The following is a 134,061-nucleotide window of genomic DNA, read 5'->3' as shown; positions in this document are numbered from 1 at the left end:
AACTGCCTCTTTACAGAGACAGTGATTTACGGAACTGGAGCGCATCATTCATGCGAGTGCAGCCTCCTTCCCCCCCAAATCCTTCCTGCAGCCTCTGCACCTTCCCCCAGGCTGGGATTTTACCAGGAGAGGGGAAAACCCCATCTACCTTGTGTGCTTAAGTAATCACTGCAAGCTAATTGCAACAGATTAATGACAGCACCAATACTCTCTCTTCCCCTAGGCAGGTGGGAGCCAGCTCTGCTGCTGCTGCAGTGAGCTGGGCTGAGCTCAGCCTGTATGAGCCTGGCTGGCTTTGTTCTTACCTGGCTGGCTGGGCCTGGGGTTGGTGCTTTGCTTGGTCTAAGAGAACAACCAAAGGCAGAGGATCTGCCTCTGATTTAGGTAAATCAAGGTGTTTCTGCCACTCCGGTAGCTTTCAGTGGGTGGTTTCTCCAGTGCCACCTCAAAGCTGCGCATAGGCAAGAGCAGAGGGTCAGTGCTACATCCCACCAGCCCCAGTAAGCAAGAGGCATGAGCTTGAGGTGCCCCATCACATCCCCCTGCTCCATCCTGTTCCCATCTGGAGCAGTTGGAGCTGTGTGCTATTTGGTGCCAATACTGTCCTGGTCCAGTCAATCGGGCTTCAGTCCCTAAATCCTTCTGATCTCTTGCTTTCCCCAAGTTCATAAGGCTTCCAAACCAGGACATAAAAAGACAAATCTCTAAGTCAGTGATCCCTGCAGAAATGCCTCCAGATTGCATGCTCTCCTCTGATGTTGAGGCTAGTCCAGCACCCCGGGCTTAAACACTGTCTGCAGATAGATCAGAGCTCTTTGAGAACAGATGCAGCACAACCACCGCATCCCCCAATGTTGCTTTAAATTGAGGAGCGAAAACATTTGTATGTATATTCTGCGTTTTCCATGCAGAGCATCTGTATGTTATACAGGAGATCAGAGGCAAACTCTATAAAATTCCTTCTCTGTATCATATCCTCATTTTCCCTGAACCTTTGTGCATCTCACGATGCTGCCAGTGATACTAAACACATCTCCAAGTGCGGCTGCCTTGTACTCTTGCCAGGACCTCACTTCATACCCTCCAACAGCAGGGTTGCAGACGGGGGTTTAGCTGCAGGATGGGGCAGAACAGGGGCAGCTGATGCTCAGCATCTCTCCAGGACGGTCTTGTCCACTTTCACCCCCTTTTTGACATGGTGACCATGGATGCCAAGCTTTAGAAGTAAAATGCATCGTCACCAGCACTGCGGGTACCACAGGATCTGCTTTAGGATCTGTCATTCTCTGCCTCTATCTTTATTTATCTCTGCCTTTATTTTTCTCTTAATAGCTCTGTGGATGCATTTACAACAAGGACTGTTTTAACAGGATTTTGTGCCTGTTGTGACACCTCCAAGACAGCCTGAACATCCCCTTTTTGCTGAGCATTTTTGACATGTCAAATGGTAAAAGGCTGGGCTCAGAACGAGCTCTGCGCACAGTCGCTGATCTGGGATCCAAGGGCACAGACAGGAAAGGACATTTGGAAGGGAGAACAAGGAGATAAGAGATATTATTTCCCCCGTTCTCTGCCAGCAAAGCTGCTCACTGATGCTGACGAGGAGCAAAGGGAGAGCTCCAAGCTCCTGCAGCAGAAAACAAGGTCCCCCTGCTCCAACCTCTCATTGTGCTGCGAAGAGCAGAGCAGAAGATGGGGAAACCGCTATCAATGCCTGGAGCATCCCTTCCGCTGTGCAAAGGGCCAGCAGCAGCCCGGAACAGGCACCCCTCGTGTAAATGCTGTGTAAATACTGAGTGACAGTGCTTTGAAAGAGGAAGCTCCCGGCCTGAGGGAGCAGGGAGGCAGCGCAGAATGAAGGGGATTCAATCACACCAGCTCCAGAAGAAAGGAAGCGCCTGGGAACCGTGCAGCTCCTGCAGCCCACCCACCGCCGGCTGCGCGGGACAAAGGGAGCAGGAATAAAGCCTGCAAGCATTCGCTGTATGGAAAAGTGGCTGGAGAAAATGAGCCCAAGCAAAGGTGTGGGATGGGTGTTTCGCTCCAGCCTTCCAATCCATTGATATAATCATAGCAGTTACCATGTAAATGGAAACAACTGAATGAGTCCAAATGTGGTGGTTGGCAACACTGGCTCTGTGTGAGCACGCAGTGGATGCTTGTGGAAAGCCTTTATTTCACCAGGCAGCCTAACTGAGCCTTAACCAATCCTTCAGGCGTTCAGTTAGGCCCATATTTTGTGCTTTCCCTCGCTCCTGCAAACGAGGGCTATAGTTTTCCACAGCATAAAACCTCCTCTAAGTTCATGGGTTAAGAAATTGCTTCTATCAAAACCTGTGGTGCTTTGGCAGCTTGCCCCCCCCCCGCCCCAGCCTGTAACAACAGCAATAATGTTATGGGGAGAAGACAATAAAAGCTGGTTTGCACCTTGTCAGCCCACAGCAACAACCATCCAGGGTAACCTTGGCTTACTTTGATAGGATGCGGCAGCCCTCAGCTGCATCCGAGCCAGGAGCCAGTGGTGGCTCTTCCATTGCAATTGGTCCAGCTCTGATGGGAACCTCTGGCTCCATCCCGATTCCCACCCTGCATCTTGTAGGCGCTGGAAAAGGGATGGGGGAGGCAGAGCAGCCCCACATCAGCTCCAGCATCACCTCCCAATGGCAGAGCACAGCAGACCCTGTTGCTATCCATCCATCCACCCGTTCTGTGCGGTCTCCAGGCTCGGTGTAAGGGGGTTTTGATGGAAGAATGCTGCTCTGTGAAGAGAAATGAACACCGAGGGGTTGGAAGGGGGTTTTTCAAAGGTAGCTGGTGGTCAGAAATAGATCAGAACGAGCCTTTCTCTCCAGAAAGGAAGAAATAGTGAAACAGGATCAGAACCTATTATATGAAATAGGTTCAGAACAGTGTCTTCTGTGAAGTCCCACTCCACGTACTTTTTAATGAGACTAATGCTGATCTCAACAGACAATGACCTCAATTCACTCACAACTCTGTGCTATTGATTCAATAGCTTCTCCTAATGAGGGAATTATTATCTTTGCTGGGGAATGTGGTCTCAAACAGGGGCAAGGGCATTAACTAATGGAACAGCACCCTTGCTGGAGCCAGGGTTGGGATGGTGCAGCCAGGGCTGACTGGGGACCCCGGGTGGGCTCTGTGAGGATGCTGCCTTCATGCCTGGCCTTGCAGAGCACGGAAACGGAGCCGTTTGTGGCTCTGGGTGTTCTGGTTGAGGCTGCTGGGAGGGGGCTTTTGTTTTAATAGGTGCCATGTGGATTCTTCCTTGAACCTGCCCTTGAAAGCAGTGCGAGGCACCGACTGCTCAACCCCCTGCCTTCCGCTCTCCCTGCAGGTTTAAGCACCACACGCACCTTCAGAGAGGTCTGGCCTGAGTCCAGCTTAGATCATGCACCTCTAAATCACCGGGAGCGCTGTCTCCATCGCTTCCCCCACTGTGAGTCACTTCCTAATGTAGGTTTTCGGTTCATTAGCACGGCGATGCATTGACGTGAACCTCAGCAAAAAGGCAATGCTAACTGAAACCAAACAACTCCCCCCCCGCCCCGATCCCAAATCCTCAGGTTTGCTTTGCCTTGACTTGGGCCGAGGGAATGGCCAACATCCTGCAAAATTCCATCTGGATCCCATGTGGATTTGATGCAGCTCCTGCACCCATCAGTGTCAAGCTGTGTGTGCTGGCGCTGCGCTGACTCAGGATCCATCACCCAGAACGAGACCGAAAGGTGGCTGAGTGACCACTGTGTTCTGCTTCACCACTGATGGAATTAGATGGTGATTTGTGCTGTGTCACTCCACTGAGTCAAATAGGAAAAGGCACACTAAAAGGCAGGATGCGTGTGCTTTCCTGGCTGCCAAGAGCTAAAGTAAAGCAACTCGTAGAGGAAACCAACATCACCCCTGAGCTAAAACCGTATGGAGCAGAGCTAAAAGGAGAGATGCTCTTTTCTAGTGATTTCACTCCGTGGGCAGTGAAGCAGGGCTGATAAGCAGGGCAGTATAAATCAGTGCAGTCTCTGATACAGCCCAACAAGCACTGATGTGACCTGGGAAGCTCCTTAAGACAACCTATTAAGATATTTGCACCAGAAAAGCAGACAAGCCCTGCTTTACCCATGGGAAACAGCACTTTGGTAAAACTCATCTTGATTTTGAATGTCATCCTGAGCATTACATCTATGGCCATTTAGCAGTGAGTGCCTACAAGAAGGCTAAATCAGAGACTTTCTGCTCTTGCGAGCAAAGTCTTGTTTCCTTCTGGCCTGTTTATTTCCTTCTCCCAACCCCCTGGCTTCAGCACTTCTTGGGTAGGAGCCACTGGTGTTTTCTAGGCATCAGCTCTGCAGGGACATGGGATGTGCTCCAGCCCCACTGAGCTCACACAAACCCATCACTGGTCCCCAGATCAGCCCAGAGCCCTTCCCCATGTGCTGCAAGTGCCCAGAGGGACGTTAACATCCTTTGTGCTCGTGTAACCCTTCCCTTTGGAAGGATGATGGTGAGCAAAAGCATCCCAGCCTAGTCCAGGACAACAGCCCCACCATGAACCCCCCCACTCAGCAATCACACAGGGAGCTGGTGGAGTCTCTGTCCTTGGATATACTTGGAAGCCCTCAAGGCCCTAAGTGGCCCTGCTTGAGCAGGGCTTGGACAAGTTGACTCCAGAGCTGGGGTGAGGGAGACCCCCTGCCCCCTGTGTGCGTGTGGGGGGTGTTTTGGTTGTTTCAGAGGACACCACACCAATAAATCACTGCTTGATCCAAAGCTGCTGCCCAGAGGATCTCTGTCGTTTCACCCTTCGCACATCAGTTTTGGTACCGCTCTTGGAGAAGGGCAATGACACGATCGAATGTACCGCAGCGAGCGCAGCACAAGGCGAGGACCAGCAGCATCGGATGCTGCCGTTTCTTCCCTGGTAAAGCCTCCAGAGCCGGGGCTGTGCAGCCACACAAGGATGGAGCCGGGTCCCTGCGTCTCTCCTGGTGCTGCCCTAGAGCTCGGGGCAGGGAAGGCATCAGCTGGTGGCTGTTCATGCCCGTGGTGCTGGCTCAGCTGGGAGCAGGCTGCGGTGCAGACAGCCTGCTCCTCCTGCTAATGGAAATCACTGCGTGCATCTACAAACCCAGCTGCCTCCCGCTGGCTCCAGGTCAGACCTGCCCATGCTGTCACATTGCTCAGTGGGGCCAGAGGTGGTGGAGCAGAGGAACCAGGATCGGAGGTGAGTGAGGAGCCGGTGTCTGGGCGCTGTGATCGGGTTGTGGGACACAGGGTCCATATACCCATTGCTTTCTGGCTGTAATCACAGCACTAGTGATGCTCATTGGAGCTCCCGTTGACTTTCACCCTCAGAACCACTCCTGTGTAACTTAGCGTTGTAGTAGTGATGATCTAAGGATACAGACCAAGCTTATAGTGAAATGTACTGATTAGTTATTCGAGTATCTGATACAGTTATGGACAAGCTTTAGGGGACAGAGATTCTTCTTTGGCTGTGAAATAAGAACAAGCTTCAAGCTGGATGCAGACTGGAAAAAGATTCAGCTTCAGTTCAATATAATTATGGCAACAAATTAGGTTGGAGGGAAAAAAAGGTAGGAAATGGTAAAATGCAGCAGTATAAACCTCGTATTATTTCAAATTTGGGAGCTTTGAGTAGTGTTACAACCACCACCTAATTTCACATCATCTGAACTACGTTTATTGTTTGGCATTGTACAGAGATGGGAGCTGTCACTGACAGATGTGAGCTGCACACGGTATGGTCTGTGGTTAGAGGGCTTGTACAATCCCCTCTGTTGCCATTCAGCATCGTGCGTTTTGTATGTGAGGACACCCAAGGCACTGATTTCTGTTCTGGGAACAGGGAGGTTGTGTCTGTACCATTTCCAAAGTGAGGACCATCACAGATGTGTATTTCAAAAGGAAATAAATAACCCGAAATCTGTGCCGTATCGTTGGAGTTTTCTTGGTTTAAGGTTGATTTCAGCTGCATCTCTTTGCCCCCAGCCACACACTGCTCACCTTGGGAATGCTCTGGAGTGGTGGCGTGCCTGTTTGGTTCACACACACACCTTATAGCCACCAGCCTTTCCCATTCCCACTGCTCCTCTGATGTTCCCTCTGTGCTCAGAGTGGGAACTCCACTTGTATCCCCTTGCTCTGCAGGAATATGGATGGGGGAATGGGGAAAGACCCACGCTGTGAATGCTCCTCACCCCTGCAGCCAAAGCCAGGCTATTCCCTCTCACTAGCACAATGCTAGCAGAGGCCAAAAGAAAAGGAATTTGGGAAAGCACAGCAGTTTTCCAGCCCTGGTTCACCCACTAATGAGGGACACCCAGCCCAGGCTGCAGAACAACCTGTTACTGCCAAGAGCATCCTCATTTGAACCTGCTGGGGATTTAACATTCAGGCCTTGTCACTGGCTTCCTTTCACTGCTTTAATGAACCAGTCATCATTTGGAGGGCTTGGAGATGAAATCCATTATGAGGTTGGTGCTTCCTGCATGGGCTGCGTTCCGGAGGCATTGCTGGGGCATCATCCGTGCCAGGACCGTGACCCCAGCACCGCGCTCCCCCAATACATGAGCTCGGTGAGTCACTGTCTGGCAAGGACAGAGCCCACGGAGGCTTCCCACTGGGAGGAGAGACAGGGAAGCAGTGCTGGGAATAACAAGTGGAGCTCAGGAACTCATCCATCTCCCTCCCAGTGCTAAGGGTACCGTGGCAAACGCAGCGAGACAGCAGCCGTCTGCCCACCTTGCCTGCCTCGCTCTGCCAGCATCCTCAGGGTGTTCGTGGGGAGCAATAAAGGAACACTTGAAACTCAAACCCGATGACCCTTTTCTCTTTGCATAGCAACACCAGGCTGCTGCTGGACCCGGGAGGGTCATTTGGAAAGGCCTCAGAGAAATTTATGAGCTTTTTCTCTTGGAAGTTTTTCCACAGAGCAGCTCCGGAGCCATTCCCGTGTTGGCAGGCTTCAGCGGATGTGTTTTAAACAGTCAGCTGCTGTGCGATTTTAATATAAAGCACAAGGCTTCTGTTTAATTAAATGCATGGTTAAAGGATATATACGACTTGCAGATGCTCTGTGACTCCTCTGCACCTTTGCTTTCCCCACTCCATGAGCCACAGGCAGCCAGGGCTGCCCATCAGTGTGAGCTCACAGGCAGCCCATGCAGCACCAGCAGCATCCTTCGGGATGCGCTGGTCCCCAGAGGCAGGTCCCCATCCCTGGTACAGCATCAGTGAGGAGCCAGGCGCAGGCAGTGCCTGTTCACAGCACCCACATGCATCCTGCCCAGTGATGCACCAGCTTTTATGTGTGGTGGTGTTTGATCCCTTGCAATACCCACAGCTGGGGCTGTGCAGTGCAGATACAGACTCCCAAGGCGCGTTATCACGCCCTCGCAGTGTTTGTGCTGGTGCAAGGCAAGGTGTGATGGATCTCAGCTCCCACATAAACCACTTGTTTTCAGGAATAGCTTTGACACTCGGAGCACAGAAGGGCCCAAGACTTATTGAGTCATTTGGCCTCTTTGGAAAGATTTATTCCAGTGACAGAATGCGGCTGAGGCATCTCCATCTGTGTCACTGATGAGCCCCATTCCCTGGCACGGCGTTCCTGTGGGCTGGATGTGCTGTTATTTCTGATGCTGTATCAGACAGGCAGTCTGGGCCATTAAATCTCTGCTGGCTCTTCTCCCTTCAAGCTCTACCTCCTTTTTCTGGGCCAGGTATTTCCTCCTGCAGTTTCAATTGGATGTTGCATGTGCTTTTCACTCGCTGCCTTTCTCTCGTCCTCATAGGGCAGCAGTGGCCACACGTCAGGATCTGCTCCAAAGCCCACAGACAGGGCAGGTGGCTTTATAATGAAAGACACTGTGGAAATTCAACAGATTATTGCCAGTGCTTTCACATACACAACAGAGGGATGCCGGAGGTCACAGGGCCTGGAACTGCAGCACAGAACAGCACCATGCTGGGTGATGCTTTATGCCTGATCTGCTGCAGAACCCTTTAACTCATTGCTGTCCTTGCAGATTTACTGCTCCTGCTTCAATTTGCCATGCGTTGCCCAGGATGCCCTTTCTAGTGCAAATCAGGGCAGCAGAAAGAGTGCTTTTATGCTTCCTAGACATGAGCTTGAGTGACTCCTGTGAAGCAAATATTTGCCACGGGATGAATCCCGCGTGCCAGAGGTGCTGATGTTCCCTTGTTGGGCGTGCTGGTGTTTATCCATGCCTCAACCCAAACCAGCAGACTCTGTAGATACCGAGTATTTTCCCCTCCATCAGCTCACAACATCAGTGCTCCTGCTTGTCCAGCAGAGATTGTCTGATCCGCAGCACAATCCCTGTGCTCTTGGCTGCTGTGCTCAGTTTTCCTTCTGCAGGCTGAAGCCTGCGTGCTGCTCACAAGTGAAGCCAAGGCTCTGCTGGTTAGCAGGTCCCGAAGGAGGGGTTATCCCCACCTTTGAGCTCAGCTGGTCCCTGATGAACCAGGCTTGTTACCACCATTGCCCATAAAGCTCCTGGCCAGGCACCAGGGGCTTGATTTCCTTATAAGCCTGTTTGCCATCACTGCTATTGGCTGTATCAGCAGCGGTCCAGGGTTGGTTCACAGCATCTTCTGGGATGGATGCACTGTTTCTGTTAACACAGGCTGTCGAGCTGCCAGCAGCTGCCTTGGCACTGAGCTGGATGAGCTGGCATTGCCCTTTCAGGACTTTATTCATAAGCCAGCAGCACATCACTTTGAGAGGCCTGAGATTAATTCTGCTCTTGGGACAAGTGGAGCTGTAAATAACCCCAGTGGTGACTCCCAGGGCTGCGTATTAAATCCCAGGTGCTGCAATATGGGCTGGAAACACTGCCTGACCTGGACCTGAGCATTTAGGGCTGTGTGATGCTGCGGTGCAGCATGTACATGACCACAATATGCTGATGGAGCTGGAGATGAGACCAGATCATTGGCAAGATGCACCAGGGACCTGAGGGGAGAGAAGCCTGGAGGTTCTGAGCAGATACAGGCACAAGGGTTGTGACTGCATTCAAGCAGGTGAGACCTGGTGAGTAATAGAGATTCCTTTTTCTTATTGCTGTTTTTTTCTTCTATTTCTAATGTCCACAAACAGCTTGGATTCAGGATTTCTCAGCAATGTTCCCTATTCAGTTTACTTGCTGCACAGAAGTTGCAACCATTGGCTGTGTGCTTATTAGGACCGTTAGCAGAGGGTCAGAGCATCCTGTATCCTTCTGAACAAGGTGCTGGTCAGGGCACAAGGCAGTTCTGCATCAGGTGAGAGCGGGTGCAAGTGTTGGCATCCTTGTCTGGTAGCATCAGTGTGAGGGTGCTGGACTATAAAGCACATGTGAGGAAAGCTGGTCCTGGCTGCAGACAGGACATGGTGAGTGGTGGTGACGTGGTGCAGTGCGGATGGGACACTGGGGGATGCAAAGAAGAAACCAAGAATGCCTGACCCCCCAATCTGTGCTTCGGTTTCCTGCCCATGGAGGTGTTAAGGATGCTTGCCCAAGTACCTGAGCAGCCTTTGGCTTGTGTGTTAGATGTAAAGGCACTACAGTGATGCTCTCCATTCCCCAGCAAGGGCTTTCCTTGGGCTGCATGCTAATACCTTGTGAGAGTGCACCCATTTACACAACCACTGTCAGGTGCCCAAGAGTGAGCCGGTGTCATGGCAAAGAATGAGCCACACCAAGATGCAAGCCACCTCCACAGCACTTGCTTTAAACCCATGGGAGCTGTGTTGCACGTTGAACATTGCTGTAATGGTTGCAGTGGTGTTTATGCTCCCACCCAGCCAAAATCTCTGCCAGAAACGTTGTAAGTGGCAGCTCTGTGAAGCTGGTTTCTGCTTTCTCTAAGAGAGGAAAGCAGGGATTGCTGCAGTGGTTGTAGCGCAGCACCCTCACAATAAGGAGCTCCTTCCTTATCTCCAGCCTGAACTCCCCCTGTTCCAGTTTGAACCCATCACCCCTTGTCCCATCACTGCAGTCCCTAATGAAGAGCTCATTAAGGAATAATTACCGAACGGCCAAAAATGCACATCTAAAGTGTGCCACTCGATCCCTGTATCCCTCTGTAACGTGCCTGAACATGCGTTTAGCAGGAAAACAAGCATCTTCAATGGCAAACGGGCAGGTTCCAGGTCCTCCCCCTGCAGCTGCTTTTTGTTGGCTCCTCCTGGCCTCATCCCTGCAATTAGAAGTGCTTTGAGGTGTCTTTAACGCTAGTAAACGATCGCGTTTGCTTGCAGGCGCTGTTTGCCAAAGCACACCACCGGTTGCTCCACAGTAGCAGCGCTCTTGCCTGTGGCACAGTTCTTATCCCCGGTGTTCGGGTTTCTTACACCAATGAGTCCCCAGCAACATTTCCTGTGCCTGCAGCGCTTTACGAACCCACCATGGCTATTAGATTAGAACTGAAAGCTGCTGGTCGCGTTTCCATTTGAGACCCGCATTAAAGCTTATTACTTTCTGGGCATGCAAGTTTGCAAATGTACTGTCTAAAAGTTGCCCACGCAGCAGTTTCTGCAGCCTGGCTTGGGCTGTGCCCCTGCAATCCGTTAAAATCAATGCTCCCGTTCCCCCTTTCCCTTCCAAACGTGCTTATCCTGCTGTGCAGAAAGCCGCTGCCTTTTGGTGTGCGCTTATCAAGGCTGGTGCCTCCTTTACACACAAGTGGTCTTTACAGGAGCTGGGGAAGGGGAATATGCGTGTCTGAATGCTCAGTGCCACAGCAGGGACAAAGTGAGGCTGTCTTCAGAAGCTCTTATATTAATGGCAGCAAAAAAACCTGCACCAAGCCTGGGATCTGTTATCACATCCTGGGGGTGCCCGCTGTGCCCCATGCTCCCAGGCATCCAGGCAGAGCCCACTGGGGTGCTCCATCACTGGGTCCCCAATCCTTGGACCTGCTGCTCTGGCTCCAAGCATCAGCTCCGGCCCCAGAGCTGCTTCCAAACGCCAGCTGCACTTGGAGAAGGAGCAAAGGACGAGGTCCGAGCTTGAGGAAGAAGAGGGTATTGTGCTAAGGAGGTGTAACAAGGCAAAGCAGTGAGAGATGGGAAGAGGGGGAGCTAACAGCAACGAATCACTTGTGGTGAAATGCAATAATACCACTTTGCAGTTATCTGCTGCCTTTCACCTCAGGCTCTCGGAGCTCCTTAGAAGCATCAGCTAATTAAACCTCCTGTGTTAATTAAGCACACTTTTCCTGATGAGAGCAGCTGCCTGCTCTCTAGAGCTCCCGAGGCCCTCATCCTGCTTCTAACGGTGAGCAAAGCCAGGCTGGGAGGATGTGGCTGTGTCCTGGTGTGGTGATGCCTCCAGCTCCCCCCCTCCCATCAGTGCTGGGATTTGTGATTGAAAGCCTGCTCAGCCTTTTTCTGTCTAGGTTTGGGATGCTATCTATTATTCACATGGCAAGAATGGCTGTCTTCCTCCTGGTTTCTTATGGAAATACCTCCTATTCATAGCTCTGCAGAAAGTGCATTATAATTCATCTGAAAGCGCAATCAGGACCTTTAATACTCCTGAGCTGCAGCGAGCAGACTCTATAAGTCAATGACTGAGGCATTGGGTGCAAGAGAGGGTGAGGTGTGCCTTCAATGGAAGGAGATGGGTTATGGTCTATGTGGAGCCTGTCTCTGAGGATGGTGAATGGGGAGCTAAGGGAGGAGCAGCCAGTGGGGATGGAGAAAGGGCTGTTTCCATGGGAGGTGCACACAGCAGTGGCAGTAATACATGGGGAAAGCGCTGATCAGCGACCACTCTAACCAGGCAAGGTGTTAGAGAGGAACTAGAGACAGCAGAGAGTGATGAGTCTTTGGTGGTTTATTCTATTGTAGAAACTTAAGGTAAAACCGAGTTGCAGATGCCTTGGGAAAGAGCAGGGTATTTATTCCCAGCTGGTATTTCTTCATTATTGGTCATGAAGGTGTGAATCCTGTAGCCTGGAGATAAAGTCCTTTCTCTGGACCACCAATGAATCCAGCAGGGACCTGTGTCAGAGCAGCTCCCACCAGTGGAGTCACAGGGCAGAATTCGAGGGAAAGAGCCCTGAACTGCTCAGTCTGAATTCCCCAAGCTCAGGCTTTTCACCCTCATGTCTCAGTTTCAGGCCTGAGCTCTGCAATGAGCTGCAGGTTTCACCTCCAGTGATGGATCATTTTGAAAGGGCCAAATAACTCACGTTTGGCCTCTGGGATCAATATGGGATGAAGCACATCCCCTCTTTAGGGTATTTTTGGCAATAACTCTTCTTCCTCTCCAAACCCAGCACTTTCCTCTTTAGGAGAATTTCTCATTTCCATTCTGCAAGTGCTGGCTTCTGCTTTACTTTCAATGGAAAGGCTGGAGGGCAAATGCAGTTCAACTGTGACGCATGAACTGTAACCTGTAACACGTTGAAGAGACCCCAAGCCCCTTACCATCCACAAATGCTTTCCAATCTGGACTCCATCAGCAAGGTTCAGTTCTTCATCTTCCCTCCTCGTCCTTTCACAGGGTGTTTGGTGGTGCTCAGCTTCGTGTGCACATGGAACTGCTTCCTTCTGCACTGAGGGTTATAGAGGTAAATGTGCTCTCACCACTTCTGCAAAGGGTTTATTCGCTGCTCGTGTAAGCTTAGAAGTTACCCTATAGAGTGACTTGCATTGTTTTCGAGATGGTAAAAGGATTTCAGTTAAAGCTGAGAGATTCCCCTCCTTGGGCAGCTCTGGCAGCTCCCATATTCATTGCCAAATCATTATAGTCATAGATTTGGAGGGTATTCACTGCTCTGTTGCTGGTAAACCCCAGCTACGAGGACCATTAACGTGGTCCCTTGTCCTGGGGTGAATTTGCTCCTGACTGGCAATGGAGTAATGCTCTGTGAGCAAAAAGCAATGGAACGGTCTGCTTCGAGACGGGCTGGTTAGTCACTGCTTGTGCCTTCCTGCAATGGGGGCAGGCAGCTGCATGGAGGACCTGCCCTTATCACTGATAGTTAGAATCAATAGGACGAAGCGCATCATCCCTCTTCATTTTCTCATCATGTTGAAATCGATACCCTGAGCTCCTCCATTCTCACACACCTCCTGGATTTACACTGCATGGCGTGCTTCTCCCATGTAAGAAGGGGCTATGTGTCCGTGTTGCTGGTAGCATCATAGGCTTGGTAACCTTGGAGCAACTGCACCAAATTGCTCTGTAAGGGGGTCTGCACCCATTAGTGATTGATCCAAGCAACAGTGTGCTCTCCTGTGCTGACTCTGGCTGTTTGTCTCTATGGGAAGTAAGGATGCTCTGCCAGAATAACGTGGATTCCCATAGGAAAAGCGTGAAAGGGGGAGATACACCTAAATAATTGAGGAATAAAAGCTCAGCAAGTGCTTTAAAGCACATCCATTCCAGTTACTGCATCAAACCCTTGCGCAGCACTATATATGAGGTGGAGTGGGGAAGTTTCTCGTGGGACTCGGGACTCTGTGGGTCTGTCAGGGACTAAAATGAGTGATCCTGCTTGCTTAGCATCTTTCTTGGCATATGGAGGCTCAGCAGCAGGGGTGAGCAGCATCTGGGCACACATAGAATGGAAAATACCAGTCAGCCTTTCCATAGCGCTGCCTGAGCCCTCTTTACCTTCTGTTTAACTGAATTTAGCCCCTTTATAGGTTACTAATGGGACTAGTGTATTTGCTGCAGTCAATATACTTTAAACCAGGAAAACAAATTTGTCTGTGGTGCTCTTAAATGGAGAGGATCAAAACTGTTCATCACTTGATTCTGTCACTGGCATCAGCAGCAGGTTTCCCACTGCTTTAATTGCTCTTCAGTCACAGTGCTTCTGCAGAGCGGGCTCTTGCATCCCTGTCTGTCTCCCATCACTGTCATCTGCTTGCAAATGAGTTTATCCCCTGGAGAGATGTCTCTGGGCTACGGACAAGGCACAAAACAGGGAGACAAGTGTCGTGCCCATCACTTGTCTTCCCCGCTTGTGCTTTGTGTGAGAGGAGGCCAGGACGTGCATTTCCAATGGGCATGTCCCAGCCTGGTCTCAGGAGGGTTTGCTCCTGATGGCTCCCAGAGCATCCTGCACATGGAGGTGCAGTGCTGGCTGGTCAGGTTCTGACACCTTTAGACCAAGTTAATTGCCAATTCCTTGCAATTGCCCGCCTGAAAGGTTTAAGAATTGTACTCACTTGATTAGGGGTCGCTCGTAATACCTTGGTGCTTTCCCAGCCCTAATTATGCTTATCGGTCCATGCTGGTAACGAGCATTGCGCACAAGGCGAAGGCTGGTGCGGTGCCCAGGGAGCAGATGGGAATCTCACTCTCTTAGGGATGAAGGGACATCACGGTGACAGCCGGGTGATGGCACAGTCACATGCTGAGGATGCTTTCCAGGCTGTGCCCTTTCTGATGGGGGGGACCTGCCCATCAGCCCTGGTGCCTCCTTAATTGTGCAGGAGGAGCAGCCGTCCAAGCTCGTTACTGCTCCAAGCTAAATGTCAGCCCCTTGCATTAACACAGCCTTTTCCTAATTCCGTTTAGTTATGAAAAGGTTTAAGGGCAACTTTCGAGAGCTTTTATAGCCGTAAGATTCAAGCCATCACCAGTATAACTGCTTCTGAGGGTGCCCAGGATGATCCCTCCTCTGCCCTCCTTTCTCCTGGGGCAGCCCTTAAGAAGCTGTCTGGATGTATAGGTATAGCAGAGCTACGCTAATGCAGTCTGCGAGAGACTGGTGCAGGTGAAAGCACAACTGCAGGAGGTGATAAACCGCACCAGCCTATTAAGTACATTTATAAAGCGTGACTTGGCTACTCAACCAGCAGAAAACAAGGTACGAGGCAATACAGCCTGAAACAAACGCCCTATTGCCTTCCTGGGCACATCAATGAAACAGTGCTGTTAATCGCCAATGTATGGGTTTTATCTCCTTGTAATATGCTGCTTTTTGCACGTTTCCCTAGCGTTTATTAGGCATCCTTTCCTACTTAAAGTTCACAGCGTTCAAAAAGCCGTGTTTGAGTAGATGAGAAATAGCACCAAATGCCACCAGGCTCCAGCTGTGGGGAAGCCTTCAGTCAGGAAGATAACATCCCTTCCATCCTGCTGGTCCAGGCTCCTCCTCCTGGATTTCACATCATTTCTTTAGTTACTGGCTTACTGAGATGAAAAGATTGCTTGTGTGTGTTGTCAGCTCCCATCTTAGAGCCCCAGTGCTCCATGGAGCTGCTAGAGAAGTAAATACCAAATAACAGGGGTATGAAAAAGATACCGTGCACTGAAACCCTTCCAAGGAAACTACTTCAGAGCTGAATGCTTTAAAAACTCACCTAGGAAACTGCCTAGGTAAATGTGTGGTAAATGCAATTGTCATCTAAAGTTGGGAGCATCCTTTCCTTTAAGATCTGAAAGAAAACCTTAAAGGTCTACATGGGGATCCGCATTTTAGCCTGCAAAGTAGTGGTATCAGAGATGTGATGTCTTCATTTAAGAGGCAGCATAGCTCCTCCTCTCATTTCTAAGTGACTTCCCACCGTGGGCTCCCAGTCTGTTGTTCACCATATATATTCACAGCACTTATCGTGCTGTCCTGAGCACAAAAAAGGGGTTGTTAGACATAAATGATTCCAGCACTGTGCATCACCTACTGAGCACATGGGATTACCAGCAGGGCTTGTGTCTGGCCTAAGTGGGAAAGGGTTGCAGAAAAGATCTTAAACCAAAGCACCAGTTAGAGGCAAAGAGACGTTTGGAGTATTATCCTGTTATGCCTAATGCCAGGAAGATGCTCCTTTCCCAGTTAGGAGCACAGATCCCATCTGGATCCTGCTGGGGCTTCACAAGCAAAGAGCCATGTGGCAGATCTATCCTAGAGCAGGAACTGGGGATTATTCCTTTCTAATCGTCAACCGGCATCTTGCTTCTTCATTGTTTATATGCAATTGATAGGGCTTAATGCTGCAAAGTTATTCTAAGTATGCCAGCACTGCGCTTTGTTTGCTGTGAAATGCTGCTTTCCACCTCGGGATAGCATCTACGTAGTCAAGTTGGTGTTCAGCAAGTGCCTGACACACGCATGAAGGGAAACAAAACATTACTAACACCGTTTTGTCCGTACAGAAATGAGTTATGTGAATACTTACTGTTAACAAACCGCAGGAAAATGATAGGTGTGTGAGGCAGGGAGAAGCAAATTATACCAGGAAGAGCTGTGTTCACTTGCATTCATTAAATGTCTCCAGCATCATTGTTATGGGGCTTGACCAGAATATAAATTGATGAATGAACCGCTGCTCTAAATTCAGGTTTAAGCTGGAGCATGTACTGTACCTTTGTGATCATTGGGGTGGGTGCTTGCCCAGGAGCCCCAGCCCCTGTCAGCACAGTGTGTGCCGCTGTCTTGGAGCATCCCGATGCTCCCCTTCCGTGTGTACGCAGTTGTTCATAGCACAAACCTAAACCCGAATGTCTGCATGGGGCTGAAAGGACAACTTCTCTTGGATGGAGAAATCCCATCCCGGGTCCCTCCGCATCCACTGCGCTGAGCAGATTGAGCCCTCTGAATACCCCAAGCACCACTGATGCCAACGGGAGTGGTCCTTGTGATGGACCGTCCATCCCACAATGGCTCCTGAGGATGTGCTAATTCCTCACTTAAGCTCTGTGAATGCTAATGTGCCCTAATCAGCCTCTGTGACAGCAGTCGGGCTCAGCTCGGAGGCAAAGATAAAGCGCTAGTTTACGAGCTGCGCCTCAGGAGAACGGTTGTACTAAATTCAGTTATATTTTCTTGTCCCGATTAAATGCAAATCACCTCCCTAGTGCTGCAGATCTCGATTATAAACTTCCCTTGCAACCCCTTTTAGCCCGGCTGCGTTTTACTGCCTCCAAATCTGGGATTTATCCCTTGCTCTTACAAACCTCTCGCTGCTGTTTACGCGAGTAATAGCACCCTTAGAGGGCGAAGTACTAGATGCCAAAGATAACAGATTTAGGTTATCACTACCAAAGACTTTAGCAGCCTCAGCTGGTTATACATGCGGCTCTGCAGCCAGAGATAAGCTGGGAAAAGGAACCTGTTGAGACCCAAATGGTTTTCATGGGTTCGCTCCCTGTTTGCTTCGGCCAGGACACGGCACCTTGATGCAGAAGGGAGGAGCGGGAGTGCAAACCTCACCCACGTCGTCTTTTTCCCTGCCAAACTCTTGTCCCAGCCATCCCTGCCATGGTGAGCGCTGTGCAAACCACTCCAGCTAAGGCTGGCAGCCACAGGAAGGCATCGCATCCCGGATGATGCATGGGGTTTAAGTGGGTGGCTCTCTAAAAGTATTGAAGCTCTTTGCTGCTGGCATTAGGACTTTATACCCCTTACAATTACCCTGCTAGCAGCGCGGTTCAAATAAGAAGCCGTCGAAGCCCTTAGCCTAAAGAATTCTCATTGAAAAAGGTGGCACCTCAGTACACAAGGCGATGCAGGGAGAATAAAATCGAGCCTGTACAGACTGGGCGATGCTTTATCACAGGGCTGCAGACTGGAGCAGGAAATGGACTGAAATAAATCTCTGCAAGATAGAAAGAGTCACAGCGTGCGAGAGAAGAGCCTGGGCTCCTGCCAGGGCGCAGGGAGCAAACAAGTACCAGTTGGAAAGCGTTGTTTCATGGTTCCGTCCGCAGCAGGGCACTGCTGGGGGTGTTTCTCCCTAAGAGCTCCCGGTATAATTGGGAAAGTGGCTGAAAGCAGAGCAAGAAAGGGAGGGTCAGACAGTGCTGCTGTCTAACAGAGCTCATTTCCCCCCCGGTTGTGGTCTTTCCTTCTCTTTCTTTTGCTCGATTGAATGCTCACCTTCCTACAACAGTTGCTGAGCATCACTGTGAACTTGATTTATTCCATTGTGAAGGGAAAGCAAACACGGCTGAAAGGGAAACACACGCTGTATTTGATGTAAGACTAATGACACAGCCCCCAATTATCTTCGGTAGTAATATAGCTATAATCAAACTTAAAGAGCAGCTGCCTTGCTCAGTGCAGTTGACAAGGATTGCAGTGAATTAGAATTTATGCCTGCCTTTAACATTAATTCAGCAGCACTCAGCTGGCCCCGGCAGTGATGTGCTTACCCAGCCTTGGTACAGTACCCCTTAACACTGCAGAGGTGGTGTTGGGCATTGGCTCTGCCCCTCACCTTGGAAGTAAATCCTTCATCCCCAGCGCTGCTGCTCCCAGCTTGGGCCTGTAAATCCCTAAAAGCAGGTGGGAAGCGGGACACAGCATCCAGTCACCTTGTCCCTGCTTTGCTGTAGTGCTCCACTGTGCCATTGCCTTGTACATCAGTGATGCAGGGAGCATTGAAGCTCTTTTGTTGCCTTCAAAGCCAGTCAAGCACCTGAGGTGCTTTCTATTCTTTACCTTCAGCACAAATGGGGAGCAGGGGACCCATTGCAAGTGTCAGTTTTCCCACCAAACGCTACAAATCTCACCGCCTTCCTGCTGTCCTGATAAGCAGCAGGATGCAGGCTGATGGGATGCGCAGCAGGGTGATGCTCCTCAGGAGCAGTGAAGGAACCTGGTGTGTCAGTACCACGGGTGCCCTGTGTGATGCTGTTGGGGTTTTGCAGTCAATCTAATAGCAGCGTTCAAAATAATTGCTCTAGAGGGAAAATGTGGCTTATCAGAGAGAGCAGCGCTTTGACAATGACAGTGGTTTATAGCTTTTTTTTTTTAGGACAGGGAAAAAAGTCAATCTAAATCTGATGCTTTTTCTCCATGATAGGCATTGAGCAGTGAATGGGGAGGGGAGGGAGTCGGCGTTTTCCATCACCAGCCAAGCTTTAGCAGGGGAACATAAACTCAGCAGCCAGACAGATGCAATGGATCCCACCAAGGCATGCACATGCAGAGAGGGAGAATAAAACCCTTCATGCAGACAATGAAACAAAGATTAGAGGACCAATAGAGCAAGAAAAAACAGTAAACCCCATTTGTTATCAACTGTTCTATGTTTTGCTGTTACTGCAGTGCCAGCTAATGTAGAAGCACTAATGCAATGAAGTAATTCCTGCATCGAGAAGTAGCTGCAGGGCTCTGCATCCCGTTCTGTTCTCCATCGGGAGCACTACCTGAGTGTAACAGGAGGTAGGAATGGGCAGTAACAGCCTTGTGTTTCAGGCACAAAAGTGGTGACTCTTCATGACCTGGCCCCTTCCTCTGCCTCTCCACGGCTCACAGGAGGGATGAAGGATGCTTTAAGAGGTTGGGTTTCACTGCTGTGGTCCTGCGAGGATGCAGCGCTGCCGAGTTCTGCTTCTCCTTGGTGCCCGTTTGGGAAAGTCAAACATTTATGTATAACCTAAAAGAAAAGCCATTCTGGTAGTGGCAGTAAACCATGCAAAGGCACTGCAGCCAATAAAGTAAATGAATCACTAGAGACAGCAAACCCCTGCTTCAGTGACTGGCATAAAGCAATCCTTCGGAGGAAGGGAAATGTGACAGTTTATGGGGAGGCAGGTCAAGCTGAGAGCATCCTGTGGGATATTTGTGACCATGGCCTTTTATTCCTAAACCCATGCCGTTTATTCCCTCTGTGCCGCCAGCAGAGCTGTAGAGCAGCATCCTGCTGAGACAGGGCTTGGAAAAGGGGTGTTGGATGTACCAGGAGCTGCCCTTGTCTCCAGCTGGATCCGCATTGGAGCGGAGGGGAGCTGGAGCCCATCACCGAGAGGAGCCGTCAGTGGGGTCTGACTGGTGCCTCGCAGCCTGAATAAGGAGGCTTAATTATTTCAATAGGGGTTAATTGCATTAGTCACTACAGCAAATCTCCGGTTCATGCCATGCTTTCCACTTCATTTAATTCATTACCCCCTGTGAAATTCAGTAGATTTCCGCATGGAATTGCTCATTTGTATCACATACGTCCCTTCCAACAGCAACCCTCTGCATCTTACCCCTTCTCTTTCTCTTGTTCTCGTTCCTCTAAGTGTTTGTGGCAAAGCACCTTGATGGGAGCAGGTCGGGGTAGCCTGGGCCATCCTCTGCTGAGTTCAGGCAGTGAAAGCCACGCTGTGCCCAGCTTGTGACAAGCTCACACCCAGGCACTGTGTGCACCCTGTGCTGCGCTTTGTGAATCATCCCCTTCCCTCCCCGCTTCTTGCTCAGGACCTGGACTTGGTGATGCGTGGTCTTTGTCCAGGAGCATCCCCTGGGTACCAGCCATCACAGGAAAAATCAGGGGCTATGTACCCCTCGCGGCGATGCTTGAAGAGCGGCTCCTCGCAGTTTACTGCAGTGCTGAAGCTCTTGGATGTTATTGAGTTAGTTTTACTGTGCCTTCCATCCTCGCATCTTAACAGCTGAAGGGTTAACACCTCGGCATGGCTTCCAGCAGGAGTTCAAACCAATGCACAACAACAGCGATGTGAGAACGAGCACAGATTCTGAGCAACCGGATGAAATCACAGAGCAACAGGCGCAGAGAAGCTGCTGCTGCTCCAGGTCGGTGCCTGCACTGCTCTTGACAGGCAGAAGCTTCAACCCTGACCTGCCTGATGCTGGATTGCACATTTAATCCTCTAGAGACACCACTGACATTGGGAAGGGCTCTTGCCAAGCTGCACCAAAGGCTCAAAAGGACTATGCAGTGCTTATCCGCGAATTACTGCTAAATTGGTGCTTTTGTTCAAGCGCATTCATCGTATCCTGTGCTGAGCACAGAGCTTGATATTTGACCACTCAGACTGCCCTAACAAACCTGTTTTGGAGAGATGATAAAGGGGAAGTGAAAAGGGCACTGGAAAAGGCACATTCGGCTTCAGAAACGTTGCCGAAGCCCAAGGAACAGAAGCTCTCCATGTCACGTATGGGCATCACCAGCGATGGGAGGGGGGCTGTGTACTCGCTTGGTGTCGTGTGGGTTACAACCAGGAGTGGGAATGAGGCACCAGCTCCTGGGGAGGGTTTGGAGATGATAAGTATCCCCCTGAGCCTCCACAACCTCCCTGTTTCAGTCTGATGTCACTGAGTCATTGGGAATGATGGTACATTAATGCAGTTGCTATTGATGCGGGAGGTTTATGCAGTCATGTAGCCCAAGTGTCCGACTCGTGCCTCTGATGTGCGAGGGGGGAGCGAGGCAGCAGCTTGGTGGGATATTTACTGTGGCATAAACCGGTAAAGTCAAGCATAAGGTAACAACCAAAGGGAGTAATTTTCTAGATGCAGATCTGCCCGACTTTGATATAGTGCATGGGGAAGATTTTCTTTAGCATAATGATGCTTCTTAGGGCGCATGATAAAAACCTGCAGTAGTGGAGAGACAGTGTTCTCAGTTATCAGTGCCATCATTAGCATTTTGCTATCATTAACCTTCACAGGATAAATTGCCTGCTTCCGAAAAAGATGTTTCTTTGCTGGCCATTAGCACGTCTGGTTCTGGAGAGCGATGTGGAAATCGGTCTGCAGAGTTTTGCAAACATGAGCATGAAGTATGTGCGCTTCTGAGACTGGAGATCAAGCCAATGGTTTGGGTTGGAAAGGACCTGAAGATCAGCCAGTTCCAACCCCCTGACATAGGCAGGGACGCCTCACGCTAGACCATGGCATCCAAGGCCTTGAAAGCTGCCAGGGATGGAGCATTCACTTCTCTGGGCACCCTGTGCCAGCGTCTCAGCACCCTCACATAAAGAACTTCTTCCTTATCTCCAGCCTGAACTCCCCCTGTTTCAGTCTGAACCCATCGCCCCTTGTCTCATCCCTACAGTCCCTGATGAAGAGCCCCTCTCCAGCATCCTTGTAGCCCCCTTTAGACACTGGAAGCTGTTCTGAGGTCTCCACGCAGCTTCTCTTCTCCAGGCTGAACAGCCCTAATGCTCTCACGTTGTCTTCCTATGGGAGGTGTCCCTCATCATTCCCACTTTTTGGCCTCCCACCCCTTTGCAGCCTCTACTTGCTCGTTGGCCTCCCACCGTTTTTAGGCTTTTCACATCACAGAAAGTATTCCAGATCTTGATCCAAGCTGAGGTTTAGGGATTTAAGGATATCCATGGGTGTTCTCTTTGGCTGGGAAACAACGAGCCTTCTTGTCTGCAGGAGGAGGGACCGAGCTGCTCCATGAGCCTGCCCCATGGAGACTCCCATCAGCTGCCATGAGGCTGGGAACCAGCTCCTGCTGTTTGCAGATGAAGGTCTGACCTCTCTCCTCTCCTTTCTCTGGCCAGGGCTTTAGAGATGCTGCTTGTCCATGCCTGCATCCCTTCCTGCCCCTGGTGCTCTGCTCGACATGGCTGGGGGGGGGGGGGGGGGGGGGGCACCCAAAATGCTTTAGCTGCCATGACATTAGATACACATCTATTTGGGACTCTGTCATATGCAGAGCACTTTAATAACCATATTCATCTAAAGGCTACATGGGTAGAAACAGTACTGCCTGTTCCCTGCTGAATGCCAGTTAGTGGGGAATGCTGTTATTAACATTTAGCAGGAGCTCTAGGTCACCTTGACATAATTGAGCTAACAGACATTTTAATGGCTATTTAATTAGATTTACCATAGGGAAGATGCCATGGAAGAAGGCTGCATTTCTGCTTTCAGCGCTTGAGATTGTGGCTGGGTTAAAGGAAGATGCAGATGAAAGACTGCAAGGAACACACAAAGGTGAGCTCAGTGGGGTTTACTCTGTTCAATGGGATGTTCTCATCTGGTTGGAGGGGATGTGTCTGCTGTTGCCTTGCCCAGGGCCCTTCCTTGCTAGGCCAGGTCACTGCTCACACACGATGCTGTTCCCCAGCTGCAACAAAACCCAGGGTACTCCTCAATGGGCCATTTGCTTTTAGGTGACCCGGTCTTTTAGCACCGTGCTGTGAGGCTCTTCCTAAATCACTTGGCAGGAGCCTGCTGCTGTGAATGGGATTGAAGCAGAAGGGAAAGAACCTTGTTTCCAGTGGCAATTTCTGAGCGTTATGGCAAACTGGTCCCTGCGTTAGAGAACAAATAGCTTGTGTCCATCTCCCATCAATTCTGGTACCTTCGTGAGGCTCTGGGAGACTCCGAGGACCACTTTGTCAAATGGCCAGTTGGAAATAAAACACTGAAACATATGAGCTGTAAAAGCTCTGGCATTTCCCTCAGTGCATGGAGGAGGAAGACCCCTAGACTAGAGACTTATAATATCCCATCAAGTCAGCAGTTCCAGCTGTGTCGTTGATGCCCATTATTTCCTATTGACTGCTGCGCAGGACTTCATTTTCCGTAGCATCAACCCATCCCTCTCCTGCCTAGTGCAGGGCTCTGCAGGAAACGAAGCTGCTCAGCAAAAGCAGAGCACAAATCCCAAGAGCCTTTTCCCTCCTTTGCTTCCCATAAACACCTTTATCCCAATCTGTGCTCTTCCTCAAATGACTCCGTTTGCACAGGGCAGGTTTACGGATACGCTGCGGCTTTGCTGCGGAACCAGGCAGCAGTTTTGTTTCCCAGATGATATTTCTTCATTTTAGGGAGGTTTGATGTGTTTTAAGGCAGGGGGATTATTATAATAACGAGTTTACTGAAACAAATCTGACATTGCTCAGTGTCCGTCTGTCCTGAGTGTTTGTCACCCAGCAGCGCTGGGATGGCAGCAAATCACTTCTCAGCACTCCCGCAGGTGATTTAAGGATTTGATTTATTTTTGATGGATATTAGAGCAATGGAGAATAGGTGAGAGACTGATAGAAACTGTCCTAACATTGTCGAATATTCAGAAGAAGTAGCTGCCTATTCCAGGTCTAAAAGTGGATGTCTCCTTTTCTCTGCTGAACACGTATTTGCTACTGGTAATCCCTCATCTCATGGGAGTGAGATGGAACAGCATGGGAAAGAAAGCAGCAGCATCATCTGCATGGTCAGGAGTTGTTGTGTCCCATTCTTTGATTCTAGAAGACACAGAGAGCAGGATAGAGCTGCTGGAAACCAAAGCTTTCCATTGGGCTGAAGTCCCGTGGTTCTTGCTGTCCTGAGGGGTGAATTCCCTGCTGGAATTCTCCCCTGGATGCTGGACACAGGGAGGGGTTTGCAGTCTCTGTTCAAAGCCCATATTAAACCCCAGCCTGCTCAGTGTGGGGAGGTTTGGGGCCATTTGCTGCTCAATCACTTCACATCAAGCAGCCGCATCACAAAGCCAAGGTCTCGGAATCCATCATGGAGACATGCAGGACCCACTGGTACAGAGCTGTGTGAGGGACCCTGCAGCATTAGGCACACCACTCATTTTCCCCTCTGATTATTTAAAGCTTTTCTATGCCATTGACCTCCTGCCCCTTCCTCAAGCACATCATTTGCTTTTACAGATGCTCCAGTATTAACTTGTACCACTTCATTTCTTGAGGGCTTTTTTTCCCCTCTCCTTATCTCACCTCAGGAAGCAGCGGGATTACCTCATTCCCACCGCCTCAGAAATAAATCCTCATTATGGATTTGTACCTGGGGAGGAAGAAACTGATTTCCACTCCCAGCCAGTTCTCAACTGATATTGGAAGGTAATTGCTCAGTCCAGGGACATTTCACTTGTCTAATAACCATAAAGAGTGCTATTATTAGCACTGTGTTTGAGGTTGGGACTATTTAGGAGATATTTATGGCGAAGATATTATTGCAGAAAACTAGAGCATGGACATCAGATTTATGCTTTCACTTCGAGGTGGAGCAGAGGGGAAGGACCTCACATCCATTACATGTTTGAGGGCTGCTGTGGTGCTCCTCACCTCGCTGCAAGTGATGCTCCGGTGCCCAGCAAGCTGCATAAAAGGCCCTGGAGGTGCAGCTTACTACTGGGGAGCAGGAGACAGCACAGGACAGGGGTCCCTGCTCATGCTCACATGGACAATCTGATAGTAAAAAGCCTGGAGGTGGGAGATTCCAGTTTCCCATCTTTGGGGATGAAGGCTCAGCTTGGGACCAGGAGCAGCACCTTGTTCTGCAATATGGTGCTCTCAGGGTGCCCGGATGGTTTGGGCCCTGTAAAAACCTCTTTTGCACATCCTCTCTGGGCACATACACATCACCCTCATTGGCTCAGGTTGGTCAAAAGTTGTCTCCTGAGGGTTAAAACCCAGCAGGGCTGAGTAGCTGTTGCCTCATGCTGTGCTTGTGAGCATCAGCAGGCATCTGCAGTGGGTTTATTCAGCATTCAGAAGGTACCTTCCTCCAGGTTCCATCTCCCTAAGCGCTCCAGAGTACATAGGGCTGAGATGAGGATGTGATGAGGCCCTTTTCCCCTTGGCTAATTGCTGCGGGATGTAATAAGGGCCAGAATGAACCATGGTCAGCTGCTAACTGGCTGCTGTGCCTTGATGTCAGGCTGTGACTGCAGCCAGCAGGGGACTGAGGGTCATGGTTTTGGAATGCTCCAGCTCAGGTGAAGACGCAGTGAGTTCTCTGGGCTTCCATAGCAAGGAGCCCTCACCCTCAGCATCCAGCTCCTGGTGAAACTTTCATGGAAGTCCTTAATTTCTCATGTAGAATGACATCTCCATGACACAGCTCTCACAGGTGGAGTACAAGCACTCAGTACTCGATGCTCCAGGGTAATGGTTTCTTCCCATGCTGTGAGCCTTCTTCCCAACCTCTGATCCCACCCATAGAAGAAGATGGGAGGATCTGTTTGCAGAGGTTGTGACACAGACCGGTCCAAAGCCATCCAGCTGAGCGAGTCTCCTGCTTCAAACCTGAGTAACCCGGAGATACCCCGGGCTCCCCTGGGAGATGGATGTGGATGCGGGGCAGCTCTGGTACACCCAGCTCGCTTCCCAAAGGCTGTGCTCTCCGGGTCCATCTTCCCAAGCCTGCTCCTCCCTGCCCACCCCTCTGCACTCGGAGCTGTTGGACCCGCAGCGGGATGCAGCAGGGATGCATCGGCATGCTGACACATCCTGGCTGCACTGAGCATCTTCACTGTTACTGCTGGGCGTGGAGATGCTGCAGCCTGCTTCCCTTAATGGATCTCCTGTGATCCTGGTGAAATTGGGAACACGTAGATCAGATTAAAGTGCTAAAACAAAGTGCCTGGGCAGTGCTGGAAGCTCACAGCAGCCTGTTGAGCCACGGTTCTCCAACCACCCTTTCCATGTCTATAACCCCTGGGGACTCGGGAGCCGGGATTGAGACGTGCATTGTGTGCTTGTGCAGTAATTAGCTGCTCTGTCTTACAGGGATTGATTTCCAGAGCTCGCATCGTGTGCAGCCAGTCTTGTTGAACACTGTTCTGCCTGATACTGCTTCTCCTGTGGGCCCAGAGCTGGAGGGTAATTCAATTACTGATGCAGCTGTAAGTGAGATGCGTTGCTGCTGCTGCTGCTGCCATAGGTGGATCTCCAGATGCTGCGCTGATGGTAAAGGTGAGCATCATCCACTACTGAATTGGGGTGAAGAAGCTGGAGCTGTGGATATGTCCTTAGGCTCTTAAATCCCATGTGGTTACCTCTGGACCCAAAGACTTGTGGCTTTTTGCTGTCCAAAGCCTGCATAACGTTGTCATTTTCTAATAGGCCATGTGTAAGAAAAGCAAGCTGTAAAGATGGGTGGTTTAAAGATAAATGGAATCCCAGTTTCCTTCCCATGGAGCAGTTTTAGATATAAAGAAGATGATAGATTAAATTATGTTTGACTGATGGATTTAAATTGGGATTTCTTTCTGCAGCCTCCACATCCATGCTCTAACGAGGAGGCTTGGGATTAGGGCCATTAAATTGCGTAGTTTATTGGGAAAATAAAATATCAGGAACAGATGAAGATGAAAAGAGAGGGAAATGCAAACCGAAAGTGTGTTAAAAATTGATTAAGGTAAGGTAGCAAATGAAATAGAATAGCAGTAAAATTAGATGACATGTAAGAAATTCTCTGAACGTGGCAGTGCTGAGGAGCCACTTGGGCTGTTAAAATCCAGCGCTGTGAAAGATGGATGAGCTCGGTATTGCCAAGAGCCTGGAACGGCTTCTCAGCCACTGGTGGTGCTGAAGGTCATGCCTGGGGCAAGGTGCTGTTGTAGGACAAGAGAAACAAGGTGCTTTGGGGTATGGGAAGTGTCCCAAGGTGGGTAAGTGCTGTAGTTACACCGTCCAAAGCAGCTCCAGGAGCAGCAGCCCCCTTGGCTGGATGTTTTGCCTTTGGTCACTGTGGGCAGACTTGTTTCTCCAAGGAACTGATGAAGAGCTTTGGTTATTATCTTACTGTCAGGGGATTAAGCTACAAGGTGCCTCATGACCCCTTTGTGGTCTTGCTTGAGCATCTTTGCTTTTCAGAAGAGTCCCTGTCCCAGGGCTGTGCTGCAGCACACAGTATGGAGCATCACACACTGCTCCCTGCATCCGCACTGCCTGGTACCCAGCCCTCTGCCAGTGGGGATGGGAGAGGGATGGAAGGAATGAAATGCATATGGAGTCGAACCTCCAGCTTCCTCATGTCAGTTTGAAGGCAGTGATGGCTCCTCCTTCCCAGGTCCACGCACCAATCCCAGGGAGCACATCCCAACAACTGGAGTTGGCAAGATGCTGTTACCGGCCCTGCTTAGTTCCTGCACCCTCCCCAAACCCCCGCAGAGGTGGGTTTCTGTCTGCTGGCTTTGAATAACTTCTTTCAACCTCTCTGAGCCTTTGGATCTCTATTGCCTCCCTCCCTCTTCCCAGTAATTATACACAAGGCCATGGAAAGAGATCAAATTCTGCCGTCTCCTTTGAATCCTGGAAACTGCCTCTTATGGTTCCCTTGAGTCTCTTTAAAGGAAACAAATTAAACTGCTGCAGCCCAGATGATTGCAGGTGAAGGCGTGCACCGGAGGACCTTGTGTTTTCCAGATAGCCTGAAACGTTTCCAGGAGATTGATTTCTTATTGGGTCTGGGGAAATTCCGCAGCTCCACTGACAATCCATCACCGCCCGCCTGGAGAGGAGTGATGAATTCCTCGTCTGCCCCACGAGCATCCATCGGGATTGCGGGAGGAGCAGCAATGCAAACTGTTTTCCCTGCCCAAGAAAAGCTTAGGCTTAGGTCAAAGGAGCAGCTTTCCATCCCCTCCTGCCGTGATTCATTGGAGTCAGGCTTCTCCCCCCAGCAGCTCCGTTCCCATTGTGCTCTTACAGCTGCAATGCTTGGCAAGGAATTATTGCCTGCTTTCTGTTCAGCCTTTGCTTTCGATTCGTTATTATGATGGGTTGCTAATTCTTTACAATAGCAGCGTGTGTCCACTCTGGTGGTATTTGTATGTCCCTGCTGACATTATGCAGCTTGACTTGATGGATGTCACTCTCCTCATAAGCCAAATGTCTCTGTGTAACCACAGGGTGATGCTTCCCAGGGGAAGCATCCTCCTCCTCTTCCTCCTTGAGGGCACCCAGGAAGGGCAAGGGCTCTGCAGCACCAGCAGGGAGCAGGTAGGTACCAGTACGTGACAGCAGCAATCTGCTGGTGTGCAATGGAGGGACATCTCCATCACAAACTCTGGACTTAGCTTAAAGTGGTTTAATGAGCTCGCAGCACAAATGGGAGAGTTTGGATGTGTGGTGTAGGAGAACGTGGTCTCTTATGTTCAATCACTGCTCTGGGTCCTGTTGCCATTGGCAGCCTGAGGGGTATTTTGCATAGATGCTAAAACACATTGTAAATTAGGAAAACAAAACAGAAACTGAACCAAAACACCATATTGTGCTAAGATCATTTCTCTTGATACCAGAAAAGCTCCTCAGAATGAACCTCATTTATGTTTAGCCTCGTCGGGGGTTTTTCTTTGAGGGAATGATCTCATTTCTGCTTTGCAAGAGGCAACTGTTGTCTAAAAGGATGTAAAAATGAGGTTAAAAAGGTTAAAAATAACCCTTTTGCACGGGTAGATCTCTGAAACTTGCTTAAGTTCAGGCTGGGCTTTGGGGTGAAGCACAGAAAAAGCCAGTCGTGAGGCAGAGCAGGACTTGAGTCTGGCTTCCCATGTGATGGGTGAATCAGTTTGTACCCAGGCTGTGTGATGCTCAAGTGTGGGTTGTGACCATACTCATCCTTTTAAAGGAAGAACAATAAAGGGTTTAATTTGCACTGTCACAGGGAACAAACCCAATTCCTGAAGTGTTGAAACTGCTCCGATTTTCCTCCGGGATTGGGCAAAGATTTTACTTTTCTTTTTGTTATGATAATATTTATTTTTATGTGGATTTTTTTTTTGGGGGGGAGAAAATGGTTAAAACTGGCCAGGGAGGAGGGAGATCAGTGCAGTGAATGCCTCCTTCACTGATAGCTTCTTTTAACAGCTCTCTCTAGGGCACAACCCCAGCTCAGTCTTGAGGTCCCCATCAACCCACGTAGTCCAGCTCCACCTGGGGGCAGATGGTCAGAAAGCTCCGGTGTCCTCCACATCCAGCTCCAGAGAGGGGGATAGGGTTTGGGATTGGGATGAACCGAGGTGTGTGATGGGCTCAGGGCTTTACTGGCTGTGACAAAACAGATCCCAAACCGGTGCGGGATCTGCTGCTGTGATGGGTGCTGCAGGAGGCTGGGGAGGGAAAGGGCACCCAAAACCCACACAGACACCATGAGCCACCCGTGGGTCCTTGGCCACCTTCTGATGGCTTCTGAATGGGGAAGTGTTGAGCCACATTAGGGAATTAAAAGAAACGGGGTGAGAGCACAATTAAAAGCAGCAGCTCTGAACTGGATTGAACGTGCCCAAACCCGGTCATGGTTGAGCAGAGCCATTCCACTCGGCGCTGGATTAACTCATCAGCAGAGAGGCCAGGATCTGATTTAATGTGAAAGACTACGAAATTCTGTTTCTCTGCCGATTTTCCAAGGGGCAGGATTAGATGTGGAGCTTTCGGTTTTCCACTGCTTCCTTTTAACTCAATTTGACAGGAACGGCTTTCGGTACAAGACAACATTGGATGGGTACCGCATCAGGGATGATGAAGGCATCAGGAGAACGGCGAAGCGTAATGGGGGGGAGCTTGTTTTCCTCTCTCTGGATAAACCACGAGGGATGGGGTCCTGGAAGAGCATAAAGCAGGGGAATTCATAGCTGCATCCGAGCTGCACCTCTTTCTCGGCTAAAACGGGAAGCCCAGGAGCTGCAGCAAGCCATGGGAATGGGTTGTTGCCTGGTTGGCACAGGTACGGCCACGGGGAAGGAAGGGAGGTGGCTGTGCCGTGCGGGAACGGGAGCTGCCCTTCCTCCCGGCTTGGCTGATGGAGTTGCTCCTTCTTTTGGCACTTGGAGCTGGAATTGCGCTGTGGCTGGGAGGGAGACCCGAGGGCTGGCTCAGCACTTCCCCGTTTGCAATTCCACCTACCAGAGCTCAATAAAGGCTCTTCCGAAGGCAGCCCCATGGCACAGGCGGCTCTGCTCATCCCAGCGGAGCAGCGGTGGGGCAGAGGCTGTGCTGTGCGCAGGATGAATTGGAAGCAGCATTGGAGTAAATGGGCTGGCTTGGGGAATCATTGCTTCTCCTCTCCCCAGGTCGTGAGGAGTGACTGCTCCCGACCGCTGGAATGCTGGGAGAAGGAGGGACAGACCCAGGTGAGCCAAGCGCTGCGCTCCACTCCCATCGCTCTCCCCTGGGGCTCCTCCAGCCTGAGCAGGATGGTTTGGCTGGGAAATGGACTGTAAACTTGCCGGCAATATGCTTGCGAGAGGCAGGTTTCTAATGATTCCCAAACGGAGGCTTTCTCCCTGTAAACGCGACGAGGTCTCAGTGTCCCTGATTAGCTTCTTGTGATGAATTCCATCTGCCTGCCTGGGATCAACAAAGACCTGAAAAAGCTGAGCACCAGACATGCAGCCTACTGTTGTCATGCTGAGCTTTGTTCATTATAGGAAATCACTTACAAAACAGGAAGCTCTTCCTCGTTCCACTCAATTTCTTGGGCTTATTTGCCATGAAATGTCACCTTCCCAGATGAAAGCATGGGATTTATCACAATTAAGGGAGGCTTTGACATGTCCCTTTAAGTGAATCAAGGGTGCCTTTAATTCCGGATCTGCGCAGGGCTTTGTTGATGCAACGTGGGTCCCTTGCAGTTTATAATGCTCATAAAGTTCACATTCCTGGGGAGTGGTTCCATGATTTCTGTTGCTCCCAGCAGTGCAGGAGCCAACAGGCCTTTATCCTGGGGAGCTAATGGAGCACTTAGTGAGGAGTGACCATGCTGCGCATCAGGTACCGCCATGGCACATGGCTGGGAGGCCCCAATGGACCAGGGCAGTATGTACTGAATGTAGCTTGTTCTCTCCTTCCAGAGCTGTGGGTTAACTTGCTGCTGTCAATTGATCATTGCTCTCTCTGGTTCACACTGGATGCTGTGCTACCTTACGTTTGGCTTCCCAGTTTTCACGCTGGCTGCTCTGATGGATGCTGTTTCTAAGGTGGAAGCAGGTAGGAGAAGTAACAGAATGGTACCAGCTCCGGGTGACTGCAAACTCTGATCTAACACCGAAGGTAACAGCAAAAAGGTGAGGTAAAGCAACAGGGTGAGGCTGTCAAAGGGCACCGGGACGCTGTCACTGCCTTTCGAGGTGTGTTGCTGATATACAGTCGCATTGATATGATTGTGTTTCAGAAACTGTAGTAAAGGGTTATGAGGAAAGAAAGGACCTGTGTCTCCTACCCTAAGAATGCAAAGGGAGAGCTCCTGTGCTGGGCTGTTGATCGTTGATGGAGCGTTTTCCTACATATTTTGGGGTTTTGCATTCACAATACACTGAACATCCCACCTGCGTCACCGGCCACGTCAGCCACCCGCTTTGCCAGAGCTTTATTTGGCTCCTATGCAAGATGCGGAGGAGATGAGTGGGTGAAACGTGGGGTTTGGTCCCAAGAGGCTGTTGGCAGCAGTTTTGGGTCCCAGGTACACCAAAGGGCTCCCTGTTCCTCTGCTGCTGCTCTCCCTATGCTGGGATCCATGTGTGCTCCATCACCTTCACCTCACCGGTGCCACCACCTTGGATCAATGTCCAAGTGTTTGTACCTGCATCTTGCCAGTCCTTTGCAAAGCATCTGATGTGGCCAGATGATGTTCCAAAGCCCGTGTCTTTGCCTGTGGTGCTTTATCTGTGACATTCCCACCTCTTCAGCACCTGGAGTTGCTTCAGCAAAGGGTTATGGTATGAAACACCCAACAGAAATGTGTTGCATTTGCCTTTGCCATAGCACATGTAGGAAACCTGGAACACGTGGTGGAAGCTGGTGAGTCACTGGGCTGAAGCATTTATCCCAAATCCTGGAAACCTTTTGGCTTTAAAGAGCCCGTAGCCCTTGGTGGGAATGAGTGGGACCTGTAAGTGTGTTGAGGCTCGTTGTGCCCATCTTACTTTGGTGTTATCTGGTTTATATACGGAGTTACAACGGCTTGGTGTGTCAATGGTCAGTGCTAATACAGGTATGCTTTTTGATGAAGTTAGAGGCTTGTAAAGCATCTTCCTGGTGTTAGTCCCGAGCTGCTGCGGCTTCCGATGCTGCGCTGCAGCATTCAGCATCGCCATCCCAAAGGCAAGGCTGTAACCGTAGGTTTGGGTACCCGCTTGCGTCCCAGCCGGTTTGGAAGCTGGTTTATTCCAACCGGAGCCGTTCTCCGGCCACAGGAGGGCGGCACCGCAGTGAGATGGGAAAAGGCTGCTTCCAGCTTGGTTTTGTTGGAAAATCCAAGCGCTTTAACAGGAGGGAAGGGGGGAATCCTCGACTCCTGGCCACAGGATGCAGGATACACATGCGGCCTGAAGTCAACGCGCCTTCCTCTCGTCCTCTCCCTCTCCTCTGCAAGCTCCCTGGGCTGCCTTAGGGGTGTGAATCCATGGGAAAACAGTCGTTTTCCAACCAGGATTTACCCCCCTACATGGGGGTTTGGGTCTCAAAAGGCGAACACTCCATGAAGTGCCCACTTCAGACAGAGCCGTTTCCTCTGAAGGGTCTGGGAAGCCGATGGGATTTAGGAGCAGCTCTTTCCAGGACCTTTCCATGACCAAAGTGTACTGCAGGGCACCTGGGACACTCCCTCAATGCCTGTGCCCGTGTCTCACCCCCCTCATAGGGGAGTTCTTCCCAGTGTCTAACCTCAGTCTCCCTTCTATCAGGTTCAAGCCATTCCCCTTGCCCTGTCCCTCCATCCCTTGCCCAAAACCCCTCTCCAGGTTTCCTGTAGCCCCTTTAGGCACTGGAGCTGCTCGAAGGTGTCCTTGGAGCCTTCTCTTCCTCAGCTGAACACACGTCTCTCTCAGCCTGGCTCCAATGCATGGCATAAACGATATGAAAAGGTGGCTCTGCAGCTCGCAGCACCCAGGTGATGTTTAACCCGAATTCCTGCTCAGCTTAATGGGACTTTGCCTGTGTGAGGGGTGTGTAAGGGTGAGTCCAGGCCAGCACGCACTCACTGGTGTTTGCCTCAGCTGAAGATAACTTGGGTTTGCTCAGCCTAAGCTCGGTCAGCAGCAGCAGGAGGGCATTGTCTCCCAAGAAGGCTTGTTTGGTTCATTTAAATGGGGTAGTTCTGTGCCCATGGGATTATGTCCCATATCCATCACATGGGGAGAACAGCGGAGCCCCGGGACCCACATGTGGGAGAAGGAGGATGGGCTGCAGCCCATCAAGGTTAAACTGAGCATTGGCTTCAAGTGACACGGGGAGCATTTGGGACTCAATAAGCCGAGCTGGCCAAACTCTGGGAAAACAAGGCCAACATTGGAATGGTTTTATGAGCTTTTCCTTGGCATCGATACCTGTGGACTTTGAGAAGCTGGTTTAAAGTCCTGTGCTTGAACTGGGGCTGAAGGACCCAGACACGGTGGTTACACAACGTTTTGCAACAGAGATTAATGCCATTAGGGAGCTGCTCTGGAATAGTACACAAAAGGATGACATTTGGATTCTGCAGTAAGCAAAACCTGCCCGGCTGAAAGCAGAAGGGGGATTAAACCCATCCCATGAGCCAGCCTCTGCAGGTCTGCGATGTGATCCAGCACCAGGAAGCTATTAAACTCCATTAGGACCCTGGTTCAAGTGCTTAACTTTAGTATCTTAGAAAAGAGAGTTTAAATGATTTCAAAATGAAATGTTCTCAGAAGGAACAGCAAAGCAAATCTCAGTCTGTAACAGCCGCCCTTGGATAGCCCTGGGGGTTTGTGCCAAGATAACACAGGTTCCTGTAAGGTGCCTCTGGACTCTGCCCTCCTATGGGGCGGGTGCATTAATCACAGCAAAGAGCAATAATTCCCCCCCTCTCCTTAATGCCAGCTTCCTTGTCCCCCACTCCAGACACTGGGATCAGGCAGGAGGTGGTGGAAGGATTCCCGAGCCGGTGCTGCCCGCCGCAGCCCCTGCATGGACTTAATGGGGCTCTTCATTTGGCTCAATTAGAGGGCACCCACCTGAGAAGCTGTAAGGAGCACAACAGTAAATCTTACAATCAAATATTAAATTAAGCCTAATTTATTTACTTATGGCAAACTATAAGCTCTGCAATCAGGCGTGTAGAGCTTTATAACCCAAGCACTCCCCGGAGCAAGGGGACGTGCTTGGAACCCTCCCCACGTGGTGAGGCCGGGGTCTAAGGGGGGCACAGGCAGGGATTAACTGCTATAAACCTACTGCAGAGATCCAGCACGGTGCAGCCCCTCAATCCCATCACACACCAGCCAGGCTCCTGCCTTTGCCATGCACCCAAAAAGCAGCATGGTCTTGAGATTCACCCCCCATTGCGTTGCTTGCTCTTCTTGGCTCAGCAGGACGTGGCATCTGGCTGAAGGTATGACTCATGGGAGCTGCTGTAAGGAAAATACAAGGGGGAGGACAACGTAAGAGGCTTGGGTTTAGTGAACAGGTCCATTAAATGCAGGTCCTGTGGCTGGGAATGGCTGTTGCTGGGTGGAACCAGCAACAAACAGTGAAACAGGGAGCGGGCCAGGATGCTGCAGCAAGAGATAATGGGCTTGTTCTGTCTGCAAGTGCCTGGGGGAGTTGGCTCAAGGTAACACAGGCCATTGGTGTTTGTCTCTATCTCACCAGCAGGTAATTGGCTTGGGGAGGCAGATAATGTTTTATTCACTTTCCTTGGCAAGGCAAAGCAGTTTTGGCCAGCTAACCAGGGAAAACCTGGTCCTTGACTTTGACAAATGCCTCTCCACCGTCATAAAGCATTTCTGCATACTTTTTATTGCAGCGAAGTCACGCAGTATTTAGGAACAGGCTTATTTATTGTTGGGATCAGGATAAAACCAGCGCACGTTTGGCAGGGCTTTCTGCAGAATATACTCAAGGTTTTTCCCCCTGCACAAAAGCCTTCAAGCTGCCTGGATGTTTTCCATGCACTCCACTCGGTCAAGATACTGATGTGCCTTTGAGCTGTAGTTTTGTCCTTGACCCCTCCGTGCTGTCACTCTGCAAATGGGCTCAGGAAACGTCCCTAGGACAGGGTATGGGGAGTCAATCACAGCCCCCCAAAAGCCTGGCAGAGGTAAAGGGTCTGGTGGCCCCGAGACCCGCTTGTGAAAGGGTGAATTGTGTCTCATTCTTTACAGATCAAGAGAGAGGGGAAGGAAAATCCACGTCTGGATCAGAACCGGTTTACCATTCCAGATGGCAGGCGAATTCCAATGGTCTGGAGAGCTTAATTTGACATTTTCTCTTCCCTTTTGGTGTCAAAGCAGAAACTACAGAGGTGAGGAAAGCTGTGTCAAGGTACTGTGGGATGTTTGCCTTGCCAGGTGTTACCAGCTTCCTTGAGGCTTAAAAGCACCTTTACATGACAAAAACAATGGAAATGCACGTTTTGTTCCACATGGATGTTTAAAAGGCTGGGATTGTTCTCTGATGCTGGGGGAGAGCAGCAGGAATGGAGCGGGCAAGGGCTGGGTGCATCTCTGCTACCCCAGGCACATGGGACACATCTGGGAGCGGGACAGACTGGCCACTGAGCCCACCGAGCCCCATCCTGGTCCTGCAAAGGGCTTTGCCTTGGGTGGGTGCCCCAGCACCTCTCAGACCCCCCATTCCCCCTGTAAAGCTTCAGTGCCGCATCCTCTCAGCCCCTTCCATGCACCCACACAGCTTTCCTATGGGGAATATCTTCCCCACGGAGCGACGGGGTCCTGGCCCTGGGGTCCGGCAGCAGGATCCCATGGGAAGGAGGCAGGAAGCAGGCAGCGCTCGGCAGGACCAGCGCAGTTTCCAGCTGGGTGTTTTGGGAACCGGTGACTCAGTGGCACCCCTGGCCCTGGGCTCTGCTCGGTCATTCCCAGGAAGCGGGTTTTCCACGGAGGAGGATGCTGAGTCCCAACTGTTTCCCAGTTACCGATGATGCTCCCTGTGCGTGGGCCCGGAGGAGCCGCAGCCGCTGGCTCAGCTCTGATTCACTTCCCTGACACACCATAAAACCCTCCTGGCATGCGAGGGAGCCCACAGCTGCCTCCCAGACATCCCTCCTGCTCCGAACCCCTCTGGAGGGCCCCTGTGTGGAGCAGGGATGCAGATGAGCATCACAGAGGTGCTGTAAGAGGTGGCACTTCAGTTTTGATGCCTTGGAAGTGTCACGGTGCCTTGGCATCCCTTGCAAGTGGTGGCTTCTTCCTTACTTCCTTAATTGCAAGTATTTAGTGCTGGGTAGGGGTGACTCTGCTGAGTGCCACAGCAGAGCATCGTCACACTGAGCCCCAGGTACCAGCTTGGCGTAGGGGTTTCTCTGGGCTGTGTGGTGTGATTCTGGGTTTTAGCACAGATATATGGCAACTGTGCCATCTCCTGTTGGCTACGGTGTTTTGGAGGCTTTTCTTCTCATGAATAGCCCTGTCCATCACTGCAAAGTCACACTGTGGCATCGTTCTGCTGCATGTGAGGCATCCCTGCTTTGAAACCCCAAACCAGATCTATTCTATGAAAGCCACACATAAATCTCACCGCTTTATGGCTCTTCACTCCCATTTAACACAGCTCATAGCAGAGGTTTCCCTTGTGCAGCCCCAGATGAAATATGCCTCTTACATCCCTTTTAACACCAGGATGCTTGTGCTCATGCAGCAGTATCCAGGGTGCACCCATGGTGCTGAGCGCCTGTTTGCAAAGGCAAGCCTGTAGCTGGGGGGTGAAACAGCTCCATGGTTCAGCTGAACAGTCAATTTTTAACTTGCCCCATTGCTCAATGGTGTGGAAGGGAAACTTGCCCGGGAGGTGTTGCCGCTGACTGGAGCACCCTGTCCCTTAGCACACGAACACAGCCATGTGAGGGCTGCCCCGGCTCTGCTCTGGACTCTGCTCTTGCTGTCTGTGTTTGATTTCACCGTGAGGTCACAGCACTGGGGAGCATCCCCATCTCCTCCTGAACAGTGGGACCCTGGATTTGTTCCAGCCCCATCTTCCCATCAGCAGGATGTGGCTTTTTGGAGAGATGGAGACGGGTGTTTAATGGGGAGCACAGATTGCAGGACCTCTGCACTGCCCGCTCTAACTGACCCCCTTCTGCTTGGTTTATGTCTTGGCTTGCTTAGGTTCTCCCCAGGTCCTGCAAGCTGCGGGTGAGCAACCACTGTCTCTACGGTGCTCCTGCTGATGGCAGAGCATTAGAGAAGCGAGATAAAATTAGCTATTCGGACGCACGTTCCTCAGGATGCCGGGACACAGGGACACCCAGTACAGCCAGTTTGACTCATGGAGAAGAATTAATGGAAACGCCCGGCTCCTGAAGGGAGGAAATTCCTTGAACAGCCTTTTTCCTCCGTTTGTTGGTGGTGAAGCTGACAATGGGCTGTCCCGGGAATGCCGGGCTCCGGAAAGGCCCAGCCCCACCGGGTGACCTGCGCCTCTCCCGCATGGATCGTGTCAGGATCACACAGCGGAGCATCGCTCCGGGATGCGGTGAGCACTGTGACGCCGGGGCCCGGTGCTCGGAGCCACCCGTTGTGCAGCCCCGGAGAGCAGCAGCAAAGGGACCTGTGATGGGTGATGGTTGGGTGCCTGTACCTCATTGACAGCAATTTATAGCAATTAATTGTGATTTCTCCTGAACCATTGCATGGTTCCCACAACACAAACGTGCCAAACACAAGGAAAACTGCCCTTTTCCACTGTAAAAATCCCAGAAACATCTTTTTTTTTGTAAGTGGCCTTTATTCATCAGGGATGCCACTTGGAATAATGATTTCAATGTAATGAGACAAGAGGGACTCTAAAGTCACAGGATCTTATCAATCATGCTATGCAAATGCTTGGGAGCAGGAATGTCTGGGTGATCATAGGACGTGCTTCCATCGGAGCTGCTTTCAGCCTGCTGCAAGCTTCCTTTTAGATTCATTTTCTATACGGAAAAGGCCCCAGCAGTGACTCTGCCCATGTCCTGCAGCACCAGCATCCTTGTGTGTGTCCCATTGTCAGCCCCTCTCCCCAAACTGGGAGGCTCTCCCTGTGGAAAGCTCCACGGTCCAGGGCAGGCGATGGGATGAGCAAAACCCCAGCAGCAGAGCCAGGGATGTGGGATGCAGTGAGACAGCACAAAGCTAATTTGGTACCCATGGAGGATGTTCTGAGAGCATCCGCTTGCAGCAGGCTTGTTGGGATCCCACCTGTAACACAGCCCAGAGGGAGATGGATTCGGTGGCTGCATCACCCTGCTGGGTTCTATTTTGGGTGTTTGTCACACAGGAAACGGCTCCGATGGGAAAACCTGGCAGAGCAGGAGGAACAACGCTGCATCCTGAATGCCTGGGGCTGCTGCACGGAGGCTCGTTTGGCCTTTTTTGGGAATAGCCCGTTTGAGGCAGTTTGTGTCACTGAGGATGCCGCATGGGACAGGTTGGATGCCAGAAAACTGGAGCAAATCCCACACTGGAGCAGATTCCCCCGAGCAAGGACACTTCTGGAAAGCCTTTGGAAGCGCTTCCAGAAATGTCCATCCCAAACCAGGTGTGATCCAAGCTCTTATCATCCCAGGAGCCATGCCCACAGAGGTCTCTAGAGCTAATGTGGGTTGCATTCCCCAGCCTCGTGCTTTCAGGGATGCTGGGGTATCCCTCCCCATGCTATAGGTAATGGCATTTATCCATGCTATTAAAGGATTACTTCCAGTCCCCCTGACTTCCAGGTGATTTGGAGTTATTCCTAAGGGCTGGTCTCTCGTTCTTCTGAATTGTTTGATCTGTGTTGCTGTGAGCAGAGTCATGGGAATGTTTTATTCTAACCCAGTGGGTTATTAAAGGACATGCTTATAAATAACCAGTCTTGGCTATTTTTAAGTATTTTCAACCTAGTCTATCAGGATAGTATGGCATAATCTGCAGGAAAACCGAGTCCAGCTCTGCTGCCAAGCTTTCGTAACTCACTTCTGTTCCTTTGGAGCCAAGTCTGAGCTCTCAGTCTGTGCTGCAGGAACACCAAGAGCCCGGAGGAGCTCTCACTGTGGCTCAGGACTGCTTGTTCTCTAACCTGATCCTCCTGTTACGCTATTGCAATGGATGGCATTGTCGTAGGTTACACAGGGGAAAGGAAATCTATAGCTAAATTTGGTGGGGTCTTTCATGGGACCATGGGGCAGACTGTGGTGCTGCTGATGGAGCTGCACCTGGTATTCACTGATGCTGGGGGGGGGGGGGCTGCAGGCTCAGAGAGCAGCCTTTGGGGAGTCAAGGAGATGTGCATGTTGTCTGCTCCGTATGAACTGACCAAAAACCATATAAACCCCACTCCTCCAGCAGAATTGAGCATTTCAGACAAGCGAGTTGAGATTTACTTCTTAATTTATTACATTTCACATTGCTGTAAGCAATAAATTATAGTCAATATAATAACGGTGTCACAAAACATTACCATGAAGCACTCGCCTAACAGATACTGTAATCTACACACATAAGAACTGTAGTTATGCTATTTAGGTTCTTGGTGTTAATGGGAAGTGAACAAAATATTAAGGAGCTTCACAGTAAATTCAGGGAAACCATGTCATTATTATTGCTTCTGTGCAAACATTTCTACTGCTGGAGAAAGAGAAGGATCAGATGCGCAGTGTGTTTAGAGCGTTCCCTGCTGCACCCATCCAGTGCACTGGGTGATCCATGATCAGCAGCTGATGGGTCTCCAGAGCCTCCATCCCAGCCCTGCCAGGGCTCAGCCTTTAAGGAAACCAGTCTGGAAAGGCAAAGGCTGGGAAACACCGAGCCCATGGGAAGGTCTCGAGTCGCACCCAGGCACGCGGGATGGGTCGGGACCCTCGTGTGGGACCATGCAGTGCCCCACGGCCGCTGCCATCCCTTTGGAGCCACCGCTGCTGCTGCTGCTGCGTGCGCGGTGGCTGCAGCCCTGCTGTCACATCCCCTGTCCCGCAGCAGCTTGCGTGCGCGATGGGAGCTCACAAACAGTCCCGTCCTGAAGCGTTCTCCTCCATTTCTGCTCAGTGGACTTTAATGGAGTACTTCCGAAGCGTCAGGAACTGGAGCAGCTTGTCTTTCCTCCTCTGCTTTAGCGCCATTAGCGCTCTCGTTTTCTCCTCCAAGTCCTGGTCGGTGGCGAGGATGATTTTGGCTCTTTCCTCCGCCTTCTTGTCCCCGGAATTCCTGAAGAGTTTCTGCAGGGACTCTTGGTTGACGCTCTCGAAGATGTTGGCCACGGCTTTCTTGCGCAGGGCTGTGTCGAAGCGGTACCCGTGCACCGAGGGGCTCACGCGCAGGGATGTGGACATGGCTGCGGCTCTGGGGCTTCTCTTCGCTTTCATCTACGTGCGGTGCAGCCGGGTTTGCTCCCGGTTGGGTCGCTGGGTCGATGCGAGCCGTGCTGGCTCCCAGGACCTGTATTTAAAGGCAGGCAGGAGGAGAAAGCCCGAGGCTCAAGTTACAGCGATGAGCTCACGCTGATGTCAACACCGCCTGGTCATAGGCGAGTTTAACAGTTGAATTGCCAACTCGCCGCTGTCCCGCAGCCGAAGGGAAAACACTCCTGGAGCGTTCTGCAATGGGAATGGTTTTCCTTTGAGCAGGGTTTGTGCGGCTTCAGACCGAGGGACTCCTTCAGAACACACTCTGCTCCCGGCCCTTTGCTGCGCTGCCTGCAGGGTACATCATAAACAGTTAAAGCTCTTGCAGCACTAACAGGAGGTGATAGCTGCGAGCCAGTGCATGCAGATGAACGCTTGTCTGTGTCTCTGTCTACACAGCAGAACAAAACCTGCTTAGGCCCAGGCACGGGATGCTTTCTGCTGCTTCCCAGATGATGCAGCTCCTGTTCAGTCCTGTATCTTCTAGTTGGCAAGGGGTGTATTGGAGGCAGCGGATCCATAATGTCCTCTGAGGTGACTTCCAGGGATGTTACACCCCACATGGCCATGCTCTCACTGGGGTAAATCTCTGCACCAAGCCCTGCTCCTGCCTTGGGTATCCGTTGTCTTCAGTTTCCAGCCCACCCATGCAGTTCCTCTGCTCCCATAGAGTTAGTGCTCCCCACACCTCCCTTGCCCAGTGCCAAGCTCTCAGGCTGGGAGGTCTCACTCTTAATATGGATTAGTTTTAGGGGTTGGACTTGATGGTCCCTATGGGTCCCTTCCAACCCAGGATCTCCATGATGCCCTCTCAGTGATGATGTGGACTGGGCTGGCTCTGACTGTGCAGCTCCTGCTGGGCTTAGGAGTGTGGTACCACCGGGCACAACTAAATCTGGCCCAAAAGAGCAGTGGGCTCAAAAGCCACTTGAAGGCAGGGATACGGGGATAAGTGTATTCTGGTTGATGGCTTAAAAGCAGCCGGATGCTGCAGAAGCACTGTTTGGAAACCGGCTGCTTGTTTATTGATGGTGGTGGTGACCCTGTTACTCATCCTCAGCGAGGAACTCCAGAAATAGCCTCTGTCCCCACAGCCCAGGGGGTTCCCTTCTATACAGGGAGCTGTGGGGTGATCTCTGACCGCAGTGATGAGCAGACCCCATGTAGCATCACCCGGTTGGTGGAATTCCTTCTGTTTGTGCTGCCTGTTACGTGCTTTAGTGTATAAACAACCCCATTGCAACCCCCTGCGATTCTCCTCCTGCCAGAAAGACTTAAAAGCCTCTCAGTTTGCTGTAGTCTTGCCGAATTTGTGTGGATTACACATCAGTTGCTGTTTGCAGTTGTAAATCCACCCGGAAAATGGGATCGTTTCGATGTGGCTCTGGGAAAGAGCCTTATGGTTAACCTGAAATATAAGGGAGAGTAGTAGGAAGGAAGGATTGTGGTCCTCTGCTGCAAAGTGCTGCCTGGAGCACTGTGGGAAGGGAAGGCCTGCATGGCTGCAGAAATGCTGGATGTACTTTACTTTGCTGGGCAGATAATGCCATTTCTGAGTATTTAGGGCAAAAAATAATGCCAGAAGATGACCTTCATACCAGCATTCCAGTGTCTGAAGGGGGCTACAAGGATGCTGGAGAGGGACTCTTCATCAAGGACCGGTTGGGATAAGAGGTGATGGGTTCAGACTGAAACAGGGGAAGTTCAGGTTGGAGATAAGGCAATTCTTTACTTAAATGCTCCATCCCTGGCAGTGTTCAAGACCAGGCTGGACAGAGCCTTGGGTGGCACGGTCTAGTGCGACGCATCCCTGCCCATGGCAAGGGGTTGGAACTGGATGCTCTCAAGCTCCTTTCCAACCCAGCCCGTTCCATGATTCGATGATTCTAAGATCAGTCGTGCTGCTGCGGCTGCAGAAAACCAGTCCTTCTTTGTTTCCCCTGGTTGCAACCCGGAGCTGAGGCACGTTTACACGCGCCTGCTTCCCACTGCTCCCACTGCACATGGGATCCTTCTGCAGGTATTTGCGGAGGGAGGCACGGCTGAGAGCATAAATTAGCCACGTTTGTGGAAGACACGAGCTCAGGAAAGGATCTGCCATGGAAACCGAGTCGAAAGCCGACGCTTTGGGAGGAAGACATCAGAAAGCTGCCAAGATGAAGCACGCGTGTTGTCGTGAGCTCATCTCGTGCTGAGCAGTGACAAATGCCTTTGCCCCTTCAAGCTTCTGTGCCCACTTTGTGTAAATTTAGTTGCGCTCAGCTCTGACTGAGAGATGAAGCATCCCTCATCTGGGTTTTTTCCAGTAATTTTTGTTTATATCGCTCTTTTAATGCTGCTCTTCCAGTAAAGCCCAGGAGGAATTATTCATGTGTTGGAACGGAGCAAAACTTCAGAGAAGATGCGATTTCTATCACCGCTCTCCTGCTATTAGTGCATAATTGCTTTGAGAAACGCAATTGCTCCATTTCACACATTAACGGGAGGATTAATTCCTACCCGCACCGTCTCCGCAGAGCAGCTCAGCCCCATCCCTAACTGCGCTCTGCCTCTCGTGATGTGATGGGTTTGGAGCGCTCCAGGCTTTGAAGCTGAAGCCCTTGTGATAGGTTATAGGCTAAGCCAAGCCTCAGGGTCTCAGTCAGAGCTTGCAGTCGCTGGGGGGAAGATTCAGGGAGGATGGTGCCTGTGCCGTGCTGGTGATGCAAAGTGGGGTTAAATAGACCTGGAGGCATCTCTGGCTCAGAGCTATGGGCTGCAGGACCCCGACTGCACCGTTATGGGAGAGGGGAAGGTAAAGCAGGGTCCCCACCAGGTACAAACACCATGTGAGGGGCTTTTGGAAGCCCCCATTCCTGAGAGCAGGAGGTGGAGGGAAGTCCGGGGCAGGCACTGCCTTTCCAGCAAACTCTTGCAGAGAGCATAGTCTGCATTCATGTAACTGTCCAAAATCACTCCAAAGAAGGTCATTCGGGACGTCTTTGCATTTTGCTGGGGCATGTTTTACATAGCTTTCCTTTCACTAGCCTGCCTAAGCCTGCAGGGCTTGTAACACCACGTTGGCATCAGGAGATACAGCAGTTCCCTAGGAGAGCATAGGTGCTAAGAGAGACATACCCATCTGTGTGTGAAAGAGCCTAAAACTGAGTCTTTGGAAGGGTTTGGAACAGGAAAAGAAGTTAAATTACTGCTTATATATATATATATATATATATATATATGATGGTTTAGCTCTTTAGCTCTGAAATGCCCAGGAGCCTGTGATGCACACCCAGGTCATGCCAATGGCAGTGCTGGCCCCAGCTCCCCATCCTGCCCACTGTGTGTCCTGTGCCTCTGTCTGCACAGACCCCACCTGGGTTCTGGTTTGCTTTTCTGTGGTTGTTGGTTGTTTAACAGCGCATCTGGGAGCGCTCGTCCCCCACATCATGGCAGGAAGCTGTGCCCTTTGCTTACACAACCCCAGAGCTTAACTCAGCCACGTGTGTGCTCCCTGTGGCTTGTCCATGGTCCCCACTGGGGATGTGCTGTACAGGGGGATGTGATTTAATGGCAGCTCTGCTGCAGCTCAGCTGCTGGAAGGTAAAGGCATTTCTCAGACCATCCTGCTCATGTGGATTTAGGATCCTGCCTAAAAACCAGACAACAGAAGACATGATTCAGCTGCTTAAATTCCGTCGGGAAAGTTTCTAATAGGGAAAAAGAGTGTACACCGTGTCTATTGAATACTGTTCTTTATCCTACCTATGAAAACTAAATGAGATGCTGGCAATGCTAAGACAGGCATTGTTCTATCAGGTGTGTTCTGCACAGCATAAATCTGTGCTGCGGCCTCCTGCGAGCAAGAGCATCTTTTGCACCTCCTGATAGCCACACTCTCCATCGGGCTCCCTCCATCCCATGCTCATCTCCTTCACCCTAACCCGTGCATCCATGACATAAGGGATAAACCAGCAGCAGCCCAGCTGCTCCAACAAACTGGTGCCATGCACGGAATAACAGCTTTTCGTGGTGTCAATGCAGGGGTGCAGGTTGGGCTGGCTTGAGCTGACTGCGCCAAGGCTGCCCAGGGCCCATGGGTGAGCCCTGCAGGAGCCGAGCATCGCGCTCTGCACGGACACCATATAAGAGTAAAGTTTGTGGTGTTACTGATAATGGATGTCTCCTCATTTCTCATAAATTCTCTGCTAAATGCACGATCACCAAGTTAATAATGCAGTGCAGGACATAATGAATAGCCAGTTACAGTAAGTAAATCATGCCTCCGGAGAAACAGAAACTTCTGGCACTTTGAAGAGGCAGAAGCCTTTTAAAGAAGCCCTGCACTGAGCAAAGCTGGACTGAGGACACGTTGACTTCTGGCATGAAACCGGTCTGCAGACCAGCTCCCCGTGCCCTGCTACAAGGGAAAGTACTTTAATAGCCTGGCTCCAGCATCTTCCTCCTGTGTCAGCAAGACTGAGCGCGGCGAGGAAAGTTTAGACTCCCGAGCGCGAACCACCCTTTCTTTCTGTGCTGAATTTCCTGTTGGATCTTCCTGAAGTCCCCCAAGTCCCCCTCGCCAGAGCAGGGCGAAGGCAGAGCCGTCTCCCCTTGTCAGACACCGCATTGTCTGCTGCCGAGGGGACGGGCTCACGGGAAATCCTGCCTTGGGGCTGGGACGCGGCGCTGGCTCAGGCCATTGTCACAGCCCAGCCCACGGGCGACAGTACCAGACACACGTCCCATGCTCCAGTGCCCCCCTCATTAAGGCTCTAATCTCTGCTGAGCCGCTTCCTCTGCTGTGCAGGGGTGGCAGGCAGGATGTGTGCTTTGGACTGCTCTGTTCTGGGGGGGCCTGGGTGCCCCCAGTGCTCCAGAGACATGGCTGCAGCCCAGGGTTGTATCTCCAGAGCCAGATGTGTGAGATGGCATGGCAATGCTGGAAGCCAGCTGTGCGAGATGGCATGGCAATGCCAGGAGCCAGATGTGTGGGATGGCATGGCAATGCCAGGAGCCAGATGTGTGAGATGGCATGGCAATGCTGGAAGCCAGATGTGCGAGATGGCATGGCAATGCTGGAAACCAGATGTGCAAGATGGCATGGCAGTGCTGGAAGCCAGATGTGTGAGATGGCATGGCAATGCTGGAAGCCAGCTGTGTGAGATGGCATGGCAATGCCAGGAGCCAGCTGTGTGAGATGGCATGGCAATGCCAGGAGCCAGATGTGTGGGATGGCATGGCAATGCCAGGAGCCAGGTGTGTGAGATGGCACAGCAATGCCAGGAGCCAGATGTGTGAGATGGCATGGCAATGATGGAAGCCAGATGTGTGAGATGGCATGGCAATGCTGGAAGCCAGCTGTGTGAGATGGCATGGCAATGCTGGAAGCCAGCTGTGTGAGATGGCATGGCAATGCTGGAAGCCAGCTGTGTGAGATGGCATGGCAATGCTAGAAGCCAGATGTGTGAGATGGCATGGCAATGACAGAAGCCAGATGTGTGAGATGGCATGGAAATGCTGGAAGCCAGATGTGTGAGATGGCATGGCAATGCTGGAAGAAGCCAGGAGCAGATGTGTGATGATGGCAATGCCAGCACAGCAATGCCAGGAGCCAGATGTGTGAGATGGCATGGCAATGCTGGAAGCCAGATGTGCGAGATGGCATGGCAATGCTGGAAACCAGATGTGCAAGATGGCATGGCAGTGCTGGAAGCCAGATGTGTGAGATGGCATGGCAATGCCAGGAGCCAGGTGTGTGAAGGCACAGCAATGTGTGTGAGATGGCATGGCAATGCTGGAAGCCAGATGTGCGAGATGGCATGGCAATGCTGGAAACCAGATGTGCAAGATGGCATGGCAGTGCTGGAAGCCAGATGTGTGAGATGGCATGGAAATGCTGGAAGCCAGCTGTGTGAGATGGCATGGCAATGCTGGAAGACAGCTGTGTGAGATGGCATGGCAATGCTGGAAGCCAGATGTGCGAGACGGCATGGCAATGCTGGAAGCCAGATGTGCGAGATAGCATGGCAGTGCTGGAAGCCAGATGTGTGAGACGACACGGCAATGCTGGAAGCCAGATGTGTGAGACGACACGGCAATGCTGGAAGCCAGATGTGTGAGATGGCAGGGCAATGCTGGAAGCCAGATGTGTGAGATGGCATGGCAGTGCTGGAAGCCAGCTGTGTGAGATGGCATGGCAATGCTGGAAGCCAGATGTGCAAGATAACATGGCAGTGCTGGAAGCCAGATGTGTGAGATGCAATGCTGGGAGTGGGATGCTGCCACAGCCAGGCTGGAGGTAGAGTGGTGGCAATGGGCAGCAGCCAGGCAACGAAGGGATCTAAGGGGGTGTTAAGCTGCCAACCTGCCCTACCTGGTGAGGGCTGTGACGGTGCAGAGGAGATTCTGGGCTTGGCAACGGGGTGCAAGGCTGGGGCTGGTGTCTTGTGGAGGAGCAGCGTGGCTTTGGGAGCAGGTTTGGGTCAGGCTTTGGGGTTATGCAGCTGAGTAGCACTGGGAGAAACCAGCTGCGACTGGGAGCTGAGGGAAACACCCAGTGGAGGTTGATCAGGAACTCAGCCCTGAGGTGAATCAGGTGCGAGCTTAGCCTGAAACTGCGGCGTTATCGGCCTCGTACTTCACTCCTCCACCAACAAAGGAGCTCCTTGGAGAAAACAGATGGCGTTTGCCTCCCATCACCCTCCCCTGTGGCCCGGCAGCTCTTGCATTGTGCCTGCTAGAAAAGCACTTTCTGCCATCCTCCTCCTATCACCCCAACCCAAACCCTCTGCAGGTCCCTGCCCATAGCAGCATCAGCATCAGAATCACAGGGATGGGGACTCCATAGGGGATTTTAGGGTTGGTTTTGCTGAGACCTTGCTGCAGACCCCTCCAGTGTTGTGCAGCAGGGGCTGATGTGTTCTGCTGCTCTTGGAGGGGACGGGAGTTGTGCTGCATGGTCATTGCATGGGTCTGTGACCACTGCGGCTGCTGGAGCCCATCAGGGGCTGTTCCAGGGCTGCTGTGAGTGTTGGTGAGGTTATGCAGGTTTCTGTCCTCCTGCCTGTGGTGGCTGTGCCCAGCACACGTCAGCTCCCGCTCCAGGGAGCAATAACAGGGCTGTAAACCCTATCTCAGCACAGAGGCGAGGCTGGCACCTTGGGGCACCAGGCTGGCATCACCAGCCCAGCCGAGGCCGGTGCCAGGCAGAGCCAGGGCAGCTCCCATGATCCCTGTATCCATGAGAGCACCCCAGGACACAGACCTCCATACGGCCGCAGTGTGGGAAGCCCCCGAGGACCATGTTTAGCTCTTGCAGTGATGCCTTCTAGATGCTTCCAGCAATCACATTGCCTAATTGGTGCAATCTAAGTGACTGATGCCTTGTTTACAAGGGAGCCTTGCCTTTGTTCTCGAGATGTGCCCTTGAATCCCTGTCAAGTGTCAGCGCTGGTTTATGATGCTTCGCCCTGTCTGCATGGGGTTATTTATGCAGGCGGCTCAAACAGAAAAGGACCGGTTTAGAACTGTCAGTTTATAAGGGCTCTGTGTAGGAGGGGAAGACAGGGGAGAGAGATGCTGCTGTGTGGATGCAGGCGGGTATGGTAAAAGTGCTTTGCAGCCCCTTGGGAAGAAACCTGGCTGAGCAGCAAATGGTACAAGCAGTGTCTGTTGCCAGAGCATCAGGACGAGAGCATCAGCTCTGATCCATCAGAGGCTGGGTTTTGAGCTAGAAACCAGCCGTGTTGTTGAAGAAGTTGGCATTTGACTGGGAGAAGTAAATCAGATTTGTCTTTATTCCAGCCTGAAGAGAGAAATCTGCCCCTCAGGAGGTCTGTCTGAGACTGGAGTGAAGCAGTAGCCAGCACTGGTACCAACCACCCTTTCAGCCTGGGGTGATAAAGCCTCCTAGCCATGTATTGGGTCTTATCTGTCCTTTTAGATACACTTCTTCATGTAGGTTGTGCTCAGTCTGAGGCTGTTCCCTTCTCCAGTTCTTCCAAGTCACTGCTTCCCAGCATCAGTGTTGGCTGGATCAGCACACGGATCCCCCAGTCAGTGCATGAGGTGGTTTAGAGGTGGTGGGTAGCCCTGATGCTGCTTCCAGCCGTGTCCCCTATCCCTCTTTGCTGTCTTACATAAGGAGCCCTGAAAGACAAATGGCATCCTCAGTCTTCCTGTGTGACAGGGCATTCCATGGCCTCACCAGCACACTGGCGTGCTGCAGCACCACGTGCATGAAAGGAGCATTTAGATGGAGAACACTGGGTAAAACAGCCCTAGTGTGGGCTGTGGGCTGCTGGTCTGAATGCACTTGGGAGCCTGGATTGCTCCGAGCTGCTCCCTTTTGCTCCAAGAAGACACCAATGAGGAAGAGCTGAGCAATGCCCTGTGTTTTGGGGAGCAGCAGGTCCTGTCCCTGCAGCGCACAGGGAAAAGGGGGAAAGGAGGTTCCAGGTTTCAAGGTTTGGGTGTTATTGTGCACGGCGGTGGTCACTGCTGCTCTTGAAATGCCAAAGTGCTGCTTGAATGGTGCTGCTGACCCCATGAGTGGCTGTTGCTTCAGGCAGCTTCATGCAGCAGGGATGCTGCAGGGATGCGGCAGGGATGCAGTAGGGATGCTGCAGGGGTGCTGTGGGGATGTAGCAGGGATGAAGCAGGGATGCAGTAGGGTTGCAGTAGGGATGCTGCAGGGATGAAATGGGGATGCAGAAAGGATGCCTCAGGGATGAAGTGGGGATGCAGTAGGGATGCTGCAGGGGTGCTGTAGGGATGTAGCAGGGATGAAGCGGGGATGCTGCAGGGATGAAGTGGGGATGCAGAAGAGATGCCTCAGGGATGAAGTGGGGATGCAGCAAGGATGCTGCAGGGGTGCTGCAGGGATGAAGCGGGGATGCAGTAGGGATGCTGCAGGGGTGCTGCAGGGGTGCTGCAGGGATGCCTCAGGGGTGCAGCAGGGATGCAGAGGGAGCTCTGGGCACGCCATGCTGACGTGAGGCACAAATGCAAACGAAATGGGTTGTCTGTCAGTCAGTAAACAGTGACGAGTGTGACATTAAGTTACAGAGCTGCTGAGCTGTCTCCAGAGCCCTCCTCGTGCACAAAGCTGAGTCAGTTCCGGCCCCGAGGAGGTTCATGGAAGGAGCGTTTCCCAACTGCTGTTTAGGGAAAACTGATGGGGAAAGTAAACGAAATCCAGCCAATCTGACCCCAAAACCAGCCCCTCCACAGGCCCCTCTCATCACAGCAACAGCTGATGAAGAGAGGAGAGGAGGGACCTGAGCCCTCACCCTTGTGCTCACCAGCACCCCTTATCCATGCACCACCATCCCCGTTGCTCCAGGGCCTCATCCCCACCGACAAATCACTGCCTGCATCCAGCAACAGCAGCCTCCAGCCTTGCTGCCTTTGGCCAGCATGAGGGTAAATTCCAAGTCTCTTGTTCAACAAATTCATCGGGAAGCAAAAGCATGATAACAGCCTTGTTATGGGGCTCCTGACCCCATGGGGCCGTGTCCTGACTGGCCCCGTCTGCCTGCGGGGCACCCCACTGCGAGCTGTGCCCCGCATCCCCTCGGAATGCTTTCCCTTGGGGATGACTTCCCTGGGCGGTGGGGCTCCTCTCTGTTGAGGAAATGTCTTTCATCAGTAGAAATGAGACCAGGGGAATAGTTTCCATTCGTGTCAGGATAAAAACGGCTCAAGCCGGGCGGGATTGATTGCTGAAAAGAATTGGAGCAACCCCAGTGCCGTTTCGGAAGGCTTCCCACTGCTCTTGCCTACAGTAAACACGGAATATATTTAGCAGCAGAGCCCAGCGTGAGGCAGCCTCTTACTGCAATAATAGCGGGGCCTTGCCTTTGAATCCCTTTCTCTTTCCCTAAGGAATGGGTTTGACAGAGCCCTTGAGGCATCGCCCAGGGCTCCTGCCCCTGCCCCATTGCCGAGGGGGGTGTTTGTCCTTGTTTGCCCGGTGCAGCAGCCTCCAGTGCAGTGAGTAACTCTGCAAACAGGCACTGGGGTGGATGTGTGGCACCAGTGATCCCTGCTCTGATGGCACCCCCCCCACTGAGCCCTCATATGCTCCATCCCTGGCAGTGATCAGGGCTTGGAGCACCCTGCTCTAGTGGCAGGGGTTGGAACCGGATGAGCTTGAAGGTCCTTTCCACCCCAAACCAGGCTGGGATGCTATGAAACCCGATGGAGCTGGAGTGAGAGGTGAGCTAAAGGGAAGCAATGTTGGTTTACTGCCCCCCAGCCAGCACCCGTTGTTCCTGATGCACGTATTACACATGCAGGCAATGGGAAAACCTCTATTTCACAATAATGCACTTTCTTCACTGTATTCATTATTCAGATTGCTCCAAAGCATCCTCATAAACCAGGAACCTGCTGTGCTGCGTCCAAGTACACCCAGAAAGAGACAGCCCTGGCCCCAGTGAAGTCTGTGGGCTTTGGTACCTCCCCTCTGGATGTCACCAGCCCAAGAGCTGCTTGGCCACAGGCACGCAGAGACCCTGCATCTCCCCTGCTTCACTGCAGGCCAAAGGGGGAATTGAACCCATGAGGGCAATGGTGTATCAGCACTGGCTGGAAATCATCATCAGGGCTTGAAATAAAGCCCTTTGCCCAAAGCAGCCTCTGGGCATCCTCCCCATGGGGTGTTTCCCTTGAACGCGATCCCGTTTCCCATTTCCATGGGAGAGTAGGAGCAGAGTTTGCCTGGCACCGGCTTTGGGCTGGTTTAGCCCTTTTAGCAGGCAGAAATGGGAGGTGCTGGGAGATGGAGCCAAGCGTGTGTGACAGCCCCGGGCATGTCCCTGCTGTCACTTCACCCCAGCATCATCACATTGGTGCAGTGCAGGCACAGGGCTCAGCGAGGGGAGGTGAGGGGAGTGCGACTGCAGCCTGCATGGATGCAGCAGAGCCCTCAGCAGATGGGCAGAGGTTGCTGCTGTGGTGAGGCTGGGATGCTAAAGCACAGCAGAAACCCAGAGGTCCCCCAGGGAGCAGAAACCAACCCATCTTCCATAGCCAGGCTCCTCCGAGGCTTGCTCACAGGCTGCTGTTGGGATGTGGGTGGCGGGTCCCAGGGGTGCTGGGGCAAAGAGGGTGCAGAATGGAGTGACAGCAAGGAGAGCAGCATGATGCCAAGTGCAGAACAAGGATGGGAGGAGGCCTGTGGCTGCTCCAGGATGCTGCATCTGGTGTGTCCCCAGGCTGGGACAGCCCCGGGTTCAGCATCCCCGCAGCGATGGCTTTTCAATCTGTTCCCAATTCATTTTCCATATTAGGTGTAATTTAGCAGCTCCTCTCCTCCTCCTCCTTCTGTGCTGTAATTAGCACTTCGGGGCTTGAGTCATGTCCTTTAATCATATCTAGACTGCAGTCAGTCCTGCCAAGGTGAGTAATTCCCCAGGCAGAGATAAAGCCAGGCTGTGGTCAGAGATACAGTGCTCAGGGCATGGACCTGATACAGCATCGGGTCTCGGGCAGCACCAGAAGGTGATGTATTTTCTGTGCCCTCCCATCCCTCCCAAGGGGGAACTGCAAAGCAAACTTGGCTGTTATTAATACCTTGCTTTGAGACGTGTGGCCCAGCTGGGCAGGAGAGGAGACCCAACTTGGAGACACACCTGTAAGGATGCTGTCACCGCGGGTACGCATCCATCGCGGGCGTGCCAATGGGGTTCAATCTGGGATGTGACACCCCAGGAATGCAGCAGGTCCCAGCCTTGTGAGCAAGGCAGGAGCTGGCGGTTGCCAGCAGACAGAGAAAGATGGGAATAAAAATGAGCAATCCTGGCACAGGATGGGAAGGCGAGGAGCGGAATGGCAGGCGGCAGCTTCAGTGGGACCTTCAGGGATGTAACAGCAGCCAGGGGATGCTGAGATGAGGCTCCAGACCTCCCGGGCACTTAAGGAAGGTTGATGATCAAAGGTTTTATAGCTTATGAGGAGCTCATAAGGCAGCCAGGACCCGGATAATGGGGGATTTTAATTACTTGGATATTGACGGACATAATGAGTGTGCAGCAAACCACAGAGGGAAACCCATGGCTGGAGGGGAAGAGCAAGATTGATCTATGCACAGCCTGTTAAATAACATAAATTGTGCAGGGCCTCTTCTGGCCCTGGTTCCAGGAGCCGAGCCAAGTATGATAAATAAGGTCGGGGTTGGGAAGTGTCTGGAATCCAAATGTTTGTGTTCTCGTTCCATCCCAAACAGCCACGGGGACAAAAGTGGAAGCAGGAGTCTGGGCTGAGCGATGTCCTGGGGAGCGGAGCCGCGGCCGGGATGGCATCTTAGGAACTGCAAGCACTGATTTGTCCCGCTCGCAGACCCCACAGGGGAATCTCCCCTTAATAAAAGGGGTAACAAGGAGTCAAGAGCTTGGAGCATGTCCCCGGGGCGGCTCCCGAGCTGCAGCTTCACAATGGAAACGTGGACATCAGCGCTGCAGGGCCCGGCCTCTGTTTGCAGTGATAAGAGAGTTTCCTTGTGGGTGGCTCTGTGGCTGCTGTTGGGGCCGAGGGTTGTGACATCCCGCTTGGTCTTGCATCAGTTCCCTGCCTGCTGTGCTCGGAGGGGGGGGGTTCCGTCCTTTTGCTGGTTTCTCCTTGCTGTAAAAGCACCCACGTTAGTGAAGAGGGGCAGAAATGGGCTCATCCCATTGCAGGGGTCTTGCTGTTGTGGCCTTTTTAGGCACAGGCTTAAATGACCTAAAAGCAATCATGAAGCACCCGAGACCTTAGCTCTCTGTGTCCTGTGAGCAATAGGAGATGGCAGTGATTTGGGGACAGAGAGAAAGCAAAGCTGCCCCATCCTGCAGGAAGGGTCTGTGCATCCCTGTGCATCCCTGTCTAGTGCGGGAGTGCCGCAGGATCCTCCTGGAACCTGATTTTAAAGGAGCTGAATGTGATCGACGCATGTGCTGTCCCTAACAAAGCATTTGGGAAAGGGAGCTCAGATGGGGCGAGCCCTTGTTGTGTAGGTTCCCAACCTGGGACCACCATGGGCTGGGCAGCTTTTGGGGCACCTTGCTTGCCCCAGAGCTGGAGCATCGCTGTGATTGTGCTGGGCTGGGCAGGGGAAGGGCCCTGCGAGCCCCAGGGGTGGTTTCCATTTAGCTGGAGCAGTTTCTCCTTCCCTTTTCCCTTCCAAGCTGAAATGTAACAGACCAAGCCAAGCATCGGAATGAAATATTCCCCACATCAAACATGCAGCAGCTGGTCAGAAATGAAGATATGAGCACAATGAGGGCTGCCAGGCTGAGATTTAAAGGTGCTGCCACCTTCCCATAGGTCTTTTACTGAAGATACCATCTCCTAAGCCCCAGCTTTAAGCCTGGACCTCTAAAGAGGGCACGGACTAGAATTCACCAGGGAGCTTCAATGCTTCGAGCCGAGCTTTTTGTTGCCCTTATGGGAACAAAGTCTCATTTCAAAGGACCTTGACTCTCTTTTGGCACTGCCAAAGCTATTTTTGCACCTCGGCACTGATTGGGTGTGAAACCCAGTCTCCGGCAGCCGCGCCAGCAAAACCCAGGCAGGCAAAACACGGTGGCATATGGCTTTGTTTCCCTCAACATGCCGCTTCCAAGGCATCTGGGGGAGTGCTCACACTATAAAGGGCACCTGGCATTATAGGAAAGGATTTAACCCTGTTCTTGGAACAGACCTGCCCAACCATCCCAGCGCCGTGAGGTTTTGCTGCTCTGGCTTCATGGTGTCTCCATGAGCCCCTCTATTAGGCAGCAGGCTGGTGTTGGTCTGCTGCAGATACCTAGTGAGGACTACGGGTGGTTTATTCCCTTGGGGAAAACCATGTGTCCCCATGTCCCCTGCCACAACCCGCTGCTCCTCGTCGGGATGTAAGAAAGCAAAGCCTGTGAGCACCCAAATATTGCAGGGCTTGAGGGACTTCAGCATCACCCCCGTGGCTGGGGAGCTGCGTTTGGCAGCAGCACCTCCCTGCGCTCCCGCAGCAGACGCAGCAGCTACGCAAGGTCTCTGCCTCTTGTTCGAACCGGGAACAGACAGAACTGCCTTGTGCAGACACAAGTGACGGTGAAACCCCGGCTCCCATCCAGCGGCCGGGATGCAGACGGCACCGCTTGTCGTTACCGGCCCCATCTATCGCGATCAGGCTGAAAGGGTCGATGGGAACTGAATGCCTTGAGGGCTGCCCCCGTCTTTTGGGACCCCAACAGCATCACGTCCGGGTGTCGCAATGCCACGGCCGGTTGGTGGGGGGAGAGGAGCCGTGTTTGGGTGCCAAAGGCAGCGGGAGGCCCCTCAGCCCCCCATAAACCCCGACGGGTGCGCTGTTTGATCTGCCCTAACCCCCCCCACCCCGTCCCCCAAACCTTGCTCCAGCATCCCGGCTGCGGCACAGCCAAAAGCGGGTTTCTGCCGCCACCTCGCGATGGGGAAGCGCTGGGATGTCGCGATGGGCCGCGGCTTGGCGACAGACACGGGGCTCGCAGCACGGCTCGGGGCGGGGGGGAAGCGCTGCTTTATTTATTAGTCCGTGTAACCCCAAGGGTTCCGGGGGGGGAGAGAGCCTGGTGCGGTGCAGCAAGCAGGGCTTGGATGGACACGGCTCTTCCCGGTGCTGTGGGGGGGGTGTTGTGCTGATCCTGGTGCATTGAAGGGATGCTGTGCCCATGCCATTGCCATGGATGGGTGTTGTGCCATCCCGGTGCTGTGGAAAGATGCTGTGCCCGTGCCATTGCCATGGAAAGATGCTGTGCCCATCATGGTGCTGTGGAAGGATGCTGTGCCCATCCTGGTGCCATGGAAGGATGCTGTGCCCATCATGGTGCTGTGGAAAGATGCTGTGCCCATCCTGGTGCCATGGAAGGATGCTGCGCCCATCCTGGTGCCGTGGAAGGATGCTGCGCCCATCCCGGTGCTGTGCCCATTGCTTTGCCCTGGAAGGATGCTCTGCCCATTGCAGTGCTGTGGAAGGATGCTGTGCCCGTGCCATTGCCATGGAAAGATGCTGTGCCCATCGTGGTGCTGTAGAAGGATGCTGTGCCTATTCTGGTGCCATGGAAGGATGCTGCACCCACCCTGGTGCTGTGCCCATTGCAGTGCCCTGGAAGGATGCTCTGCCCATTGCAGTGCTGTGGAAGGATGCTGTGCCCGTGCCATTGCCATGGAAAGATGCTGTGCCCATCGTGGTGCTGTAGAAGGATGCTGTGCCTATTCTGGTGCCATGGAAGGATGCTGCACCCATCCTGGTGCTGTGCCCATTGCAGTGCCCTGGAAGGATGCTCTGCCCATTGCAGTGCTGTGGAAGGATGCTGTGCCCATCGCGGTGCCCTGGAAGGATGCTGTGCCCATCGCAGTGCTGTGGAAGGATGCTGTGCCCATCGCGGTGCCCTGGAAGGATGCTGCACTCACTGCGTGCCTTCTGGGGGTCCCCAACAGCGGTGCTTTCCTCCCTCAACAACCCAGAGCATGTTCCACACGTCCCAGACGTGCACAAGCAGGAAGGGTGCTGCTGGAGGAGGTTTGGGTGAAGGTCCCTGTGGTTGGACTTGTGGCTCAGGTGCTGCAGAGGTGTGGCCTCCTGCACAGTGCAAACCCCATGGCAAGTCAGGCACTTATCATCCCTTCCCTCGTCGTGTCCCTGATGCTCTTCAGGAAGCTGAAGATGTGGGACCCACCGGTCCCTTTGGCCTCCAGTGCGGACGGGGGCTTCCCTGTGGAGGAGCCAGCCTCGGTGCCCTGCTCTGCCCGCCCAGCCTTGGCCTTGGCCTTGGCCGCCGCGATGCTGATGTACTTGGTGACGATGGCGATGTGGTGGGACCTGAAGTCCGCCAGCGCGGACACGCACTGGTTGAAAGCCGCATGGAGCCGCGTGTCCCCGGAGGAGAGCACCCGCTGCTTCAGGGATGGGGCGCGGTGGATCTCCTCCACGAAGGCTCTGTGTGGCGGGGGCATGTAGCCCCTCATCCTGTGCAGGAAGGCGGCTGCAAGGCACCGGCAAAGGGAGGAATCAGTGGGTTGAAGCACCCTGACACTCAGCCCCCAGCCTGCATGGCCAACTACTTGAGAAAGAAGACCCATATTAGGCCAACGCTCCATTGAAGTTGGTTTTAAGCCTAAAAGGTAGAGTTTAGGCCTTGCTCTCAGCCTTTGGGTTTGGGTTGTTTGGGGGTTCGTTTTTTGCTGTTAGAATGGGTTTGCTAACTTCTGATAAACGTATCCTATGGGATGGACTAAAGCGATGAGGTGTGAACGGGTGAGCTGAGGATGCTCTGCTCCCTCGTCTCGGTACCCGTCTATAACCTCAGTATAAAGCTGACACACAGAAAGCAGAGGCTGGGCCAGCTGGGAATTTATAGCAGCAAGGAAGTGCTGCCAGAGCCTCGGTTATAGGCTTCCTCCCTAACAAACTGGGCAGAGCCAGGCAATGCGAGGGCGAGATGGGAATCGCTCTGCCTTGGTTCTTCCCTCACCCTTTATTCCCTTAGGAAAAAGGAGAAGTGGGTGTCTTACCGCTCTCGTCGCTGTGGCGAATGCCCAGGAGCTCATCAAAGGCGTGAAGGATGGTGCTCTGCGCCGCGCTCCCTCCCGAGTACTCCATGGGCTCATCGGATACCCCTTCGTATATCAGCCCATCCGGCATGGCCGGGTTATCCTTCCAGCTGAGCAGGAAGACACAGCAGTGAGGCAGGGAGCAGAGAATGGGATGGAGGGGCTGCAAGCAGAGACCCTGAGCTGGTAACATGGAACAGAACCTTCCTAACCCAGCCATGGATCTCCTCTTCCTCCTCGCTCAGCCTCGTCCTCAAATGGGAGATGCACTTGGGAAGCAAACGCTACTGAGGTGCACCATAAGGTCATGGGCATAGGGAGGAATCCTCAATTATCCCTCGAGTAGGAGCTAGGGATTGTTCTATGGGATGCCACGCATGGCTTTGACCCATGTGCAGAGCTGGGTGTGCAGGAGCAGAGGGGCAATAATGGCACTTGACATTAACGCCTTGAGATCCCAGTGGCCATTGGGAGAAGCCGGTTGCCCCTGCGGCGGAGTCACCCAAAACGCTCCCCTGACCCCCTTTGGGGTTATTCCTCGTTACTGCTGAGACAGTGCCCTTAAAGACAGCAGAGAACCAGCCTGTAGCGTGGCTCCCTCCCTCTCCTCAAGCTGCTCATCCTCAGCAAGCCCAGAGACCGGTGCACGCATCAACCCGCAGCCCTTGCACCCAGCTCCGTGCATGGACCAGCGCTTGCTCACGGATGGAAAGGGGGAGTTCTGATTTCACAGAGATAACGTGCCTGGCACAAAAATATCTCTTGACCTTCTGAAGAATGCACCCGTTTCATGAGGCTTTCGGTGCTGGCTGCTAGGGCTGTGTGAGTGCTGGAGCAGGTTTGGCCCAAACTGCAGAGAAAATAGATTCATTATCAAATACCAGCGTATTTTTAGCTCTCCCCGGGCTGTATTTATAGTAATCTTTACTAGTGGGAAGCTCTTCTAAGCAGAAGGGAATTTAAAAGGCATGTTGTTCCAGGCCGATGGCCATCAAGACAAGGTCAGCTGGGATAAAATATGAGAGAAACCTAAGCCGGATGCATGGAGCCTTTTGATTTAGGAATGCTGAGATATGCTGAAGAGAAATAAGAATAGAAACCCCTTGGGAAGGATGCTCGCAGCCCCGCAGGGAAGAGGAGGGATGACAAACACACAGCTCCAGGCACACAGTCATGGTTCTGCCTTGCCCAAATGATCTTTCCTAGTGTTTGTGGGGGGTTGTTTTACTTACCCAGAGAGAAAGATGCGGATCACGGAGTAGAACACTGCTGGATCCACATGGTCTAGGAGGGAACCAGGTCATAGATGTTAGTGCAAGCAAAAGGCCATTCGTTCCCCATGCACCAGTGGTTCCCGTGTGGCCGTGTCCCTCCTGTCACAGCCAAGGTGAACTGAATCTGTGCTCAGAGAAGGACCTGGCGTGGTGCTGGTGCCCTTGGTGGCTGGGTACCCTGGCTCCTTGGGTACCGCAGTGTGCAGCACAGCATCAGTGCTTGGAGCCCCAAAACACCCCACACTTTTACCCTGGAGCAGTTTGGGTGCTCAGGGCCTGTGCATCACACTGGGATCACTGAGCTGCACCAGGTTCTTCCTACCTCTTCCCGCTCCATCCCTCCAGAGATGCTTTATGGACCAAGCACTAGCTCCAATCCATCAGCTGATGGGTCCCACCTCACTGTGGGACACGAGCTGCCCTCCACCCAACGATGCTGTTACCATGCATCCGTTTCAAAGCCTTGCTCATGTCCCGGATGGCCCCTGCCATCTCCTGCAGTGCTCTGTGCAGGGTCTCCTCATCCAGCTGCAGCACAGCACGAACAGCCTCCACAATTGCCTTGGGGAGCAGAGAAAGGAGAACACAACGTGATGAGGGGCCGGGATGTCAGAGCACAGCGGCTCTGGGTACCCGATACCAGCTCTGCCCATGCCCACAGCCCACGAGCAAGGGTGCAGGGGATGGTACCCCCATCAAAGGGACAATGATGCTCTACCTTAAACCCTGGCACAGCCGCCTTCTCAACCAGGAGGGTGACGAGGATGAAGCCTCTCAGGCTCTCTCCCCCAGGCAATGCAATGATGGTGTCCAGGTTGCTGCAGCAGCCAAGGATGGGGGGAATCAGGAAGATGCTTCTCAGGGGTTCCCTGCACACCCCAAAACCCACTGAGCCTTGGAACCAAACCTTCCCCAGCCACAGAGCCTCTTGCCTGCACCCTGGGCAGGGCAGAGCTGGCCCAGAGCCCAAGAGGAAAGGGGCTGCTGTGGTTCTAAGGGATGCAGGACCCTCTCCATGCACTCACTGGGCTATGAGGCTGGCCCAGGACAGCGAGGCTCAGCCGCAGCCATGGCACTTTGCTGTTGTTGCAGTAGCATTTGCGTGCCAATGAGGCTGAGCTGGTTTTGTTGTGCTCATACATCAAGAGAGAGGAGAGCCCTGCAGTGCTGGAGAGCCAAGCCAAGCCAAACAAAACTAATACCACCTGAAAATAAATAAGCATCTTAAATACTTACTCGATTTCCAGAGGCCTGAAGGCATTTTTGTTATTGCCAGCAAACATACAAGGGAAGGAGAGAGAAAGAGAGATGTTAGAATCAGCAATGGGCTGTGTTCTGGGGGGGGAAAGCACAGAGGGGCTCATTGGTCCAAGGCAGGCCCCACAATGGTGGGTTTCATTGGGGTCTGATGGAACAGGAATAGTTTGGGATCCATTGTGCTGGATGGGCCCTGCTCAGAGTCACCACTGCTGTCTCTTTACCCATTGGGGTTCTTCCTCCTCCAGTTGGCCAACACAATGTCTGCGTGGCTGAGGATGGGAGGGAGGCCCAGAGCCTGTGAGACCTCCCAGAAGGGGACAGCAAGGTTTTGGGGCAGGACCTGAAGGGCATAAAACACAGGAGAAGAAGAAGTCACTGTCAGGTGAATGGTGCCAGTCTATGGGGTCACGCTCAGGAAAGGGGCTTTGCTCCCATAGGATGAGTCCCAGGGGAGCTGCCTCCAGACCCCAAGGAGGAGGTGAACTTGCTCCACGATGTTTTTACCTTCACGGTGCCCTCCTCGCCCTCCTGCCAGAGGTAGCCCATGGTGATGAAGCTGAGCACCAGATGTGCCAAGTGCAGCTCCTTGTGCCCATGGAGGTGCCGGGTGCTCAGCTGTGGCATCTGCCAAGGACAGACCCTGCTAGTGCCAATCCATCCAGCTTCCATCCCACCTCCCTTGCCCAGGATGCTATTGATTCCCTACTTCTGGTCTGCGAACACGGACAATAAATCACAGCATTTCACTTATGAAGGCATCCTTCTCCTTTTGCATGGGTCCAGCTGGACCATGGACCATAAAGCCTTGTGCTCCTCAGCTGGGATGAGCCCAGGGATCCACCATCAATGCTGATGCATTGCTCTTGGGTGGCATTAGTCCTTGTCTGGCTGTGCCCTTGCTAAGGACACGGCTTTGCTTTTCCATGCGCTTTTGCAGTGCGGATACTGCTGTGTCAGAGCAAGGCTTGGGAGAGCTTCAGGGATGGGAAGGATAAAGGTACCTGGTGAACTCGTGAGCGGAGCCCATGGCTCGTGATCAGCTGAGGCAGGTCGTGGGCAATCTCCATCCATGGACCGTAGGGTGCCGGCAGCTCTGTCTTGGTAAAGAGGGGAGAAGGAGGACACTTAATGCACCGTGCGCCTGCATCCACCCCCCAGCATCCATCCAGCCTCAGCCATTGCAGTTAATGGCTTGTGTCTGCTTCCCCCGCTTGTAACAGCAGCCCTTGTGATCGCGGTTAAGGGATGATAAACAAGCGTCTGCCTGTCCCTGAGCGCTCCCTGCTGTGAAGTAAACCCGGTGATAAATGGCACCGCTTTCAGCACGGAAAACGTGCTGGAAAAGGGCTTTCCCTGGGGGCTGAGCACTCTCTTCACCCTGGAAGCCAAGGCCAGAGTGGGTTGCAAAGCCCCTTCTCCTCTCCCCTGTGCCTCTTGCTAATCCCTTGTAGATACCCTATGAAACCGTGCCTTCCCCACTGCTGTTTATCAAGTGGGTTAAAGTAGCATCAAACTGAAACCAAACCCGACAGCCACCACCAACCCCTCTGCTCCTGGGCCGCGTCCTACCAGAGGCTCGGGAAGCAGGGAACCGTATTCCTCGGAGAGCTGAAACCTCGCCAGTGCCAGAGGCAATGGGGGCTCCTCCGAGCCGTCGCCGGGCTCCATCACTGCAGGGTCAGGATGCGACCTGGCTCCTGGTGCCTGCCGCGCTCCCGGTATGTGCTGAGCCAGCGCTCCTTGTCCCGGAGGGAGCCAGAGCCCAATGGCCGGAGGGGCCGAGCAAACACGGTTAAAGGTTGCTGATAAGGGGCTGTCATAGAGCAAACACTGATCTCCAGCCCCGTGGGCATCCACCTATGGGGAAGGCTCGGGGATGGGAGCTGGCTCTCCCCAGCACCTCCCCTTGGAGCTGCAGGGATGCTCCAGGCTCTCATGGGAGGCTGCATCGAGGTGACCTGGGGTGCTCAGGGATGCTGCATTGTACCCCCGCGTCCTGGCAATGCCAAACTTATGTCCTGTGTGCAGGAACCAGGCAAGACGCAGAGACCATCCACTCAGCACCAGTGCAGCACAGACCCACAGCCAACACAGCACTAGGCATGGCAGAGCAGGGCAGACCTGGGTTGGTGGCTCTGGGACCTGCCATAGCTCCTGTCAGGTACGTGACATGCCCGGGTACCAAGCACCACAGGAGTGATACAGGAGGCCCTCCCTGTACCCTCACCCTGATGCTGATGCTCACAATAACACTATGCCTGGCATAGCCAAAATAAATTGATGGGGTGGATGCTGCACATCCAAAGCCCTGTGTAGCAAGGACTGAAACTCCCTAATCCACATTTCTTGCCACTCAAGGGTTTATCGGCATTTTGACCTGAACAGGAGCTGAGTTGGCATCAAATTTGTCATCAAATCCCCATCAAAGTCCGTAACGATGCTTTTAATTGCCAGTGGTCAATGGCACACCGGTGCCGTGCTGTGGGCATCCCGACCCCACACATCCCAGCGTGATGGTGAGGGCTATGGGGTGCTTGTCCAGGGGCTGTGGCTGCAGGGAAGGGATGAGAGAGGGGATTTCCTGCTCCGATGACTCAGGCTTCCTCCTCCACCCGGCCCCACGCCAGCGGGAAGGAGCCTGCCCCATGGCAGGGACCGGTGCATCCGCCCCAGGCTCTTCCTGTGGGTCGGAGCCAGGCAGGGGCCCTGCAGTCGGGGGTCACTGGGGCACCCTGGTGGGTCCCCCCCCATGCAAGGGGGGCTTGGTAGGATGCTGTGAGCAGGGCCTGCCCAAACAGGGGCTTCCTGGGGGAAAACGAGCACCGGGAGTGGTGCCTGCACTGAATGCTTCCCATGCTGGGGCTGGAGGTTCCATGGATGGGTGGGAAGGGATGGAGACACCATGGATGGGTGGGAAGGGATGGAGATACCATGGATGGGTGGGAAGGAATGGAGACAGCATGGATGGGTGGGAAGGGATGGAGACACCATGGATGGGTGGGAAGGGATGGAGACACCATGGATGGGTGGGAAGGGATGGAGATACCATGGATGGGTGAGAAGGGATGGATATACCATGGATGGGTGGGAAGGGATGGAGACACCATGGATGGGTGGGAAGGGATGGAGATACCATGGATGGGTGGGAAGGGATGGAGACGCCATGGATGGGTGGGAAGGGATGGAGACGCCATGGATGGGTGGGAAGGGATGGAGACAGCATGGATGGGTGGGAAGGGATGGAGACAGCATGGATGGGTGGGAAGGGATGGAGACAGCATGGATGGGTGGGAAGGGATGGAGACAGCATGGATGGGTGGGAAGGGATGGAGACAGCATGGATGGGTGGGAAGGGATGGAGACACCATGGATGGGTGGGAAGGGATGGAGACACCATGGATGGGTGGGAAGGGATGGAGATGCCATGGGTTGGAAGGGTCCCAATGCAGGCATTGTTCTGGTACATAGTGAAGCTCAGGAACCACACAACTCCTCATTGATTGGGAACAGCTTTTGTTGAACAACCAAAACCACAACAACCGGACACACTACACCCGCTTACAGTGGGGACTGTCCAGGATGCGGTTACGTGGCTGCCAAGACTGATGCCACATGTATCTCCCTCCGTCGTGCTGCACTGCGACATCCCTCGTGCCCTGCTCTCCGTGGACCGAGTCCTGAAACCTGAGGCTGGAGAGGAAGCACCGTTATGGTCAGCACCCACCTCCAGCCACATGGACCCACATGGAGCTCATTTGGGGGCCAGGCCCACCACGAGCCACGGGGACGTTGTGTCCAACCAGTAACGCAGCACTGCCAAGTCTACCACTAACCAGGTCCCCAAGTGCTGCATCTAAGAGGTTAAATACCTCTTCCCACCTTGGGTGTGCTGCACAGTGAGAGTCCTTGTCCAGGCTCCAGCTTTCCTGCTGCCTACAGCCACCTACACACCGTCACCCCAACACCCTTTGGTGCAGAGCACAGACTCACTTGTCATCCTCCAACACCTCCGTGGTGCGACAGCAACTTGGGCCGCTTCTCTTTAGCAACAGGAGGAGGAGCGCCAGGGTGATGGGCAGAAAGAAGCAGAAGATGAGAAACAGACACATCTTCATGGAGCCCACGCTCTCCTCATCTGCTCCATCGAGGCACAAGGAAACAAAACAACCTCCTTGAGCTCACCCAGGGACACAACATGGGACCCAGGCATGTGCCTAGCCAGCCCCAGTGGCTCTGGCAAGCCACTACCAGAACAGGAATCCATCATCTCTCTCTTCCCATGAGAACCCTCGCCCTGCTGCCTTCACCACTCACCCTGCTCGGTGGGACCGCTGCCACTCACGCTCATTGCCCCTGCTCTCTCCCAGCAGGTTGGTGGTTTCCAGCCTGGGTAGCAATGACAGGCCCCTAGGTTATTGCAGACCTGTGTGATGGACGGGGAGGGATGGGATCTATCACCCCATGCAGAGGGTGATGCCCGCACATCCTCACCCACCAGACACTGGGCACAGGGCTCTGCTGGAGGCACTTGAGCAGCCTTGAGAGATGCTCCGGCACTTCCACCACCAACCTCACCTCTGCTGCTCTTCCCCACTGAGAGGACCCAGTGGCTGCTTTAGCAAAGCCATGTCCCCAGCACATCCGTGACTTACGCCGTGATTGTGGCACTTCATCCCACAGCTGTAGTTGAGGACAGCGACAGACACGCACTTCTGGCTCAGGCAGATCTATAGCACAAGCACACAGGCAGCCCTGGCTAAGTTACACACCCAGCTCCATCAGGGAGCTCACAAGGGAGCGCCAGGCTTCGTGATGGACCCCATCTGAAGGGGTTCCCATGCATCCATCCTCACTCATTTGGGATGGAGCTGAAGAAAAGCCACTGCCCTCGTGGTCCTGATGCCATTACCACTGCAATGCTTTCTACAAGCCCTTCCTCTCCCAAAGGAGCTGCTGCCATCAAGGCATCGCTTACCTTGCGGTCACCACAGACGGTGCCATCGTTCACCAGCATGGGGTCCCTCTCCGTGGGAGGCTTCATGTAGTCCAACGTTACACACAGCTTGTTCTGCACCAGAGCGTACATCACCGCAGCCTTCTCCTTGGTGAAGGGCCTGGAGCTCGAATATTCACACACGAGCTTCCCACATTGGAGATCCCTGCAAGCAAAGCACTTGGCCACAGCCACCTTCAGCCTTCCATCGCAGCTCTGTTGCCATCCCCACTGGGAGCACGGACCCCAAGCTCCCTGTTCCCAGCACGTGGACACGGCACCCTTACCTTCACACAGGCCTGGGAAGCATCTCCCCTCCCAGCTCCACACGGACTCATTCACTGCTCAGCTGCATTTCCCCCGCACCTTTTGGGATCCCACCTCTCCTGCTCCATGGCAGACCCCGCTGCAGCACTTACTTCCATGCGCACCGCTGGTAACCGCGTTGGTTGGAGCCGCAGTGCCCCATTCTGTCCATCTGGCTGTTAATTTCTTCATAGCAAGCCAAGGGCCCATTCCTGGCCACTGCAAACACAGAACAACACTCAGTGTCTGCCCCACAGCCTCTCTCCACCTTGGGAATGGGCATCTCCACACGCTACCCATCCTCAGTGATGCCCGGGGCCATCGGCATCAGACCCAGCCCGGTCCCTCCAACCCGCCATGGTGGGATGCTCCAGCTTGGATCACCTCCCATGAGGTCTCTGCTCTCACCTACACCTTATAAACACCCCAGGCTACCCCGTGCCCTGACAGCACACTGATGGGCACATAGCCCAGCAGGTTTCCTCCCTTTCCTCCACACCACCCATCCCGTTTCACACACACACATAGGTTGGGATGCCAGGGTTTCCCCCTCCCGGAACCCATCACCCTTACCTGAGCCGAAGATCCTCTGGCACTGCTTGTCGGCCGTCTGGCAGACCCCCCGGTAGCAGAAGGCGGTGTTCCTGCTGCAGGGATGCCCGTCCATGACCCAGAGGTCTGGCGAGCACTGCGCAGAGGTGCCGTTGCAATATTCCTTCAATTCACACTCATCCTCGGAGCTGCGCCTACAAACTGCGCCTTGCCTCCTAAACTGAAAAAGGGGTGAGAGGAGAACCACAACGGAGTCACCAGCCTGGGCTGCCTGGCTGGGATGGCCAACCCAGGGGGATATGTGGAAGCAAGCGATGCGTTATCCCATAGGAATGCACCGTTCCCATCCCATCCCACGGCTCACCCGGCACTTCTGGCAGCACGGTCCCGTCAGGCACTGCACCCCTCGCCTCAGCTTGCAGCCAATGGTGCAGCACGGGTCACGCCTGCATTCCTGGAGGTGGGGACAGTCAGGGAAGGTTCCGCTTCTCCCAAGGATACGGGATTAAGCGTGGCCTTTCCCATCTCCCAGGCTCTGCTGTGGACGGTGGTACCCAGGGTCCCCATGCTGGCTGCCACCAGCCACCCATGCTCCCACAGCAAGTCCGTATTGCCCATCCTTACAACACTCACAGGCTCCATCCATCCATCACCAACACCGCACAAGCCCTCTAGGACAGACTTGAGACACGGCAGCCACCGCAGCTGAGTGTCTGCGTGGCTTCAGGGTCTCATAAAGCCTGCAGAGAGGGCTGGAGGATGCAGGAGCAATTCCCACATGGCTCGGCTCTGTCCCGCTGTACCAACGCTCCGCAGCTCACCTCTGCTGTACCGCAGTCGCAAGCCTCTCCCAGCTCCACCACTTTGTTCCCGCATTTGGGAGCTTTATAGGCTACATCCGTGGCTGGCTTCTTCAGCAGGCACTGCCCTTCCCCAGCGGCGAGGAAACGCTGGAAGTCTCTTCTGCTGCAGGTGCTGAAGGCTTTCACACCAGGCAAGTGCCTGCAGGTGAGGACAGGGCTGTGGTACCACGCTCTGAGAAGACATCAGTAACACGGGGGCAGCCCGTGCCCTCTGCCCCTGCTCATGGATGCATCCCCTGCTCTGCCCCCTTGGGTGGCATCACTCGGGTACCACACCAACCCCTCCGTCGTGTGCCCAGGGGCAGCCTTACACCGAGTTGGGCTGCATGATGCAGGCGGCTCCTGCGCATTGACAGCTCCCAGGCTCCTCCAGCTCCATCCCCAAGCTGAGCCCCAGCAGCTGGGCCACGGCAACTGCAAACGCCTCCAGTGTCATAGCCCTGCGGTACTGCGGGGACAGGGACCGGGTTCAGCCCCACAGAGCTGTGGGGTGGGAAAGTGTGAGGGGTCCTGTGCCCCGGCACCTCGGCTGCGCAGCTCTGCTCCCACCCGGAGCAGGGTCCTTAGCCAGGGGCTTAGATGCTGCGGCACCATCGCATCACCTATAGGGATGGGAGGTTATGGGGCACACAGGCAGAGGTACCGTACCAAGGCAACGCCTCCAGCATGGGGTTTGAGGCACAGCTTCCTTGCAGAAGATGCACCCACAGAACGGGACTGCTCCCTGTAGCTGGGGAATGGACCAGAGTCAGTCTGACGCATGGTGTAACAGCACCTGCCTTCCCTTTTGACCCACGCTCCCACAGCCATCCTTCTCTTACACAAATAGGAACATTGCATCCTGCAGCCACGACACGCGATGCTCATTTTTCCACTGCAGAAAGCTCTGCAGCAGCTCCTCGGCGTCCCCTGTGGTTGGGATTCTGTTCTTTTCAACCCAGAACTCCAGGGAAGACAGCACCACGGTCACATTGAGGGGAGCAAACATCTGGAGGGAGGCAGACAGACACCACGGCTGGTCCATAGAGCCCTGCTGAGCCACAGCACCGTTTGCTCTACGTATGGAGCCTTGTCATTGCCCACACCACCACCACACATCCCACACACGCTCAAGATGTGACCGAAAGCAGCTTACACTGTTCACGTAGCTGAAAAGCTGCGCTATCTTGGCCACCACAACATCCTTGTCTGCTCCCATGTAGTCATACTGAAAGGTGGCAAACACAAGAGCACATCAGGGCATCGGTGCGGGGCTGTGGTCCCTGCCACGCGTAGTCCTGGTCATCCCAAGGGAGTTAGCTCCTGTTGCTTACCAGAGCCTTGTCCAAAACGATGTGCATTTCCAGGTACAGAGGGGGCCTGCTGGCAGCTTCCTTATCCTATAGGGAGATCAAATAACAAACCGAAACACGCACAACATCCCCCATGCACGAGTTAGTGCAGAGCTGCTGCGGTTCGCAGTCCACGGTCAGGTCCTGCACTTCACGGCCGATTGGAGCTGTCAGACAAGCAGCCTCGAGCATGCCAAGGTGCTGTCCTTCCATCATGCACTACATGATATCCTCAACCAGGTTCCATCAGTGCTTACAGCAAAGGAGCATCACGGAAAGGCTGGAAAAGGCCGCTCACAGCAGAGCAGAAGCAAGCAGGGATTCCTTATCATTCCCAACCGCTCTGTATCCCCACAGCCCCATGCCCTCCTGGTGCCATACAACCACTGGAGGCAAATAAACCTTTAATCTGCTCACCCAGCATCGGGCCACCCTCACAGCTCCCTCCCAGCACAAGCAGAGGCCTTATCCTTAGCACAGACAAGTTACAAAGCCCTTCAGCATCTGCTGCACTGAATACACTCAGGAACAGCACGTTATAGCACAAAGAGCATCCTTCAGCTGCACATTTCACATGTCCACAGCAACATCCCACAACATCCCACTCACTGCTACTGCATCCTCTGGCTCCGGTGGCACCTCCTTGGGCCAGACAAGGGAACTCTTCTCTGCCAACAGCTGAGCCTCTGCGTTTTCATTCCACACCGAGTACAAGAGATGCTGATTCCGGGCTGCAGCTTCCAGAGGCTTGATCCCGTAGCTGGCATTGGCGAGCTGCAGGATCCCGCTGGAAAGCAAAGGAGCAGAGTGGCAGGAATGGCTCTGCCACCACTGAGTGATGACACCAACATCCCTATGGAACAGCAACGGCTTTACCTCAGGCCGGAGCAGGTGCTGAGTGCCACGAGGGAAATAGGGAAACCCTTGATGTCGCCTTCATAGAAGCAATCCCGCTGGAAGCAGCAAAGCCACATCAATGGCTCGGTGCCCTCTCCCCAGAGACCTGGGTAACGCCATGGTCCCCGATCCCATAGGGAAAGGATGCACAATAGGGAGAAGCACAACACCTCTGGGAACCCACCTTCCCCAGCCACACGGCACCGACCATGGGAGTTTGAGCACCTCTGGCACTGTTACCTGTGCTCCCAGGGAACGGGCTGCCTCATCCCTGGCAGTGCTCAAGGCCAGGCTGGATAGGGCTTGGATCAAGCTGCTCTAGCGGAAGCAGCTTGGAACTGGATGAGCTTTAAGGTCTCTTCCAACCCAACCCATTCCATGATTCTCTGGCACCGCGGTGGGGCAGAGCAGGGGGAGCCCCCTCTGCTGCAGCCACCCCATTCAGAGGCACGGGGGGCACAGAGCACAGGGCACATCGTTACCTCCACGTGTGCCGGTTCCGGCTCTGTGAGCCCTCCTTGGCCATCGCTGTAGACACGGAAATCCTCTGCCAGAAACGCTCTGTGCAAACAACAGAGACGCGGCCCCTGCAGCGGGCACCGTGCGGGACAGAGCCCTCCCCACGGCCCCATTGTGTGTGTGTGGGGGGGGGGATTACGGAGGGTCCGGGTCCCGCTGTGCCCCACTCACTGCTGCCGCAGCCGCACGGTGCGCGGGGTGCCCTCGATGGGGATGATGAAGCTGCGGGAGCGCTGCCCGCGGGGAGAGCAGCGTTAGGGACCAGCGGGGCCAAGGTACGGGGAGGGGGGGGGACGGGGACTGACGGGACGGGGCCCGGGGCTCCGCACCTACCTGCGGGGCACCTCCCGCAGCCACCGACCCCAGCCCCAGCCCCAGCCACAGCCACAGCCACAGCCACAGCCCCGGCGCTGCCCGCATCGCCCCGACGGCCGGTAACGGCCCCGCCGGTCCCCCCCGCACACAGCGCGGACACGCGGCTGAGCCCAACGCCTTTATTAACGACTGCGGGGGGGCCCCGCGCCCGCCTCTGCCGCCCCGCCCGGCTCCGGCTCCGGTTCCGGGCTCTCCTCCGCGTCCGTGTTCGACTCCGTCTCCGTGTTCCGGCCGTCGTCGGGGCTGCGGGGACACCCGGTCTCAGCCCCGCTCCCGGTGCCTTTCCCTTTCCCCTTCCCCATCACACTCGCGAGCCCCCGGCTCTCCGTTTTCCCCGCGCGCTGCAGCTTCTCCTTCCCTCTTCCCTTTTCCCCCGGGAATTCCCAACAGGAAAACCTGTTTCCCTGGCTCCCGCACACAGATGCCCGCTTGGCATCGGGAGGTTTTGTTTCGCTTCACCACCAACTCACCCCTGGGTTCGCGACCGCCTCCTCGTAAAGAACCCGTTCTGCCGCCTCCACCTCACAACCGCAACGATGCTGCAGAGGAGGGAGAGGAGGATGCCGAAGCCCAGTAGCAGCCCGTATATCAGCAGGGCAGAGCTTTGGACACTTCCAACTGGGGAGCAAAGCAAAGGTGCAGCAGCGGGTGATGCCACGGGCTCAGCTCCACAGTTTGTGGGGTCATAGGAGCTGCTGTTGCACCCAGGAAAACCATGGGGCACCCACCGGCCTCCCACGGGTTGTCGATGCTGCCGCCCACAAAGGGTCCTATGGTCTCGCAGTCGGGGGGGCTCCAGCCCCGATGGCAGTGGCAGTTCCTGTTGTTGTTGCACACCTGCATGCACCAGGGGGGCCAGAAAGCATCCCTCCTTGCACAGCCTGAAGAGCCTGATTCACTGCTGCAGGACTGCGGCACTCAGCGTGCATCCTGCTCCAGACACAGCACCCTGCCCTGCACAGCTACACTCATCCTTTCCATCACCATTTCCATGATGTACCATTAAATCCTCCCTAAATACTCTTGCTTTCCCCCTCCCCTCCCAGTTTTCTGTTAATCTACACAAGCAAAGACCCCACACTCCTTTATCCCCTTTGTTTTTCACTAGGGATGCAAAGGAATTCAGGCAATCTCAGTTCATTTCTCCCACAGCAACCCAAAACACAGCTCTGGCCCATTCACAGACGAGCCCCAAGGGCCGTTTTACCAGAACCACTCATTCCTCTTCAGCAGCATCAACTGGACACCACCAAGGTAACGGCGCTGCTGTGACTTACCCCGTGCCCGTGGCATTTCTCCTGCACGTTGCAGTCGTAGTTCAGCACTGAATGTGGTTGGCAAGTGCCATTCAAACAAACCTGCAGGACCAAATGGAGAAAAACCCTGCTGGGCCCCTTTACATCCCTTCACCATTGTTTGCCATGAACCTAAGAAGCATTCTGAGCCCTAAAGAACGAGCAAAGGGCGATAGCACGGGCAGTGATTACTGGAACTCTAAGTGAGAGCACCTTTAACCCACACTGTGAAATGAAGCTATTTCTACCACTAATTCTGTGCCATTTCCAGAAGATCCCATAGGATTTCTCACCTTTCCAGGGCCACATTTTGTTCCTTCCTTCACCATGAGGGGATCAAACTTTGTGGGCCCATTCATAAAGTCGAAAGACACGCAGAGATGCTCTTGCACATGAGCATAAATGATGGCCCCCTTCATCTTTGTGAAGGGAAGACGATTCGGGTACACGCACACCAACTTTCCACATCCCAGATTCCTAAGGCAATCAGCGCAACGAATTAGGACACAGCATCTGATTGATCCCAGTGCTGGGAATGTCGAGGGGCACAAAGCGGGGAGGGGGATTTACACAACATAAAACCCCATGGATGTGATGCTCTGCAAGAGCTCAGTCTGTGACAGCAGGGGAGGAGCCGTCCTGTGAACCAGAGCATTAACTGCAGCACCATTAGGTCTGTGCTGTGCTTGCCCCTGGTTTCTCTCCCCCACCGTTTCCCTATGGAACACCCAGAGCTAACACTGCAAAGGCAACCTCCTCACAGGTTGTTGCTTTGCATGGGCAGTAAAAGGAAGCACAGATTAGCTGTATGTCCCCGGTTCAACACCCTGCATCCCCTTGCGACCTACGGCCAGGAGCAGGGCTGGTAGCCATCCATCGGGTGGTTGCCACAGTGCCCAAACCTGTCCTGATGGCTGTTGACTTCTTCATAACAGGCCAAAGGAGCATTCTTGGCACCTGAAAGTATAGAAGTAAAGCTGATTACAGACCAGGATAGCTCTGTTGCCTCCACGTTCAGCCTGAAACCTCCCCCTTTGGATGGCCCATTCCTTTCCCATGGTCCCCCCCTTGCCCTTCCCTACACCGCACGCTCCAGCAGTGCCCACATTCCCTTATTTCATCCATCCTGCTTGGATCCTTCCTCCCTGGAGCTCACTGTTAGCACCAGTGATGCCAGAGCATCCGTTACCTTTCCCATAGATGTGCTGGCACTGCAGGTCCGGGGACTGGCAGCGGCCCTTGTAGCAGTAACCGGTGCCCTGCTCGCAGCCGTGCCCGTCCTGCACGTACAGGTCGGGGGGGCAGGAGGCCGAGGCCCCGGTGCAGAACTCGGCCAGGTCACACTGCTCATCGGCGGCGGGGCGGCACTGCCAGTGCTTGCGCTTGAACTGAGGACGAGGAGGAGGCAGGAAGGAGCCTTTGTCCGCACACAGGCACCAGGGGGGTCCCCCCATCACAGCCCACACAGTGCTCTCAGGATGCTCTCTGAGGCACTCAGGTCGCACACTGCCCTAAGGGCATCCCCAGTGATGTTCCTGCTGGAACCTCTGTGCACAGCACAAGCTTTGTCTCCATCCTTCATGGTGGGGACACGATTCCTCCAATAAATAAAGCTCTGCTTTACCTGACAGCCATTACAACATGATCCAAATGAGACAAAATGCAACACAAATATCATTAAGGTTTTTGGACATACCCATCCCAGCAAAACCAGAGGGCTGGTTGGCAGTGCTCCTATAGAATCCGCTTGTTCCAAGGTTGAAACATGGGATTAACTTCTGATAACGCTGGGCACAACTCACCTGGCAATTTTGACAGCATAATCCCGAGGAGCACTGCACTCCTGGCTTGAGGAGACACTGGGGAGTACAGCATTTGTCTAAGGCACAGTCCTGCAAACACATCAGGAATCATTTCCCTATGGGCCGGGGGACCGCTTGCCCTGACCCCATCCTCCCAGCACACAGATCCCTCAGTGGGGCCAAGTGGGAACGCCGCCCTTGTGTGCCTTACCCTAGAAATGCTTTATCCACCCCCTGAGCCCAGCTTACACCCGCTCTCAGCACCCACCTCCATCGACCCACAGTCGCACTGCTCGCCAGCCTCCACCACGCCGTTGCCGCATGAAGCCTGATGGTGGGAAGGCTGGGGCTGAGCTTGCCTCATGACCGGGCAGTCCCTGTTCTGCTTCAGGAAGGTCTGAAAGTCCCTGATGCTGCAGCTGCTGAAGGCTTTTGCCCCATTGAAACTCCTGAAATGAACGGTATCCGTCTGTGTGTTAACACAGCCACCCCTGCTCGCTCGCTCCACATCTCTGTGCCGCTCAGATGCGGGCACGAGGCGCAGCGGTACCCTGGGTGCCTTTCAGGTCTCTTGCCAAACTCAGAGCAGGAATGGATCTTGCCTAAGCAAAACACACCCAAGACACCTATGATGGGAGCATCCCCAGCCACCAACTCACAGCGCCTTGGGGCTCATGATGCACATGTGCCCGGGGCAGCGGCACTGCGGGGACTCATCATAGCCGATGCCCAGGCTGCGCCCCAGCAGCTGAGCCAGGAGGACAGAGAAGGACTCCAGCGTTACACCCTTCTGGAACTAGAGGAGGAGAGAGCGGGGCTGCAGCATCTTCCCTGTGCATCCTTCCCGTCGGATCCCAGCTCCGGCTGCGGATGCTCCCATCCATCCCTATGGCTCAGGGACATGGGGCTGGTAGGGACGGGCAGCACCGTACCACGGCCACGATGCCGGCAGCATCTCTCTGACACGCTTTTCCTGGAGCTGTTGTGCCCACAAACGCTGCTTGGTCCCTGTACCTGAAACACAGGCACGTCCACAGGGAGGGCCAATGGTCCTGCCCAGCTTGATGCTTGCAAAGCCTCTTAGTTTATACAAGAGGCGTCCCATTCAAAGCAATGTGTGCTCCTCACAAGCACGGGCGTTCAGCAGGTTGCTAGCTGCCCTTAAACAATGACAACAGGTTCTTACAGCAGCAGATAGGGCACTTCAGGGGGCTGCAGGACGTGGCTGCTCTTCTTCCACTGCAGCAGCTGCATCAGCACTTCTTGGGCGTTCCCTGTTGTCTTCAGCATGCTGTTATCCATCCAGACCTCCACGGAGGACAGGCTGACTGTCAGATTGAGGGACCTGAACATCTGCAAGTTCAACGAGAGAAGTGGCTGCTTCCCGTATGCTCCGTTTCAGGCGCTGCTTGAATGGTTGCTCCTTCAGGCAAGCAGACGGGAGCAGTTGGCAACTGATCTGCTGCTCTGTGTGTGTGTGCGTGTGATGGAAATGATGCAGGAAATGGACATGGAAGCGTGTCCGAAAGGGAAACCCCAAATTCAGTTCAGTGAGCGGGATCTAATAAAGACAACCTCAACACGAGCAGGGATCCTGAATACACACACAGAATACACATGCTTCTTGCCTGCATTTTTGCCTGTTTCCAGGAGGAGACACTCTAGCCCCTTGGATTTCAAGCCAAACGCTCACGCAGATGCCTATGCTGTGTATTACACAAGCAAGGAAAAGCCCAAATCACTCCCTAAGAGGCAGATGGAAAGGAGCAGCGGAGGCTGCCGGCTCCTGCCGATGAGCATGAATACCCCTTGGGGAGCATGGACCATGGGACAGTGTCTAATCTGGGGGGGTTGAGGCACTGCTTTACAGCACCAGAGAGGGGCAAAACCCCCTCCACAGCTCCTACCCCAGCCCGGATGAGCCCTAGGCAAACCTGAACCTCGGCCAGCCTAACCCGAAGAGTCAAAAGCTGAGAGCTGGTAGCACCAGAAAGCACATTTAGTTGTTATCTTCTCCAAAATCAGCCCAATCCCACCCATCAGTGTGATGGATATCAGTGTGCTGAAAGGAACCATCGCATTTTGCATCTCAGTACATCCAAATCACACAAAACTTACAATGCTGAGCAGGCTGGCGACCTGAATCATCTTCTGGACCACAGCATAGTCGTCTGCACCCAGGTAGTCGTACTGAAACAGGACACGAGGTTGGTTGTAGGTTATTTGCCATGCAGAAGCACGTTGGGGTTATCTTCATCAGAGGGGTTTCTGCACACTGAAACGTGGCCACAGGCCGGGCAGGACCATGGGGACAGCCACGGGGATTTAGCACTGATTTATCACAGCTCGAGCCAGGGGAAGAAAGCAAACACAGGACAGGAACCGACTGACCCAGACTTACCAAAGCCCTCTCCAAAATGAGGTGCAGCGCGAGCTTCCTCTCGTGCCTGGGCTGGGAAACAGGATTCTTCACTGTTAATCATTCATTGCACCAGCTCAGTCAGGAGGCATAAGGAATGCTGGCTCCTCTGAGACACTAAACCCTCCCGAAGGCACTGCCATCTGCTGATGCTAATCATCAGAACAGACAGCAAAAGCCACGCACTAACACTCGGGACAAAGCTAAAGGCTTTTGCTAACGGCATTGGCTCTGGGCTAAGGTGAGCCCTGGGATGCTCCCATGAATCCCATGGCTGAAGCAGCCAGCACATCGCTGCCAACCATCTGCAAACCGGAGGGAGAAATACCCCCCTTTTTACAAACCCATCAGCAAACCTTGTAGCCCTTGGGGACACCTCTCATTAGGCACTACATGGGTAATGACCCACGCAACACCCGGCACAAGCATCCCCCCTCATCCCTGTCCACCCAGGCAGCACCCAACAAAGCTCCCCACGGGATAAAATCCCCTTTGTGCGACGGGGACAGCAGCAGCACGGCGACAACCGGCGCTCGGAGCTCACTTCCTCACGTCCCTGTGCTCGCCTCGACGCCTCCATCGCCGTCAGCCCATCGGGCCCTGCCTCGGGGCGGCTGCTGGCGACGAGGGAACCCGCGGCCTGCCCGTCCCTCACGCGGTACACAAGGTGCTCGAACGCAGGGGAATAGCCCAGGGGCTCGATGCCGTAGCTGACGTTGTCGAACTGCAGCAAGCCCCTGCCAGGGGACAGCGCCGGATGCGGACACCCGGGTGCTGCAGCATCCCTGGGTACCGGTGCGGTGCCTCCTTACCTGAGCCCTGAGCACGTGCTGAGGGTCACTGCTGAGCTGGGGAAGCCGTCGATGTAGCCCCGGTAGTAGCAGCTTCCCTAGGGCAGGATAAAGCACAAGGAGCCCCTTCTGCAAGGCAGCCCCATCAAGGGTTGTATGGACAATCTCTCAAGGAATTAAGGATCAGTCCTAGTGTGGGGATGTGGCACCCGCACAATAAGACCCGATGCTGGCTCTTCTCGTGGTCCCCTCCCCACCAGGAAGGGTGGCCATGGTCAGCATCACCACCTTTAAACCAAACAATCTCAGTGCCTCCAAACCCCTTCCCAACCATGACTCTGACCACGCAAGGAGAACCTGGTTTATCCTCATGCTGTGCTTAGGAAGGAAAAACATGGTGAGGGGCAGCACCCTGGGCACAAGGCAGCACCGAGCAGGTCGCTGTTACCTTGACAGGGGGGGAGGCGGAGCGCAGAGATCCCTTCTCATTGTACGTGTAAATCCTGAAATCATCCGATAAAAAGAATCTAGAGCAGAAAAGCAATGAAACCCTCGGAAAACGCTCTGCAATGCTCTAATCCAGAGCTCAGAGAGGTCACTGAGGGTCCCGTAGCTGTAGGTGATGCCCTGGCAGAGCTGGACCCCGTTACCAGTAGCAGTGGCTGGATGGGGCAGCACCAGGACCAACTCACTGCGGCTGCAGGTGGATGGTGTACGGCCTCCCCTCTATCTTGAGGACATAGGACACTGCATCCTTGGTGTGCAGGAGAGCAGAGAAAGGAGGAATTGGCTGTGGAAAGGCACTGAGGGCAGCTGCAAACACAAGGGGTGAGCACAAGAGCTCCAAGGAGCTTGGAGCTATAGGGATGCTGGGGGGGGACTCTTCGTTAGGGACCGTAGTGATAGGACAAGGGGTAACGGGTTCAAACTGAAACAGGGGAAGTTTAGATTGGATCTAAGAAGGAAGTTCTTTGTGAGGGTGCTGAGGCACTGGAATGGGTTGCCCAGGGAGGTTGTGAATGCTCCATCCCTGGTGGTGTTCAAGGCCAGGTTGGAGAGAGCCTTGGGTGAGATGGTTTAGTGTGAGGTGTCCCTGCCCATGGCAGCGGGGTTGGAACTGGATGATCTTAAGGTCCTTTCCAACCCAAACCATGCTATGATTCTACTCTATGATTGCTTCAGTACCGTCTCTCCAGCTCTTTCTGAAAGCAGCTTCTGGGGAACTGTGATGTGCAGCAGCATTTGTGACCCTAGGGAAAGAATTGGTTTCCCTAGCTACAACCCCAGATGGTCGTCACCATGTCAGGACTGCATATACCTGCACAGACGCCTTTAGAGCCCGTGGACAGATGCAGTTGCTACCTGCAGAGGTTCTTCCAACTCTAGTTTCTACCCTGCTATCATCCAGCCACCCTTCATCCTGCAGCACCTAGGCACTTGCATGGGTAAAACACAGCTCTGTGCGTGCCTAGCGCTGGACCAGAGCCCAGGAACATGAGCCCTGGGTGAGATGAAGCCCACCTTGCACCAGGAAACGGAATGGGGCGCAGAGATGCCAATCACCCCCTCCCACCCACAGCCACACAAGGCACGTCCCGTTGGGAAGGGACCACACCACCAGCTCCATCCCCGGGGTCACCATCCCCATGCAGCCCCCAGCAACACCCGACCAGCCCAAGGGAGCTGGGCATCGCCTGCGGCCCCAGCGGGCTCCAACGCTTGTCAAGGAGCAGGGATCAAACCCGTGTCCGCGGCTCCTCCCGAGCCGGGCACCGCGATGGGGGAACGACCCCATCCGCTGGGGCCCCGAGGCGGGGATGTCCCGGGGCTGCGGGGCTCTCACTCACGCAGCGCGGTCACCATCGCGGCTCCCATCGCGCCCCGGTTACCGGTAACGGCCCCAAAGGGCCCCCCCCCTCCCGCCCCACACACAGCGCGGACGCGCGGCTCCGCCCAACGCCTTTATTAACGCCCGCGGTTGGAGCCCGCGCTCGGCTCCGTGTCCGTGTCCGTGTCCGTGTCCGGCCCCATCACCGAGCTCCACTCCGAGACCTCGCTGCTCCCCGCCGTGACGGCGCTGCTGGGAGGTGCGGGGCAGCGCCTCAGCCCCGGATCCCTTCATCCCTGGGGTTCCCCCATCCCCGGATCCCTTCATCCCTGGGGTCTCCCCATCCCCGGATCCCTTCATCCCTGGGGTCCCCCCATCCCCGGATCCCTTCATCCCTGGGGTCTCCCCATCCCCATCCCTGGGGTCTCCCCATCCCCGGATTTCATCCCTGGGGTCTCCCCATCCCCGGATCCCTTCATCCCTGGGGTCCCCCCATCCCCGGATCCCTTCATCCCTGGGGTCCCCCCATCCCCGGATCCCTTCATCCCTGGGGTCTCCCCATCCCCGGATCCCTTCATCCCTGGGGTCCCCCCATCCCCGGATCCCTTCATCCCTGCCCCCCCCCCCCCCAATCCCCGTATCCCCTCTGCCCCGGATTCCTTCATCCCTGGGGTTCCCCCATCCCCGGATCCCTTCATCCCTGGGGTCTCCCCATCCCCGGGTCCCCTCAGCCCCGGGGGAACCTCCTCATATCCACAGCTCCCGAGGGAATCACCCAGCCGCAGGGATCACCTCACCCCCCCCCCCCCCGCCCCGGGGCAGCACCGTGCCCCATCCCCTCCTGGCATCTCACCTATGGGTGCTCGGGGGCCGTGGTCCGCACAAGCCCAGCGCCCACCACCGGATCACGAGGCAGATGGCCCCGGCCAGGAGGAGCAGGAGGAGGCAGGAGCCCAGCACCGGCCATGCCGTTGTCACATCCTCCATCACCCGCGCCAGCAACAGACCTGGTGGGGCAGCAGAATGGGACCAGCGCCCTCCTCCTCCACCCCGGCCCGGCGCCCATCACCTCCCCTCGGTACTGACCCCCATCGGGCGGCGGGAGGCCGCTGTGGGTGCTGCCCCCCAAGCGGGATCCCCGCTGCAGGCAATCCGGGGGCTTCCAGCCGGGGTGGCAGTGGCACTGCCCCTTGTTATTGCACACCTGGAAAGCCAGGGGATGGGTGCTGAGCGATGAATCCATGCAAGGGACCCTCCTGCCCCGGCCACCATCAGCCTCTGCCCCATGGCTGGGACAAGGCCATGGGCGCTTAGCAGCATTCCGAGGTCATTTCGGAAGGGAATCGTGCAAGGAACACACTCGGAAGTGCAGGATCGTGTGACTCTGAGACACCGTGCAAGCATCACACATCATCCTCCTGCAAAACCCACCCCAACCACCCAACACCTGCATCTCCCCCCGCTCCGCTGCCCTCAATTCTTTCTCCCTTCATTCCAGCTTCCTTCTTTTCCCCCCTTCCATCCACCAAACCAACCACCGCATTCTCTTACTCCGTGGCCGTGGCACTTCACTTTGCTATCGCAGTCGTAGCCCAGGACCGAATGTGGCTGGCAAGTGTTGTTTATGCACACCTAGAAACACCACAACAGCTCCTGGCTTTGCCATCACAGCACCCAGCCCGTGTCCCATCGCTTTAGGGGGTTACAAAACCCTTTCTCACCTTCCCAGAGCCACACTTTGTTCCTGGCGGAACCAGGGCGGGATCCAGCCTCGCTCCTGCATGCAGGTAATTCAGAGACACACACAATTGCCCGCGCACGTGGACGTAGGCGACGGCAGCCACGTCCGTCGGGAAGGGTTTCCCGTGCGGGTACGTGCAGATGAGCTTCCCACACCTCAGATCCCTACAAAATCCATGTGCAGGGGCTGTGAACCTCACGCACGCGTGCAGCGCTGCCCTAGAAACGTTACGGAGCGCGATGCAAAGCGGCATGAGAAAGGATGAGCGGGACTGGGAAGTCAACCTGGGAGCCAAGGAGAGACACGGTCCTGCTAACAAGGACACGCACCCACTTATGGCATGGCAGATCTTCCTATCAGCTGGAGCCTGGATGCTTTCCTGCCTTGGAAAGCCCTGATTAAAGGTGCCCTTCCCCAGGCCTACCTCCAAGAGCAGGACTTAAAGCCTTGGCTGGGCTGCAAGCCGCAGTGGCCAAACCTGTCCTGCTGGCTGTTGAGTTCCTCGTAACAAGCCACGGGAGCATTCCTTGAACCTACAAGTTTAGCAGTAAGATTCACTCACATTTAAATGAACCCAAAGGGAGCTCTTAGGGTACCCAACCACCCCTTTGCTATTCGTGCTGCTCCCAGCAGAGCAGAGATGCTCTTGGCTAACTGGAGCAAACACAGTACCAGTCCCTGAGGCGCCAGCCCCAGGTATTAGCAAACAGGAGGGCAGTTACTGATTAAGCTTGCTCACGGATAACAACGTGCATTTGATGCTATTGCTTTCATTGTTACCTCTGAAGAACCCGGAGAACCACCCGCTAACGAAGCCCCTATCAACCAGAGACAGAGCTGAGCTTGCAACGCTCTCCTAAAGCTGCATCCTTCCTCCCCTCCAGTGCATTGAAGAGCAAAGGCACAAACCGAGCCCCCACCCCACGGCAGCCCCGATGCAACCAGAGCATCCGTTACCTTTCCCATAGATGTGCTGGCACTGCAGGTCCGGGGACTGGCAGCGGCCCTTGTAGCAGTAACCGGTGCCCTGCTCGCAGCCGTGCCCGTCCTGCACGTACAGGTCGGGGGGGCAGGAGGCCGAGGCCCCGGTGCAGAACTCGGCCAGGTCACACTGCTCATCGGCGGCGGGGCGGCACTGCCAGTGCTTGCGCTTGAACTGAGGACGAGGAGGAGGCAGGAAGGAGCCTTCGTCCGCACACAGGCACCAGGGGGGTCCCCCCATCACAGCCCACACAGTGCTCTCAGGATGCTCTCTGAGGCACTCAGGTCGCACACTGCCCTAAGAGCATCCCCAGTGATGTTCCTGCTGGAACCTCTGTGCACAGCACAAGCTTTGTCTCCATCCTTCATGGTGGGGACACGATTCCTCCAATAAATAAAGCTCTGCTTTACCTGACAGCCGTTACAACACGATCCAGAGGAACACTTCACTCCCGGCTTGAACTGACACCCTGCAGTACAGCATTTGTCCTTCAAGCAGTCCTGTGGGGGCACCACGAACCCCACATTGTTCTTATTGGTGAGAGACCATCTCAAACCCCACATAATGCACCTTGGGCTGGCTCCAGCTCCGGGGATCAGACACGGAACCAATGCCCACATCCAGCCCTGGTCCCCCACCTGGGCCGCCCCGCAGTCGCACTGCTCGCTGGGCTCCACGATGCCATTGCCGCAGGTGGCAGCTCTCTGGGAGGCTGGACCGGTCAGGAGGGGTCTGCTGAACAGGCACGTGCCTCCCCCGTGCCTCAGGAAGGCCTCGAAGTCCCTGATGCTGCAGGTGCTGAAGGCTTTTACCCCACCGAAGTGTCTAAACCAGAGCAATCATTCATCCCTATGACAACGCATCTATTGCCAGCCTCCAAACCTCCATCCTGGTACCCAGCCACCAACTCACAGCGCCTTGGGGCTCATGATGCAGACGTGCCCGGGGCAGTGGCACTGCGGGGACTCATCATAGCCGATGCCCAGGCTGCGCCCCAGCAGCTGAGCCAGGAGGACAGAGAAGGACTCCAGCGTTGTGGCCTCATGGTACTAAAGGAGGAGAGAGCGGGGCTGCAGCATCTTCCCTGCGCATCCTTCCCGTCGGATCCCAGCTCCGGCTGTGGGTGCTGCCACCCATCCCCATGGCTCAGGGGGGGACAGGCAGCACCGTACCACGGCCACGATGCCAGCAGCATCTCTCTGACACGCCTTCCCCGGAGCTGTGGTGCCCATGAACGCTGCTTGGTCCCTGTACCTGAAACACAGGGAGACCCCAGCACTGGGGGTAATTTGGGGGTCCTGGGTTTGTATGGCTTGAGTCCCTGGGATGCTCTGGTGTCCCCAGAGACCAGGGCCGCACCGTGCCCTGGCCAGGAGCCATGGGCACAATGACATCCACCACATTAGCACTGAAAGCCCGGCTGGACTTGAGAGAAATACTGCCAGGATATAAAGGAATTAGGAAATATGTGAGAAACGCATCTTAAACCCCCATTTTTCATAGGAATATCTGCAGTTAACCCATGGTGGTTTAACCGATCCCCACCAAGTAACCTTTAACGAGTACCAAAACCTCTCTCTTACACCAAGAGGTAAGCGGTGTCATATGGCTGCAGGGCGAGGTGGGCCTTTGCCCACTGCATAAAGCGCTGCAGAAGGTCCTCTGCTTCCCCTGCTGCCGAGACTTTATTGTCCTGTGTCCACAGCTCCAGGGAGGCCAGCACGATGGTGACATTGAGAGCATGAAACACCTGCAAGCACAGCACCCGCCTGCTCGGGTCCCTCTCCTTGAGAGCTCAACACCCATTCAATCACCCATTGCTATTGTCAGCCACTGGGTGCCATCTCCTCAAACCAAAGCACTCAGGTGGCCCTTACCAACACCAGCCCCTCCATCACCTTACTAAGGGCTTCCAAACTTACACTGTTGACCAAATTGAAGACCTGGATTACCATCTGCGTCGCTGCCTTCGTGTCCGAACCCATGTGGTCATACTGAAAGATAACCCAAGGGCACATGAGAGCAGGCATCGTTCATCACTGGAACGATGATTGCCAACATCCCATCGTGTAAATGTAAAACACGGATTTCACTCTTCCTTCCCTAGAAATCCACAGTATGCAACCGTTTTCAAAGGGAAAAGAAACATGCAAAAGGTGGGGAATGGCATCATTTTGTGCTCAAAATCAGGCAAACACAAGGGCAAAACGAGTAGCCCAGGCTTACCAAAGCCTTGTCCAAAACGACGTACGCCTGCAGGTATTTGGGAGATTGGGCTGCAGCTGATAGTGGCTGGAAAGGAAAAGAGCCTCCAATGCTGCTTATTCCTACACCCTATAGTCACCATGTGCCCAAGGTTTGCCCCACTACTCAAGTGCCAGTTCAAAAGCAACTCTTTGATGCCTTCAAACGAGCCCAAGGGCAGAAGCTGTTCTAACGTTGCCATTTCTGGCTGTTTTCAAAGCCGTTTTACCTTGGTGATGCATCTCATCAGGCAACAACCCCGGTGACACCCAGTCACTGGTGCTTCTAAACATCCCCCCTCATCCCTGTCCACCCAGGCAGCACCCAACAAAGCTCCCCATGGGATAAAACCCCCTTTGTGTGACGGGGACAGCAGCAGCACGGCGACAACCGGCGCTCGGAGCTCACTTCCTCACGTCCCTGTGCTCGCCTCGACGCCTCCATCGCCGTCAGCCCATCGGGCCCTGCCTCGGGGCGGCTGCTGGCGACGAGGGAACCCGCGGCCTGCCTGTCCCTCACGCGGTACACAAGGTGCTCGAACGCAGGGGAATAGCCCAGGGGCTCGATGCCGTAGCTGACGTTGTCGAACTGCAGCAAGCCCCTGCCAGGGGACAGCGCCGGATGCTGACACCCGGGTGCTGCAGCATCCCTGGGTACCGGTGCGGTGCCTCCTTACCTGAGCCCTGAGCACGTGCTGAGGGTCACTGCTGAGCTGGGGAAGCCGTCGATGTAGCCCCGGTAGTAGCAGCTTCCCTAGGGCAGGATAGAGGACAATCCCATCACCCATCACCTAACACGGAGTGGACACGGCTCCGAGATGCATCACTTATGGTCCGAAATCCCCAAAGCATCCCAAAGTTACCTTGAACCGGATCGAATCAGCGAGCGCAGCTCCCACCTCATTCGACACGAAGATCTTGAAATCCTCAGATAAAAAGTCACTACAAAAGGAAGGCATCAAAAGGGAAGCACCTACAGTAACATCCCTTACCTGGCTCCTTGAGCTCCTCGCCATCAGCGGCGTCAGGGCCAACTCACTGCGGGTGCAGGCGGATGGTGTACGGCCTCCCCTCGATGCTGAGGACGTAGGACACTGCATCCTTGGCGTGCAGGAGGGCAGAGGAAGGGAGAATTAGTGTGTGCCGAGGGCACCTGGGAGCACCCAGGGCAAGCACAAGCAGCTCATTGCCCCATTAAGGAGCAAGGATGGGTCTATCCCCCCTCGTTCCAGCTGCCAGCACATCTGCAGCACCCCAACCCCTGCAGCTGGAGACCCCTCACCAACGTGCCTCGGTCGCGTTGGGGGGCAGCCGCAGCGGCACCGTGACCGGGGACAGGACCTGGGAGCCTGGAGGGGAGGGGGAAGAGAGACCCTGGAGGTGCTGAACCCATCCCGGAGCCAGCATCAGCCGCGGAGGGGCGGCCCCGGACTCACGCAGCGGCCCCAGGAGCAGCAGCAGCAGCGCCCGGTGCGGCTCCATCGCCGCCGGTAACGGCTGCCCCGCGGCCGTTCGTCCCCGCCCAGCCCGGAAAGCAGAGGCGGAGGCGAGGGAGCGCCTTGTACAAAACCCGGCGTCTTTATTGCTCTTTGTTGCTTACAACGCGGGTCGGGAGCAGCCCTTGGGTACCGGGATGCGCAGGGGACAGGCACACGCGTTACACAACAGGAGTCAGCAGCAGCATCCCATCCCACCGGAGCCGGTTCCTTGCCTTGGCCATCACCCTGCGGCCAGGATAAAAACTCTTCATGGGTTAAAAGGCACCGTTTTCAGCACAGTTGCAGTGGAGGCAGCTTCAGATACAGTCCATACATCTCTCTCCATCCTGGATTCCCTCTCCCGTGCCCATGGTGAAGGGGGTTTGGACAGACAACCCCCAGGGAGCAGGACACAGCAGAAGAGTGGGAAGTGATTACATGGAACAAACAGAGGACCCCCAGGGATACATCTGGTGCTAGCCTAGGTAATGGTTTACAGATTTCAATATCGTTATAAACCTTAGTCTATGTTTATGGGAAACCACAGGAGTTCAAGTATTTTATTACTGCAAACACTATATACACATTGTTATTGTATACATGGATGTATATACAGAGAAAAAAGGTTTCATTTTTGGCAATATTAGGGGGCATTTTACAGACCGAGTTTGCACTCAGTGGCCAGCAGGAAGGGAAAAAGCTGAGCTCTTTTCAGTACTTAGTTCTAGCAAGTTTGGGCACCTGGGTCCAGTTGTGACCCATGCACAGCAGCATCACCCTGACCTGATCTCTCCTCACCAGCACAGCAAGGGCTCAAGGCTGCACTCTTCAGATCCAAAGTCAAAGCTGAGAGCACCCCACTTCCTCCAACCAAAATGGGGCCATGCCTTTTCGTACCTTGATTTTCACTACCTCAGTACGGTGGTGTTAGTGGACATTAGTACATGATTCTCATTTAGCAACTCATCATTCCTCATCTTAAACCATTAAGCTCCTACAGCACAGCTTAGTGTCAGTCGGCATGAAAGGATTTAAGTGCATTATTACACATCAATACACATATATACATGCATAAACGTGTGCACAATGTATTTATCTTCCTCTGAAAGAGGAGGCTGACACCTTATTCCCCCTGTGCCGTGGTTGTGTAAGTGGATAATGTCCTCCAGTCCTTGCAGTGTGATTTTCAGTTAACTGGCCTGATCTCCTTGCTTCGAGCAGGGTAACGGGGTCACTTCAGCTCCTCACTGCACATCCCACACCGCTCCAGCATCCGGGCGCATCCTGGGCAACCCAAAGCAACTCCCAAGGGCTGAACTCCAGCAGTGCCCGAGCTTCCAGCCCGGTGCCGTTCCCAAAGCTGGGAATGGGGGTTCGGTGTTGTCAGTCCCTGGAGCTTTGGTAGAGGTATTTAAAGTGGTACATTCCTCCGTGCTGTATCTCGTCCGCCTCATCCCGGGCCGCAGCGGGAAGGCTCGAGGGCCACTTCCATGGCCGAAGGGTTAACTGCAATCTCAGCTCTCAGTGACCAGGTCAGCTCACGTCAAGGCCCCACAGAAGCCAAAAGCTATTTGGGAGGCAAAGGTGCGGGTCGAGAAGGGAAGTACTGTCCCTGAGGTAAACACCTGTGCTGTGATGGAGGCGGTCCCTGAGGTGCACACTGCTGCTGCTGCGGAGGTGGTGGCCTGCAAGAGGACACAGGAGCCATGGTGAGCCCCAGTGGCTGCCCCATCACTCATCCCCTGCCTGCACTGCATGGCCACAACCTCAGCTTCCAGCTGAAGCCCCATCTCAAATGTGCCCAAAATCCCCAGGGAACCCAGTGTGTTAACACAGCATTCTTCCCAAAGACCCCACAAGTTTCCCCCCAACACAAGCTCCATCCCCTGCCCTTTCTGGACACGCATGGTTTCCAGCACAGGCATTACATCTTAGAAGTAAAATGAAAAGGAAAGGAAAACTTTCTGTTCAAAGTTCCTGAGCAATGATCCTGTACTGAGCAATAGCACTCCCCCATCAGCAGAACGACAGATTCCTGAGTGATCTCTTTTTAAACCAGGTATTTTGAGAGGTGTTTTATGCCCCTGTACACGGGGCTAATCTGGCCCCACAAAAGCATTCTGAATCCTGTTAATCAAAATGTAGCTGTGACAGGGTGTGAAATGAATGCTAGGGGTAATAGCACTGTAGCTCCACAGTGTGAAATGAAGGAGAAGCTTCTTGCAATAAAAGGTCAGTCCTGTGTGTGTACAGCACGTGATGAAACACCCCAGTGCTTATAGAGATGAAGACAATGACAGTATATACACATCAGTGCAAATAGCAGTAGTTATGTGCAATAACTCAGCCAACCTTGTCGGCAGCTTCTGTGGCTGTGGGGCCTGGTACTGCAGAGGTGGGTAGTAAGACTGGTGGTAAGCCTGCTGAGGGTGCTGGTTAACTGGGTAAGATGGGACAGGAAAGGTGTTTGGCTCCATAGCCTATGAAGAAAACACAAGAACATTCACAAACCTGCACGTAGGGAATTGCAACACTTGTTCCATCAGTTAAGGGACATTTAAGACACTTCCTATGGGGGGGAAAAGTGACAAAGAGGAGATTGTTCCTACCATAGGGGCACCCCTCGGTGCATAGGGCATGCCGTGCGACAAGCCTTGGTGGTGATGGTGGTGGCCTCTTGGCTCAGCTTCTGTCCTAGGAGGTGGTGATGGCCGTGACCTAAAACCCAACCAATGTAGAGTGTGTGAGCATGTAACCCTGACAGAATGACTCTGCGGGCCACGGAGCCAAGCACAGCGAACCTGCTGGATGGGTTTATATCATGTCAGCACGTATCAGATGTCAGGAAGATACTTGCAGCAAACCTGAGGAACAACATAGCCCTTTCTCTGTTTAGGATCATGACAGAGTCATTTGCCCGCTTTCTATTAAAGATAGGACCCAAAAATACAAAGCCCATCACCAACATAACTTAAAGGTACAAAGAAAGTTCTCTGCTCCCTCAATTTAAGATGAATTGATCTTTTCTGTCACTGCCCGGGGCAAGCTACAGGCATCAACTGATGCCTGACATCTCAGGACTAGAACATGCCTGGAACAAGTGCCCACGGACTACTGCAAAAGGGCAGAGGAGAAGGGAAGAGGGAGATGCACGTACGCGTGGCAGCGCGACATCGCTCCTCGACACCACCGCTTCAGCCTGTCTCGTTTCACAAACGCCAGGGCAGCAGCTACAAGGAGTGGGAGGACGAGGAAGAAAAACACCAGGAGCCCGTTCCTCAGCGAGGAGTCTTTGTGGGAAGGGGACAAAACGACAGAGGAATAAAGAATTACACGGCATCGTAGCTGGGCCCGCTGTAGCTGCATTTGGTCCCATTTGTGCTCCAACTTCCATTTGTCATAGAAGCAAAAGCTAAAGACTCGAAGAAGACTGCAAGATCTATGCCCAAATGTATTAGTTCCTGATTATCTCCTCACACCTGGGCAGAGGTGAAAGAACTGTACATGCTCTACTACCCTGGGCTAGACCAGCACATTGAATTACTAGATCAATACCTCATTTTTCTTCCACTACATTACTGCGAAGACCTTACGAGCTCAACTGAAAGAGAACTTCTGCCTTTTGGGCTGATCCTAAATCTTCTCCTACCATTGCTTGCCGTAGGCAAAGAACTCAGGTTCTTAACAAAGCTGTACTAAAAGACCCTGCCCTTTTGTTGTCTTGAGGCATCTGTCCTTGCTCCACTGTGATTCTCCAGCCTGTTACTGCACCACCACAGCATCCTTTCCCTCCACCTCTCTTCAATACCTTAAGTTGGTTGGGGCAGGGACTCTGTATGTATTTACTACATGTTGTAAGCATGCTGTCTGCACTCAAGTAACAAACACTAATAAAACAGTGGCTTCCCAACCAGTGTTGCCCCAGACCACCTCTGCCAGATGAGTGCACATGCAGGGACCAGAACAGGACAGCTACTCATCTCTGCCACCACTGCTAGAAGCAGCGCATCCTTATGGAGATGCAGAGTCAAACCCATGCATTTGAACCCATATCCCCAGCTAAATCTCAACTTTTGAATGGAAAGGGCTACAATTTCCTGCTTGGAAACAGGGAAGTCCAAGAGGATCTTGGTTCCAATGTGTCTGAAATCACCTGGGGGGCAATGAAACCAGCCCGGTTCCTTTCCGCATCCCCAGCATCCCAGAGGGGAAGCGCAAGCCCTTGAGCCCACCACCTCAACTAGAATTGTTTGCAGATGACACCCAGGGAAGAGCCAACCACCGAGGCATCGCTCTGGAGCCGTGGGGAGCCCTGTGCTCAGCCCCACAGCAGGCAGGGCCACGGCCCCAGAGCAGCCACGACCTTGACTTGCCACTGTAGGGCGGCCCACTGTCCACGCTCCCGCCGTAGCCTGTCACGTCGCAGTAAGGAGGGGCCCAGCCTGGTTCACAGTGACAGTTCCTGTTGTTATTGCACACCTGCATTCAAACAGCACAAACACCACAGTAAGGCTATGGAGGAAGCCCACTTTCCACCTGGTTAAAGAGCATGCAGGACCCACGACCATCTGCTCTACCCATCCCACACCGCTCAGGCCGGAGAACGTTAACCCACATCAATTCCACAGAGCCCCTTGGCCAGAACATCTCAGGCTTGCACATGACTGCACTGGGGAGGATGAGCTATATCCCCACGGCTTAAAGACCTTGGCTTTCCCTTTTTGTGTTCTTTTGTTGGAGAGATGCAGAGTTCCAAGTCACAGTCGTAACACTGGAACTGGGAATTCTTGCCTGGCAAAAAAATGCCATCTGAAGAGCTTTTGTCACAGGCTTTTTCATTACTGTTACAGGTTCTCTCCCCCAGGGAGATTTTATAGAGTGTTTTATAGGGAAACAAACCAGAACACTTGAGTTCCCACCCACCATTTAAAACCTTGCTCAGCTTACCCCAGTTTGGTCCAACTTTTGCTGTTAAAAGGCACTTTTGCCACAAACAGTACCAAAAAGCAGCTTTTTACAGCAAAACCCACCCTCAAGAACCCCTGCATGCACCATCACAATTACTTTCTCTCACATCAGTTACAGCCTTAAAGAGAGAAAGGCAAGACTTCCAAGGGCCAAAAAAGACCAGGATATGGACACTATTGATCAAGAACCTCGTGTTCTTGCAACAAACAAGTCAGAGACCCTCATGGGGAGGCCCAGTGACAGGAAAAGCCACAGGCTTTATCCTTCACCAGTGGATTCCAGCAGGCACAGAGGCTCTTGCTCTACTTACTCCATGTCCATGGCACTGCTTCTCCACATCACAGTCGTAGTTGAGAACAGAGGCACTCACACACTGGAAGTGTCTGCAGATCTGTGTGCACAGATGAAGCAAGGCAGCATCTCACTGACCTGCCCCTCATCCTCCCCTCCGTGCTCCATCAGCCACCCTGTGCTCAGCCTCAGGCGACTCCCTGCTAAAACCCAACTCCACCAACAGCCCTGTACTACAAAAGGCTTCTCAGCATGGGGTCTGAACTGCCACTGGGGCCTTTTGTCTCTGGCCTGAATGTAAAGGAACAGCAATTAAGTTGTGCTCAGTGAGGAGATGTGGAATGCACATTCCTGTGCTGGGGCTAAGCCTCAAGGCTTTTCAGCGCAGTCGGATTTTAATTGCAAGTCCTCCTGAAGGCATTTGTGTGCACTTGCTCTTCCCTCTCACAGAGCAAAGACTTTGGCTCTCAGACTCCATTTCTGCTCATTCCATTCCCCATGCACACACAGTGCAGTGCTGGGAAGTGAGGGGCTCACTCAGCTTTGCATCGAGTCCAGGCATCAAGAAGTTAAAGGGCCAGAAATACTCCCAAACCAACACAGCTGAAAACTGCATTCACATGAACCCCCCTGAATGACTACAGTGAGAAACCACTTTTTCATTGTTCATTTACCTTCCCATTCCCACATTTGGTGCCTTCATTCACCATTCCTGGGTCCGGGACATCGGAGCCTAGCTGGAAATCTACACCCCAGCACGTGGTGTCTCGAATGGGAGTCTGGATAATGGCAGGCTTGATTCCAAACACAGGCATGGTCTTCACGTTTTCACATTGCAGCTTCCCACACATGGCATTCCTACAACATCAACACAGCAATACTGCAGTAACACTTCAATCTGGGCCTAGAGAAAGAGCATCAAGCATTTGAGATGATGTTTCCTTCCTACTGGAAGACACTACTTGAAAATCACATCGAGGCCAAACACAACTGAGCTGGGCCTCCTTTCAGGGCTGCAGGAGGATGGGTTTATCCCTTCTTGCTGTTGGGGTCTTTACATTAAAGATCCCTTCTCTGTACATGAACAGCTTTGGGCAAGAACAATCAGTGACAGGAGATGTGGAGCCCCACATCTGATGCATGGATCCCCTGAGGCTACAGAACACACATGGGAAACCACAGCATGAGCCCAAAAGCTTCAAACCCAGCTACAGAGCAAAGAGAGCACACATTCAAACTCACTCCAACTCCTATGTGCAAGAGTCAAGGACAGACAATTTAAACCAGAGGTGAGCAAAGCCAAAGTGTGGAGGCTCTCAAGTGCTAAAAACAGCTTCAGAAATGAGGGTTAAAGCACATCTGAGCTCTCTCACTGTGGTTTCAGATCGATGCACACATGTCAGCAAGGTTAGATGATGGGGTAACACATCTCTCCCCAGTGCACCTGCTAGAACACCTCAAACTGATACTGCAGCACCCAAATAAGGGTTCTCAGTGATGCAGTGAGGAACTTGGTGGTGCACTGGGCTCAACTCACCAGCTGGAACATTTCTTGTAGTCATGACCATGGAAACCACAGTTGCCAAATCTGTCACCCTTGGAGTTCACTTCAGCAAAACAGATGTTGGGGGCTGCTTTGGCTTCTGCAAGCAGAGAGAGGAACCAAGTTACACAGGGACAGGAACAGCTCCTATCATCATGTCTCTTTTACCCAAAGTAATTATGCTGCTACATGTGATTTCCACACAGCAGACAGCTTAAGAACCTGATGAAGGCAATAAAGAGGTGAAAATGTCAGCACTATAAGACTCCAAGAGACAGGCAGTCACTTAACATTGAGTCAGTTGTACCATTTGATATTTCTTCAGCAAAATATCAAATGTAGATACTGTCTTCTTTACAGCCCTACACACTGCACTAGGAGGGATTAGAGCAAGAAAATCACTACTTGAATCACCAGCACGGCATTAAACCTAACAAAGGAATCATGTATGAAGACTAAGCCATAAATGCCACTATTTCAAACCCTTTGCCAAAGCCAGCTGGTCTTCAAGGAAAACAAGTAGAGTTTAAATAAACTTTGTGTATTCTTTTAGCTATATCTCCTGTAACACTGCGTTCTTCCTTACTGGAGCCAAAGATATCCTGGCACTGTGCATCATAGTACTGGCAGACCCCGTTGTAGCAATAGGCTTCCTCGTTGTGGCACGGGTGCCCGTTCTGCACAGTGAAGTCTGGCTGGCAGAACTGGGACGTGCCATTGCAGTACTCTGGGAGGTCACACTCGTTGCTACTCGCCCGACACTCGGTTCCTCCAGGAAGGAGCTAAAGAGAAAGGAGGAAGAGGAAACGGCATCAGGAAACAGAAAACTCAGCTATGCACCCACACAACAGTTCCCTCTCAGATGCCCCAGTGAGGCCAATGCTCTCCTCTTCCCAAGCACTGAACACTTCCCAGGAACACGGCTGAGCCTCTCACCTGGCAGTTCTTACAGCAGTCACCATAAGCACACGCAGCACCGGATCGGAGCCTGCAAGTGCCCGGCTCGCAGCAAGGGTCACTTTCACATTCCTAAGAACAGAAGTGTACTGAGCATCAGGAAACCTCATCCTCCACCACACAGAGCCCCTCTCCAGCAAGGGGAGCGCTGGCAGCATCTGTAGGAGGCACAGGTTACCAACCTTTGGTGAACCACAGTCACACTCCTCCCCAGCATCCACCAGCTTGTTCCCACAGTACGGGACACTGTAGGTTTCATCAGGCTTGGGAACGTTGAGCAGGCAGCTTCCACCTTTGTTGAGAGTCAGCTTCTCAAAGTCTTCTGCACTGCAGCTGCTGAAGTTCCTCGATCCCCTGCAACAGGGCACATGCACTTATCTCTACACTGAGCCAACCCATAAGTGCTCCCTTACTCTGTAGGACAAGGGTAACACTGGCTTTCCCCATGAGCTGCAAGCACAACATGACTCTTTGCGAGAGTACTTTGAAGGCAAAAGCAGCCTGCAAGAACTAAGCACATGGGAAAGGGTGTTTCCATCAGGTACTTACGATGCTCCAGAGCTCATGATGCAACTGCTTGCTCCACAGTGACAGACGCGTTCATCGTCGTGGTTCATCCCCAGGTTATGTCCCAGCTCATGAGCCATAATTGAGGCAAACATCTGTATACTGATCCTTCCAAACTGCACAACAGCAAAGCGGAAGGAAATGAGCGGGCAGCTTGTACTGAGATTTCTTACGTGCCAAAAAAGACACTTGTGCCATTCTGTCTGCATCAGCAGAGAAGCCCTGTCCTGCATTCATGAGTGCTGCACACTGAGAAGGGAAGCTGAGCAAAGGATGCAAAAGATAACAGGAAAGCGCCAGAAACAGCTGAGGACTACACAAAACCCCCCAGTAACCACTTCAGCTTTGCTATTAAAGACTCTGGAGTGCAAAACTCTTATCATGATCACATTCACATATCACTACAGATATCTCACCACGTTAATGCCTCCTGCATGGCTCTTGGAGCACACTGTTCCCACATAGGCCATTCCAGCTGTGCCACCAAACCCCTTCTTCCTGCAGAAATGGGGAGGGAAAAGGAGCATTAATGCGCCAGTTCAGCTTCATGGCTCTTTATGCTTTTGATTCCAGACAAAAGTTTGCATAGAAAGTTGGCATCTTCCCTCTAAATATGAAGAGCTGAATGGTCCACCCTTAAAATCGTTTGTTTTCCTTGGCTGTTCCCTGCCTTTCTATTACTGCCAAACTCCACTGATTCCTTTCCTTTTCAACTTCGTTACTCCCTTGTTTCTACACAGGGGGGAGCATCTTCCCTCTGCCTGCTTTGAGCAGTGACTTCCTAAAGGCCATGCTATCTACAGAGCAGGAAGTGCACAGGGGCACACGTCCTGGAAGGGCAGAGAGGACAGGATAGGAAGCCCTGTGCTAGCTTAAGGCAGTACAGACAGATCAATGCTCGTGTCAAAGCTCAAACCATGCAGCCAGCTTCTGGGTACCAGCTGCAGAAACAACCTTCTCTCCATTAAAATGCAACGCCCTGCATCAGGTTTCTGCCCATTTGCAAGTGGAAGCAGCCCTAGATGACAAGTCGAACCAGTGTACAACCTGATAAAGGATTATCTGAGTGGAAGCTTTATACAATGCAAAACACAACGTTGCAGGCCACGTGGGACAAGCAAAAAAGATAACTCTCAGGGAGGACATTGAATTCAAGGACCACAGAAGCCTTCTGAAAAGCACTTACACTGATGTGGGAAGTTCCACCAAGTAGCCAAACCACAGCAGATTGCACTGATTCTCTGCTGAAATACAGCAGCTACTTTTGCTAGCACAGTATAGCTGAGCAGGCAGGAAGAGAAGGAGCTTCTTGGGAGTGAGAGGGAAGGAACTGCCACTCACAGGACAAACTGGGCACTGTCATGTCTCCGGCGCAAAACAAGGTTCTTCTCTCGCCACTGGACAAAGTTTGCCAGCACATCACCAGCTCCTCCATCTGTGCTGATGATGTTCTCGTACTTCCAGATCTCTAAACCCACCAGTACCACACGGATGTTGAGCATGATGTACATCTGGGGAAGGAAGACAAGGGGAAATGTGTCTGAAGACTTTCAGGTAAGAGCAGTGTCTGGGGTTCTATCGCTTACTGCAAGAATCGGCTGCTTCTGGTTGGGTTTGCTGGTTTGGAACACCAGGCTTGGGTTTGCTGGTTTGGAACACCAGGCTTGGGTTTGCTGGTTTGGAACACCAGGCTTGGGTTTGCTGGTTTGGAACACCAGGCTTGGGTTTCCACTGTGGTGCTCCTTTAGCACCACACTCAGGCTGAGTGCTCTCAGGCTCCAACATCACAGCTGAGGGAACAGCTCTAGCTCCTGGCTTGACAAAACCCCCTCTTTCATCCTCACCAAAGCAGTATCAGAACACTCTAAGGTCAAAGCTGACAGAAGGAAGCAGAAGTGCAGGGCTACCATGCACAGCATCACTTAACCCAGCTTTAACTTACACTGTCAAGGAAGTTTGCCAGTTGCACCATGTGTTCTCTTACTTCTGTTTCACTCTTCCCAAAATCTTCAAACTGCAAGACAAAGAAACTTGGTCATGAAGAGAAGAGATAAAGACAGAAGTCGGAATGGAACAAAGCATTTAAAGACTAGTTAACATGAAAACCACCCTGGCCTTGCTCAAACGTCCTGTCAAGGGTGGTGAGGTGCTGGCACAGGTTGCCCAAAGAAGTGAGTGTTCCATGTTCCATCTCTGGCAGTGTTTAAGGCCAGGCTGGGCAGAGCCTTGGGCAACATGGCTTAGTGTGCAGTGTCCCTGCCCATGGCAGGGGGTCAGAACTGGATAACCTTAAGGTCCTTTCCAACCCTAACTATTCTGTGCATCTATGCTAATCAAGACAGCAGCATCTTCAGTGCTATTGCTCAACATCTCAATATTGAAGAGAAGGCAGGAGCTGCCATGTGCTTTCCTTACACTCCGAAATTCCTTGCTGATAGAAACTCTCCATGTCTGACAGTTCACTCTTTGCCTGAAGACTACTGCAGGGAGCACGCTGATACTCAGATTTAGGTTAGTGCATGTGCATAACCTTGGCTACAGTGTGTCTTTCCACAATCCATTTGGCAGTAATGAAGACTGAGGGACTCTCAAGCCAGCCCTTGGGAAGAAGGGAGGGGGAACAACACATGAGCTTTACCTTTTCTTTATCCACAACTATGAAGAGCTCCACGTATCTGGTTTGATGCAGGACTGCTCTCTTTGTCTGGGGAGAAGAGTTTGCAAGAGCTGCAGTGTTAGTAATTCAAGTGCAAACCAAAAACATAACCCTGACATCATCAAACTTCACGTGATCCAGAGGGCGGCTCGAGGCACACCCAAAGCACAGTGTGCCAAGACTGTAACCAGAGCCACGAGGTGGAAGCCAACGCAATGACAGTTTCTCTGTAAGTGTTTCACCTTCAACTTTAGCAGCACAAAGACTTCCTGTCTCAAAAGGAAGGGATCTTTTTCCTTTCCACACAGGTTTCTTTGTAAGAAAGGAGCTGAAAGACACTAACAAGCAAATGCCCACAACCTTGAAGTGAAACCTGATGGTTTTCATACTCAACCTTCTACCACAACCACGTTCCTGTGCAGGCAGGCTTTAAACAACACAGGGACCTCCACACCAAACCGGTCTCCTGATGGTTAGGAGAATGGAATAAACACCATAATATTCTCCTGGCTCCTGATGCAATACTTTGTTAATGAGCCTCTCCAATGAGGGCAGTGTTCCTGCCCTTAAAAGCCCCGCAAAGCTCTGCCTGTGAATAATGCAAGCAGCCACTCGCCTCTCGCTGCTGTAGGCAGATGGAGAAAGGAACTGCCACTGCTTTGTTGAAGCAACCGAGTTTCCCAGCAGCGTAGGAAGGCCTCAATCAGAAGCCTTTAGGTATGTGCTAAGCCCCAGGAAATCCCATAAGCAGCTTCCATACTCTGAGGTGAACACTCATTACTGTGGAGAAAACAGTGCAGCACTTACTCGCAGCAGCTGAGTCATGCTGGGATGGTGATCTTCCTCCCTGTGCTCACTGGCGTGGTCTTCAGCAGTTACTCCACACATTGTGGGCTCTTTCTTCACGTTATCCAAGCGATATAAAATATGTTTAGAGCCAGAAGAGGACTCCATGGGCTCAATCCCATAGGTGATGTTCCCCATCATCACCAAGCCCCTAAAATGTAACAGTGGATGAGAAATCCCTTGTTAAGCACAGAGGTTATTCACCCAGATTCTTACAGTAAAACATAGGAACAGTTATTCTTTGGTATCTAATGGCATGTATCTCAGTCCTGGTAAACCAGTGGGCTTCATTGCAGGCCTGAGAGCAGTCAAATGGGAACACACTGGTGTTCCACTCTCCAGTTCTGCACTGTGCACAGCTCTTTGAAGTGATCATCTACACAAATCAAACAAGCCAACTTTGTGTCACAGAGCAACTGATTCAACTGCATCAACCAACTTATTCAATGGCATTGCAAATACCAACTGAAATGGTGTTGGGGCAGAGAAGCTGCCCAAAGGCACCCACTGCTGAACCCCAGCTCAAAACAGAGCGAGACCTTTGTTTCAAGGCTCAGCAAATACAAGACTCACATGGTAGCCAAGGTACAAAAGAGGAGCTCCACTACCTGAGCCCCGAGCAAGTGCTGAGAGCGACCACAGAATCCAGGCTCCCCTCCACGTATCCCTGATAATGGCAGTGATCCTACATGGAAAGACAAGGAAAACATCTCTCATTTTGTAATACACGACTCCAGGTTGGTGCTCAGTGTTCAAGTCACCTTCGGTAAGGGTATAAACAGAAAGAAACCCTACCTGGACATCTGGGTGCTCAGATTGCAACTTTCCCTCCTTGTTATAGGTATAAACAGTGAAATCTTTGGGCAGCAGTTCTCTGTAAGGAAAGGGGAGAAGGAATACTGGAGGAATTGCATGAAATGACTCTAGCAAGATGATCCTAATCAAAAGCATCCCAAATAGCAGTTAAATAAGGAAACCCTTCCAAAATTAACAAAGAAAATGGGAATTTCCACAGCAAAATCCAAGCTATCAGAATGCTGGAACCGTTAATGAAATCCAATCAACCACCTGACTCCAGCTATGCAAAACAAGCACCAAAACCCATTAAACCGTGCTAATTTCATACAGGAAAAGAAATATTCACAGCCCTCAGCTTCCTGTGTCTGACTTCTCCTGCCCAGCTCTGGAAGGAAGTGCATTGGGGAAGTCTCCCACGATGAAGAGTGCTGCTCTGTAGTGGTGAACCCGCTGAATTCCCATGTCTCTGAGGTCAGGGGCTTGGCAAGTGGCAGCTGCAGATCCCCAGGGGCTTGTGCAGTGAAAACACTTCTGTGTCTTTTGACAGTTGGAAGACAGAACTCTTTAAGAGCTTGATAAAAGGGAACTTAGATTGATTGGATATAAGGAAGAAATTCTTTCCTGTTAGGGTGGTGAGGCACTGGAATGGGTTGCCCAGGAAGGTTGTGAATGCTCCATCCCTGGTGGTGTCCAAGGTCAGGATGGATGAAGCCTTGGAGGAGATGGTTTAGTGTGAGGTGTCCCTGCCCATGGCAGGGGGGGTGGAACTGGATGATCTTAAGGTCCTTCCCAGCCCTAACTATTCTATGATCCTATGATTCTAACTTGCCAGTGCTGCAAGTAGCCCTAGTAAACTAAACTCAAGGCAGACAACATCTAGATTGTCTGCGAGTTATGGGTATTGTGGCCTCGATACAGTCAGCTTCCTCATGTAGTATCTGTGTGCTACTGAGACAGGAAAAAAGAGAGCCCTGAAACAATAAACAAACCCCATCAGAAAGTGAAAATATTGACTTGCAATCCAGCTCCGTTTGTTTCTCTTTAGATGTGAATGGAGAGAGTCAATCCCCCCCATTCCCCAGCTCCCTCTGAGCAAAAGGCAGCTTCCTCCAGCAAAGGGGATCACCAGGGCTCAGGAGTTCCACACAGCTCCTGGCTGACAGCCGAGGCTGTGGGACTCACTCTGCTTTCACAGAGCTGGTGTGGAACTGTACTCCTCAAAGAGCCTCAAGGGTCAGGGCATGCTATCTGCCACCTTCAAACACAGACACACAGATGGAGTTTAATACCTACAGAAAAGAAACTCGTCACTTACTTGTTCTTTTCTAGATGAATCGTGTATTCTTTGCCCTCTATCTCAACAGCATAGGACACCTTGTCCTGTGTAGAAAACAACAGTTGCATTTCACTCATGTTAATGAGGAAAATGGCCTTTGAGATCAGAAAAAGCTTGGCAGAAAACACCCTGTGAGCTCCATTACCACTACCACAGCATTCACAGCACCTTCTGTAGCTCAGGGCCAGGCTGTGCCGCTGATCTTAGATACGGCTGCAGTTGCTGGAGATGCAGCTACTAAATTCAGGGTTATAGAGACTCCTTTCAAATATCCCACTCAAGAATGTGCACAAGTCACAGGTTCAGGTCTCCCATTTGAAGTGGGCTTCCACGGAGAAAAAGGTGCAAGGAAGAGACATCATTATAAATCCCTGGCTCCTGCTGTCACCACAGTGCTCGTCCCTTGTCTCCCCTGATATCCAGCACACAAAAGGACCATACACTAGGACTGCCAGGTACTGAGTTAGTTGCACCCAGACAAGGAAAAGCCACATGTGGGTAAGCCTGAAACCTATTTTGTTATTATCCCTACCTCCGGAACCTGGCATCCCTTCCTGTGTAACTGGGGAAAAGTCACATGAAGGAAGAAGCTGTTCCAAAATAGCTTTGTGGTTTTCTCACTCCTTGTTTTTAAGACTTCCATAGAAAAACCTCTTAGTTACAGCTGGAAAAGGACAACACAGTTCTATTACTGAATGTCTGCAGCGAGCCAGGACCCCCACAGCCTTGCATTAGCCAAAAGCTGCACACAGCAACCAGGGTCCTGACGTGTCCTTTTGTAAGGATGGAGACTTGTTTGCTGCTAGATGAGCCCAACAGGGTTTTGTGAGAATTCAGGTCAGTTTTGGGGGGGGGACATGAAGATGTTGATGCTAAACTGAAGGCATTTTTAAGGTACCTGTACAGAGGAGATGTTGAAAGCCTCTCGCCGTTCTCTTCCTAACCTCTGCGGGATTACAACTTCATAGGAAGACAACAGAGAAACCTGCTGGAAACCTGGAAAGCAGAAGGGAAAAGCTGGCTGCAGAAACAAGGAGGGCAAGGCACAAGGAAGAAAATGACCAGAGAAGCTGTGGCTGCCCCCTCTCTGGCAGTGTTCAAGGCCAGGTTGGATGGGGCTTGCAGCAAGCTGCTGTAGTGGAAGGTGTCCCTGCCTGTGGCAGGGGGTTGGAGCTGGATGAGCTTTAAGGTCCTTTCAAGACAAACCAATCTGGGATTCAGACCCAAACAGAAAAAGCCACAGACCTTGATGCTCACAGGGCAAACCTCAGAGCAAAGGATGCTCGGATTGCCTTGTAAATTCACTTTTCAAAGGGAAAGCTTCACATTCCAGGACATTCCAAGTGCCCCTAGCACCCACCATCGCTTGCCATCAGCAGGAATCAGAGCATTTACCAAAGCAGGTCAGCACAGAGAGCTTGCTCAAGGACACACAGAAAGACGCTGTCAAACCACGCATCCTGTGCTGGGAAGCTGCAGAACCAGCCCCACACCAGCCCCTCTGGATCCAGCCCAAAGCCCGGCTCAGCATCCCACCCTTGTCCATCACAGCCAAAGCCTGACACGAGGCCAATGCTACTCATTATGTTCTTAGAGAGCTCTTCAGGACCTTACTAAAACAAGCGAGACGCACGCAGCCTTGCGTGTGCACCACCAGAGAGATGCTCCGAAGCAAACACAAGTTTGGTCCAAGTTTCCTTTATAAGGCAGCAGTTTCTGCAAGAAGCTGTCTCAATGTGTAACCCATAATAAACTGCACATGTCAATGACTTTTCCCATCAACGGCCACTGCCTGGCTTCCTGGGAAGCAGGAGCTCGGTTCAGATATTGCAGGCGGGATTGAGAGCAATGGTTTTAATAGCTCCTGGCGATGGAATCAGTGAGCTCATCACAGCAGCCTGAGCTTCTGACCTGGAGGGAGGGGGAAGGGAACAGTTATCCTCCTTGTCAGCCTCCAGAAACAAGCACCATGCATTAGGGGTTGGTGAGAGGGCACTGAGCTTCTGAGAGCCTCCAAAAGCTCTCGGAGATGCTGATGCACTGAGATACTGCATCAGTAAAACCAGCCACCTCCCCACTGATATCCCCCAAGCAGTCAGATGGCTCTCAAGTCCTCTCCCATCACACACACATCCATTTGGAGATCACGGATGCATTGCAGGGCGCCTGCTTTGAACGCAGCAGTTTTGCCACACAGACACAGGCAGAGCTGGGTTGTTTCTCAGGGGTAACACAGCACTATGGCTGCAGAAGCTTCATTAATTACAGTGATTGCTGGGAAGAAAAAGGTATTAAAACCGAGATAAACTTCCTGAAAACAGGTCAGAGGCTACAGAAAGCCCATGGCAACACCTCCTTGGCCTGAAAATCACGGTGGGAAGGGCTGCTTCCTTCCCTGGATGAACCACTGAAAGCACAGACTCAGCAAACGGCCCCTCGACATTTGTCACTTCCAATGACCCGTTCCACTCGTAGCCAGCCTGGAGATGCTGCACGGCGCTGCTCCGTGCTTGCTCCCAGCAAGAAGCACCTTTGTGAGCAGGGATGCGACGCTGGAATCGCGGAGGCTCTCAGCACACAGGCTGCAGAAGCAGGGGTGGCTCCGTGGAGGTGCTCGGAAAGCAGCGTGCTTCCCAAAAAAAAGCAGCTTGGAAGCATGAGACAAAGGAGTGAATCATCCCATGGAATGAGCAGGACTGGGAGGGATTTCTGGGAAGGGTGCAACACTGCAAGGCTTCCTCCTGGAGGAACAGCACCAAGAGTGCAGCTTTCAACCACAGAATAGCCCCTGTTTGCTGCTTTCTTTCCTTCCCTGCACTGCCCCCAGCGTGTAGGGAATTGTGCCCTTCATTGTGGGCACAATTCGGAGGAGGAGGAGGGTGTGTTGGTCTTGATGAACAAAGTGCTTCCTATTAGAAAGCACTTTCTATTTTTCTTCCTGTTAGGGTGGTGAGGCACTGGAATGGGTTGCCCAGGGAGGTTGTGAATGCTCCATCCCTGGCAGTGGTCAAGACCAGGCTGGACGAGGCCTTGGGTGATATGGGTTAGTGTGAGGTGTCCCTGCCCATGGCAGGGGGTTAGAACTTGATGATCTTAAGGTCCTTTCCAACCCTAACTATTCTATGATTCTATTACAAGCTAAAACATAAGGCTAGGAAGGCACCACCTCGCTTCCCAGTGGAACTAACAGGAGAGGAGCAGCCACACGTTACAAGTTCAAACTTAACTGCAAAGAGCTCTGCTTTTAACTGCCAGACCTCTTCCCTCTTCTGGCATCCTTCCTCCCCTCGTGTTCCAGAACATGATCAAACTGATCCCCAGCCCCTGATGCACAAAGGGGTTTGTTCTGTGGGGTTCTTGCAGGCTGGAAGCACAGCACCCCCAGGACACCAGCACCAGGATCAACACGCACCAGCCCTCACTTTCCACGCTGTCTGCCCCACACAATGTTTCACGCATCACCAGCAGCCCTCAAAGAGGGCACTGGGCTCGTTAATAGGAAATCCAGTGAAAGGGACAAGTGCAACAAAGCAGAAATGAGAACATGCAAAAGACAACCCTGCTCCTAAAGCTTCCCCCCCCCCCCACAAAGGCTGGTTAGGAAGAGACAGGCCTTTCTCCTACCAAGAAACACACACGTGGAGATAAGGCCCTAAGCCAGCAGCCCAGTCCCAGCTCGCACCCAATGCTCCCGTCAGTGGCTGACACATTCAGACCTTCCCTCACCCTGGGAACTGAGACACACTCAGCCTGACCCAATTAGCATAGGCGAAATTCCCACCAGGACAAGGCTGTTTGCAGCTACCACAGCACTGTAGGGAAACGCTGGGCTCCAGCGTGATACGAAGGCATCAGCAGATGCGTTCCTGCAACCACATCCCTGTTAACAATGCTACCTGCCAGGCAGGACAGTTATTATCCATAGGAATTCACCTGGATATTTCAGGCCAAAGTAGAGGTGGTTTAATTCACAGCAGTTAAGGAAAGGCAGAAGTGACAGCAAAAAGCCAACCTGGATGGATACTCAGCTGTTGTCCACATAAGATGTTTGAAGATGCTCACATTCTCTTCTCCTATACAGTTTTTTGTAGCTTCTTTTTCACCTCTTTGGAAAAGCTTCACTGCAATACCATAAGCATGGTCCTCAAACACAGCAGTCTGCAACAGATTCTGCAGGACTTGTTGTACTTGGGCACTTCCTGCCACTGGCCAAAGCTGATCTGAGCTGCATTTCACATCCTCACCACGAATGTGCTTCTTATCATTCATTCCTTGGGTCTAACAATACTGGAGACTGTACTTCCAAGGAGAAAAACACAATTACAACCACTATATTTATCTTGTCCCATTAAAGACTGACTTTAATTGCCAAGTATTGGAGGCAACTGGGAAGATCTGACTCATCTTCCCTTCCCCGCCCCAAATCCACAGCAGGAATTGGGTGCACGTTCTGTGGCGTGCAGGAGCTTGAAAACCATTGGAACATGTCAAGGCCATTCCAGCTCTCCCGATGCTGAGATAAGCTGCTACAGGATTCACTCCATCAGGTAAGGTCTACATGCAGCAGAGGTCAAGCTGCATCTCCCATCTCCATACACCTCGGCAGATCATTGGCTCAGCTGCAGAAGGGCAAAAAGCCCTTCCCACATGGAGCAGGGTTGGATTCATGGAGACAAGGCAGTGCTTGTGCAGCTCCACCTGTGCTCTGACTACCCCATTGGATCCCCCACAGCTGATGATGGAGAGCATCACCCTGTACAACAAGCAAACGCTCTGATGCTGCCCCAATTCACCTACCAGTGAGCAGCAGTGCTTTTAACCTCTCATTAGCCACATGCATCTGAGTCAAAGATGCACGTTGCTGAAGCATTAAATACACAAACTCATTAAATTAACCACTGTTATAATCAATTACAATTAATAGCTGAGGTCAGCTCACCAGTCATTTGACACTTAGGCAGCAGGCTGCTCACTGGAAGAGCTGCCAAAGGCTTTACACAGCCACCCTTGGGTCCCAGGATCTCCAACAAGTATCCTGATGTCCAATGGATTTCTCTGGTGCTTTAAGTAAAAACCAGTGCTTGGGATTTCCTTATGGAACCCATTTCTTTGACATTCACATTGGGGTCTACTTCCCAGTTAGACCGAAAGGGGGATCCAAACCAGGACAGGGCAGCCCAGGAAGACCTCACCAGCACCACGGTTCATGTGCGCTGTGCGCTCATGCATTTCCCCAGGTTAATCTTTCTTCCCTAGCAGACAGCAGGGCTGATTCACTTGTTGTTTAACCTACTCTAACTCTCATTTCCTCTCCTAAGAGGCTCCTACACCCCAGTTTTCACCCTCTTGCAATTATTTCACCCTTAGACAATTAATCAGCAGAACACTTTGTACCAGTCCTTCCAAAGCCACATCCTTCCGTCACATCCTTCTCTCGTGTGCCCACATGGCTGGGACTGGTTCAGGCTTCAGATCAAGAGGGTCTCCTCGTGTCACAGGGCCTTTCTGAAGGTAGGAAAAGGTGAGCAACTGTCACAGCAAGAGAAGCAAATTCACCTATTCCGATTTACTGCTCACCTGGAATACTGGTTTAACGTTACAGCTAAGAGCAGTTTGTGCAGTTTCTCTTGGTTGATGAGGATACTGTGCTCTTCCACAGCAATATTGCCTAGAAAATCCTTACCTCCCTCCTGCTGGAATCCTGACCCATGCTGTCAGAGTTTCCTGTCTAGACTCTATTCCTTCTGCCCCTTCTAAAGGCAGCCTAATGTGTCTGTGAGACAACAGCTACTCCTGTTCCACAATGACAGCTATGGCTCCTGCTCTCTGGTGGGTCACAGCACCCTCACCACCTCGGAACCTTCTTCATGGAGACACAGAGCAAAGCCACATTACCCTCTGTGGTGCAAGACAATTCATCTCCCCCCCCCAGGCCAGTGGATCTCACACCCGTGACAGCCTGGCCCATGGAGAGCAGCCCCTTGCCCTCAGAGCCCACTCACTTCCTCCGCATCCCCTGGGCTGTGGGGGTCTCAGCTGGGATCACACAGCAGAGGTTATGGGAACGCTGCTCTTCAGCCACCAAAGGAAAGCACACAACCCAAACCCAGCCACGGAACGGAGCAAATCAGCTTCTTTTTTATCATCATTCATTTTAGCCTGAGAAATGAGAACGACCAAGACAAGCCAAAACTACAACTCCCTCCGGAAAGCAGAGCACTACAAGGGGCAGCATCAGCTCCCCTCTCTTTAGTCTTCACTTGGAGGGAACAACCACAACAATGAGCATCCCAGGTCGGATGAAGCAGAGCTGGGCTCCTCATGATCTGAACCAAGGAATCAAACACTGAAACCAAGGGTACAGACACTAAGAAATCCCTTAAGCACAGCGAGGCCATCCCGGGGCTGTGTGGTACCCAATGGCAAGGAAGAGATGAGCAGCAAAGCCACAGCCTTTAGCTAGGGCAATGCCAGGTGGTTTCTGGATGACTTTATGCAGCCAAATGACACAAAGGAGATCTCCACCACACAAATCCCTTGCAGCTACACATCCCTGGGTGATTATGTTCATTCAGGAATTCTCCATTAATAGTTGTGGGGAACACCCCATTTCTGTCTCATATCCCTGTTTATTGAGGAGAGTCCCAAGCACTCCCATGCCAACCCGAAAGCTGGAAGTTCCTGCATAAACTGAGCCAGGCAACTCATTTCTCCCCTTCTCCTTCATGCTGAGACCTGAGACAAAGGGATTTCACTGTGGAATTAGCTGGGTCAGAGACTTCCAAAGGCAGCAGAAACACTGCCCATCCTCAGGGACCTGCATTTCCTTCCACCCACAGGTAGGAACTAGAACATTACCCCTCACAACGCTGACCAAAGCGGCACGAGCATCCAGCATGCTGCAGACGGGTCACTGAAGTCTTCCCTCCTCGGAGCTCCATCAAAGCAGGTCCCAACGCGCTGTCCTGCTCCAGCAGCATGGGAGGGATGCCCACCGCAAGAGCACCGTTGCTCAGCATAAAGCATCAGCGACGGATTCAGAGATCCCTTCCTTAGGATGCCTGATCTAAAACTATGCATTAATGATGAGCACACAAGTTTAACGCATCCCTTCAGGAGGGGGAAAAACAACCAGAGGAGACATTTCTGCTTATAACATCAGCTTTGGCACCAGCAAAGCCCCTAAACGGAACGCTTTCAATACATCAACAGCCCACACACACAGCACAGCACCAACTTAAGAGCCCACAGGGAGACAGCCGGCTGTCCCTTCACTGCCCCACCGGCTCCACAACGACCCAGGCCGGGGCAGACCCACGTCCATGGGGCCTCTCTGCCCCCTCTCTCTCACCCCTCCGACCCGCACCACAGCACCGCAGCCCTCCGGACACCCGCGCAGGACTGAAGCGGGGAGGGATCCCCCTCCGGAACCCCGCTACCAGCCCCGAGGAAGAGCCGGGGGCAACCGGATCCCCTCGGCGGGGAGAAGGAGAGGCCCGAAGGCCAGCGCGGCCGGGCCGAGGGGAGGCCGGGAGGTGTCGGAGCAGGCCCCGCCGCACTCACCCTCACGGGCCGGCTGCCCGGGCGCGGCCAGCAGCAGGAGGCAAAGGCAGCTCCGAGCCACCGGGGCCCAGGTCCGAGCCATGGAGCTCCGAGTCCGCATCGCCGCCCTCCGTCCCGTCCCCACACACCCCCGGCTGGGGCGCTGGGTCCGGCCGGCGGCCCGCGGCCTTATGGAGCCGGGCCGGGGCCTGCGCCGCACCGCCCCGGGGCGGGGCCGCTCCGCCCGGGGAAGGGGCTGCGGCGGTGGCCGAGCCCAAGCGCAGCGGTCCCGGGGGGAGCCGGGCTAAGGACGGCTCCCAAGGGATGGAGCCTGCGGAAACCCACCCTTAACCTCCCACTGCTGAAGGTAAATAACCCACATATCCCACACCGACCGCTGAAAACTCATTTAAACTAAAGAACACCTCCCAGCAACAACCCGGCACACAACGCCTCTCTCTTTAGCCTTTCCCCCCTCCAAACCCGACGTTGCATTGGAAGCACGGGGTGATTTGCTCCGCTCCCTTCCCCAGGGGATGCTGGGCTCCAACTGCGCTGGGGAAGGGTGGTTTTAAACAGCCAAGGGTCACGTTCCCCCTCCAACCCCAAGCTGCATCCTCTCCGCCTACCACGTGTATGGGGTTTGCTGACAAGCACCATAAATAAGACAGAGGAAGGGGTTTGGGTGCAGTCGGGACCTCACTGACACCGATATGGAAGGGCCCAGCTGGCACTGGGAGCACCGCAGCACCTCCAAAGCCAGGCAATGGCACTTCCCCAAACACATTCTTATCAAGTGACGCGCCTGGCTTCCAGCTGAGCGCCACGTACCTGTCCAGAACCGCGCTTGGCATTTCCAGTGTAGCGATCACAAGGCACCGAGGGAGAGGGATTAAAGGAGGGAGGAGAAAATGAGGCAGAGGAAGACTGCTGGAAACAGGCAGCAGCTTGTCCGGATGTAGAGGGTCAAGGACAGGATCCCAGTTCTTAGATCCTCCAGTTGGATCCTGTATTGGATATAGCCCCTAGGATCTACAGCTTGTCCAGATGCAGAGGGCTAAGAACAGGATCCCAGCTCGTAGACCCTGTACTGGATGTGGTTCCTAGGATCTACAGCTTGTCCAAATGTAGAGGGTCAAGAACAGGATCCCAGTTCTTAGATCCTCCAGTTGGATCCTGTATTGGATGTAGCACCCAGGATCTACAGCTTGTCCAGATGTAAAGGGTCAAGAACAGACCTCAGCCTGCTTTTAAAGAGCAGAGCGTGCCCTTCTCCTCACTCACAACTCTCCAGGCACAGCAAACAGCCAAGACAAGGGGGTCCCCCCATGCCAATGGATTTGTACAAGGAGGAAAGCAGCTGCGATAGAACCAACCTGCTCCCTGCCCATCCAAGCTGGTTTAGCTCCTCCTCGGGGCAGGGAGATGGTCTGGGCAATCCTGGAAACCATTCCCTGTCTTCCCATCAACAGGAATTTTGCTCAAGGGAGTGATTCCCATTTGTTTCCAAAGGAGCTCAAGGGGACCGAGGCTGTTTCCCCGCCCCTGGCTCGGAGCCTCCTCCAGCCCGTGCCCTGCTCCTGCCTTGGCTCCTATTTCCTTACCGCAGCCGTTAAGCTCTTCCCAAAGCCACTCGGCCGCCTCTCAATCGCTAACGAAGGCGCAGCCCCAGGCACCGGGACACAACCCAGCTCCAGCAGCTCCCCCACCCGGCGGCCTCGTTCACCGCAGCGAACGAGCCGAAGCCTCCAGCCCCGGGCACGAGGGGGGTGTTGTGCGGGCAGGCCCTGCTGCTGCTCGGTAACCTCCTGCTGCTGCACGGAGCCTCCCGGGGGCTCCCGCACAACGGCACCGAGCCCGACCCGCCCCCACCGCCTTCGTGGGCCTACACCGACCCGCAGGCGCCGCTGGTGCTGTGCACCTACCTGTGAGCACCGGGATGGGATGAGGCGGGGGGGGGAAGCGGCCTCTTCTCCTTTCTCCTCCTCCTCCTCCTCACCGGCCGCCTTCCCCGCAGCCCCGAGGAGTTCGTGGAGTGCGAGGAGCCGGTGGACCACGGCGGCAACGCGACGGCGCAGCAGGAGCTGGGCCACGGCTGCGTGAAGGTGAAGGGCGGCGGGAGGGAGGGAGGGAGGAAGGAAGGAAGGGAGGAAGGCCCCGAGCTGAGCGCCCGTTGCTGCCGCAGTTCGGCGGGCAGGCCTACGGCGAGGTGGACCACACGCGGGTGCAGTGCAGGGCGCTGGACGGCATCGAGTGCGCCGAGCCAAGGAGCTTCCTGCGGGGCAGCCGGCCCTGCGTCAAGTAGGATGCGGTGTCGTCCCCCCTCCCCGCCCCGTGTACCCCCTCCCATCTCCGGTTCCCCTTGTTCCCCCCCCAACCCCAACGGCTGCACCGCTGCCGGCCCCCCGCCGGAGGGAGCCCCGCGGTAAGCAACGAGCTCCCGTTGCAGGTACACTGGCCACTACTTCATCACCACTCTGCTCTACTCCTTCTTCCTGGGCTGCTTCGGAGTGGATCGGTTCTGCCTCGGCCACACCGGGACCGCCGTGGGGAAGCTGCTGACCCTGGGCGGGCTGGGGATCTGGTGGTTCGTGGATCTGATTCTGCTCATCACCGGCGGGCTGATGCCCAGCGACGGCAGCAACTGGTGCACGGTGTATTGAGAGAGCTGTGCGGCCCCCGGCGGTGGCTCCTGGGGGCTGGAGATGGACCCCACTGCATCAGGACAGACGCTGGCCTCACACCAAAGCTGTATCGTGACGTGCAGAGCAATTACTCCTCTTAATGTACAAACCTTGGACACGGATTTGCTCAGGATCTTGTTTTGCTTGTTTGAAGTAATCTGGATCTGAAGGTGGTCAAACAAATCCTTAATAAAACCTGGAAGGAGCGGAGGCCACGTCCCTTCAGTCTTGGCAGAGTCCATCCAGCCACCCAGAGGCACAGCCACTGGTGTGTAGGGTTGTGGTCCTGGGCTTTGCAAACCCTTCAAGTTGAGTAACACGATGTTCTAGAGGCTCTGCTGAAGGGGTGAGTTCTACATTACCGGTTTAAACTCATGTTTCCTGGGTTAGATTGAGCAGGAGAATCACTTTGTGCTCTCTTGCAGGCAAGCAAAACCACGGTGCAGCCATCACAGTCACTAGCCAGGCTTCTCAAAAGCAACGCTTGCTTCTGTTGATGTAACTCCGTGCTCATGCTATAGAAACATCAGCCAAGGGACACTGTGACCACTGCAGAGTGGTACAGGGCTTACTTAAACGACCTCCTCCTCCCCTGCCTCGTGGTCTTTAAATCCCATGACCCTGCAGTGGTGACCATTTGTGTTTTACAAACCTGTTAAATCCCAGCTTTGCCTCCTTAGGCAAAGGAGTGAGGGCTCGTTTCCACTCAGAGCTGCAGGGAAGGGCTGGAGCTCCCATCTGTGTGCTCCTTCCAGCTCCACCCCACTGCACAGGGTGCTGGTACCAAAAGGAGCGGGAGCTTCAAGCAGCCTGACAGCCAAAAGAGGAAGAAGCCCCACCAGATGCAGGCTAAAAGCTACTGAGCTGACTAAGAACAGGAAGAGGAAGCTGCAGTTAAGTCACAGCCAGAACCACACACAAAATCCATACGTGCACAAATCCTGACCCGTTTGATGTAAACCTCGGCAGATGCACGTGTGCTGTTCTCACATGGTTCTGCAAACTGAGCACCCTCCCATTGTCTCATTTCTGCCTCTGTTACTCCTGTTGCTGCCTCCAACGGAGCTGCAGCAGGGCTGGGAATTCTGCCCGTTCCAGTTTTGGTTTGTGGTTTCTTGCAGCAACGCCTCCTCTTTAGGGAATGGGGATCAGATCCCATTTAGGTCACAAGTAATCTGCATTTGGCAGCTTTCAATAGGTCTCAGGGCAGTGTGGGGTTGCGGGGGGGAGGCTCCATTGGGAAGCTTCCACATTCCTCAGGCCACTGGAACAACAGTGCTGAAAAGCCCACGGTGGGGGAAGAATTCTACAGTGAGCCAGGGAGAGAAATCCCAACAATCCCATGTGCAAAAGCCCATTGTTATGAGCATCCCCCACATCCTCAGCCCAGCAGCTGCCAGCCAACAGCAGGACATCACGTTCCTCTGGTACACGAGGCTGCTGTGGACCACAGTGGAGAGCAAGGGATGGGATTAGTCTCTGTCCCCTCATTTTCTAGCAGTGAGAAACGAGATCAAAACCTCTTTAACAGCAGCAGACGCGATGCCCCTTTGGCCTCCCCTCGGTGCTTTCCCTACTGAAGCTGGTGCTCACCCCTCCTGGCAAACATCACCCAACAGACACAATGCAAACAGCCTGGAAAAGCAACTGGGATTTCCTTCTTTATTCAAAAACACAGGGGAAAAAAAAAGGGGAGTTCAATCTCCTGCAGGAGTTACAGGTGAGGGATGGGAGGTGGGTACCGGCACCATGCAGCATCGCTCACGCGAGGCCCATGGCACTAAGAGCACTTGAATCCACAGCTGAAACCACCCTGGTGTTCCCATAGCAAAGAGCAAACCCATCTTCACACCCCTCTTCCCACACCAGACACCTCAAACCTTGCACGCATCCCTAGGAAAGCAGGAGGCACACCCAGAGATGGGGACAGCAGTTTTGCTTCAGACATCACCACAAAGCTCCATCGAGGTCCATCTGCACTTGCTTGGTCCTTTGGGATGGGAGAGAAATTCCTCCCTGTAACACCACCCATGTTACAATGAGGCTGGAGCCTGGCTCGGCTTTGGACACGTTCATCTCAAATTGAGACTTCACATAGTCCTGGGGATGTGGGGAGGGTGGGAATGAGAAACAGGGATGTTGCAACAGCACTGGAGCCTCTGGTAGTTTCTCCTCCTGGATAATTAACCCTAATTGTGCAACAAGCTGCTGCTTTCCCATCCCAGGCCCCGGGAATCTTTGCAATTATCAGGCAACACCAACACTTGGTACTGCACGGGTTTGAAGCCTGGCACGAAGTAAACCCCATCCCTCTGCATTTGGTGCATCCAGAAACGAGGCCAGAGCACTAGCGCCGAGTGCTGCGACAGTGATTGACCCAATCCCTAAACCATTCCTGAAACACCACGTCAGGAGCCAAGCCAGCCTAAAAATCTCAAACACTCATGCAAATAAAGCCAAAAGAAGGAAGAGCATCATCTAGGGTTCTACAATTAAATAACAAACACTCACCCTGTACCGTTTGCATTGATTCCTGCTTGGTTTCATAGTTTCAGTGTTCTCCAGCATCTCCACGCACCCCCCTGAGTGTACTCCTGACCTCAGGGGGGTCCTATCACTGCCACCCCCCCAGGCTGCCTGCTGAAGCAGCCCCCCTGATGCAGGCAGATGCAGTTTTAAACTTGCTAAGCTCAGTCAGGCTCCTTAGAGCTCAATTGCTAAAGCTTTGCCCCATCCCAGGCTGAGCTGGAGCCCTGGGAAGGGCAGGGACACACTGGATCTATGAGCTGAGAACATGTTGTGACAAGGAAAAAGAAAGGAAAACAAAAGGGGAAAGCTTTCCCACCCCTGCCCGTGCTGCTTTCCACAGTGCAAGGACATCACCAAGATCATCACCCCACCACTAACCCGTGGCACTGAGGGCCTCAGGTCACACCAACACAACCTGATGCTGACAGCAGGGATGGGGAGCTGCGTCCTCACTGGTACCCAAGGACTGCACACGCATTTCAGGATGAGGATAACAATCTCACTACCCAGGGAATACCTGAATCTACACTCTATTTATCACACCTGCTACAGGAGCTGGTTTGGGTATGGAGATGACAAGTTCACGTTGAGCAGAAGACTTCTGCTCATGCCATTAAACACTCCTGTTTCATCGCTGTTTGCTCAAAGCACTTCACCCCCCAGGCAGGGGTGCCCAGAGCAAAACCAACCCCATCCCTGAGCATCCCCAGAGCCACCGCTGCTCCAGAGGTACCAACAAGCCTCTTGGAGGAGCTGAGCCAGGGCTGGGGTTTTTAACAGTGGCCACAGGTATCAAAGGACATCATTAAAAGCCAACAAGGATGTTGATGCACCAGAGCACGCAGAGCTGTTCTCCTGGGGAAGCTGCAATTGTCCTTGCACAGGCAGCTCTGCCCAGCTGCCCAGGGAAGGATGAGCAGCACAAAAGGGGATGAAAAACAGGTTTTGCCCCAAACACAAGAAAGGCCACGCTCCCCTTACCCCCTCCGAGACCTCCTGATGCTTCCTTACACTTGGCTTTGGAGGGAGAATATGAGCATGCAGAAGATGCCCCCTCTCATTCAGGCCATGCTGGGGACCAGCACGGAGGCAGCTTCTGAAACACGGAGGCACTGGGTGGGGAGCAGGCAGGACCCGGCTCCCCAGGGTGCTGGGATGCGGGGTCCAGCCGGATCCTGCATCGCAAGTGATGGAGGGATGGGGCCACTTCACCCCGCTGAGAGGATGGGAGCGAGCTCGGTCCTGAGCGCACACATGGAGCATCCTGAGGGCACGCTGCACACCCCCGACACCCCCCCCCCCCCCCCAAGCAGGCGGGGAGGGGATGGCCCCGCTCACACGTCGGAGGTCCGGATGCTTTCATCATCCAGGTCGAAGGCAAAGGGCTTCTCCTTGAGCTGCTGCGGCTCCGACTTGTGCCGCACGCGGGTGCCCGGCGCGGCTCCGGCATCGCGCTCCGGGAGGACCGGTGTGAAGAGCGAGTCCCGGAGCACCTCCGCCTGCTTCCCCGGCACCGGTGTCCAGGGCTGCCAGGAGGAGCTGGCGGGGGCCCGGCACAGCGCCCTCCTCTCCTCCGCCACCGGCCTCTGCTGGGATTGGGATGAGGAGCCCCCGGGTCTCCCCATGGATGTGGATCGCATGAAGGACATCTCCTGCAAGGACACAGGTGGGTTTGTGCGTGCGGTGCAGGGAGCTGTTTGGGGACCAGCACCAGGCCCTTTACACATTGAAAGGGGATAACATAGCCCTAAGCAAGCTGGGAGTTTGAACTAAAACAGCTTTTTGCCATCAGTCGGGGTCTTGCTTGTGCCTCAGTGCAGAGCAGGGATTGTGCCAGTCCTGTTCAATGGGAGATTTTCACTTTTCCAAGGAAATGAACACAGAGAGGGCAGGGATCTCCTCCTGGAAGCGGGTACCCGAGCACTAGCACCATCCACTAAGTAAGTGTCTCCTACATTGGCATGATCCTCATTTGGCACTGCACATGAAGCAGAAGGGATGTGACCTACCCTGGGGCGGGTTTTCAGCGCCTGGACTGCCCCTGTGATAGCTCGGATCCAGCTGTGCATGTCCTCAGGGCTGTCTGCCTGCAAAACACACCAGCCCCAGTGAGGCTTTGCCTCCCTGCAAGCCCCCAGTGCCACCGGGCCTGATCCCCACCACATGGACCCCTAGATGTATCCAAGCTTAAACATCACCACAACACCCCATCTTCCCCTGTAGAACAAGGGCCACTCTCCACATCACAGCATTTTCATATCAGGAATAGATAAAGCAGTTAAGGGACAAGAACTGGGGTGTTACCAACTGGGTCTGTGTCTGCCATGAGCCCCGTGCACACGGGCACCTGCATCCACAGCATCGCACATCGGCTGTTCTTTGGGTACCGAGCACGCAGCATCCCCAGCGTGCTGCTGCCTCCAGCAATGCAAGAGAGTGGGCAAAACCTGCTCGTTGGATCTCCCTGTGCTGGGCTCTGCTTTTCCTGCTCACACAAATCGCTGCTGGTATAAATAAGCCCAAGGGGAGAAGTGAAACCACGCAGCTCTGGGTGAAGATGCCACAGCCTCATCTGGTGTTTGGGGGTAAGAGGCTGCTGGGGAATGGCCCCTCTGCAGCAGCACAGGCTGGGGAGAGCAAAGCTTAATGCCCAGAGACACAACTGCCCCGGTGCTCACCTGGATGTAGAAGGTCCTGGAGGTTGTGATGATTTCAAAGAGGTTGTCTCGCATCAGGAGGTCGCTAGGGGCAGAAAGAGACAATCACTGCCCAGAAACCATTGTGGATGGAAAGTGATTGGGTTTATCCAAGGGGAAACCTTGGATCTCAGTGGGGTTTTGGGAAGACTCCAGCTCCCCACAGACCTTCAGCTACACACACACCCCAACTTCTGCTGCCTGCAGGTAACCCCCCCCTCCAGACCCAGGGCTCCAGCAGGGCAACACAAAGAGCATTACCCAGACTTGACCAGGCACTCATGGGTCTTGCAAACATCCTTCAGGAGAATGGAACGCAAGGGCTCCTTGTCCTGCGGAGGCAAGAGGAGATGCTGATGGGCTTGGCTGGCCTGGGACGTGCCCCTGCGGAGCATCCCGGGCTGCTCACCTGCTCACACTTGTAGTAACTGATGGAAAACTCATCCAGAACAAAGTAACGGCGCTTCCAGCTCTTCCTCTGGATAAAAGAGGAGGAAACCGCTCAGTGCTGAGCTCCACACCGCCTGCTCCTGCATCCGGAGCATCCCCGCAGCATCCCCGCAGCATCCCCAGAGCATCCCCGCAGCATCCCCAGAGCATCCCCGCAGCATCCCCAGAGCATCCCCGCAGCATCCCCGCAGCATCCCCAGAGCATCCCCGCAGCATCCCTGCAGCATCCCCAGAGCATCCCCACAGCATCCCCAGAGCATCCCCGCAGCATCCCCAGAGCATCCCCAGAGCATCCCCGCAGCATCCCCAGAGCATCCCCGCAGCATCCCCGCAGCATCCCCAGAGCATCCCCAGAGCATCCCCGCAGCATCCCCAGAGCATCCCCGCAGCATTCCCGCAGCATCCCCAGAGCATCCCCGCAGCATCCCCAGAGCATCCCCGCAGCATCCCCGCAGCATCCCCGCAGCATCCCCAGAGCATCCCCAGAGCATCCCCGCAGCATCCCCAGAGCATCCCCAGAGCATCCCCGCAGCATCCCCAGAGCATCCCCAGAGCATCCCCGCAGCATCCCCACAGCATCCCCAGAGCATCCCCGCAGCATCCCCACAGCATCCCCAGAGCATCCCCAGAGCATCCCCGCAGCATCCCCAGAGCATCCCCGCAGCATCCCCGCAGCATCCCCAGAGCATCCCCGCAGCATCCCCAGCATCCCCGCAGCATCCCCGCAGCATCCCCAGAGCATCCCCGCAGCATCCCCGCAGCATCCCCGCAGCATCCCCGCAGCATCCCCAGAGCATCCCCGCAGCATCCCTGCAGCATCCCCAGCCTAAAGGGATGCAGGAAGCCCAGAGCCCCCCCCTCGATCTGCACCCCAGCACTCACCACGTTCCCCTGCTTCACGCAGTAGCCACTCTTGAGCGGGGGGGGCCCCGCCGGTGCCTTGCTGGCTGAGGGGGGGACGTAGCTCTGCGAGCGCCGCAGCAGCGGGTGCGTGGCCACATCACCGCCGTCCCCTGCGTCCCCCCCGTTCTGGAACAGAGCACACAGTCAATGGGGACAGCAGGGAGAGGGGGGGTCCCTGCTAGGATGGAGGGAAGAGCAGCAGCGAGCGCTGAGCCATGGGCTGGTTGCAATGCCTGGGTGATGAAGCAGAGCTGATGTCTCGCTGCATGCAGGCTGCTTGCTGCCCAGAGGGCTGCTCGCTACCCAGAGGGCTGCTCACCCTTTTGGTGCCCACGTGTTAAAAGCAACGTGAAGAAGTTGGAAAGGTGATAAGAGAAGTGATTTGAGGGCTGCAGAAAACCCCTTGCAGCAGTGGGGTTAAAGGATATCCCTTCGCTACCCGGCTTATCCCACACTGAGAGGTCAAGCCACTGCAGCACAGACCTTCTAGGGGATACAAGGCACAAGGAGCTCCTTCATCCCGCAATGGGAGGCAGAGCAAAGGAAGCTGGAGCTGGACAAATCCAGGTTAGAAATCAGGGATGCTTTCCAGCCAGACAAGGGGATGTATCATGGGAATACACTCAGGAAAGCCATGAACTCTCCACAATTCCACAGCCAAATCCTCCCAGAAGAGCCTGGGATGGCTGGAGTTCAGGCAGAAAACCTGACCTTCCTCTACCTGCAAGCTGTCTGTGCAGAGGGACACATGGCCATGTGCCCAGCACTCATCCCCGGGCTCACCCCCAGCACATGCCAAGGGCCAGATCCTGCTCTCAACATCACCCCTGGCTCCTCCATGCTGTCCCTGGTAGTGCCCTCCCTTTCCCTTTGGCAGTGCAGAGGATGGTTGAGATAAAGCACGTGTCCAAAGGCAGATCTGGTGCAATGGGGATGGTTACACCCAGGATGGAGGGATGCTGCTGGCGGGTCCAGCAGTGATGACCCCTTGGGAAAGAGAGGAATTGTGTGAGGATGGAGCTGGAGCTGCTGTGGAGGCAGCAGAGTCAAGGCGGGAGGAAAGAGCAGCTTTAACCCACAGAGACAAAGAGGAAAAGTCCCAGAGCTGCTGCCAACCGTCTGCCGACAGCAGAAAACCACAGCCACCACCTCCTCCTCTGCTCTATTTTTAGTGCTGATAAGAGCTGAAGCGAGACCTGGAGCCAGATGGGTGCCCCTTTAAAGGTGGGAGACACCGACAGCCATGAAGGGAAGGGGACACACAAGGGATGGATCAGTCCCTTTGGCTTCGGGGTCCCTCTGCCCCAGGTGCCTCGATGGGGGATGTGGATGGGTCAGGATGATTTGGAGCCTCCTCCTCCTCACACCTCCTCATCTCCTCCCGCTTCAGAGCGGGACAAAGGGTGCTAAGTGCAGCTATTTATACAGCCCTGAGCAGTGGCGAAGGGTTTGCAGGCACCAAGCTGGCTGCCAGAAATGCAAGTGCAAACCAAGAGCCCAAACCAGCATCACGGAAAGGTTTGGGTTGGAAAGGACCTTGAGATCACCCCGTTCCAACCCCCTGCCATGGGCAGGGACGCCTCACACTAGACCATGTCACCCAATCTGGCCTTGAACACTGTCAGGGATGGAGCATTCATAGCTTCTCTGGGCACCTTGTGCCAGTGCCTGTAACAGGGAAGAGCTTATATCCTTATCTCCAACCTGAACTTCCCCTGTTTCAGTCTGAACCCATCACCCCTTGTCCCATCACTCCAGTCCCTGATGAAGAGCCCCTCTCCAGCATCCTTTCATGCTCATTCCCTTAGGAGTGGGGCTCTTAAAGCACAGAGAACAGAGAGACCAAAGCAGGGCGCTGGCACCACAGGGATTTCAGCCCTGGGATGGGGATCCTGGCTGCTCACCTGGTTGATGGAGATGGGGGTGTGGACCACCACCCCCCCGATGATCTCAGTTTTGTAGGCGACCTGCGGCTTCCTCTCCTGCGCCTGCGGCACCACAGGAGGCTTCCTGATCTCTGTGGCCGCTGGGATGCTACCACCCTTTGGCACCTATTGGAGAAGGAAAGGGGTGAAAGGCGCCGCTGTGACCATCACCTCCATCCTCCCCAGTGAAGCAGTAAAACCCACTCCATGAACAAGCCACCCCAATTAGGGCAGGTGTGGTCGGCAGGAGGCAAAGATGGGAGATGAGGTGTGAGAACCAGGGAGCATCACCTCACATGAGCGCAGCTCAACGCCTTTGTGGGACACTTGCTCCTTTAATTGCCCTGCTCTAATTACAGCCTGGCTGAGCTGCAGCGCCTGCAGGGGGTTCACACACTGAATCCTGTGTTTCCTGAGCCCATGCACTCAGCTTGGTGCTGAGGTTGTGGCATTTAATGTTATTTGAGGACCAAAGAAGCAAAGAGAAGCCAGGTCTGCTCTTGCACGTTGGTTTCCCCACTGCGACTGCACCGCAGTGATTTTAAACTAAGAAAGAAGTTTAGGATAGGGCCTGATCCTCAATTGTTTGCCATGATTTTTCCTTACAGTTTACAAGCCACGCTTCAGTGCATGGTCTCATAAACCCCTGCTAGCATTAAGCACGGCAATACTGCTAACTGCAGTCACACAGATGCCTGCAGCACCCCAATCTTTCCCCAGGAACAACCCCCCCATACCCCAGTGTCTACAGCCGAGCATCACACTCGGATGGGGCTGCTCCTGCTGCATGGGAATGGGATCCCCATCGCCAGGAGCAGCAGGTGGCTGAGGAGCGCTGGTACCGGGTCAGTGACCATGAATTCATGGTTCTATGAACACAGCAGTAAACGAGAGGAGATTGAGGACGAGCTTGCGTGGATGCAGGCACCGTGATGCCCGGGCAGCGCAGGGCATTGGCTGCAGCTCATCACAACCTCCCGTGACCCAGAAAGAGTGAAAATGGAGTAAATAAACGAGTGGAGCGCAAGGAAGATGCCCTTGGAGTGGGTTACAATCCCTCCAACAGGAGGGAAACGGCCCTGGAGCAGGTGGGATGGGGATGGCTCCAGCAGGACCTTCCCCATGGAACAAGCCACTGTCCCCTGCCCCAGCAGCTGAGCAGGGAGGCTGAATACAGGAGCAAGCAGCAGCAAAGTAAACCCCAACCAGGAGGATCCCTAGGGATGGGGCGGGGGGAACATCCCCTGTTTGAGAGGGGGTCACAATGAGGATCCTAGAACCTAACCCTGCCCTGGTGCAGCTTGAGGCTGTTACCGCAGCAGGCTCTGACCCAGGGGCCCATCAAGGCAGGAGCCAGCAGCGTCAGCTGGAGCAGAACCCAACGCACCGTGATCTTACTGGCCCTGTTCAGAGCCTCCACCCAGTCCTGCAGGTCCTGCTGGTCACTGGCTTGCAGGAAGTAGCGCTGGGATAAGGCGTTGATAACTACGGAGAGAGGAGCCAGGGAATCCAGAGCTTTGCATCATTAAACACAACAAACAGCGAATCAAAGAGCTCCTCCCAGCTCCGTTCCCATTTGCAGGTATCAGTCCCAAGCTCTCGCATGGAACTCTTCATCTCGGGCTATATCCCTTGTGGGGAAGTGTTGCAAAGGCAACGCTGTTCCCTTGGGACAAGTAGGTGCTTGTGCTGTCGTTGCTGGTACTTTAAACCCAGGTTCACGGCTCATACACGCAGCGCAGGGTTGGATGGGATACAACACCCCAGTCCCATGCACCAACAAGAACAGGAGCTTATGCAGGCATTAGAAAGGAGAAGAACCCTGTACTGCACATGGGGCACATGGAAGGGGTTGGGAAGCACAGCAGAGGCAGGGAACCACCGCAAAGGGGGGACCCTCAGGGTCCTGCCTCCCCCACTGAACAGGGGGGTCACAGTGACAGGACCAAATGGGAGCATCCCCCTCCCTTCCTGACCATTGCTGGCAGGTCCCATGGGCATAGGGAGGGCTCCGGAGGGGGGGGGCACCCATAACACAGCACCCACCGGGGTCCCCTCACTCACCAAAGCAGAACGGGGTTTTGGGCTTCTGTTTCGGGGTGGCGATGCTGACCTGCAGCAGAGCACAGGGAGGAAAACACTAAAGGTGATGGAACGTGATGGGAGAGCCAGGTGCTTCCATCCCCATCCCTGGGATGGAGGGGAAGCCGCTGCTCCCCGAGCTCCAAGCCAGGCCACGCTTCCCATTCCCCCAGCAATGAGCATGGAGCCAGGGGAAGTGCAATGAGGAGCTGAGGCAGCTAAAGCACAACCCAGCCTCGAGTTTGTGCCCGAAACCTTGTCCTGCAGCAACTTCCATTTAGCCCAAAACGTATGGAATTTGTGAGCCAAACGGGGAAGGTTCAGCTCTGGCGTTGCTTCATCTGTGCTTAATTTATAGGGCATGATTCAGCAGGAGCAGGGAGATCTGCCCCATGCTCCATCCGGCTCCGGAGGGAGCTGAGCCCGCATCCCTGCATCTCAGTCACCAATAGGTTCTTACCTATTGCACTTTACCTGCCTCCCCGTGGAAGCTGGATAATGCCATTAAGACACTCAAAGAGCTTCCCAAAGGAACTCATCCTTCAGGATGCTGCCCTTTAGCACTCAGGCTCCCATCGCAGGAGCAGGACGAGCCGCTGCCTCTCCCGGGATAGCCGCACGGATACAGGGACAACAGGGACATTACCTTGGAGATGTAGGTGAGCTGCAGGGAGCCGACAGCTCCCGCGCCGACGGCCAGGTTCTGCAAGGCAACAGGAGTTAAATGACAGGGAGAAGGTACAAGGGTGCGGGCTACCCATCAGCATCCCTGCAGGCATCTCCCCTTCCCTTTAGTGAGCAACCCACGGCGCGATGCTCCTCAGGAACGCTGCTGCCAGCCCTGGCAAGCACTGGGGCAGCTCCAGATGCTGGGCACAACAAGCACTGATTCCATCCCCACCAAGCACCCAGCTCCCAGTCCGATGCCTGCAGCACGACAGCGCTTCCATAGGTGACGAGGAAAACCCCTTCTCTTTCTTGTGACCACAGCATCCTTTCTTGTAAGCACAGCACGCACGGATGCGGAGCTGGGAGCAGCACGGGTGCGTACCTGGGGGTTGTCCATGTACCACAGGAGGCAGTTGGCCTGGGTGTCCAAGATGAAATACCTGCGCAGGAACTTGCCACAGGTCTCATTCTCTTCAATGTCCAGGAAGCCGCAGATACGGTTCTGCCGGTCCAGGTACGGCATTCCGGGCTCCTTCTCACATCACCCTGCGGAGCAGGGACAGCGAGAGGTGGGTGCTCTGCTCCATAGGGAGCCATCCCAATTGGTATTGATGCAATGAGATGGATGCAGCCAAGCTAACAAGAGGGAGAGGGCAGGGATAACCTGCCAAGGGTTATCCTTACTTGCCTGCCCTTGCTGAAAACCGAGGCATCTCCAGAACCCCATAGAAATGAGCATCAGTCCCCAGCCCCACATGAGGCTCAAAGGAGGAGCTGGGGTTTCCCTCCTCTGCCTCACATCCCATTGCAGGTCCCACTTCCCAGCCTTGCCCAAACCTCCGGTTGCCTCTCCCCATCCTCCTGGATTAACACACGGGAAGCAAAGCCAAACTGCTACCGCTGCACGCTGCTCCATGGGGACGCTGCCAAGCACAAGCGTCACCCAGTGTGACAAGGAGGGTGCAGCGTTCCGGCCCCAGGGCATGGAGCAGGACCAGAAGAGCCCAGCCAGGAGCTCCAGGCCTTGGGAATACCGGGAGGTGCAGATGGACTCGATCCCAGCACCACAGCTGCTGTGATGTGCCGGGGCAATGACAAGTTGCAGCCCCATCACAGCAATGTCCGCATCCCACCGAGCTGCCCTCCGATTGCTCGGCAGCGTGGGGCACCCCACAAAGCAGCCACAAAGGGTTGGATGTGAGACCCCAGGTCCCTGGGAATCATAACGGAATCCCAGTGGATGCAGTGCCAGAGAGAGCCCAGGAAATGGGGAGCAATCTGCAGCTCCGGGCAGCAAATCCATGCAGCCGGGATGCTGAGTGAGCAGCAAAACAATGCCCCATCGCCATGGGGCTGTGCCACCGGCTCTGTGCACCAGTGCTGCCCAGCCATGGGACAGGAGCCCCTGGGCACAGCATCCTGCCATAGGGCTGCCTAGGAATGGGGTCTCTGCACCATCACCATGGTGGGGATGGAGGCAGCGGTGACCAAGAGCGAGCCAACCCCAGCGTGGTGTCTCTGATAGAAGAGGGGGGGCTCATGCAGGTGCCCAGAGCAGAAGCTGCACAAATAGAAGATGTCATGCAGAAAAAGGAGGAAATAGCGTTCTTGAGCTGCAGTGGAGAGGGGCCCTGAGAGGCGAGCGTTGTGCAAGAGCTGCGGTGCAGCTCGAAGGTAGAGGTGGCAGCAAACAAGGCAACCTGGTGGCAGGATCAGCCTTGATCACCCGCCTGACAGAGATGGGTATCAGGGCTTTGCAAAGAGGGAAATGGTGCTGCTGCAGTGGAGGAGACTGCTCCGAAGCAACCCGTTTGTCCCGATGCAAAGGGTTATGGGGGCACTTCCCATTTCACTGCTTTTTGGGGGGATTATTTGGGGTGGGAGTTCGCAGAAGCAGATTCCCCAATGCCTCAAATTCTCTCTTCCTGCTGCTAATAAGAATCCAGGGATTCCTGCTATTGAGAGGGATAAGGAAGAGCGAGGAGTCCCCAGCCCCTTGGGGCAGCAGTGCTGGATCCATAGGACACCTCCTGACTGTCCCAACCTTCCCCTCTTCCCTTTCCCAACAGGTCAGCCCATGAACCAGCTTCATCCCCTGTGACACATGATGGACACTGCACCGGCAGCAGTGATTTATGGATGATGTCCATGCCTGATTCAATGGGATCTTGCAGGACTCGGAAGCAATTCTGACTTCCCAGCTTTGTCCCACCAAAAAGCACAACCCTTTTCAGGCTCTGTTAATGGAATGACGGGAGAAATAAGGCTGTGGAAGAAGGCTTATGGCAGAAATACCCTCCTCCCGAGATACAGGGAAGGGCTTCCCAGCTGGCTCAAAGACCTCGTGTGCAGCCACACAGCCAGACTTTCCAGGAAGCTTCCCCCCCTCCATCACCCCCTGCTCCCGGCATTCCCAGCACAGCCATGGGAGCACGACCCAGGGACACCCTGCAGCAGCAATGGAACCGGAGACCTGACATTGAGATGCCAGAGGCATCTCCTGAGCACCTCATCCACAGCACCTGCAAGCATCCTCCTCCTCCTCCTCTCCCAGACCTGTGCAGGATCCCCCCCCGCCCGTTACATGGGGGCTTCTGGCTGCCCCACACACAGCTCCAAGCCGGCCCCAGCCGTGCAGGGCGATGCCTGCGAGCCGCAGCGGTTGCACCACAACTTCCTTTTACCTGGTCTTGCAAAGAGCTCGCCCTGCCGACGTCTATCCGGCGGCTGACACAGCCAGACGGTGCAGGCAGAGAGCCCAGCCACCGACTCCAGCCTTAAAACCAAGTAACGAACCTGTTGAAGGCAAGCTGGGAGCAGCCGGGATGCGCTTCCTCATCCCACCACAGAGACACAGCCCGGGGAACGCGCTCCCAACAACTGCAGCTCCCGCATCCTCCCTGTGCTTGCTGCCGACCCAAAGCGGGGATCAGCGGGCGCAGCACCCGCAAGGACCCCGCTCCCAAACTCGCCACCTCCCGCTCTTGCCATCCTCCACGCCACCAAAGCACCTCGGAGGTGTCCCCGTCGTCCCCCAGCCACGACAACCGGGATGCATCCAGCGCCGGGACCGCATCCCCGCACCCATGGACCAGCCCGACGCGGGGCCGCATCCCCGCCCGCTCCCGCCGCCGTCGGGCACCGAACCCTTCGGAAGCCCCTTGTGGTGCGGATGGGGCCGCACCGGGCCCCCGCCGCTGGGGACGGGAGGGAGCCCGCACTCACCCCGCGGCTCCCTGCGCTGCGGGGCCGGGCGGCGGAGGGTGGCTCCCGGCGCCGCTTCTTTCCGGGTTAATTACGTCTGCCATGAGCAAACCCGGCCCCGGATGTGAGTGCGGGGCGCGGGGCGGCTCCGCGCCCGCGTCCCGTCCGCCCCTCACCGCACCTGGGGAGCCACCGGCTCGGTCCGAGCCCTCCCCGGCCCCGGTACCCGCTGCGGAGCGGGGATGGGGTCAGCCCGGCCCTGGGTTCGGGTCCCCGTCGTCCCCCTCTCCTTTCATACAAATCCCCCACACACCCGACCGAAAATCGCTCCGTAAATCAACGCTCTCCAAACGCCTCCTGCTCCGCACCGGGATGCGCTCCCGGCCGAGCCCTTGAGGGCAGGATCCAGCCCAGCGAGCAGCATCGAGTGCATTCCCATGCAGGAGCAGCGCTGGGGTCCTGGCCGAGTCGGTCCTCACCGTGACACGGAGCCCCGGGGCTTCCAAAGCCTCTGGGGCATCGTTATGGGTTTACAAACGCCACTATGTTATGGACATCAAACACAGCAGCGTTTGGGGTAATAGGGGCAGGGGAGCATGTGCCATGGGCTGGGGGCGATCATCACCAGTTTTCATAGAGTGAATGGGGTTGGAAGGGACCTTCAAGCTCATCCAGTTCCATCATTGTCAGTCAACCATCTAATTCCATCACCCACACCCCAAAGGTCCCGATGGGGTGATGCAGTCACAGAGCGTTAGTGATGCCCCTCCGGGTACCAGCTCTGCAGAGTCCCCATCTAGAGACTGTCACCAGCTTTGCTCCTCTCCATGCAGTACAAGCGACCCCAGCACCCAGCTCTGTGCCCCTCACTGCTGACACATCAGGGGGTCTCTCCTTCCATGTCAAGACCAGATTCCATGCATTTGAAGGTTGTTTTCCCCCATGAGCATTCAGCACTCGCTGCACATCACCTCCTGTCAACGCATTGCCTCAACCCCCAGCATTTCCTATGGCCTGGGTCACTTTTAGAGCAGAGCTTTCCTCCCTCCCCTCTCATGGCACACGAGATTGCCCAACCGCTGCTGCCGGCACCATGTGTGTTCATGCCTGTGTGACTGCTCCTGGCCCGTGGCAATGAAACCACAGCAGAGAGCAGCCTCCTGCCCATCACAGACACAAGGGCTCTGTTGTGAGAGGCTCTCAGTGCACACTGCATGGGGATGAGCAGCTCAATGTGGGGCCCTGCAGGAGCATCGCTTGCTGCTGGAGCTCAGGGTGGATTTGGGGAGGAGGAAACCCCCCCCTTACATGCACGGGAAGGGCCCAGCTTTCTCTTTGGAGCTGCATCTGGCCCCAAAGCACTATCTCCTAGCATGGGTGAAACCAATCATGGTGCTGCAGACAGCAAGCTGCTCTAGTGGAAGGTGTCCCTGCCCGTGGCAGGGGTTGGAGCTGGATGAGCTTTAAGGTCCCTTCCATTCTGTAGCTCTGATTGTTCACAGGGGTTATTTTTCCCAGCGGGATGCTGGCAGAGCCGCATCAATCCCTCAGCCCAGCCCAAACGGCATCATTTATCCGTTACATCAGGAGGAAAGCAGCCCTGAGCTCCCTCTGCATCTCCTCCCAAAGAGCCCCAATGGGATCACACATAACCCGAGCCGAGACACCCAGGGTGGCTCCAGCCTGAATGCTCCTTTGCTGTGTGTGATGGCAGGATTTGGCCTTGCCCCCCGCATACCTCCTAAGGGAAAGATCACCCCTCAATGCAGCTGGGCATTGTTCCTTGCACTCCCCATGCATACCCTAAAGCCCATCCTCACCCAGCTGCACACATTGGTGGGGCTGGAGCGTGAGCTCCTATAGAGCTTTTGAAGGTGCTATAAGGGGAGCAAAACCTGAAGCATGAAGAACCACCCGCTAAGGAAGCACAGGCCACAGCACCTGGGTCATACTTAGAGCAGATCACATCACCCACCCCGAGCGCATCTTCCTCTTCCCCTTCCCGCTGCTCCCGGCATTCCACACTGGAATGAGCTCCCCAGCCTTGCCCTGTCTCCCCCTTCCTCATCCCTGCCTGCTAAACTGTTCCACAGGGTATTTTTATACCAGGGCATCTCTCGCAGCCCTTGTGACTGGCACCAGGGCTGCAGCAGCACCGTGTCCTACGCAGTCACACGGCAGCTAGTCACACTGCAGCTCCTCCTTCATCCCAGGAGCCTTTCCATTCGCCTCCCACCTTTCCCAATGGGTTTTGCTGCTGTAGCCTGTAGAGGGGTGCAAGAACCCCCTTGAACTCACAGGGACACCCCATTAGCACACATAGGGCATTCCTGGAGCAGGGCATGCCTCTACACCACAACCTTCGGATCCCACCAGCATCCTTCATGCTCCCAGGGGAAGAAGCAGGCACAGAGCAGCTTTACCCTCCCCTCTTGTGTTATCCCTCCTGCTTGGGGTTAACCCTCACAGGGCTCCATAGCCGTGCTCTCCAGGGCTTCCCACCCCGCAGCAAGCACTCACCCAGGGCTCTGTCCCGGCAGCATCCCGCAGCAGGGAGCTCCGTGGTTGGAGCTGAGCGTGCCGGATCCCTGCTCCTCTGTTCGGACTTGCCCCTGCTCGGTTTCAGTACCTGTTCCCTTTTTGCTCGTCTTATGACTAAGGGAAACTCCCACAGGTTGGCTGGGCTTCCAGGCGGCGCTTTGCTGCTCGCACTGAGCTGCATTCCTTGCACTCACATCCCTGCCCTCCTCTCCATGCTCCATCCTTCCCCTTCATCGTCCCCTTTCCTTTCCTCCTCAGTCTCGTCCCCTCACTTTCACCATTCTCCTTTACTCTCTGTGAGCACTGGGAGCTTTGTTCTTATCCCAGTGGGAATACCCCAGCATCCTGCACCCTCCCCAGCGCTTCACCTCCTCCATACCCCAACCAGCACTGCCTTTCTTCTCCTTAAACTGCAATTCCTCCCATGCCAGGCCCCTTTGCCTGCATTAGACCAGCCCTAGGAGGGCTCTGGGCTGCAAGAGGGCTTCTATATGGGCTCACTTTAGGAGGTAATGATGATGGGCAGCTGTGGAGCACACCCAGGAGGGGTTTGGAGGCAAAGCCTGCTGAAAAGAGAGAATGAAGATCTCCCTGGGGGTGTCACTTTGATCCCTTTGTGGCCGGGTCGGATGGGGCTTGGAGCAATCTTAATGGAAGGCGTGGAACTGGATGAGCTTTAAGGTCCCTTCCAACCCACCCCGTTCCCTGATCCCTGTAAATGAGGAGCAAAGGGGCTGCAAACACGGTTTTCAACTGCAGCTTTTATTGGTGCGATGGCAGCTCAGCCTCTCCATCCTTCACACACTCCAAACCCCGACCCGTGGCCCTAGGCTATGGCAACAAGCAGCTACCCCATCGCGGCCGCTCACACCCAGCTCAGCAGCAGCATCCCAGCCAGCGCAGCCACCAGCAGCCCATGGCGGGGCTTAGAGGGGCTCCCGGCCCCATTCTTGGAGCCCCGCTGCCCATTGCAGTCATCACTGAAGCAGCAGCGCAGGGTGGCCCCGCTGGAGCCGCCAGCACGAGCCTGGTCACAGAAGGCTTTGTAGGAGCACGACTTGATGATGCTGTCTGCAAGGAGAGGAGCACAGGGTTCAGGCACTGCCATGCATCCTCCCTGCTGCGTGGTCTTATATCCCTTTCCGACCCTAACTGTTGTGCTGGGGCAGGGAAGGGAAGGAAGAGCTGCATCCCAGCGCCGTTGCGATAGTGATGTGGAATCAAAGCACCCATAGCACTGCTGGGGGAGCCGAGGAGTGGTCCGGTGGCCAAGGGATGCCCCTGTGGTCACCCTGCTCATGGTCACGCAGCCCTGATGTGAAATAGGGACCTGGTATGTGTGAGAGTAGGAATAGCCCAGGCTGTGGAGTGAACCCAAGGAGGGAGGCTGGGGTTGGGAACAGTCCCTGTCTGTTCCCACATGGAAAACAAATGGAACGCTGTTCTGAATGGGAGCAGCGTCCCACAAAGGACTTTCCTCACACCAGCAAGGGGCTGTGAGTCCCCTCGGACCAAAAGGATGCTCCTGAGGACTAAAAACTTGGGAAACACAAATGGCTCATCCCTGCTTCACTGGGACAAGAGGAAACAGGCTCCCCCCCGTCCCCTGCTTCTCTTTGCCCTCTGGTCCTTCCCCAACCCGCCCAGGCACTTACTGGGCGCAGTGATTGTGGAGCAGGCATCAGCGTACTGGGGGCAGCTGTGGGAGCCCTGCTTGTTGCAGTCGTTCTCGTTGGATGCGACACATCTGTGGCATCTCAGCGCTTGAGCTGCGTGAAGATGGGGAGGAGGAAGAGGAGGATGAGGAGTGAGAGCAGCAGCAGCGGCATCCCGGAGCCCCCGTATCCGACCCATCTCTGGATGCTCCTCAAAGGAAGCCCCAGGCGTGTTAGACAATAGCCAGCCCCTGGGCTTGCAGTGCTGTGTGAGCCAGAGCTGATGACAGGGGTGAGAGCTCTTGGATCCTTTAGGAGAGGGAAGCACACAGCAGGAAGAGGTCCCTGCTCCGTTTAGGAACCAGTGGAGCCGTGGAAGCAATGGTGTCATTTAATGGTGTCATTTAATCACTTTCAATAACATAAGCGTTAAATTCCTGCAGGCAAAGCCGCCCCCAGCCCTAGATCTGAAGATCCTGCTCCTGCCTGAAACGAGGAATTCCTGGTTTTGATGGATATTCCCGCTGATGCTGAGAGTCAAACCTGGCCGCGCTTTGCTGGCTGAGCAGAGCCCTCTCGTGGCAAGAGGGGCTTGCGGGAGGCCGGAGCTCCCGCCTCCATCCCTTGGGAAAACCCATGGAAAACAGGGATTTCAGATGCCGTTAACTCACATTATTGACCCCTGGCTTCCCCAGCGGCATCGCTCGTAGCCCAAAACACCGTCATGGTTCATCTTTTCGTGTCCCAACCATCCCGACATTGCTCATGGCACAGCTCAAGCAGCATTGCCACCCTCCTGCCCTTTGAGATGCCTCTTTGTGGTTCCACCTTTGAGGAGCCGCATTTTGGTCCAGCAACAGCAGAAGCTGCTGCTCCTTGGCTCGGGTACCTCCTTGGCCCACCAGAGATGGAGACCAGGAAGCCCCACAGCCTTGGCTGGCAATGTGAAAAGCAGGATGCTCTTTTGGGTACCAACATCCCCCTGGAATGCCGGTTCTCTGCAGGGATGGGGGCACCCAGCAAGCAGAAGAGCAGTGTTTCTACAGCGATTCCCCCCCCCAACCCCAACCCCAGCACTGCCTTGGGCCGCAGGACACTTACTGTACCCAGCCAAGGATGTGACAAGGGCCAGGGCCAGGAGGGTCTTCAGGGCGGACATCCCGGCTGTGCGAGGCGCAGGGTGCTCAGCGTCTGTTTTGTCTTAAGGTCTCAGAGCTAATCTGCTTGGGCTATCGGATCACCGGGCTGGGGATAACGCACTTACTGCAGCCCCTGCCTAATGCCATCTTAGCCGGGGAGGACGGGACACGGATGCCAAGGGCATGGGCAGAGCACTGGAGGTGGTTGGATCTCCCCGCGCTCGCCAGGCTGGGCTCTGCTTTGGGGACCGGCTCCATCTCCAACACCGGTGCCTTTCACAGACCGTGGCCATACAGAATAAGCCATCTCCTGCCGTTTGCAGCAGCCAAGCTGGGCATGAACCCTCCAAAGAGAACATCTGGAGATGCTCTGGACACATCTGGAGAGCCCAGAGGAGCCGTCCCCGCTTCACTTGGGCTGCGCGAGGCAGTCTCCATCCCAGCAGAGGATTTCCCCATGGCCATGAAGGTTATCAGGGGGAGCGTGGGGATGAAGCAGAGTCCCTCTGCCTAACGTGTTCAACCTAAACCCAGCAGGAAGGGTTTCAAGAGTGATAAACACGGGTTTTATTCAGGCAATGAAACATGGCAACAAAAATATATTAGTAATCGTTAGAATAATCTGTGTGAGTATAACTCTTACAAATATTTACCTGACATAGAAAAGGGAACTCAGTGGACATATAAAACCGATGGCCATGGCACTTACACACGTGGTGGGAAGCGATTGGGGTCAGTGCAGGGAAGCGCCTGCCTTGGGGGGAGCCATCTAACGTCAGGGCAGTTCCTCATCGGCACTTCGCTGGATGCAGGGATTTCACCTCTACTGCAAGCAGATGATGACAAACACCACGATGCTGGGACCCCAAACACGGGTACCCGCAGTGCTCCCCTAACCGGGATGCATCCTGACCGGAACGTGGCATCCAAATGGGATGATAGCTCCAGGGCTAAGCCAGCCCCATCCACAGCTGGCTCCTAAGAGCAGCACCCGGGATGCAACAGTCCTGCCTGCTTGCAGCTACAAACACACGCCTCCTATTATATAGAACTATAACCATTATACATATACTTATATATATATATGTAACTATAACCATATTATAGTTAATAAATCATTCCTTAGGAATCTTCTTTCGCCCAGACTGGAAGTGCATGCTGACAGGCGCAGGGATGCAGCAGCACTGGGGTGACAGAGGCAGCGAGTGGGACCGGGAGAGGCTCTGGGAAGCAGATGGGGAGGATGCTGCTGCAAAGGGCAAAACCCAGTTCCCTAAGTAATTCCTGGTCTCAAGGGGGTCAATTCACCTGCACAGACCCCCAGGAGGTCCAAAGGGTCATTCATCCAGGCGGGAATGCTGTTCTGGAGTGGGAGAGCAGTGCTGTAGTCTGCATACCCCTAATGCTGATGATATACAGAGGGAAGGGCAGTGATGCTGCAGTGGGCTGAGGCTGGCACTTTGACTTCCCAAACAGGAATCAGCCTTGCCCATCGTCTGCCAGAGGCTTTCCTGCCAGCCCATGGATGTGTGGGGAGGGGAAAGAGGGGGGGAAAGAGCAGAAAAGGGGGGTTTCCTTGCTGTGCAAAGGGGCAAACATTCAGCACAAAGCCATGGATGGTGTCAGCCATCAGCTTCCCCACCCCGGTCACTGGGATAACTGGGAGCACAGGGAACAGGCCCGGACTCTGCGTGCTAGGGCAGGCTGTTGGCATCTTCGTCTGCTTAAGTGCGTGATAAACTCTCTCTATACATCATATAGCTACTGAAATATAACCAAGTGCATGGCTCTGGGTTAAACACTGCATGCACACCACTGGGGTTAGAAAATAGAAGGAAGCCAGCTCAATTCTCTTACAAAAAGGTAGCAGCAAAAAGGTTTGTGAAAGTCTTCAATAGGCTGGGTAGGAAACAGTCCAAAGAGCAAATACTTCCCTTACGTGATGCTTTACGACTCCCCGCTCAAGGCGATAGAGTCCTCCCTTTACCACTGCAGCTATTGCCTGATCCCATCCATCCGCCTTCTGCACTGACCCACAGCCCCCCATGGAACCCCAGATCTTGAGGAGCCCCCCGCTTCCCAGCCCATCCAAAGGCAACCTCAGTGGTTGGCATGGCCATGGCCATGGCCTCGGAGGCGGAGCGGGCACCTTGCCTGCGTGGAAAAGCAGATGTTGGGCTGCATCCATAGATTCCAAAGGGTACTTCCCTGCTGCCCGGACCTGCCTGTGCCTGTCAAGGCTGCCTTTTGTTTGGTTCCCGTCACATTCAGTGCTGCAAGGGCATTTCTGAGAGCAGCAAAGAGCCGGGCAGGGCTGCTCTGTTCTGCACTGATGGGGAAAGAGCCTGAAGCCAGCAGGATCATGAAGCAATTTCCTCCTGTAACATCCATGCTAGCGCGGCTGTGGCGTGGGGAGCCAAGGGCACGGGGCTTGGCTTTAGCACTGTGAAGGGCACTGACCGTGGGGCAGGCAAATGGACCAGCCCCAGCTCTGCAGAACCAGCATCTCCCCATGTCTCCAACACCTCCCGGTGCAGGAGCCTCCTGCCCTCCCCTTGGCAGGGCTCTGCTTTAAGAGGACTCAAGTTACTGCAGGTGAAGCGGCTGTATCCGTGCTCCCAAGGGAAGGAGATGTGTAACAGGACCGTGCCTGCCTGGAAGAAGTGAGCAGAGAGCCTCAGTGCTCATAAATGCTAATAAAGTGCACGAATGCAGAGACATTGGGTTCCATTGGCACAGCCAGGGATGAGGATGCTCTGGGCTGCCTTCCACCCACGGACCAGAGACTGGGACCAGCTCCCTGAACCCCAGCACCTCTCCCAAAACCAATCAACCTATGGGAGGCTGCTTTGGCCAAAGGATCACACTGGTGGCCCCAAACATAAAGGCTCCCCTTTGCTGCCTCTCCCCAGCCATGCACCCTCCCTAGTGCAAGGACCAGCGGCTCCGGCATCGGCATCACCCACATCCCATGGCAGGGCCTCATAGGGTCAACCTGGAGCAGGAGGGGACAGTAAGTGACAAGAGTGTGTAGGGGCACAACCAGACCCAGACAAAGGACACAGGGTCTGGGGTAGGGGGGGGGGGATCCCACCTCCCACTTGAGAGGTGGCATCGGCGCAGAGGGACACGCAGCCTGACTACAGGGATCGTGGTCCCGGAGCCCTGGGATGCAGGGAGCAGGCAGCAGGATGCTGTGCTCTGTGCCGGGGTCCTGGGGTAAGGCAAAGTGCTGCACGTTAGGAGGAAAGCGGCCAAGTGCAGAGTGCTGGGCGAGGGGTGGTGGGACTCAGTCCGTCTTGCCCAGCTTCGCTATCAGCTCATCGCAGATCTTGGTCAGCTCCTCAATCTCCTGGTTCTGGAAGGAAAACGGATCATGAAGAGCCCCTGTGGTGGCGTGGATGGGAGATAACACCCCTATGGGTACCGCTGATGCTCCTACCCAACCTCCTCTGTGCGGCATCCAGGGGCTGTGGGGAGCCCGAGCTCACCCATCCTCACCCCAAACACATCCTGGTGCTGCCATGGGTGCGCTGGTGGCTCTGACAGCCAAACTGAAGCCAGGCTGAACTGGCAACCACAGCACTGCCCATGGCTGTGCTTACACCCATGCAGAGCTCAATGCCCTCCATGGAGAGGATGCAGTTGTACATCTCAACGACCAAACCCAATCCGAACTGACAACCCCAGTACTGCCCATGGCTGTGCTTACACCCATGCAGAGCTCAACGCCCTCCACGGAGAGGATGCAGTTGTACATCTCAACAACCAAACCCAATCTGAATTGACCCCAGCACTGCCCAAAGCCGTGCTTACACCCCTGCAGAGCTCAACGCCCTCCACGGAGAGGATGCAGTTGTACATCTCAACGACCGAACCCAATCCCAAGACACGAACCAAGCAAGCAAGTGAAGAAATACCCCCAAACCCCAACCCCACAGAGCACTCTCTAGGCCCAAAGCCCAAAGGATGCCTCCAGCACCAAGAGGATGCTCAGGGCAGCAAAGGGAACGCGGTGTTACCTTCTGTTGCAGGGCTCTCTCCAAGGACTCAACCTTCATCTGCTCCTTGCGCAGCCCGGCGTGCAGCGCCGTGCTCTCTGCCTTGGCCTTGGCCCGCACTTGGGCGATCTCCTCGTTGGCTCTGTGATGGGTTCGGACACAAGGGGACAATGGTCACTGAGACAAAGCATCCCAGAGCCCGGCTCCTGCATGCCCGCGTGCATCAGGGCTGGTTTTCCCATATGGAAAACCTCCATGGACCGGGGTGAAGCTCAACCAGGTCCTCACTCGCTTCACTCAGGGCTGCTGCGTGTCGAGCACAACACGGACACGAGCCCTCTTGGAGCACGGGGAGCTGGTTAAGTGGCTGCAAATCCACCATAAACCTCAGTTTCTCCATTAGGAAACCTAAGCAGGGATCGGAGAATCCATGGAGGGATCCGTGCTGCCTTCACTCACAGCCATTTAAAACCACTCGAGCCCGAGGTTGTGAAAGGCAGCTTTTCACATCAATAAGCTCCCACCACGAGGTCTCAGCACCCATCAATCCCATGCATGCCCTTACTTGTCCAGCTTCTCCTCCGCATGGACTTTCAGGGCTTGGTACCGCTGCTCCTCCTGCTTGACCCGGGTTAAATAATCTTGAGCACACTTCTTCAGAGCTTCTTCATTCTGGGAAGGGAAAAGAGCAGGGGACAAAGTGAGGGCGACGCTGTGGGACCTCTGCGTGCAGGGAGAAAGGGGGAACGGAGGGAAGGACCTTCTTGAAGCCTTCCAGGACGCCCTTCAGGTTCTCGTATCTCCTAAAGAGATCCGATAGGGACCTCTCCACCGAGTTCAGGTCCGCCAGCGCCTGCTCCTTCTCCAGGGTGAGCTGCTGCAGGTTCTTCTGGGACGTCATGTTCGTCCTCTGCTCGTCCTCTGGGATGGAGAATAAGCAGGAAGGGAACACAGGGATTGAGTGGGGCTGGCAGCTACCTCATTGCTCCGTGCACCCTACCGGGGGATGGCACCTTACCTATCATCTGGGCAATGGTCTTCTCATACTCAGCCACGATTTTCCTAGGAGGAAGGGAGAAGGATAACCCAGGGAAGAGGCAGGCACGCACCTATAGCCCTGTTGCTCCTTCCCCACACCTCAAACAGCCCAAGCAAGGCTGCAGGGCCCTGGTGATGCCCCTGGCAGTGAATGGGATTTTGAGCCTGCGACTAAGAACCCAGCAGCAAACCATAGCACGAGCGCATCTCCTAACCCATCCCACCCCGAGGAACCCCATCACATCCCAATGGGAAGGGTCCTACCGCATCTCCAGCACTTCCTGGCGGCTCTCTTCGTACTTCTTCTTCCACTCGCTTGCCTCGATCTCCTTTGTGATTATCTAGGTTGCAGCAGACACAGGAGCCTTGGGACGGGCTCTGGGTGCTTCCCCAGTGCTGTGATGCTCAAGGGGTGCACGCGGGCAGGATACGGCCCCGGTCCCCACGTTACCTCCTCTCGGATGAGCGTGAGCACGGCCGTCTTCTCGCATTCACTGAGGCAGATGCTGGCCAAGGGACTCTCGCTCCTGGTGGTGGCTGAGGGGGACTTGTCCATGGAGCACAGCCCGGGATTGCCCTGCGGGGAGCAGCCATTCGGGATGCTGCAGGGCTTTCACCTCCCATTTGGGATGCTCCCCCCCCTGCACCAGCCTCTGTGCAGGCGCTGAACATCCTGCACATGCCGACAGCCCAGAGCCAGCACCAGGCAGAGCCCGTAGGGGGGATTTATTGCACTTTATGCCCAGTCTCCTGCTGGGAGCTGGGGCTGCGCCATGGGACACCCAGGGAAGC

At 54.2% G+C, this 134,061-nt stretch overlaps 9 protein-coding genes and 2 long non-coding RNA genes across 14 annotated transcripts in view; 2 read left to right on the top strand and 9 right to left on the bottom strand.

The window, feature by feature from the left end:
* Positions 1 to 40,281: 40,281 nt before the first annotated feature.
* Positions 40,282 to 40,799, bottom strand: TCIM (transcriptional and immune response regulator). The gene has a single exon (XM_057418132.1). The coding sequence runs from the start codon at positions 40,726 to 40,728 to the stop codon at positions 40,408 to 40,410; it is 321 nt and encodes a 106-aa protein (XP_057274115.1). The 5' UTR covers positions 40,729 to 40,799; the 3' UTR covers positions 40,282 to 40,407.
* Positions 40,800 to 55,304: 14,505 nt separating this feature from the next.
* On the top strand, positions 55,305 to 55,816 carry LOC130603966 (uncharacterized). The gene is made up of 3 exons (XR_008973329.1): positions 55,305 to 55,437; positions 55,497 to 55,573; positions 55,754 to 55,816. It is a non-coding gene; the product is annotated as an uncharacterized LOC130603966 (long non-coding RNA).
* A 170-nt stretch (positions 55,817 to 55,986) lies between these two features.
* IDO2 (indoleamine 2,3-dioxygenase 2) lies at positions 55,987 to 61,707 on the bottom strand. 2 transcript variants are annotated; one of them, XM_057418116.1, is made up of 10 exons: positions 61,404 to 61,707; positions 60,836 to 60,931; positions 60,339 to 60,458; positions 60,056 to 60,174; positions 59,811 to 59,825; positions 59,293 to 59,392; positions 59,018 to 59,135; positions 58,533 to 58,584; positions 57,262 to 57,410; positions 55,987 to 56,732 (listed from the first exon to the last, which is right to left on the bottom strand). In XM_057418116.1, the coding sequence occupies exons 1-10, from the start codon at positions 61,500 to 61,502 to the stop codon at positions 56,356 to 56,358; spliced, it is 1,245 nt and encodes a 414-aa protein (XP_057274099.1). In that variant the 5' UTR covers positions 61,503 to 61,707; the 3' UTR covers positions 55,987 to 56,355. The 2 variants fall into 2 exon arrangements, with proteins under 2 accessions (XP_057274099.1, XP_057274100.1); XM_057418117.1 differs by having other exon boundaries at positions 60,836 to 60,927; positions 61,404 to 61,520.
* A 1,623-nt stretch (positions 61,708 to 63,330) lies between these two features.
* On the bottom strand, positions 63,331 to 64,126 carry LOC130603965 (uncharacterized). The gene is made up of 2 exons (XR_008973328.1): positions 63,825 to 64,126; positions 63,331 to 63,524 (listed from the first exon to the last, which is right to left on the bottom strand). It is a non-coding gene; the product is annotated as an uncharacterized LOC130603965 (long non-coding RNA).
* An 11-nt stretch (positions 64,127 to 64,137) lies between these two features.
* Positions 64,138 to 69,715, bottom strand: LOC130603947 (disintegrin and metalloproteinase domain-containing protein 32-like). The gene is made up of 17 exons (XM_057418098.1): positions 69,629 to 69,715; positions 69,467 to 69,528; positions 69,259 to 69,337; positions 68,756 to 68,832; positions 68,489 to 68,666; positions 67,862 to 67,927; positions 67,684 to 67,755; positions 67,370 to 67,536; positions 67,197 to 67,278; positions 66,860 to 66,996; positions 66,507 to 66,687; positions 66,050 to 66,139; positions 65,707 to 65,905; positions 65,247 to 65,352; positions 64,810 to 64,993; positions 64,487 to 64,561; positions 64,138 to 64,257 (listed from the first exon to the last, which is right to left on the bottom strand). The coding sequence occupies exons 1-17, from the start codon at positions 69,713 to 69,715 to the stop codon at positions 64,138 to 64,140; spliced, it is 1,962 nt and encodes a 653-aa protein (XP_057274081.1).
* LOC130603953 (disintegrin and metalloproteinase domain-containing protein 32-like) lies at positions 69,700 to 77,844 on the bottom strand. Its single transcript, XM_057418111.1, has 20 exons — positions 77,825 to 77,844; positions 77,163 to 77,227; positions 76,670 to 76,731; positions 76,426 to 76,504; positions 75,999 to 76,075; positions 75,731 to 75,923; positions 75,169 to 75,219; positions 74,886 to 74,957; positions 73,954 to 74,120; positions 73,700 to 73,781; positions 73,427 to 73,563; positions 73,036 to 73,216; positions 72,768 to 72,857; positions 72,155 to 72,353; positions 71,814 to 71,922; positions 71,259 to 71,442; positions 70,948 to 71,028; positions 70,399 to 70,507; positions 70,141 to 70,288; positions 69,700 to 69,913 (listed from the first exon to the last, which is right to left on the bottom strand). The coding sequence occupies exons 1-20, from the start codon at positions 77,838 to 77,840 to the stop codon at positions 69,793 to 69,795; spliced, it is 2,223 nt and encodes a 740-aa protein (XP_057274094.1). The 5' UTR covers positions 77,841 to 77,844; the 3' UTR covers positions 69,700 to 69,792.
* An 810-nt stretch (positions 77,845 to 78,654) lies between these two features.
* LOC130603946 (disintegrin and metalloproteinase domain-containing protein 2-like) lies at positions 78,655 to 84,393 on the bottom strand. The gene is made up of 19 exons (XM_057418097.1): positions 84,208 to 84,393; positions 84,062 to 84,120; positions 83,811 to 83,878; positions 83,635 to 83,713; positions 83,449 to 83,525; positions 83,181 to 83,373; positions 82,755 to 82,820; positions 82,451 to 82,522; positions 82,112 to 82,278; positions 81,701 to 81,782; positions 81,441 to 81,577; positions 81,167 to 81,353; positions 80,939 to 81,028; positions 80,504 to 80,702; positions 79,971 to 80,079; positions 79,527 to 79,710; positions 79,357 to 79,437; positions 78,892 to 79,009; positions 78,655 to 78,812 (listed from the first exon to the last, which is right to left on the bottom strand). The coding sequence occupies exons 1-19, from the start codon at positions 84,251 to 84,253 to the stop codon at positions 78,655 to 78,657; spliced, it is 2,172 nt and encodes a 723-aa protein (XP_057274080.1). The 5' UTR covers positions 84,254 to 84,393.
* A 1,421-nt stretch (positions 84,394 to 85,814) lies between these two features.
* ADAM9 (ADAM metallopeptidase domain 9) lies at positions 85,815 to 105,889 on the bottom strand. The gene is made up of 22 exons (XM_057418107.1): positions 105,775 to 105,889; positions 99,110 to 99,207; positions 98,191 to 98,255; positions 96,873 to 96,951; positions 96,686 to 96,762; positions 96,039 to 96,228; positions 95,214 to 95,279; positions 94,518 to 94,589; positions 93,917 to 94,086; positions 92,992 to 93,073; positions 92,558 to 92,691; positions 92,191 to 92,362; positions 91,988 to 92,080; positions 91,638 to 91,833; positions 91,046 to 91,151; positions 90,183 to 90,366; positions 89,528 to 89,608; positions 88,623 to 88,728; positions 87,407 to 87,539; positions 86,859 to 86,967; positions 86,602 to 86,729; positions 85,815 to 85,934 (listed from the first exon to the last, which is right to left on the bottom strand). Exons 1-22 carry the CDS (start codon positions 105,872 to 105,874, stop codon positions 85,817 to 85,819), a joined length of 2,559 nt encoding a protein of 852 aa, XP_057274090.1. The 5' UTR covers positions 105,875 to 105,889; the 3' UTR covers positions 85,815 to 85,816.
* Positions 105,890 to 107,178: 1,289 nt separating this feature from the next.
* Positions 107,179 to 108,648, top strand: TM2D2 (TM2 domain containing 2). The gene is made up of 5 exons (XM_057418096.1): positions 107,179 to 107,242; positions 107,485 to 107,680; positions 107,771 to 107,858; positions 107,939 to 108,054; positions 108,203 to 108,648. The coding sequence occupies exons 1-5, from the start codon at positions 107,179 to 107,181 to the stop codon at positions 108,414 to 108,416; spliced, it is 678 nt and encodes a 225-aa protein (XP_057274079.1). The 3' UTR covers positions 108,417 to 108,648.
* Positions 108,649 to 112,292: 3,644 nt separating this feature from the next.
* Positions 112,293 to 125,536, bottom strand: PLEKHA2 (pleckstrin homology domain containing A2). Of its 2 annotated transcripts, none has more exons than XM_057418118.1 (12): positions 125,416 to 125,536; positions 120,074 to 120,237; positions 119,669 to 119,725; positions 119,005 to 119,053; positions 118,328 to 118,425; positions 116,920 to 117,066; positions 114,995 to 115,141; positions 114,072 to 114,140; positions 113,924 to 113,994; positions 113,645 to 113,708; positions 112,976 to 113,053; positions 112,293 to 112,618 (listed from the first exon to the last, which is right to left on the bottom strand). In XM_057418118.1, exons 2-12 carry the CDS (start codon positions 120,212 to 120,214, stop codon positions 112,301 to 112,303), a joined length of 1,239 nt encoding a protein of 412 aa, XP_057274101.1. In that variant the 5' UTR covers positions 120,215 to 120,237; positions 125,416 to 125,536; the 3' UTR covers positions 112,293 to 112,300. The 2 variants fall into 2 exon arrangements, with proteins under 2 accessions (XP_057274101.1, XP_057274102.1); XM_057418119.1 differs by lacking the exon at positions 125,416 to 125,536 and adding an exon at positions 122,376 to 122,446.
* Positions 125,537 to 131,318: 5,782 nt separating this feature from the next.
* The window catches only part of TACC1 (transforming acidic coiled-coil containing protein 1), a 15,313-nt gene continuing 12,570 nt past the window's right edge, over positions 131,319 to 134,061 (bottom strand). For both annotated transcript variants that reach the window (XM_057418112.1, XM_057418113.1), the window contains 7 exons: positions 133,721 to 133,846; positions 133,534 to 133,610; positions 133,250 to 133,293; positions 132,992 to 133,152; positions 132,797 to 132,903; positions 132,253 to 132,373; positions 131,319 to 131,588 (listed from right to left, as the gene is read on the bottom strand). In XM_057418112.1, coding sequence (XP_057274095.1) covers positions 131,520 to 131,588; positions 132,253 to 132,373; positions 132,797 to 132,903; positions 132,992 to 133,152; positions 133,250 to 133,293; positions 133,534 to 133,610; positions 133,721 to 133,846 — 705 coding nt within the window. In that variant the 3' untranslated portion in view covers positions 131,319 to 131,519. The remainder of the gene's footprint in view (positions 131,589 to 132,252; positions 132,374 to 132,796; positions 132,904 to 132,991; positions 133,153 to 133,249; positions 133,294 to 133,533; positions 133,611 to 133,720; positions 133,847 to 134,061) is intronic.

Source organism: Pezoporus wallicus, unplaced genomic scaffold (genome assembly GCF_028554395.1).
Source record: "Pezoporus wallicus isolate ANWC-B61680 ecotype Strahan unplaced genomic scaffold, APGP_CSIRO_Pwel_v1 contig_9913, whole genome shotgun sequence".
Classification (NCBI taxonomy): Eukaryota; Metazoa; Chordata; class Aves; order Psittaciformes; family Psittacidae; genus Pezoporus; species Pezoporus wallicus.
Note: the sequence above shows the minus strand (reverse complement) of the source record. Positions and strands in the feature narration are given on the sequence as shown.

Bases quoted from the DNA above. Each gene is read 5' to 3' on its own strand.
- LOC130603953 (XM_057418111.1), bottom strand. The intron at 75,924-75,998 runs GTAAGGAGGCAC...GTCCCCTGGCAG, and splicing joins AGCACGTGCTCAGGGCTCAG to GGGCTTGCTGCAGTTCGACA. The intron at 70,289-70,398 runs GTGGGTGCCCCA...TTTGCTCCCCAG, and splicing joins CGACAACCCGTGGGAGGCCG to TTGGAAGTGTCCAAAGCTCT.
- TCIM (XM_057418132.1), bottom strand. From the start codon at position 40,728: ATGAAAGCGAAGAGAAGCCCCAGAGCCGCAGCCATGTCCACATCCCTG.
- IDO2 (XM_057418116.1), bottom strand. From the start codon at position 61,502: ATGGAGCCCGGCGACGGCTCGGAGGAGCCCCCATTGCCTCTGGCACTG. The intron at 58,585-59,017 runs GTAACAGCATCG...GTTCCCTCCTAG, and splicing joins GGCTTTGAAACGGATGCATG to ACCATGTGGATCCAGCAGTG. The intron at 57,411-58,532 runs GTAAGTAAAACA...CTTCCTGCTCAG, and splicing joins ATCCGCATCTTTCTCTCTGG to CTGGAAGGATAACCCGGCCA.
- ADAM9 (XM_057418107.1), bottom strand. From the start codon at position 105,874: ATGCGGACTCGGAGCTCCATGGCTCGGACCTGGGCCCCGGTGGCTCGG. The intron at 92,692-92,991 runs GTGAGATATCTG...GCTGTTGTGCAG, and splicing joins ATGCAGGAGGCATTAACGTG to TTTGGAAGGATCAGTATACA. The intron at 91,834-91,987 runs GTGAGAGGCTCA...CTTTCTCTTTAG, and splicing joins ACTGCTGTAAGAACTGCCAG to CTCCTTCCTGGAGGAACCGA.
- TM2D2 (XM_057418096.1), top strand. From the start codon at position 107,179: ATGGTCTGGGCAATCCTGGAAACCATTCCCTGTCTTCCCATCAACAGG. The intron at 107,681-107,770 runs GTGAGCACCGGG...CCTTCCCCGCAG, and splicing joins CTGGTGCTGTGCACCTACCT to CCCCGAGGAGTTCGTGGAGT. The intron at 107,859-107,938 runs GTGAAGGGCGGC...TTGCTGCCGCAG, and splicing joins TGGGCCACGGCTGCGTGAAG to TTCGGCGGGCAGGCCTACGG.
- PLEKHA2 (XM_057418118.1), bottom strand. From the start codon at position 120,214: ATGCCGTACCTGGACCGGCAGAACCGTATCTGCGGCTTCCTGGACATT. The intron at 115,142-116,919 runs GTGAGCAGCCAG...GCTCTGTTCCAG, and splicing joins CCCCCATCTCCATCAACCAG to AACGGGGGGGACGCAGGGGA. The intron at 113,709-113,923 runs GTAATGCTCTTT...TTCTGCCCCTAG, and splicing joins GAGTGCCTGGTCAAGTCTGG to CGACCTCCTGATGCGAGACA.
- LOC130603947 (XM_057418098.1), bottom strand. From the start codon at position 69,715: ATGCGGGCAGCGCCGGGGCTGTGGCTGTGGCTGTGGCTGTGGCTGGGG. The intron at 65,906-66,049 runs GTGAGCCGTGGG...CCCCTTTTTCAG, and splicing joins CGTGCTGCCAGAAGTGCCGG to TTTAGGAGGCAAGGCGCAGT. The intron at 64,994-65,246 runs GTAAGTGCTGCA...CTTTGCTTGCAG, and splicing joins TACCAGCGGTGCGCATGGAA to GGATCTCCAATGTGGGAAGC.
- LOC130603946 (XM_057418097.1), bottom strand. From the start codon at position 84,253: ATGGAGCCGCACCGGGCGCTGCTGCTGCTGCTCCTGGGGCCGCTGC. The intron at 82,523-82,754 runs GTAAGCCTGGGC...GTTATCTTTCAG, and splicing joins TCGTTTTGGACAAGGCTTTG to TATGACCACATGGGTTCGGA. The intron at 80,080-80,503 runs GTAACGGATGCT...CTAAACTTGTAG, and splicing joins CCAGCACATCTATGGGAAAG to GTTCAAGGAATGCTCCCGTG.